Here is a 114,462-nt window from a genome sequence, read left to right on the forward strand (position 1 = left end):
TACACAAAATACAACTACAGTGTGACTTTTATTTAAATTACTGATTTAAATCAAAGGCATTGTGTTCTGTCATATTATATAATTTTGCTACAGTTTCAATGCAAAAAAAATCAACTCGCAAGTTTTTGCGAGTTACCTAATTTTTAACTCGCAATTGGGGAATTCTAACTCGCGTTTTGCGAGTTGTATATAGTGAATTTCGAACCCTGCGACACCCTATAAAGAACTACGTATGAGGCCCGTGACTTCACCAACACCCTATATAGAGCTGAGTATGAGGCCCGTGACTTCACCGACACCCTATATAGAGCTGAGTATGATGCCCGTGACTTCACCAACACCCTATATAGTATTGAGTCTGAGGCCCGTGACTTCATCTACACCCTATAAAGAACTAAGTATGAGGCCCGTGACTTCACCAACACCCTATATAGAGCTGAGTCTGAGGCCCGTGACTTCACCAACACCCTATATAGTATTGAGTCTGAGGCCCGTGACTTCATCGACACCCTATATAGAGCTGAGTATGAGGCCCGTGACTTCACCGACACCCTATATAGAGCTGAGTATGATGCCCGTGACTTCACCAACACCCTATATAGTATTGAGTCTGAGGCCCGTGACTTCATCTACACCCTATAAAAACTAAGTATGAGGCCCGTGACTTCACCAACACCCTATATAGTATTGAGTCTGAGGCCCGTGACTTCACCGACACCCTATATAGAGCTGAGTATGATGCCCGTGACTTCACCAACACCCTATATAGTATTGAGTCTGAGGCCCGTGACTTCACCGACACCCTATATAGAGCTGAGTATGATGCCCTTGACTTCACCAACACCCTATATAGTATTGAGTCTGAGGCCCGTGACTTCACCAACACCCTATATAGAGCTGAGTATGAGGCCCGTGACTTCACCAACATCCTATATAGAGCTGAGTATGAGGCCCGTGACTTCACCAACACCCTATATAGTATTGAGTCTGAGGCCCCTGACTTCACCATCACCCTATATAGTATTGAGTCTGAGGCCCGTGACTTCATCGACACCCTATAAAGAACTAAGTATGAGGCCCGTGACTTCACCAACACCCTATATAGAGCTGAGTATGAGGCCCGTGACTTCACCGACACCCTATATAGAGCTGAGTATGATGCCCGTGACTTCACCAACACCCTATACAGTATTGAGTCTGAGGCCCGTGACTTCACCGACACCCTATATAGTACTGAGTCTGAGGCCCGTGACTTCACCGACACCCTATATAGAACTGAGTCTGTGGCCCGTGACTTCACCGACAGAGTACTGAGTATGAGGCCCATGATTTCACCAACACCCTATGTAGAACTGAGTCTGAGGCCTGTGACTTCACCGACACCCTATTTTCCACTAAGTTTGAGGCCCGTGACTTCATTGACATCCCTACATATATAGTACTAGTACTAAGAAATATGCCTGTGACTTCATTTACACTGTATTCCATGAAATAAACATAACAATCCACATTATCAGAGCAGAAATATTCATTACAATAGTGAACAAATGTACACACAAATTCACACTTTTTTGTCAGTTTGTAGTCATTTACTTTGTTTTAAACGTACAACAATGCAATTTCATCATGTTCATCTATGTATAATAAAATTAGCCATTATTAAAAAAACAAGAGGCCCAAGGGCCTTAACGGTCACCTGAGTGTAATACAACAATTTAAAGGATGCATCGAGTATAAAATGAACTGAAAGGTAAAGCTTTGTTGCCCAAAAGCAAGAAAAATAGGGTGATCAGGATAAACAAAATAATTAGTCTTACTTTTCATTAACAGTTCATAAATTAGGTCCTAATCTGTTCCCCATTTATCACTATCACCATATACAGTATATTAACAAATTATCAATGCTTCTGAACTATTTTAATCCCTTGTTGATATCTCTTACATTGGCCTCTCTTGGTCTTTGATGAACATTTAATAAGACAAGTTATTTTTGACTCATTTTTATTTATCTACTACTTACAACCTGATCATTAAAACTATGAAAGTACTTTTTGATACAATAAAAATTCTTGCATAATTCTCTTATACTATTTACCTTTCAAGTACATTATTTACAGTGATTAATTATCAAAAGTAAATGGCAAAAGGGAATAACTCCTCTCAGTAGAATACAAATTAATAGAGCCCTGGCCAGGACCAGAACATTTAACCAAATGGTCCAGATGTTCAAAAATCTGGTAAAAATACCCTTCTTTATAAAAACTTTACTCTGTTTGCCTCAGATATGCCTAGGTGCGGAGAAGATTTTTAAAGAAATATTGCAATTTTACTACAGATTCACTAAATTATCAATAGAGCCCCCCCCCCCCCCCCCCCCCCCCCCGAGAAACACCAAACACCAGAGCCTCTGACCCTGGGACCATATGTATACCTAATCACTTTGCTTATCTGTTTATCATTAAGTAGCAAAACAGGATTATTTAATAGAATTAATGCATTTTCACTATATTATCAACAGCCCCACCCTTACACCAGCACATCTGACCCACTGGGGTCATGAAATTCATTAATCTGGAAGAAGCACTCTTGCTTTTTCACTTTATAATCAATTGAAGCCCCCCCCCCCCCCCCCCTCACCAGAACCCTTGAACCTGGGGTCATGAAATTCACAATTTTGGAAGAGGCATCCTTGCGTATCATAACAATGTACTTAGTTTGTTTAAATAATACACAGGGGCAGAAAAGAAGATTTTCAAAGAAATAATGCACCTTCACTATAGGATCTATATAGCCCCACCCTAGCACCAGAACCCCTGATCCAGGGGCCATGAATTTCACGATTTTGGAAGAGGCAACCTTGCTTATCATAACTATGTATTTAATTTGTTTAAATAATACCCAGGAGTAAAGAAGATTTTTAAAGATTGCATTAATTTTGATGGTTTTGGCTCCACCCCTCAGGCCCCAGGGGGGCAGGAGCCACAAATTTCACAATTTTTGTTCCCCTTCATCCATAGATGCTATATGCCAAAATTGGTTGAAATTGGTTCACTGGTTCCAGAGAAGAAGCTGAAAATGTTCAAAAGTTTACGACCGATGGATGACACGCCGCACAGCGACGGACGAAAAGAGATAGCAATAGGTCACCTGAGTAACTCAGGTGACCCAAAAATATATAAGAAATGATTACCGATTAATTGTCATTTAAATTCTTTAAAATTTATAGTTAAATAGAATTCACTTTAACTTGCACATATGGTAACAATTAAACAAATTCTTAAATTTCAAATATAACACCAGTTATGTTTATTGTAACTACATGCATCAGCAATGCATTAAATGTGACATTAAGATTGCAGATAATTAGTACTTATACAGTAATACCAGCATGCAATACATGTATGCATTTCAATTGTTTTGTTTTCTTTTGGCCTTCTTCATAGACATTTCTGTTTGTTGACTGATCTTTTCTCTGCCTCTTCTATTAATTGGCATTCCAGTTCCCAAACACAGACCAAGGAATATATGGCCTTCTTCATTAAGACATTGATTTAAGATGTGCATGCCTAAACTGAAAATGTTTATAAAAATGTGTAATACATGTAAATATTAAATTAAATTAAATATCTGGTATAAATAAATTTGTCTGCATTTTTTTTTCAAATTGACACCTGAATAATTACATTGTTAACATTATAACTTAGAGGCCCATGGGCCAAACTCTCACCTGAGTCAGTATGGCATTGCTATTCTTCATCAGCAGATTTTTTTCATTATTCCCATGTGGCTTTGATCACCAATTGTGGACCCAACATATATTTCCAATATGACAATCATTAATGAACTTACTTTCAATATTAATTCTTTGAGAATGAACTTTCATTTTTGCACAAAAAGCACTTTAAGTCATCTACTAGTGATAAGAAATACCAATGCTGAGTTTTAAACTAATATTACAAAATCAAGCTGCTGGAGATTACATAATTCTGGCTCATGATAGGACAAACAGACCCCAATAACTACCATATTCTTTACCCAGGGGGATGGTGATAGACAAATAAAGAAAAAGAAACACTTACACTGGATATTCTCTCAACAGCTTCTCATTAGTATGTTATTCTCCAGAACTGTACAAGTGTGGTACATGTATCTGGTATATATTGACCTGAAAAGGTGTTGAAATACTGTATTAGAAAACTCGTTAAATACTCCTAAATGAAGGATTCCTCTTTCTTTCTAATGCAAAATCAAGGCCCCCATGACCAAAAAAACAAGAGGCCCATGGGCCACATTGCTCACCTGAGCACACTGGCTAGGCAAAAGCACAAATCAGTTCAGTATTGAAAAGATTACGGGGGGCTTGAATTTTAAACTACCTGATGTCATATCAATATAACAAATGGCTTGTTGTACTTGAAAAGATTTTAAAATATTTTTCCCATATATTCCTTTGTAAAAATTTGATCCCCCATTGTGGCTCCTCCCTATCCCAGGGGTCAACATTTGAACAAACTTAAATCTACACTACCTGAGGATGCTTCCATATCAATATCACTAAACATAGCTTTTCTGTTCTTGAGAAGAAATATTTTTTCTATATGTTCTTATGTAAAACTTTTGACCCCCCATTGGGCCCCACCCTACCCCCAGGGGTTATCATTTGAACAAAATTGAATTTACACTACCTAAGGATGCTTTCATATCAAAATCACTAAACATGATTTTCAGTTCTTGAGAAGATATTTTCCTATATGTTCCTATGTAAAATTTACGATCCCCCATTATGGCCCAACTCTATCCCCGGGGGTCAGCATTTTAACAAACTTGAATCTACACTACCTGATGATCCTTCCATATCAAAATGACTAATCATGACTTTACAGTTCTTCAGAAGTAGATATTTTCCTCTATATATTTCTATTTAAGACTTTGATCCTCCATTGTGGCCCCACCCTACCCACGGTGTCATGATTTGAACAAAATAGAATCTACACTACCTGAGGATGCTTCCACATAAATATGATCAATCAGGGCTTTGCTGTTCTTGAGAAGAAGATTTTTAAAGATGTTTCCTATATATTTCTATGTAAAACTTTGATAGTCCATAGTGGCCCAACCCTACCCCCGGGGGTCCTGATTTCAACAAACTTGAATTTACACTATCTGAGGATGCTTCCATAAAAATATGACTCATCATGGCTTTGCTGTTCTTGAGAAGATTTTTCCTAAATATTCCTAATTATGCACACATTTGACTGTCCATAGTGGTTCTATAGGGTATCAGTTAAGCCAAGAGGCTCAGACTCAGTTCTATATAGGGTGTCGGTGAAGTCACGGGCCTCATACTCAGTTCTATATAGGGTGTCTGTGAAGTCACGGGTCTCAGACTCAGTTCTATATAGGGTGTCGGTGAAGTCACAGGCCTCAGATTCAGTACTATATGGGGTGTCGGTGAAGTCATGGGCCTCAGACTCAGTTCTATATAGGGTGTCATTGAAGTCATGGGCCTCAGACTCAGTTCTATATAGGGTGTCAGTGAAGTCACGGGCCTCAGATTCAGTACTATATGGGGTGTTGATGAAGTCACGGGACTCATACTGAGTTCTATGTAGGGTGTCGGTGAAGTCATGGGCCTCAGACTCAATACTATATGGGGTGTCCATGAAGTCACGGGCCTCATACACAGTACTATATAGGGTGTCGGTGAAGTCAAGGGTCTCAGACTCAGTTCTATATAGGGTGTCGGTGAAGTCACGGGCCTACTCAGTTTTATATAGGGTGTCATTGAAGTCATGGGCCTCAGACTCAGTTCTATATAGGGTGTCAGTGAAGTCACGGGCCTCAGATTCAGTTCTATATAAGGTGTCGGTGAAGTCACGGGCCTCAGACTCAGTTCTATTATACTTCTATATAGGGTGTTGGTGAAGTCACGGGCCTCAGACTCAGTTCTATATAGGGTGTCGGTGAAGTCACGGGCCTCAGACTCAGTTCTATATAGGGTGTCGGTGAAGTCATGGGCCTCAGACTCAGTTCTATATAAGGTGTCGGTGAAGTCACGGGTCTCAGACCCAGTTCTATATAGGATGTCGGTGAAGTCAAAGGCCTCAGACTCAGTTCTATATAAGATGTCGTTGAAGTCACGGGCCTCAGACTCAGTTCTATATAGGGTGAAGTTGTGAGCCTCATACTCAATACTATATGGGGTGTCGATGAAGTCATGGGCGTCATACTCATTACTATATAGGGTGTCGGTGAAGTCATGGGCCTCAGACTCAGCTCTATATAGGGTTTCGTTGAAGTCACGGGCCTCAGACTCAGTTCTATTATACTTCTAAATAGGGTGTCTGTGAAGTCACGGGCCTCATACTCAGTTTTATATAGGGTGTCGGTGATGTCACGGACCTCAGACTCAGTTCTATATAGGGTGTCGGTGAAGTCACGGGCCTCAGACTCAGTTCTATATAGGGTGTCGTTGAAGTCACGGGCCTCAGACTCAGTTCTATTATACTTCTATATAGGGTGTTGGTGAAGTCACGGGCCTCATACTCAGTTCTATATAGGGTGTCGGTGATGTCAGGGGCCTCAGACTCAGTTCTATATAGGGTGTCGGTGAAGTCACGGGCCTCAGACTCAGTTCTATACATGTATAGGGAGTTGGTGAAGTTAGGGGCCTCAGACTCAGTTCTATATACGGTGTCATTGAAATCACGGGCCTCTTACTCAGTACTTGATCTTGATATAACAAGATTGTCATATTTCTGGTTTGAACAATGTCATGCATACATAGGGCAATATGAACTATTTTCTTTGAAATCAGTAGGTGATTTCAAGAATTTTTTGGGTGACTCTCAACCCTTCCCCTTTTTTTCTCTGAGTTTATATTATTTAGTATACATAAAATTAGTCTGTGCTGTTTGTACATGTAATTGTACATGTATAATCATGAATGCTTGTTGTTTGTGATGCCTGAACGGGCCCTGATTTGGAAATAAGGAATCTATCTTTCTGATAGAATATGATACATCCCCCTTATTTGGATATGAATTTCTGAAAAAATAATATGTGCATTTTTTATGTCTGTTTAATTTTTTAAATAAAGGTCTCTTTTTTAAAACTGAATTATAAATTAGTTTTTAAAGTTAAAAACTTTCCATAGAACTTTTTAAAGTCTATATTTCCTCTCCGTAATTAATTTTCTTAAAAGAAAATAATTCGTAAATTTGCAACGGGCTTAGAAAGTTTAAATAGATCTAATATGAATTAAAATGTCATTTATTGATAACATGTAACTTACTATAAGTTAGTCTATTAAATAGATGACATGTTTCGAAGATATGGGCATATTTCATAAAATTAACATTTCCGTACGGAAAAATACTAATCTTTTAAAACAAATCTTATACTTACCACGACACATATTGACATCCCGTGCTGATTGAAAGTACTTCAACTGTTCAATGAATTGCTGAAGGATTTCCTCTGACAAAACCCAACCTCGTATACACTTTTCGTCTCTACTTTCTAATCTAAACCCTGTTACCGATTCTGCCATTGAAGATATTTACACATAGCCTGATCACTTTCAAATGAATGATTGTCGATAGCTCGGCTGCAAGTTAAAAGCGAAAGTAAAAATGACGTATGCATTTTTTGTGTATTTGACTTCACGGGCTTCCGGTTGTTTCAGATCACGGGCTTATAGATTTTCCCTTCTCGGAATGCAACTTGTTGTACTTTTGGACTTCTGGAACTTTTTATGATGTAACGACAAGGTAAAAATGAATTATTTCTCCTACTAAATTACGATTAAGTCATCAATATTTAAACAAAAAGTGTCCGCAATCTCAACTTATCAGATTATTCACGAAGGACATCATCATCGATGGAAATTTAAACAGTTAAAAGAGAGAGTTCTGACTATTGTAAGCCGCCTTTATTTGGCAGATAAAATTAGAAATTATGAAGAATCATTAGAACAATTTAAATAGATATTCTGTAACTAGAGTACATATACATCTTACAAAGTCATAACACAACTCTTATTCATATGCATAATGATGATATGTATAGGGAAAATGTATTGGTTTGTAAGTACTGTCTATAATAATATAACAACTGTTTAACAATCTAGTGATAGATTGTAAATTGAAATAGTTTACGGTTCAAAAGAGAAAATTTCTCATGTGTGACCTGCTGAGAGATTTACTGAAAATATTAAAAATAATAAGCCTACAAGATGTACCAATATTGATCATTTTTGATAGTATTTCAAGTAATGCAAATGAATCATCTGAGTAACAATCATCAGTTATTGATGGTGGTCGCAACATCATAGAAGTCTAATGGTAAAAATAAGTTCAAATCCTCATTTGTTTGAAATTTTTGCAGCCTTCGCCAAATCTTTTTTTTCAGTACATGCCCTTTGGGCACATATCACGCTAGCCCGAACAAATATTTACATGCCCAGAATTTTATCAAGTAATTTTATTCTTATTTGCCTTTTCATGCCAAGGAAATGATCCGAAATCCATTTCTATCGATCTATTGTCTCGCTATTAATATTGTATTTAACCTGTACACTTTTTGTGTCTCCTTTGCAAAAGAATTCATTGGAAAATGTGGTAGAATAAACTGTCGTTAAAATTTTTTTTGGTGCTCCACTCTAGATGAAAAATCAGACTTTCAAGTACATTTAATGTTATTGGAATTATTTAATTTGATAATACGGAGGCTTAGGCCTCAGAATTTACATGCCCTTTGGGCGTGTACGTATGCAATTTCCACATGCCAGCTTCCAATTTTACCAGGTCCCGGGCTTCGGACTCCAGGGATTTGTCGAAGACTGTTTTGTTTGATATATGTCAACTTGTATGATGACGATAAATTTTTGTTTGTTTATTTTATTCCTCCCTGGTAGTTGTTGAAGTTTTGGCCATTATTAAAAATACTTTTGTTTGATCAGATGTACTCAGGGTTGTCTCTAAGACCCGTGGGCCGAGGAATTTCCCCAACTATAATGATGTAAATAATCCCCTGGTTATTTCAATATTCCTCCTAAACTCCCCAGTAAGGGAGGAACCCCAGTTCCCCTTCTACGTTTTAAATGTCCCCTTCTATTTCAATTCTTAGGGACAACCCTGTGTATTTCGACATAAATTTTGTAAAATAGGTAAGTAGGTAGGTAGATTTTTTTTTTTTTTTGGCAGTATCTAACAAATTGATTTTCTGTCATACAAAAACACAGAATTAGAAATTTATTGATGTTTCATTACACACTGGACAGCTAGACAGGTTTAATATTTATTGCTCTCATTAAAACAAGTGTCTTGGAGAAATTATAAACCTCAACTTTATAATGAAAAAACTTTATTTCCCTGAAACCAAAAAAAAAAAAAAAATGAAGTAAAATTAAAATACTTAAAATAATGATTCGGTAGGGGTGATTTTGATGGATCGTTTGGAGTACATCAAACAAATCAGTCATAGCTCACCTGAGCCAATGGCTCAAAAGAGCTTTTCTGATCAAAATTTGTCTGTCGTTGTCATTGTCTTAAACTTTTCACATTTGAATCTTCTTCTCAAGAACCACAGGGCCAATTTCAATCAAACTTGCTACAAAGTATCCTTGGGTAAAGGGGATTCAACTTTATTTAAATGAAGGACCATATCTTCTTCTAAGGGGAGATAATTACAAATAAATGAAAAATTAATGGCATCATTTAAAATCTTCTTTTCTGGAACCACTGGGCCAGGAAAAATTAAAGTCATTTGGAAGCATCCTCAGGAAGTGTAGATTCAAATTTGTATAAATCATGACCCCCGGGTGTAGGGTGGGGCCACAATTGATGATCAAGTTTTACGTAGGAATACATAGGATAAAATCTTTGAAAATCTTCTTCACTAGAACCACTGTATCAGGAAAGATGAAACTTATCATGTTGAAACATCCTCAGCTAGTGTAAATTCAAGTTTGTTCAAATCATGACCCCCGGGGTAGGACGGGGCTACAATGGAGGATCAAAGTACATAGGAAAAATCTTAGAAATTTCTTCTATTCAAGAACAGCAAAGCCATGATTTGTCATATTTATATGGAAGCATCTTCAGGTAGTGTAGATGCAAGTTTGTTCAAATCATGACCCCCTTGGGTAGGATGGGGCCACAATCGGCGATCAACATTTTACTAACAATACTGATACATAGGAAAGATCTTTAAAATTCTTCTCAAGACCAATATAGTCAAAATTGGTCATAATAATATAAAAGCATCCTGAAGTAATGTAGATTCAATTTATTCAAATCATGACACTCCCTCCTCCCTCCCCAGGAGAATAAAGGGGCCATAACAGGGGATCATAGTTATACAGTAAAACTCATTTAGTACGAACACGGATATTGCGAATTCACGGATATAGCGAAGTTTTCTTGGATCCCCAGCTAAATAAATTTTACTAATTCCTTAATATATGGATATAACAAATTAAAGATATAGCGAAGTAATTTCACAGGTCCCAGTGACTTCGTTATAACTGAGTTTTACTGTAAAAAGGAAGAAAAGGAATATATCAATAAAAATTTTCTTCTTAAGAACAGCAATGCTAATATGTATCATATTAATTCAAATGCATCCTTCGAAAGTATAGAATTCATAGCCCCCACCCCCCCCCCCCCCCCACCCCCCCGAACCACTTTTATATCTAAAATTTTAAATACAGAACTGATTTATGCTTTTTCCTACCCAAAGTGCTCAGGTGAGCAATGTGGCCCCTAGGACTCTTGTTTATTGTTGGTCTTAAAAGTGAAATCAGAATGCAATACAGTGTAGTAACTGTACATGATATATTCTTTCAGAGAGAAGAAAATTGACATTAAAGGAGAACCAGTAACTAAAGATGTATGATGAATCAAGATGTGATCATGTGGTAAGTGGTAATAAATTCAATCATAAATAGGCATGTATGACAATTGCATTAAAAGAAAAGAACTTGATTCCAATTTTAATTGGAATGTTGAACTACCAGCTGCAAACTACAACAGGTTAGGCATAATAAAAAAAAATGTTTGTTTACGGTTACTCCCCCCCCCCCCCCCAATGTCTAATAGCCAACCCAAATTTTTTTTCGTTGTAAAAATCCATGTCACTCATTCGTCAGTTTAACTTTTACATGTATCTTAATCTACCTACCAACCCTATTTTATTTCAGCATGTAACAGTAAACAAACATATTTTTGTTTGGCCTTATGAAATTGTATGGCTTGGAGTCCTTTTCACTTCTCTATAAAATTTTCTGTCTGGATGATGTCTAGCATAATATACACCATGCAGTGAGGATTTTAGTTCACCCGAGTTAAAAACTCGAGTGAACTTTTCTGATCACCTTTTGGTTTGTCTTTTGTCCATCAAACTGTCGATCCATCAGTGAGCTTTTCACATTTTCAACTTCTTCTCAAGAACCACTAATTTTGACCAAGGTTGACACAAAGTAAAGATATTTTAAATTGTACAGAGGAAGCCCCCTCCCCCCCCCCCCCCCCTTCACCCCAAGGGGAAATGATCAACTCTTTGAGATATTATTGATATGATCATTGTTGAGCAACTTATAATTTTGTAACCTGTAGACTTTATTTTAAGAATAATGAATATTTGTTTAAGAGTCCTTTTGTCAAGGCTCAAAGTTCAATTAAAATTATTTTGTGATACATGTATTTGAGGATTCGAGATATCAGGAGTAAAATATTTAAAGAATACTTCCAAATTACTTCGACATATCTATGGTATTCAAGATGCCAAAGTTCAACTGTATGGCTATGCTAAAGTAGTAAATATTATAACTTACTAAAACTTTCTAACATTGAAATATGTTAAATGAAACAAGACAAAAATGAAAAATAAAAATTTACTGATTTCTGGCTGGTCAGTATTTTGATGACTGTAATTTCTAAAATATTCAATAAAACACTTTGAAGCTTTAACTGTAGATATATGTTAACTAAATATACTATAAGATAATATTTATAAATGAGAAGTTTTGAACAAACATTACAACATTCATGTATGTAAATTGGGGATAAAAACTGGTTATCGGTAATGGCTATCGCCTTAATTTTCAATGACATAAAACAAGATTTAGAATGCAGGTAAACAATACTAGTATGTGTCTGTACATATGATATAGCATATAGAACTTGTACTGAATGTTGATTAGCTAAATCTTGAATGGCTGATATGTTGGTCGTTTTTGATGAAATTTAGATTATTTGTATGTAAACTTAGTGTACATGCAATATGAAATTATTCATAAGGTATTAAACATGATTAAAACATGTGTATGCAATGCATCATATGATGAATTCATATTGACTTGTATGGTTATAGCTTAACATGTATGTGCATTGTTTTTTTAGGGTCCTGTTCTGCAGATGCCATGAGATGATCTGTCTGTCCATCTGATATCACTTGTCCTGAGTATATTTTTTCTCCTCTTAGCCCAATCTCACTCAAATTTAACTCATAGAGTGCCTGTGGATGGAGGATAAAAAGTGACCTTGGACCAATTATCAAGGTCAAAGGTCAGTATCAAAACACACTATATATCTTTATTTAAAGTCCTTGTCCAGAGCATAATTTTTCTCCCTTGGTATGATCTTGCTTGTGTGCCATGGGATGAAGGGTTTTTAGTGATCTTTAACAAAATTTCTAGGTCAAATGTCAATAAGAAAAAAAAAGATTCGTAATATCCTTCAGAGCACATTTCTCTCCAATTCACTCAACTAAAAGCAGTGTTCTACATGTACGAGATGGTCATATTCTCAATCTTACCTGCTTTAATATTAATCTGGCTTAAAACCTTACTATGTAATGTTCATTATTCGGATTTCATGTCATTAAATTTAAAGACTGAAACTAATTATAATCACTGATATTGGTACATTAAAGGACATTGAGTGATCTTGTAAGATTTCTAAATAATATTCAAGCATACAATTCTTACATCAAATAATAATTTTATATGAAAATATATTGCAGATCGCAGATGATGTGAAGAAAATACAAAGGAAGCTGATGCTGAAAGAAGTATAGAGTATTTAATGAAGTTTTTTATGAATGGACTTAGATGTGAAAGACTACTTCATTGTGTACCAAGATATATGATTTTATTTATTTTGATATCATTTTCAAATAATGTTTTTGCACATCAAATGAATTATTAAACATATGATTTGATAATGCTTTTTCCTTTTTAAACATTTTCTTGATAGATTTTGAAAAGAAAACACAGTTTACCAAGGAAATTAATAATATATATTTTGATTTAAACCTGCTGTTCTCTTTTCACATTCTAGACAAGAAAGATTAACCATGGAAAATACAGGGATCCTTGAGCTTCCAGTTGCTTGTCAATCATTTTTCGAAATTGAAATGCTCAACCCACCCTGTAGTTTCCATGGTATGGAAACTATTACACCACAATTACACATTGCTTCCCGTCTCAGAAAAATAAGGGAATCTTGAAGTTTCCCTGTAATTTCCTTTTATGAGACACCAGATAATTCCGCCAAGTTTCCTTCACACAGAAACCGCTACGCTCCAATTCCATATAGTTTCCTGAGTCATGGAAACTTGAGGATTTACGAGGTTTCCTCTAGTTTCCCTTCATGGGAAATATGAGGATTCCATTGAGTTTCCATTCCATGGAAACCACTACGCTCCAATTCCACATAGTTTCCTATTTATGGAAACCAGTGGAATCTTCAGGTTTCCCATTACGGGAAACTACATGGAGGCTCAGGAAACTTCAGGTTCCTGCGGTTTCCGTGGTTCGGGATACCTTATGGAATCGGAGCGTAGTAGTTTCCGTGGTACGGAAACTTGACGGAATAATCTGGCATCCGCTGCGGAAACCACTAGGAAACATGATGTAAACATGAGGTTTCCATGTGGTTTCCATATAGTTTCCCATGACGGGAAACTGCTTTTTTCACCCAGTGAATCAGATAACTCACCTGAAAAACAGAGACGCATTTATATTTACAAAAATAGCTTAAATTAACTAGATAAAATATGGTAGAAATACATTAGTCTAATGCTCTGTTTACATCAGTGGGCTCTTGTGACGTCATAAAACCACAAAATCAAGAACGATAAGCGGGTAAGAAAAGTAACAAGCTGAAAAGTTTTCACCTTTATATTTCAGTAGAACAAAGGCCAAAAAATACTATTACTCGTAATTTAACATTCTTTCATATATACCTTTAGGTTTAAAAAGTGAAATCCTAGTGTTAAGAATCGTTTCCTATGACCTTTAATATATATTATAAATTAAATATTTTTGTTATACATGTATATTGTTTCTGTTTTGGTATTTTTTTTACCCTTTTAAAATTTATTGTATTTAGTGTATTTTTTTTTTTTTTTGACTATTATGTATATATAAATGATTAACAGAACAGGATTATTCTTTTAATCTTCTACTGACCTTTGTTTTTAGCTGTTTATATCACAATTTGTCTTTTTATTTCATTTTTTGTCCATTTTTTAATTAAATCAAATTATACATCAGTCGTTAGAAATACAAGAATATTTTTGCAAAAATTCGAAGGAAAAACATCAAATATGCTGCTCATATATTCATAATTTGTTCATCATGGAAATATATGAAAACTCTATTTTTAAACCTTCAAACTGCTAATAAAATGCGAAAGAAATGAATACATGTATGTACAAAATGACCTGAATTCCATAAAAAAAATATATTTAATTCAAACCACGTATGATAAAATAACGGGAACAGATATCCTACAAAATTGACTTAGATTTTTTTATGCTTCACATCAAGTATCTAGTATGCAATAATCATCGAAATCAATTTTCCAGTCAGACATAAAAAAAGACAATAGCCGGCTAGTCACTCAGGTATAAAAATTAATATGTTGGCTATGTGGGAATATGACTGTCAAAATGTTGGCTAAGTGGGAATAAACCAAAATAAATGTTTTAAGTTTGTTTACTTGTCAGCAGTGTTAAAAAAAGCCCTCAACGGGTTAAAATCAACAGTCTTAAGGTATGTCATTCGTCAGCCTTTTAGAAAAGTTCAGTCAGAACCTCTTACTTAAAAACTATTTATTTCAATTCAATCTTAATAACATATTTCAATTAAACAATCTAAAATTTTCAACATTCAATTGAAAAACTGCTCAAAAATTCATAAAGAAGCAAGATTTGTAAGGGACTATTTCTTGTGGTGGAAGGATATTAAGCAGAAAATTCTGCAAATCTACACATTTATTAGATTTAATATCTTGGAACTTTAGCCTAACATACTTTTACTCAGAGAATATTTTCCGTTATGATATGCCTGGAATATTAAATATAGGTCTCAATTTATATTTTTATAACAAAATTTACACCTTCGCTCAACAAACTTTGCCAAAAAATGAAGATATATTAAAGAAGTCGAGATAAAATTTACACAGTTTTTTGCCAGAAAATCCATATTTTGACCAATATTTAAAAATTTACATCACTGACCCCAACTTTTTCTTTCATTATTTTAAACTACTCGATACTTTTGAACAATCAGCACTTAAGTCGTAAAAAGTTTGATGCAAGAAAATATTCTATTGCCTGTTTAGATTTTTAATACCCCAAATATGAGACTTTTATAGTGCAAAAAGGTCACACAATAATTTACGCGCATTAATTTGCATGGTTTGTTCAATGATAAATATTATTCAAACTATTTTACGTAAAATAAGATTATGTTTATTGCCATGGTTACATCTGATAAAATATGATAACGGTTAAAGTGATTAACCAACGAGTTACAATTTAAGTGCAAAAAGGTCAACTTAATTGTTCCGTAGCTCAGTTAGATGCACACTGACCCCCCATTTTCTCAGCGATTTTGAGTCCTACTATATGAGTACTTATCCAAAATATACTTCACAAAAAATCCTTGATATAACAAATTTCACGAGTGACATACCTTAAAGACAGTGGCAAATATATGTGGGAAGACACACCCTGAAAGTTTGAAGAAAAATGGAAGAAGGGAAAGAAATTAGAATTTAGAATACCTAAGTTAGTGAAATTCAATAAAGAAAGCATCTATATTGATAAAACTCTCTTTCTCATTTCCTCTACAATTATTAGAGTTTTTGATGTCATTTAATTATCTTTTTAAAGCCTCCTTCTCCATCTTGAAATTCTGGATCCACCTCTAGAATGTTTGCTTATGGTTACAAGTTAATATTTTGAAGGAGATGGGCGACCATAGCGTGCAGAAAGCCTATAGCTTCCGATATATATAAAAAAATGTTCAGTTCGTGAATTTAGTATTTAGAGTAAAGTTCTCATTATTGACATTTTTAAAACTATGATAAACAAAACTTTTCTGAGGAAAATTTTCTCGGCAAAATTTAATCTTTAATTAAAAAAATAATGTGATATTCGTGGGGTTCGAACCTTAGAAATAAAAATTCTGAGTATCATTTTCTTTCGAGACTAGCACGCTAACCACTAGACTACACAAGTCCTGATGAATAGTGGCATTTAAATCATGTTTGTGATATGACCCTTGACTTGATGGACTTCAAGTAGTTCTCGAAAAGATGTGAATGTTATGTCATAAAAGTATATTTTTTATAAAAGTATATTTTAAGGTATAGTAGGTCTTTGCTCCATATTTTTGGTAACCAAACAATGTTTATTTTTATCCAATCTTTGAGGATTAACTTTCAAAAAAATGGAGCGAAGACCCACTCATATCGAAAAATAGTGTTATAGTATGGGAAAATGACTCTTTTTGCCCTCTTTAGTGTGTGTATAATACTTCATACGCAAATAATTTCAATCTTCGTGAGATTTTTGCCAATTATAGAGATTTTACATAACGTATATTTTAATGTTAGATGAAATATCAAGGGAAATTTTGTTATAATTGAGATTTAATTTTTCACCTTCATGTTAGTCACACTGTACATGTAGGCTTTTCGCTCGTCATGTTCACCCATCTTCTTTAGTGAACAAAATAAAATAAAGACAGGTATATATATATATATATATATATATATATATATATATATATATATATATATATATATATATATATATATATATATATATATATATATTGAATAAAGTAGTATAGTATACTTTATGCAAAGGTACATGTACGTTGCAATAAATTACCAAGAAACTGAAGACATATTTTGCGCAAGTGTACTAAGTTATATTCTGAAACACATTATATATGTTAGTTAAATTCACAAGGCAGATTTAACTACAATATATTATAAACCTTATAGACTAATTCTGCGTCTGCTATATTTCCAGAATGATACAACGGATACGCTGTTTGAAAAGTGGAGTGATAGAAGTGGTATACCCATATTTACAAACGATAGCCTACGTCTCATACACGCAGGGCAAACACTAAAACCAGGCAGAAGAATTTCGGATTACAATATCAAACCCCATTCAACTATCTTTGCAGTTCTATTTCTTAGAGGAAGTTGATTCTGAACAATGAAAAGCTGTACATACGTAACGCTTAATTTATTTCTAGCCTCTGCAAGAGAGAGAGAGAGAGAGAGAGAGAGAGAAAATAATAGATACAGTGTAAACATATATGTATGATTAGAGAATATATATAATTATGTATATTTTGGGGAAAATGTGTTGTCAGTTTGTTCACTTCTTTGAGCTTAATAAACTAGTTGAATTGTGCAATTATTGTATCTTTTCATGTTTAAAACAGTTTGTATCTTAAAACATCTTTTTTTTCCTCAGAAAAAAATCTTCCTACTTCCTACTTCTAAGAAGTCTTTGAAACAATATTGTGGAATAAAGAAAAAAATTTGATGAAATCCAGTGTATATTCTGACTGTAGTCTTAGCTAAAAAAACCCTTTTAATCTCAAGCCAGAATGCATTATTGTTTTTAAATATCGATGAATATTCATGTTCAGTAACTTAACACTGGATTGGTAATATTTCTATGAAAGGGCGATTAAAGGTTAAAATATCTGTACGTTATTCTTTGTACTATGCATCATTGAATAAGTACCAGACGACAAATATCATAGCCACAATCAAGTCAGAATTAAATGAACTAATGATTATTTTTAATGAGTAAGTTTTCGTTACATAGGTTTAATAATAAATTGTTCAACAAAGAATTAACAGTATCATTTTTTTTCGCCATTTCCAACATCATTGAGGAACATTTAAAGGGTAGAAATAAGCGACAACTATCCGAATTAATTTCATTTTGGTGTAAAATGAATAAACTAATGTATATATAATATTAGTGAAAGTTTTTTTTTTTTTTAAACTGTCATTTTTCTTCAGTTTTGTTGATAATTCAGAAATAACTGCCATATAAGAACAACGAATATGTGTGTTACAAATCAATGACGTGCATAATATATTTTATGTACAATTTTCCTCTAAAACAAGAAATACGACATTGATATCAAATGCATGCCTTTATAATACTAAATTTGTTTATTGATAATCTCAGTGATAGTATAGTCTCCGCCCATTAAATATATTAACCCCGCCTACTTGGACTGCTTTTTGGCACCATTTGAACTATTCTCTGGCTGCTGAGTGGCTGCTTTAGTACTGTAGAGGGATTGCACTGGGACCTGCTCTCAAATGTACGTCAGATCCAGCATCTGAATCAAATCTGGTTGTGTGCATCCCTAGATGTATCAGTCATGCAATTTTTGTCAGGGTAGGGCTTATGGTTACTTAAGAATGAATCTACTTTAAAAAGTGGGTCAGACCCGCATCTGAAGCAATTCTGGTATTGTGCATCCTTAGATACATAATCAATGCAAATTTGGTCCTGGTAGGGCTTTAAGTTACTTGGGAATGAACCTGCCTTGAAAACTTATAGAGATAAAGTGCAATTATTCAACAAATTAATTTTAAATTAATTTACACATAGATAATTGTACATCGTATTCGTATTTGAATTATTTTAAAGAGAATAATAATAAAATTCTCAGTTAAAAATTTTAAGTGTCTGGGAACTGAAACTTTATTTCAAAAATTAAAATAAGACAGTTTCTTAATTAAAAGTATTATAACATACAAAAGTTTTCACACCACTGCAGCCTCCCCGAGAGTGAGAACAATAGGGACAGTACATATCAGTAAATGTCAGCACTTGTCTAAGTTTTTCAGCAGGGACAGTAAAACCGGCCAGTAATTGACTAGAAGTTTATCAGCACCGACTAAGATTGTCAGTACTTTTCTAAGTTTATCAGAACCGGCAATAAAAAGGTCAGTAATTGTCTAAGTTTTGCAGCAGAGACAGCACATTGTCAGTAATTGTCCAAGTTTGTCACTACAGAATGGAAATGTCAGTACGTTTCTGACTTAGTAGTGATGTGAACACACACATCTATTTATTAACATATAATCTAAATCATGCTTGTAATGTAAGCTTAATTGAGAATCAAATTTGAAAAAAAAAAAAATACAAGTAAAGAAAAACTTACGCTACATGTATATAGAATATATAAATTTGTGATTGAAGTGAAATCCCTCACAAAAACCCACAATGACATAAAATAAATACATAATTCTAATATAGAGAACTATATATAAAGAGAACATTTAAATAGTTTTTAATCTAATGCTTTTGAAAAAGTGCTAAAAAAAGAATAAATAATGTTAATTTTATGTAAAGAAATTGGGGATTCATTGTTTATATAGAGATTGATGACACGATTTGGTCAGTGTACTGTAACATTTTTTTGTCTTGAGCAGAAAAACTGTGAAAGAATATGAATATGAAAGCCTTCTCTATTCTTAATCAAGTTATAAGCAAAGATAAAAATTTTGAAAAGTAGGTAAGGCTTCAAGGTCAAAGTCACGGAGGTCAAAAGCTACAGTATATTTGGAAAGGACTTGTCACAGATAATGTACCTTTATAATATGAAAGACCTATCTTTTCTCATTCAATTTTTTTTGACCAATTTAAAGAAATGTTTACATTTTTGAAAGGTAGGTCAAACTTCAAGGTGAAGGGGTAAAAAATCATAGTATATTTAGAAAGGTCTTGTTACAGGTAATGCGCAAGACAACAAGAAGTCTGTAAGCCAATGCTCACTAATAATTCCCCGCTCTGATGTGAATATACAAGTTCAGTTATGGACAGACACAGTGATAATCAGGAAGTGGACAATGGATCTTTACGAAAATGAATCCCAACATATGGCATGCTTAAATAAAGAGTGTGCTAAAATTTCAAGCATCTGTGATGAGTAGTTGCTGAGAAAACTGCGACCAAAATTGTTATGTATGGTATATATATGGACAGATGCATAGATAATCAGGAAGTGGACATCGGATCTTTACAAAATTGAATCCCAACATATGGCATGCTTAAACAAAGAGTGTGCTTAAATTTCAAGCATCTGTGATAAGTAGTTGCTGAGAAAACTGCAACCAAAATTGTTATGTATGGTACATATATGGACAGACGCATGGAAAAAAAAACAGGAAGTTGACATCAGAATAGTATAAAAATGAATCCCACCATATGGCATGCCTAAAGAAAGAGTGTGCTAAAATTTCAAGCATCTGCGATGAGTAGTTGCTGAGAAAACTGCGAACATAATTTGTTATGTATGGTACGGAAAGACACACGGATAAACAGGAAGTTGACATCGGATTCGTACAAAAATGAATCCCATCATATGGCATGCCTAAAGAAAGAGTGTGCTAAAATTTCAAGCATCTGCGATGAGTAGTTGCTGAGAAATCTGCGAACAAAATTTGTTACGGACAGACGGACATCTAGACAGACAGACAGACAGACACACAAGGGTAAAACAGTAAAACCTCCTCTCCTTCGGATTAGGGGTTTAAATATGAAAGCCCTATCTCTTCCCTATCAAAAGTTATAAACAAAGTTAAAATTTTTGAAAAGTAAGTCAAACTTCAAGGTCAAGGTCACGGAGTCAAAAATCATAGTAGATTTAGAAAGGTTTTGTCACAGGTAATATACATGTATAATATAAAAGCCCTATCTCTTCTCATTCAAAATTATGACCCATTCAATGTTATGTTAACTTAGGTCAAACGTCAAGGTCACGGGGTCAAAAATCATAGAATATTTGGAAAAATCTTGTCACAGGTAATGTACATGTGAAATGTGAAAGGCCTTTTTCTTCTCATTTAAAAGTTATGACAAAGGTTAAGTTTTTGTGACAGACAGACTGACAGCTAGACAGACAGACAGAAGGACAGACTGACAGACAGACGAATGACATTTAATGTCCCCTCGCTTTGGCGAAAGCGGGAGACAATATATGTATATCTTTGAAGTTTTAAGACACATTAATTGGGCCCAGGGGGCATTCCGTTCTAAAGATAACATGTCATGGTTATAGTGATTCAATTGAAAGTCCTACTAACAACCACATTCACATCCAATAAATGTTTGATTCTATAAAAAAAGATAAAAATTCATTTTATTTATTCATTTTTTTTTTTTTTTGAAAACCGCCAAATTGTCAAACTCATCGTGGAAATTTGAGGAACTTTTTTTATACAGATTGAACACCCAATAAGGTCAAATATACACTTCTTCTTCTGAGGACCAAATCTATGTAAAAGTAGCCAAAGTACATTGGTGTATACATTAATTTTAATGCATTTATAACTTGCAATCGAAAAAAAATGCATATCTTTGAAGTTTTACGACTTACAGAATTTGGACATTCTTATCTTAAAATAGACCATATCAATTTGAATATCCATGTTTTTTTTAATTGCCTAAATTATCGCACTCAAATACTATAAACATTATAATTCTGAATCATTTTATCACCTTTGAGATTTACATATGTGCACGGGTCAATGAACATCCGAAGAAAACACGGTCGAAGCAATGTTTATATAAGTCATGAACACCGAGGCAGGAACGCGTGGTCAACTAATCCATTGTTTGCATGTCTTTGTCGCCCAATGTACCGCAAATTAAGGCCATTATCAGCACGGGTGTATATAATAAAGAATATACGTTCTTGATCTGTTTGCATGAACAGCAGGTGGTACTTAAAAAGCGATATCTTATCATCTCTATCAATAAAAATTCAAGATGGCACCTAGACTGGATACTTACCCTCGTGTTATCTCGGGAAACTCGAGAGCTCAGGAATCTGGTTTTTATGTCTCTGTTAATGGTGCTTAGACACAGATTAGAACTTAATATTTTCTTAAATTTTCTGTATAATATCACGACTTATATATTACAATAGCATTTCACACGAAAATATAAATAAAAAAAATTATTTTATATGGAAATTATTGGAACTACGAATTCCGGGACGTGTTTGATTAACACTTCTTTGCCCTTAAACAAATTTTAACTTTATCCTTAATATTTAAGAAAAGAGGCGATTTTGTTATGTATTAATGAAAAATATTACATCTATAATACAGAAAATTCAAAGTAGAAATGTTCGAAAGCAAAACCAACTCACCAGTATTGTCAGTCCGTGCTCTGTGATGTTTACAGAGTTTAACAAATTGAACACACCCTTGAAACGTAAACGGGGCACGAGCTCTGTTATTGTTAATGTTTACGATTCACCGAGTGTTCAATTGTTAAACTTTGCACAACGCGTCCAGAAATTCGAAGTTTTAATAACTTCGAGATGAAATAAGATTTTTATTATATTTTAGTATGAAAAAAATATGTCATGAAAATTATACAGAAAATCTGAGAAAATAATAACTTCAAATCTGTGTCCAAGTACCTTTAAATGTTAATTAAAATGTTTTTGCATAACTTGTTTAATAAAATTTATTTAGCTTATCCGGTACTAACAATGATCTTGCTTAATTTATTTTCCCAAATCGTCCAAAATATTGATAATACTTTCGTTCAAAAGTCACAGGTAACCTTTAAATTATGGTTATAAATTATGAAAGTATTTCCGTTGTTTTAGCACAAAGGGAGAAGAAGGAATGTTAGCGGGTAGTGAAGACCTGTGCTGTGGGGTCGTAATCAGGTTGTCCCTAAGACCCGGGGGCCAGAGAAATTCCCCGCCTTTAATGACTTTATTTTCTAGCTACTCTGGTATTCCCCCCTCGACTCCTTGTTCGGGGAAAACCCCAAGAACACCTTTCTTCTTTTTTAATGTCTACTGCTATTTCATTTATTAGGGACAACCCTGCGTAATACCAAAGGGACTTGTCACGAAATATTTACCTTTGTCGCTTTCTATGAATAACTCGTACACAAAGTAGTTTTCCCGTACTTTTTCATTCAAGAGCTACTTTGTGTACGAGTTATCCATTGAAAGCGACCAATCGGAGCGCAGCATTCAATTTACCGCGGATGTAGATATGGAAAGAACTGTCGCCAGATTCAAATGTCGAGAAAAGAGGTTAGTTATTTGACTAACGGTACGCCTTGATTAGAGTTTGAATGAAGAATATAAAAATGGAATCTGTACTCCACTCATTCCTACTTGGTTGGCGACGAAAGTCGCCCATAAACTAGACAGAAAGTCCGATCAAAATTGGTGGTAGCGAATTTCCTATTTTTAGATTCCTCCCTTTTGTATTTTTATAGTAAGGGTAACTTTATTAAGAGAAGGTTAATATTTCGTGACAAGCCCATGTGCGTAATACAACGTAAATGAGAAAGGTGTCGTATTCCCTTTGGTCTTCCAATATGCAATCCATTAAACTTGGTACACTAATTCTCTTTTAGGAGGAGATGACATTTATTTTGAGGTCACAAGGACAAAGGTCTAGGGTCAAACTACTCAAGACATACATGTATGAAGATCGCTCAATATCTTCGGAATCCTTTTCTAGACTGACATCAAACATGGTATTTTGGTTCCATTTAAGAATAGATGACCTCTTTTGATTCGAGGGGCACAAAATCAAAGATCAGGTGATTAGATATTAACCAGCAAGTACCTGGTGACAGACATCAAACTTGGTGCACTGTGTCCCCCGAGGTGAAAATGACCTATACCGATTTCAAGGTCACAAGATTAAAGGTCAAGGTCAAACTGGATATCGGAAGGTATTATCATATAATACTTTGCTCTTGATACATTGGTTTCCCGTAGAAATTAGCAAACGTATTGATTTTGAGGTCATAAGGTCAAAATACATAGGCCAATCTGAACTTATTAAGATAATGACCCGTCAATATAATTTCCCTTAGAAATAAATAACTCATGGTAATTTGTTTAGGTCACAAGATCAAAAGTCAAGGTCAAACTTGATATAGGAAGATTGTCACGACAGCCGTCGTGTTCTGTTCAGTCAGACACAACAAGATTTTTTTTCTATTTAAATTTTTTTTATCTATAAATAAAATCAGTATGAACAATATTTACACCATACTTATACAGTTATAATTTACAATATGTATATCTTAAAAGTCTCTAGATCTCTCAATCTACGTAATCCTGGTGTTCGCTCACAACCACGTCCAGACACGTCCCGTTTCACGACGGACTCCCGCCAACTGGCTCCCAGTGGGTCTCTGGTCTGTTGAACGTCATTGCCAGCACACACATGACTAAATATTATCAGGATTATATCAGGAACCTTTAAATTAAATAACATTTTTAAGTCACGGGTTACGTATACCTTAAAAAAAACTAATCATCATTGACTATCATTGCACAAATGGCACACCATACAAACAGTAAATCTAACCAAACACTGTTATATATATATATGTAGACAACGTTAAGAATACACAATTTCTTAAAGCTGACATGAACTCTTAAATATGTGACATTTTCATCCTTGTACGACTGATTTTATTCCCGTACTCCCTTTTCCGCCATATTTCTTTCAGATTCGCTCACTTATTTTACCGGCTATATAAACCCCGATGCCTTTGTTACACTTGAGTGATTTTCTTGCCTGGCTGTCGACATGTACACATCTCCGATAGCAAAGTTTTGGAACACGCCATAAACTGATCGAAAACGTGTAGACCTGTACACATCTCCGATAAAGCAGTTTTGGAAATGCCACAAATCTAATAATTCTACCAAAACTAGGAATTTTATTGAAAACTAGAAAGAAGTACATAAATTTTGAATAATTTAGATGCAATGCATAAAAAGCAAATCGGCAAATGCATGTTTGATACACATATATACTTGAACAATAAAGAAGAAAAGGCTACCATATGCATTTTTCCCAAACAACACTGTACTGTTGAGTTTTATGCATGCTACACGGTAAAAGCACATACTATAATGCAACTTACGCATTCTAGTTATTACATGCATGCATGCAGAGAAAACGCGTCGAACGCTTTAAACTCATCTACCTGAAATACTGCTATCGCTTCAGGGATGTGCACATGTCGAAAGAATTACTTCCTATTTTCCTTTTATTGAAATATGCATCACGAAAGAAATAACTCCAATTGTAACTCAACAGTAAACACACTGTCACTAGCACTTGAACACACGTGGTCCCTGCCGATCAGCATTTTTGGTCAGGGAAAATATCGAAGGTGGAAATGACACTGGTATTTGCCTGATTAGACAATATAGTCACGCAGATAAAACGTTTCAGAAATCGAACTAACTATTGTCTTACATGTAGTAAATATGTTTATGAATTGTGCTTCATTACATCAAATTTATTACATATACATTCTTGTTACGGATCTTGCATCTTTTAAATGAAAGTGGGGGGTGGGGGTGGAATATGTATAATACATTTTTCAATATATTTTAAACAAACGTAGGAAAAAGGTCGGATTTTCCTTGATTAAATATATTTAAATACGTACGATGAACTGGTTTCAACTATTTTAGATATAAAACTGATATATCTTAAATTTACACACACTGAACAATTTGTTTCTGTAGACAGATTATTTTCAAACCAGGGCCCTTTTAGGCGTCACAAATTTCAAACACGATTGATACAATTATACCAACAAGCACAGACATAATTATGTGTATATAAAATAATCCACAGTACATGTTTTTGTATACATTGAAGTTGAATACGTATATATGAAAGTAATATTGATAATTGAAACAGTTCTACCGTGTACCCAAATGTAAAGTGGGGAGATTCAACAATCCTTGCATTGCAAAAGATATCACGAGGCGATGCAAAAGTACTAATTATTATATTACATAAAGTGTTTTTTAACAATTGCACATATTTACATGTTCTAGATATTTAAAGAAATTTTGTAATGTGACTGAATGATTAAAATATGGCTGCGTGCATGTGTATTATTTCTTTAAATATAATATAATAATAGCCAAAGTTTATAGGAATGGAAAACAACGTGCCCCTGAGAGTGTGCTTCCCCCCCCCCCCCCCAAATATTTTGATATTGGTTATTTTTTTTTTCTTATCTAAAATTTTCTAGTAGGAACCCTCTGTGCTCTTCAGAGCTTCTAATAGGTATAATAGAAACAAAAAACTGACTTCGTTTGATCTGGAAAGTACGCGAGAAGGGTCCACATGTTTCCATTCCCGTGAAATATAGTTTTCACAATTGTTTAGTCCCCCTTTCGTTTGGGTGTGTAGGTTTTCCTTTTTTTTTTTTTTTTTTTTTTTGCTTGTCAAAAAAGGAGACTTTTTTTTTCTTCAGCAGGTTTAATCCACCCTGCCCCAGAAAAAATCCTTAATTTGCCCTTGTGAAGACTATAGCATTACCCATGATTTTTACTACATCGGATTTTATATGCATTAATGCTCTTATGAATGCCTACACATGAGAGAGAGAGAGAGAGAGTATACTTGTATTGAAAATGCAAAACAATATTTATCCATAATCTTGCGGTTAGGGTTTCAAGTAATTCATAAACTATCTTTTAAGATTTTCACAAAATACAAGAAATTGAACAGGTACCAAATTTTAGACTGCCTGCGGAAACTCTCCAGTCTGGAAAGGCTTCCTTTACATGCATATAAAACAGGCAAGTAGCACCGTTTCTCAAAATGTGTGTATGAAAAGGGGAGCGGGTGGGGGTAGTAAAATGATTGACAAGCAAAAGAAAAACTTTAAGCACTTAAAAATTGGGGGAAGTGAAGAAGGAAAACAGGCATTAAAAAAATCCGTAATCAGGGGAAGGACAGATTTCATTCGATTACATGTATACTATCATTTTCGGCAGAAAAATATTTTAGTACAATGTACAATAGTGTTGGATGTGAGTGGGAAAGGGGGGGGGGGCAACCAGTTTTAAAATAAAAAAAAAATCCTCACAAAATCAACCATAAAAGACAGGCCTGTAGAACGCGTTGGGGGGGGGGGGGGGATGCCCCCTCCCACTTTTTTCCGAGCATAATGTTTTACTGTTTAGTATGAAATGCACACTAAAAGGCTGATCCCCTCTACTTTTTGTTGCACTATACTCAAATCGTCGAAAAAGTTGCCCCCCACAAAATAGGATTTCGGTAATTTATTTTAATTTTTTTATTTATTTTTTTATTATTACTATTATAATTTTTGTTATTAATTTTGTTCTTGTCAAAGATTTTTCAGGAAAAGTGTCAATGATTTCTTAGATTTTTCAGGTAAAGTGTCAATGATTTCTTAGTTGCTACGTGTCTGAAAGATACTCTCAGAAAAGGGGGTACCCCAGCCCCATCCCTGCTCCACGTGTGTGTATATTTGTTAATTTGTGTTCTGGTTAAATACTTTCATGTCGTGCTCTAAATCATTTTCTTACATCAAATTACTCAGTTTAGTTTTAGATAATCAGCAATCAGACTTTTTTATTTTAGTGATTTCTTATTTTTTACCTAAGCGCGCAAATACTAATTCCCTTTTTCACTTTTGATATTTTCCCTGACCAAAATCTGATCAGCACGGACTAAGTGTATTTGTATGCTAGGATGTACAATGAAGTGACATCGTGTTTACTGTTGAGAATTTATGGAGTTTATTACTTTTTTGTGATGCATATTTCAATAAATGGAATACAAGGTGTAAATCACTTGATATGTGCACATCTTCGAACGGGTACAGTGGTCTATTTCCAGGTATGAATAAGTTTACAGCGTTCGACGTGTTTTCTCGATATGCATCAGTTGTATTTGTGTCGAATGCATACGGACGTGCATAGCAAATACGCTGGTTGTTTGTTCCATTCTTAAGATAAATTATTGCAAATTGTTTGTACGATTTTACTGTGTCTCATTTCAAATTTATTATGCATATATTTTTTAAAAATACACGCGCAACTTTGTTTTTTCTTCCAAACTTGCATTTATATTATTCAAAACGATATAATTATTCATAAATATCTTTATGACTGTTTATATCTGTCATGATTTTAAAATGTTTTCAACAATTCATGTGTTCCCAAATGCTTTACTATCGGAGATGTGCACGCGTCGATAGCCAAACCAAAAATTCACTCAAGTGTAACGGGGGCACTGGGGTATATATCGTTACAATAAGACAAGGTATCTGAAAGAAATATGGCGGAATACGGCTAGTTGGTATGAAACAAGTCGTTCATTGATGCAAATGTTGCGTTTTTAAGAATTCATGTCAGCTTTAACACAAGTGGTTTTAACAACTAAACCCCCGCCATTGCGTGCGTAAATAACTTAGTACATGCACAAAACCAGAACAGTACACGCATGAGTAACTCTACTCAGCAAAACTTGTATACGTAAACAGTAACAAAAACATTACTTAACCCGTTTTCTTACAAAGTTAACAAATCTTAATGCAATATCAAAATACTAAATAATAAGAAAATTAAAATTACCCCTCATGGAGAAATGGTTACCGTTGTAAAAACTACCTATCTACACATCTTGGATTGTACGTCAAGCATGTAAAAAGTATGAAAACGTGGACCCCGGCTACGTGGTCAGCAATACAGCGATTTAAGGAGGCTGGGGGGTCAACAAATTAACCACAAATTACCCACCAGATTTAACTTAATTTTTTAGATATGATATCTTAAGCTGTCAACTATCATTTGGCAAAGAAAAATTTCAAACATTTTAGTTTTAAAATTTGATCATTTTCCATATCTTCATATGGAGCTCTTCTTCTAAAGGAGATCAATATAGTCTAAAAATGGCCTCAACCCCCCAGCCTCTTTAAATACTCCAAATACAATAGGCCGTAACTGACCAATGCCTGCAATTTCTAAAGAACTACGCACGGTAACTCCCGATTCCCGCCTACATTTTAAAACCATTTAATTCAATATTGATGACAATTTGGCCATAAAATATTTGTTTAATACAAAGAACAGTTCAATGGTAATTGATTAATTATTTTAATTCCAGTGCTAAATAGTAAAATATCCCTAATTCCAGCTCTTGAAATAAGGGGGGTAGACGATATTTTCCACTGAAATCGGGCTATAAAGCATCACCACATTCTGAAATAGTCTTGGATATGAATAAATGTTTCTTAAATCTTTTCTTATGTTTTATGCATATAAAATTAAGCATATATATTAGTAAAATATAATGTTTCAGTTGTAAAGCACTTGGAAATTGCTGAAAAAATAAGCATTTTTGTCGTTTTTTGTATATAAACATATGTTCCCCCCCCCCCCCCCCCCCGTGAAACACAATAAGCTTTGGTATGAATTTGTGAAATGACAATCCATATTACCCGTAAAAAGGAATTTTTGTTTCACGGGGGGGGGGGGGGGGGAAGATGTTTTAAAAATATTTTCCGTTTTCCGTTGATTTCTACAGTGAAAAACACGAGTTTTACCAAAATTTTAGAGTTATCTCTCGTTGTTTTCCCAAAGAGGTAATGTTTTATGAAAATCCATATAAATATCAATATAAATATTAAAAATCATTCGAATATCTTAACTTTTGAAAATTGACTTGGAGGTAGGCGGGAGAACAATACTATCGTTCGCAATTCTTTGAGGTTCATTACAGGTAACAGAATAAAGAGGTCCCGTAAAGGAAATATAAGTAAAAAGCATAAACATCAATAAAATAATAACCAGGATTAAATATTGGTTGTGACAAAGATACTGACCGTTTGATATCATGACAATCATTTTTTAACCAGACATCAATCTTGGTACACATTTACCTTCTAAAACGTAATTTAGGCTAGTAATATTAAGGTCTGATAGAGACCAAACGTCGAATTATGTTTTGCACCGAATAGAAGGTTACCTATCTTTACAGTTGACCCTTTTTATTATAGCCTCATTGGAACATAATTATATGTTTTAAAACATTTCTCACTTTCTTTTCTTCTATGTCAAATAAGCTGTTTTTCTTTCTACTGTTTTTTGTGACATCTAATTAATTTTTTATTTTGCTTTTAGGTATTTTGTTTTCCTAAAATAATTTATCAGGTTATACTGACAAGCTTTGTCGAAATCAAAGTTTGTTAAGGTAGGTACAGGCCCGTAGGAAGCAAATTCAGTTTGTGGGGGGGGGGGGGGGGGGGGCACAGCCATACATTTTCAGCTGACAGTTGAGGGGGCACTAGCATAAATTTCCTGACAAGCAGAAAAAAAGAGATGTGTTTGTGAAACACTGATGCCTCCGTATGGCAACTTATAGCAAAGGTTAAACTTTCTCAAATGCAAATCAAATATGTTGGTACCCGAAGTAAGGTCTTGTCTCGAGGAATATACCTGTGAAATATGAGAGCCCTAGCAGCAACCATTGAATAGATATGGAAAGGTTTAAGTTTTTTCAAAATTAAATCAAACATCAAGGTCAGGGTCAAATGGTAAAAAATAATGGTGCATAAGGAAAGGCCTTCGCACAAGAAATATACTGGTCAAATATGAATGCTGAAGCACCAATCGTTGAAAAGTTATGACCTAGGTTTAAGTTTTTCAAAAGTAGGTCAAAATCCAAGGTCAAGGTCAATGGATTACAATTTTTGGTATCTTAAGGAAAGTCTTGTCACAAGGATTAGATATGTGAAGTATGAAATCCCTAGCACCAATAGTTCACAAGTTATGACCAAGGTTAAAGTTTTTCAAAAGTAAGTTAAACTCCAAGGTCAAGGTCAAAGGGTCAAAGTTGTTGGAATCAAAAGGAAGGTCTTGGCACAGGGATTACAAGGTGAAGTATGAAAGCTTTAGCTCCGCTCCAACTGTTCGAAAGAAATGGCCAAGGTTAAAGTTGGGTAAAATTTTGTAAAACTAGGTCAAACTCCAAAGTTAAGGTCAAAAGGTCATCAAAGAAAGGTTTTGTCACAAGGATTACACATGTGAAATATGAAAGCTCTACCACCAACCATTCAAAAGTTATAGCCAATGTTAAAGTTTTTCAAAAGTAGGTCAAACTCCAAGATCAAGGTCAAAGGGTCAAATTTGTTGGTATCCAAAGGAAGGCCTTGTCACAAGAATTATACATGTGAAATATGAAAGACCTAGCACTAACCGTTCAAAAGTTATGGCCAAGGTTAAAGTTGGGGAAAATTTTGTAAAACTGGGTCAAACTTGAAGGTCAAAGTCAAAAGGTCAAATATGATGGAACCCAAAGAAAGGTTTTGTCACAAGGAATACACATGTGAAATTCGAAAGCAATAGCTTCAACCAATCAAAAGTTATGAGCAATGTTAAAGTTTTTGCGGACAAACAGACAGGCAGACGGACGGACAGGGCCAAAACTATATACCCCCGAATCTTCGATACGGGGGCATAAAAATGAAACAGACCTGTAGTATCATAAATTTAAACTAAATATCTTGCATGTAATTCCCGGGTGGGGATGGAGGTGGGGTTCTCACTCATTTCCTGTAAAACATTTTTGGGGGTTCTCTATCAAGGTAAGACTCGGCCAAACTGCAACAAAAGGGAGTGGTCTACCTTAAGTTACAAAGTTTACAGCAGAAAATCGTTTTCTGAAAAAAGGTCAGAATGGAGGGGGGGGGGGGTGATAGGCCTCCCTGCGTCCCCTTCCCTTGTATGCAACTGGCTTGCGTTTCTTTCGTATACATGTAATTTCAGTTTGTTCATATATTTTATTTTGATTTTAGGTTTAAATTCCAGTACTCGACAAGGGGATGAAAGTATAAGATTCATTGAAGCGTGATAACCTGTTTTTTGACTATAGTGCAATACAAACTGGCGAAATGGAAGGTGAATCTATTTTCTACCTAATAATAGGAGACTACACTATTGTGCTTAATTTCTTTACATTAGTGGAAACCTGTTAGCAAGATTATTCTCGCTAGCTAAGTCAGTGAAAATATTATATGCATAACTTATATATATACCAGTATCATGCACGGATCTAGAATATATATAATTTTTTTCGAGAAGAGGGAGGGGGAGGTTTAGACCACCTCAGACAAGTATCGGACTCGGAAAAATTGACGAGCAAAAAAGATGGGGGCCCTTGTATTTGTTGGGAAAATGGGGAGGGGGGAGATAGCAAGTAACTTTGCTAAGTCGCTTCAATTTTACGAGGAGTCCGCGTTGCCTAGGGGGATCCTTGGTCATTTTTATTACTTTACATAGAAATATCAATAACTCTGAAAATCCTGGGGGGAAGGTCCCGGACCGCCCCCCCCCCCCCCCCCGATACAAATGTTACTGGTACACAACTGAAATGTAATTTTATTTTTATTTTCAATATTACAGACAAAGTATGACAGCTCTAGTGGTGAGTATTGTTTTTGTTTTGGTCGGACACCAACGGTTCGCTACGCCTCACACTTGATAGAGGGAAGAACGATGAACTTTGTCTGATTAAAGCAATAAAGCCTCATCCTAGAAAATGAAAGAGAAACCGAAAGTTGTTATAACATTATCTTTAGCAAATTTAGAAAGATTGTTGTTCAGAATAAGAGAGACGACCAAAGCTAAATTCAATAATTATGTCGTTGACAGTGTTCATTAAGACCTTACACAAAGGACGATTTGATATGGTCAGAGTAGAACCGGTAAGATTTAATTTTTTTTTTTTTTTTTTTTTCATTTTTATACACAAAATTAAATGTCTGCAACTGATCAAGCAAATAGTGTAATGGGAAAAATTATCGTTGTACTAATTTGCCTATGAAATTCAGAATACAACAATACCCCGATAATACTGGCCAATCACATTGAATGACTGTTTACCAGTACGGCATTTGTTGTCTGCAGCAACACAGGGTCAGTCAAAGCCCATTTTTGTTATGATTTGACCGGATGGAGTTTTAATTAAATGCGTATAAGAAAATTTAAATTATGGAATTAGTAAGGCTACTCTGCTACTGTTGTACTATATAGCTATCGATATCATCATTATAGGAAGTAAAACGTGCTTTGTCTGTCCACATGTAATTGTTGTGTACTGCAAAGTAGTGAATAATCACTCAATACGATTGGTCAGTATTGTCATTGGTATTGCTGTTTTCTGTGTTTCATATGCAAAGTATTAATCGAACACCCCTTTTAATTATGCACTAGTGAGCATGAAACTGCACACCTAATGTCATCTCAAACCTTGCCATTGTACCGAACAGTCATGAAATAACGAAGTATATTTTTAAATCCAAAGTAAATTTTGAGAGGTTCAAATAGTGCTTTGAATACTTTTGACCTGAAAGCAGAAGAAAAGTACAGAATTTTGATAAAAGGTTTGAAATCATTACATATAAGATGATGATTTCTTGAGGAAAAGTGTTGGAATCTTATGGCGTACTGGTAAACAATCATTCAATCTGATTGGCCAGCATTATTAGAGTATTGTTGTATTCTGAATTTCATATGCAAATTAGTATTGATTTCATTGAAATCAAGCATCCAATCGATGAGTAAAAATAATAATCAGCACACAAAATTTTAGCACGCCCCATCAAGCAAACGGTCACGCTGTTAGTAAAACGATAATATAGAGATTTTTTACTGACAAAGAAGCGTAGTACATGTGGCTATTACTATACATTGTACATGTTACATCATAGCGTTAAATTACGGGGGGTGGGGGTGGGTGGGGGTTAACAATTTTGTACGTATAATACAAAAATGCTTATAACATCAAGTTGAAGTGCTCACTTCGATCATTTAGGAGAAATGTTACCATAAATATATTTAAAATTAAATCAAGAACTATAGAAATGATAAAGATAACTGTAGAATTAATTATGTAAATCAACATATTTTAATTTTCTAAACTTATTCAATTTCCAGACTGATACGATTGAAACGATGTTTAACAAATGGGATACCCCCGAGAATAATGATGTTGGATTAGAAATCGAAAGTGTGCGGTTCATTTACGCAGGGAAACAGCTAGAACGCCACAGAAAAATCTCGGAGTGTCGTATAACAAATGAATCAATTATCCATTTTATTCTACGACTTGCAGGAAGTTAACAATAAACAATGTGAGGTGAACTTAAATGCTTAATTTGTTTTCAGCCTGTGTGTATTAAAAAATGAATATTTACTGGTAAAATAAATAAAAGATATTCAGAAAAAAATGTATGGATAATCTGTTTCTTTTTTAAGCTCAATAAACTGAAAACAGCTTAGTTGTACATTTTTCGTTGTATCATAAATATCCGTATCTCCAAAAAACTTATCCCTTTTAATTGCGTAAAATGAATAGTTCAGTCGCGTTTATGTTGCCTTGAATGTAAGAAGCCTGTGGATACCGGATATATTTCAAACCAGAAATACATGTACATGTTTTGTTTTGAACATATTTTATTGAAAAAAAAATCAATATGGTCGGAAACAGGTTCTGACAACTTAAGAATAGCACGCACCAGACATACATACATTGTATTATTTCGATCATTTTAAAATACAGCATGCATGCATGCCACAGGCACTTGTTTCGTATACGGTGCACCCCTTTTTAAGTACGGGGTACCCCGTATACGAAACAAGTACCAACCTTCCAGTTATAACCAAAAGGCCATGAATAGTTAGGTTTATTCAATGTTTTATAAATACATGTATATATTAAGTGCGTTTCTTTCTTTAGATGACAAATTGTTTAAACGTTTAAAGGTAATCAAATTTTAGTAAGCGACAAGCGGGAAAACCAGGCAAAACGAAAGTGAAAGAGTAAGGTTAATAGAAATTAAAACGAAACTTCAATAAAGATTTATTACAATACACTATGGAAAAACGGAAGGTAAGATAGTAATTTTATGCTTTTAAAAGACTTGATCCATACAGAACCGTTTTCCTCCCCGTAAACGAAAAGCCACAATTATATAACTTCATTTATGAACATTATAATTTTTTTTTATCAAACCTGTTATCAAGAAAAAAATGTTTGTAACTTAGGTAAATTGTTATGCATACATTATGGAAAGTAAATGGAATGTAAAAAAAAAAAAAATTACATGTAATATCAATATGCAAATCAGCTGATGCAAATGACAAAATCTATTCTCTGTCACTATTGAGGCAGACAGGAAAGAAGATATTTCAGTTCTATACATGTACACACACCCCTCTGGGGTCTAATAGAAAGGTTCAAAATAATATGGTCACCTTTTAACTTTTAATCCAGAGTTTGTTTTCAACGCCCCCTCTCTAATTTGTATACAATTTAATTGCGTGTCTTTCTTTCATTTACAGACAAAGTGCGACAGCTGTAGCGGGAATTTTAGTTATGCTAAAGATAAGGTATACCTACCGGATCTTGTATAAAAATCAATACCAAAAAGACATGACTAGCGTTTCTAAAAAATTGCTGAATAATATAATGTCATTTATAGAGTTATTTATTTTATGACATTTTAAATTGTAAATGAAATTTACCATTTCACAGCCTCAAATGTAAGGGGAAAAACAGATGAATAATTTAAACTTAAGCTTCATCTCATTCTTAAAAAATTTAAAAATGGTCAAGGTGTAATGACACTCTTTTGTAGGGCTACATGGTGGTATTCGGCAATTGCAACCATTCCCTTTGTTCCGAGTGTTTTGGACAGGCTACTAGAACACACGGATATGTTGCGTGCTTTGTGAAAACTTGTAAAGGAAAATCATCTTTATGTGACCTTGTCAAGGTGGGTCTTACTTTTATCCTCAGGCTCCTAAGCTGCATACTTTGAATAACGCCATATATTTTTGTTTCCACATGTATCAATAGTTTAAAATAATTTTTAAATACATGTTACTATTCTTTAAGTTTTACCCCCTCTTGAATTCATCCTCTTTTACCTCACAGATCTGCTTTGAAACGTGACCTTGTATTAAGATCATTATAAATATGCTTTATAAGCTAAATTGTACTTCGTCAGAGAACATTCCCATCAAGGTCAAGAGATATGATTTTGTGACTGACAAACAGACAACAATACAGAAAAGAAAAAATAGGTCATTGCCCCCATACTAAAGACAAACTCATTTATTTTTTTTTCTTTCAAAAATTTATTTTTCCTGTTTTTTTTTTTTTAAGGTAAATTGTGCTACACGCCAGATATCATGTGTATTTTGTAATGAAGCTCTGGATGGATGGGTAAGCATTTTTGTCCTTATACTAAATACTTATATATGCCTTATACCTTTATACATCTTATAATAAAATTCTAAAACATACTGGCACATCCTTAAAAAGGATAGAAATTGCAGTGCAAATTTCTCCAATTACCTATTGTGTCATAAACATGGGTGAAGAGGGTTATATGCTCACTTCCTCACTAATTAAATAATCTGTACAACAGTTGTACAAATAGGCTCCTGGTGATGGAGGAATTCCAGCTTCATGTAGTACATGTAATAAACTAATAAAATATCATAAAGCTCGTATCACACCACTGAAACAATAAACAAGTGTCAAGTAAAGTACGTGATTTGTGGTATGTGGCTGATGGGAGCCAACTTGTTTGAAAGTTGCTAATCTCGTTCTTTCCTATTAAAATGTAGCAAACAAACTCCATTCATGAGGGAAAGAGGCAATGCACCCTTTACTGAAACATCGAAATCCGTATACATGTCTAAAGCATCAATCAGCGGACCTTTTCACAAAATATCGAATAATACGAAAATTTTATACAATTCTTCTAAAGAGTGTTTAAGTTAGAGAGAGTTACAAAAAATCATATATTTCTATTAAATTAAATATATTTTGAGTACTCCTTTAGAAAAAATAACATCTTTCCAAATCAAAGAAATAACAGACTTTTGAAATTTTCAGATTGCGTCTTAGTTCACCAGACTCTGAAAATGTGTTCAATTTGTATACCTTTAAAAACTGTCAAATTCATTACTTCGCTACATGCTACATATACGTAAATACTTTTTGCATTACAATAAAACAAAAATCCAGTGAGCATATATATAATATATATATATATATATATATATATATATATATATATATATATATATATATATATATATATATATATATATATATATATACCACATCACATTAATGACAGATTGTTGAGTTATATTCTGAAAAACTTCCGATACTGAGGTGACTGTCATGGTCTCTTTAGTTAATAAAACTTAAAATTACATTGTACAATGTCATGTAATTTCTGTTTATTTCAACATTTACTACGGTAACCTTCATTGCAGTGCAAGGAACTGAGCTGTCAGCATGTTGTTTGCATGAATTGTTCAAAAGCTTTCAGAGACTGCTCTTTGTGCTCACATCTGGACGAAGTAAGCAATAGAAGACCCGTCTTTGCTAAGGATCAGGTATGAAATTCAATATTAAGGTTATTAAATAATCGACACAGTTTTTTTTTCCAGCAACAAAAGCTGTCTTTTTAAGAAAAAAATATTTTCATTATCAGGTATAAGATTGTCTTGAATTTCTTTTTTATAAAAGGATGCACTTCATTTCCTTTTTCTTCAAGCACTACTGATTTGATAAACATTATGCAAGCTATCAAAATTATTCATAAATTAGATAATTATATACATGTAATTGCCTTTGCTTATGTTATCATTCTACTAGACGTGCAGTGAAAAAATATAAAATAATATTGTACTATATTCTTAAGTCTTTGTGCATGGAACTGAGCATTTTTTGAGTCTTAGACTTAATTGATGTTTATAAATTTGTAGGAAATCATCAGAGATGCATTTATTAAGGACACAGACAAAGATACTGCATGTCAATCATGCTCAGTGAACAAAGTAATATATATATATATATATATATATATATATATATATATATATATATATTTATATATATATATATATATATATATATATATATATATATATATATATATATATATATATATATATATAACAAAAAATATTGTATTCATTGTATTATTAGATTATATATATCATTAAATAATATATAACTTCTCCATGAAATAGGGTGAGGTCCAACTTTGTTTGTGTGCTCATGTTGTCTGTCAGCCCTGCCTCAAAAAATCCACCAAGGACTCGAACCATGTAGAATGTCCATTGTATCACATATGCCATGCAGAGTATCCGATTAATGAATTAAAAGCTTTCCTAAGTAAGGTATGTTTTTAACGTGATCCTTTTTTCATACTAATTGTTAGGCCATTATTTACACACTGAATTGTCGACAGATTTTCCCGTTATTTCCCGATGATGACAAAGAGCACATGGCAGGTTTCACCGGTCAGCAGGGGGTGCTCACTCTTCCATGCCATCTGATCCCACCTCTGATGTCTCAGAGGTCCGTGTTTGCTCTGCCCCTATTTTGTAATGTTTAATAGACATATGAGCTCGAATACTGTTCTTTATCTCCACATATTTCATCTAAAAGATTTTTTTGCTGCTACACAGATCCTTTTGGATCATTTTCTTGAAAACACCTTCTTTTAAGTTAAACATTGGGGATCAGAAACCTATCATTTATAAGTCGTTTTTTAAACACAGGGAACTCCTATGCCAGTTATTGGAATACCCTCAGTCGGACTGACGTGCTATGCTAGTTGTATTCTTCAGGTATTTGTAATCCATATTTACCAATACAAATTATTTTTCATTAATCTGATATAAATGACGCTTTAGTCTGACCATCACAGTGTTGATTTTGACGAATGCTCATCATAGCGTTAGTCCTTGCAAATAAGCTGTTGACTAAATTTCAGTACAGATTGATAAAGTGATAGTATTTTATCTTTTTTTTTTATTTTTTAAGCTGAATTTTAAAGCATGATATTAATATTGTCGACCTCTTTACAATCTTTGAATCTGTTTGTACTCGTGTGTAAGAATATTATTAATTATGCTTTTTTTCATTTTGTGAAACCTTATCATATAGTATAGATATTGTTCATAAAGGTTCTACGCCATACTGAACTCTTTGTTCAATTTCTGGAGAGAAACACACCTAAAAAGGTAGTAAAGAATTTAAGATCTTGCACCATGAACTTTAAATTTATATGAAAAGTTTTGATAAAAATGATGAAAATATCTTTTGTTAAAGATGTTTATTACATTGTTAAGATGTGTAAGACATAAGAATTGTTTTGTATGGAATTAAGTCTATTGATAGATACACTGTGATATAAGGAACTGTTACTGGAGATTTCAATTCTATTACAGGACTCCTTTATTGACCTTTTATTGGGTATTTTGACTAGCGATACTGCATCAGATGAGATGAGATATAATATATCACAGTTGCTTGTATTCTGTCATTCCATGTAAGCATTATGTAAAACTCGCCTAAAACACGTAAAGGATTTCTACTTACAGATTAAAACTGAAATTGTTAAAGAGTAACCTTGTTAACATTATGCATAATATAACATAATATAATGTTATTGTTGTATAGATTTGTTAAGTTTTCAATGTTGGTTCTTTTAGATAAATTATAATTATCTTTTGCAAAGATATCTTCTTCGACGATGTCAAATTACGCTTAACAACTATGACGTTTAGTACTATTTACGAAATAAAATATCTTAATTTTGAACAAGTTATTCGGACAACAATCCTATCAAATTTTTAATACGTTTGGTTTTCAAAATATAACAAGAATTGTCTTCTTTTACAGAGATGGAACTTTTGATCCAAATAATCAAAATGACTGTCTTTCTTTTCTTCATGTGTTACTGGACGTCCTAAGTAAGGATGAAAATATACAAGGTAGGTTAAAAGCATGATACGTTACATGGAAAAATGTTATCTCACGTGAATACTTGTCATTGTCTTTATAAAGAACATATTCGGTATGTGCAGCAGTTTGCATTTATTTATGTGTCTTTTTCATGCATCAAGGAAATGTTAATCACTTTTTCATTGATGTTGTGGATGAAATAGAATGCAGGGATTGTATGACTGTAAGTAATTGTGATAATTACTTCATAAAAAGCAGCATGCCATTCATTCATTCAATCTTTATTTCCTTCATTTGGAGATTTGATAAACAAAACAATTATTACAACATATTTACATATATATATATATATATATATATATATATATATATATATATATATATATTCTTCATATGAACATTGTCTTCAATGCTTGCAGAAACAAGAGATTGGTGAACAAAGGGTTCTTGGTGTAAATTCTCTTACAGATATATCTGAGGTATATATTTTGGAATTGTGTGTTATTTTAGATTAAATAAACAATAGAGTAATGCTGAATTTTTTCCAGTCACTTCAATGTTTTTGTAAAATTTACATGGCACTTCTACAAGCAGTAAACATGGATTCACGGGAATTAACACTTTTTTTGTACAGAAAGTTAACATGGATAATCTGTACGGAGAAGAATTGTTTGAAAATGGAGAATTGGAATGTTATGGCTGTAGAAAAAGTAGAAAACTTGTCAAAACTTCAAGATTGGCCAATTGTCCGGCGTTGCTGATGTTTCAGATACAACGAATTTTGGTATTTTCATTAAAAAAAATACAAACATTGCTAGTGCATGTAATACTTATATGTAATGGAGTCTGTCCTTTGATGGTAGATCAAAATGACTTAATTTTAAAAATATAGTTAAAATATAAAATTAATATTTTGATATCGTAAACTATTCTTTCAGGATAATGGTGATGGTTTTGTCAAAAGAAATTGCGAAATAAAATTCAGCCCAAGGCTTCAGTTGGAAACTGAAAGGGAAGGAAGAGTTTATGAAATGGTAAATAGTCATTAAAACAATCGAATGATATGATATAATAATGGAAAATAAGATTTTTCAATGAAGCAATGAATAACTGAAAGCAGCACGTTCTTTTCTCCTGGTAACATTGATATGAATTTTGGGATGTGATCCAAGAAAAATGAGACGGGTTCCTACAATTTTAATGTTTGAGAGCTACATCAAGCGCTTGAATACCTATAAATTGTGTTACTACTTACATCAATCAAGCTTAGAAAGATATTAAGAAAAATATTAAAATCCTAATTAACTGAAAAGAGATTCGAGCTATTTTTTCAACTAACGTTTTTGTATTAGACAAGTTCTAACCTTTACATTTATATTTGGATATGGATTTAAAAAAATCACGTGTTTGATGAATGACACCGTATCACAATAAAAAAAAATGTGTAGTTTAAATTTAAAGTCAAAATAGATGCACATTTCATTTCTTCTGTTTTCAGTCCCAGTATGAACTGTATGCAGTAGTATACCACAACGGGGATTTCAACGGAGGGCATTATTATTCCGCGGTGAAACATGACAATCAATGGTATATTTGTGATAATGAACACATCAGGAAGTGTTTTGAAGAAAAAGAAATTTTAAAATTCAGAGATGTATACCTTCTCTTTTATGAACGTAAATAATTTTTTTTCTTGTCAATCAATATCATAATTATTATGTATAAAAAAGATGACTTTTTAGCTCACCTGAGCTGAAAGCTCAAGTGAGCTTTTCTGATCACCCGTTGTCCGTCGTCCGTCCGTCCGTCTGTCTGTCCAACTGTAAACTTTTCACATTTTCAACTTCTTCTCAAGAACCACTGGGCCAATTTTAACCAAACTTGGTACAAATTATCCCTGGGTAAGGGGGAGTGTAAATTGTTAAAAATAAAGGGCCAAGTCCCCTTACAAGGGGAGATAATCAAGAAAAGACAAAAATATGGTGGGGTCATTAAAAAATCTTCTTCTCAAGAACCACTGGGCCAGAAAAGCTGAAACTTATTTGGAAGCATCCTGAGATAGTGTAGATTCTAAATTGTTCAAATCATGACCCCTGGAGGTAGGGCGGGGCCACAATAGGGAATCCAAGTTATACATTGAAATATATAGGAAAAATCTTTAAAAAGTCTTCTTCTCAAGAACCACTGGGCCAGAAATCTGAAACTAAAGTGGAAGCATCCATTGTTCAAATCATGACCCCCTGTGGTAGGGTTGAACACAATAGGGAATCCAAGTTTTACATTGAAATATAGAAGAAAATCTTTAAAAATCTTCTTTTCAAGAACCACTGGACCAGAAAAGCTGAAACTTATTTGGAAGCATCCTGGGGTAGTGTAGATTCTAAATTGTTCAAATCATGACCACGGGGGTAGGGCGGGGCCACAATAGGTATTACAAGGGGGGAAATCTGGTGAAGAACAGCATGGCCAAAGTTACTCAGGTGAGCGATGTGGCCCATGGGCCTCTTGTTCGTATATGAGATAAGGGATCGAAACATGAATATAATGGAAGACATGTATCCTGAATAAACACATGACAACAAAAGTAAAATGTTCAATCTTTTGATATTGTTGTATTATACTTAACTAACGACCATTCTTCTGAATAATATGCGGTAATATACTTGATATTTCATTATTTCGTTTGCAAAAGTAACGTGGATGATTTGAAAAAAGGTCTTGCACGGTTTACTTTAAATTTTTGGACTTGTTATTTTATATTCCTAGATATGATTATGACTAGATAGTTTGGCTATATTCTTGACTTTTAAAGGCGACGATTTGATTTGAACAAAACTACAAATACATCACGTAGTGATGATTCTATACTTATGTTGTTATTAGAAGGCGAAGCAGAACAAAGTGTAAAGATTGTACATAAATATATTCTAAGTTAAACTTTGGCACGTGGCGTTCAAAATATTATTGAGTTGTTATATAATACAGTGGCGGATTTAAGGGGAGGCGCACCCGGCGCACCCCCCCCCCCCACCCTAAAATTTTCAAAGTTGGCGTAAATCATAGTTTCGTCGAGAAAATGTAAAAATGTTTGTGCCTGAAATGGTATTATAAAAAAAGTCTGAATGAAATCCTCAAAAAGAATGCTTTTATTATTTCATCATTATTCGCCTCTTTTTTCCCCTTAAGGTTTGGGTTGAACATATTTTATTGTAATTAATATATACAATGGGATTGGACGCAAATTCATAAAAACTTACTTCGCACTCCCCCTATATGAAATATTAAAAAAAATATGGAATTAATTTCTACAGATTAAATTAACCCACGACATAAAAATATGTACTGATAAATTCTGGTCTGTATACACAATTCTTTCTTTCTTTCTTTTTTTTTTAAAGAACAATCAATTGAATCTACCAGAATGCTGAATATAAGAATGTACAATAGAAAAAAAGGTATTCAGGAATACTGAGGGAATTTTCCCCCAAGAGTAATGTATGTGTGTCAATAATATGAACTTTATTTAATGTTGAGAGACATCATAGCTAAGCTATTACGAGAAATGGTCGATATGGATTTTAACAACAATTTGGAGAAACTTTGGTAGTTATAGTCTCTGTCAGGAAGGTCTATTTACTCTTTCTGTGTTATAACACGGTAGAGAATATTTTTCGTTGCACTTCGTGAAGGGAGGGTCGCCTGCGTGGCGCAGTGGTTAGAGCGTCTGCTCTAGAGTCGCGGAGTAAGGAGTTGATTTTTACGTCGCGGGTTCGAATCCTACTGTGGGACGTGGAGACCGGTCCTTCGGATGAGACCGTATAAATCGAGGTCCCGTATCGCAGTAGGTGCTGGCACGAAAAAGATCCCTCACTGCTCAATGGCCGTAAGTGCCGAATATAGGTCAGAATTTGTAGCCCTCCACCGGCAAGTGGTGGCGTCTCCGTATGAGGGAAAAATTCTCGAGAGGGACTTTAAAAACAAACAAACAATCAATCAATCGTGAAGGGAAGGAAGAGCTTTGCCGCATATTTGATATATATATTTTTTCACAGTGTGAAAAATTTAACCTTTATTCAATAATAAATTACAGTTACTGTATTTCACTTTTGTAAATGTAATAAAAAGCATGAACCCGAGCGGAAAATTGTGTTTGAAGACGCACATGCGTCGTGGTACATGTAACTACTTATTTAGTAATTGAATAATACAGCATTAGAGGATTCCTTTAATTTCATTTGATTGATGATATATTAATTCGTGTCATTACATAGGGTGGGGCTATATACATCATATAGTGAAAGTGCATTATTTCTTTGAAAATCTTCTTCTCTGCTCCTGGGTATTAAATAAACTAACTAAGTACATAGTTATGTTGAGCAAGATTGCCTCTTCCAAAATTGTGAATTTCATGGCCCCTGGGTCAGGGGTTCTGGTGTTAGGGCGGGGCTTTATTGATTATATAGTGAAAATGCATTAAATCTTTGAAAATCTTCTTCTCTGCTCCTGGGTATGAAATAAACTAACTTAGTACATAATTATGATGAGCAAGAGTGCCTCTACTAAAATTGTGCATTTCATGGCCACAGGGTCAGGGGTTCTGGTTTTAGGGGGGGGGGGGCTCTATTGATTATATAGTGAAAATGCATTAATTCTTTGAAAATCTTCTCTGCTCCTGGGCATGAAATAAACTAAGTACATAGTTATGATGAGCAAGAGTGCCTTTACCGAAATTGTGAATTTCATGGCCCCAGTGTCAGGGTTTCTGGTGTTAGGGCAGGGCTCTTTTAATTATATAGTGAAAATGCATTAAATCTTTGAAAATCTTCTTCTCTGCTCCTGGGTATGAAATAAACTGACTAAGTACATAGTTATGATGAGCATGGCTGCTTCTTCCAAAATTGTGAATTTCATGGCCCCTGGGTCAGGGGTTCTGGTGTTAGGGTGGGGCTCTATTGATTATATAGTGCAAGTGCATTAAATCTTTGAAAATCTTCTCCTCTGCTCCTGGGTATGAAATATTCTAACTAAGTACATAGTTATGATGAGCAAGGCTGCCTCTTTTAAAATTGTGAATTTCATGGCCCCAGGGTCAGGGGTTCTAGTGAGAGGGGGGGGGGGGGGGGGCTCTATTGATTATATAGTGAAAATTCATAATTTCTTTCAAAATATTTTTTTTCTACTCCTGGTTATAAAACAAAGAAACAAGTGTCTAGTTATGATGAGCAAGGGTGCTTTTACAAATTTTTTAAAACTTGTGGTCCCAGGGGTTCTGTTGTTTCTCTGAGGGGGAGGTGGGGGGGGGGGGCTCTATTTGATTATATAGTGCAAATGTGTGGAATTCTTTCAAAATCTTCAACTAATTGCATAGTTATGATGATAAGGGTACCTCTACCAAATTTGTAAATTTTCATGACCCTAGGTCGTGGGTTCTGGTGTTAGGGTAGGGCTGTGTTAAATAGTGAAAATGCATTATTTCCTTGAAAATCTCCTCTGCTCATGGGTATATTGGAAGCAAACTGAGTAAAAGTTTTAATAAGCAAGGTATTTTTACCAGAATTTTGAACATCTGGACCGTTTAGTCAAGTGTTCTGGTCCTGGCCAGGGCTCTATTAATTTGTATTCTACTGAGTGAAGTTATTCCCCTTTGCTATTCACATTTGATAATTAATCACTGTAGATAATGTATTTGAAAGGTTAATAAAATAAGAGAACTATGCAAGAGCATTTATTGTATAATACAAAAAGTACTTTCATAGTTTTTATAATCAGGTAGAATTGGAAATAATAAAACAAAAAAAACTTATCTTTTTAAATGTTCTTCAAAGGCCAAATGAGGCCAATGTGAGAGGTAATAATATAGACATTTTGTTAAAAGTCTGCATGGTAATAGTGATAAATGGGGGAAAGATAGAAAGTTACTAGAACAATTATTTTGTTGATCATCATACTGTTTTACTTGCTATTTGGCAACAAAGCTTCATATATCACTTGTACTCAGATGACCGTTAAGGCCCTTGGGACTCTTGTTCATTGTTACATGTAGTTATCAATTTTTCATCGATTCCTTTTTTACTAGGAATAAATTTAAAATAAGTCCATTATAGAGACTGATATAACTTTAGATGTGGGAGTTATTTTAAGAAATCAAATCAAAAGCGAAAGTTGTATTTTTATTTCCGGAAAATGAACAGACTGACAGTGCAGTAGTGACATTTAAATGCGTTAATATTGGGATTGAAAAACAGTGAAATGGAGTTTCAGACATTGTCGTCTGGCTATGTTCGTTCCTTTTACACGGTACATGTATAAATTTCGTTTTAGCTTGACATGGCTTTATTTTCTATTTAAAATCATTGTGTGTAAAGCCATCTTTATTCTCTGAAAATGTAAGCAGCATAATTTTGTATATTTTAGCCTCGTTACGAAGTGAAAAAGATTTAAAGTAATTAATCGTTATATATTTGTTAGGCATATACAACAGTTGGCGAAATAAAGGGGCCTATAGCATCCCTCTGTGGTATTCAGCGACACTGTGTAGATATCGTGGACTTTGAGGAGGGACTTATATACGAAAATAGCAGAGGAATTCTGAACCTTCCCCGCCCTATTCAAGTGATGATCGGGGCTAATGAGAGGCATGTTCCATACTACCTTGTGACCACTGACGTTGATATGATAGAACAGGACCCTTATGACGAGGAACCGAGGCTTAAGATGTCGTGTGGACACGCTATCAGTAAACATTCTAAATAATGCATGCCTAAATACATGTACCTATCTTCGTTACGGTTCATATATTTTGTTATAATTCTATGCAGTAACATTTGCATGACGTTCTGTAGTCGTATAGATTTATTTTCATGAGCAAGTGTTCTTCTTATGTCATTTCTTTGAAAATGAAATGAAGGAAAAATGTGCTTATCACGGGATATAAATTCATTCAAAACGTTCATTCATTTTGCAGCACCATACAACTTATTTGGGCATATGAGAGATACACTGATGAACAAAGTGAAACATTCTGTAAGTTGCCTAACTCCGGGGTGTCTACAAGAATGGAGCCTTCGTGAAATAGCACAGAAAGCTGATATGACAGACGACGAGAGGATATTCTTTGAATATAAAATATCACTGAATGCTATTCTTCAAGGCAACGGCGAGACATCTGAATGCCCGAATTGTGGTCAATTTTGTCAACGACAACAAAACACCAAAGCAGTTCATTGTATCCGTTGTACATCAAGGGGGTTTGACAAACAATTTGATTTCTGTTGGGATTGTAAATCACCATGGATACCAAATCATGTCTGTGGTAATAAAGACCTGGAAGCTATACAAAAAATCCTGAATGATGCCCCAAAGAAAACTTTAGATTATTCCAAAATTGAGAATGTGCCTTCAAAAAGACTTTGTCCAAGCTGCAAAACTTTAATTGAATACGAAAGACTTTGCAAGCAAATGACCTGTCCTGGTTGTAAAATCGATTTCTGTTTTTCCTGTTTAACAATTTGTACAAATGGTAATCTCAGATGTTCAGGATATAGTCAAATATGTAACGTAGCTCCAATACAAAATGTGTATTTTTAAAATTTAATTGAGCTTAATTTATGCATGGCAAAAATTATAAAAGCAATTGCTTAGAACGAATAACTTGCCTATATAAATGAAATAAAAATTCAAGTCAGTAATGTCTTATGCGCATATTTTTTGTGTTCTATGCCCTTCTCCAATTTCGATTACTTTGAAATCACGAATTTTCGTTAGGGTTTAATTTTCGTGATATGAAAGTCGATCGAAATTTCCCCACAAAAGGTTAAAATTTTGCACTACAGTGCTAGTACAGTGGTGGTCCTTTAACCTCGAATTCAAATCCTCTCAAACTAGTAATGTTTCCTTTAACCATGAAAATTAGACCACTCGAAAATAAGTTATTCACAGTATATATAAATGATTTTTTAAGGTTTCATTCACATAAAAATCATACAGTTTTAGTTGATGATGGACAGAATCCTCCATGCTTAAGATCTCAATGTAAAGCAAGATGTTAGATTGAAAAAAAAAAACTGTAAACTTTAAATCGGTAAAAACTGTCTGAGGCTTGTTTATAAATGCTACGGATCGGAGTAAAAGAATAGTTTTTTTTTTTTTTTTTTTTTTTTTTTTTTTTTGATATATGATATATGATCAGATTAGGCCTGATTCGGCTGTTTGGTCAATGCAAATACATTGTATTTTGTTTATCAATATAATATTAAATATTAATAGTTTTTTTTTTTAAAGATTGTTTACTAAAAACCGAGGATAAAGTAAGAGTTTAAGTTCATGGACCAAAAATTTTAACATGACTTTGAGATCTGAGCCAAGCGAATATTAAGCATCATATAATTTTTTTTTTCCCCCCGAATAATCGGGAAACTTTACTTCACTGATTTAAAAGAGTTTTCGAGGAAAATGATTGTAGAGGAAATTATAACCAGTCATTAATAGAAGTTTTTCTAGCCAGAAGGCTGCTAAAAACTATGCTTTTCTTTTTCCATTATTCCTCAGTCGCCGAGAATTTTAAGTTTAAAACTCTTATTTATTTCCTCAATGACTTTCCAAAGCTTTTTTTCAAAGTAATTTTGCTATTTAGCCACTGGGATATTAAGGTAAAATGATCCATCCATGCACTCCTGTCCCAATTTCAATCTTAAAGCTATATATCATATTAAATACACGTATGCTACTGGAAAAATTAAGACGGAAAAAAATGCCACAAAATTTTCTCGCAATCTACAGTATGTACTTTTATAACTTTGCATTCAAATTATATGTCAAACTTTAATTTTTTTTTTAGAAAAATGGGTAAGGTGAAAAAATTTCACATAATAATCTAAAAAAAATCCGAATTGAACGACCCGGATAATGTAGGTTGATCTATATAATTTGTATTAAAATAGCGTAAACCACCGTTTTTTTTTTTTTAAATTCTTTTCTGGGTACAAGATTCTCATCTACAAAGATTTTTGTATCTGTTACTGTAATTCTAATATAAATTCAACCAGTTGCTTTCCTTTAAAAAAAGGACTGCAATACGTGGACCATGCACGGTCGGGCATGTGTATTTAACAGAAATCTAATATAAAATCTTTCTTGTATGAGAATTTGTATCATAAAATAGATTTCTCTATTCCTGAAACATATAAATATTTCATGCTTTGATGTTGCTAAAGCTGCAGTAATAAAAAAAAAATAGAAGCACTTCCTGGATATCATGTATACTAGGCATTATTCAGTTACTTATTGTATTATATATAGAATATTTTGATGGAACAGAATTAAGGGGGGTCACTTATGTGTCACAATAACCCTGTATGTGGTCAAAAGTTCAGAATAAAGATTGAGTCTAGCTAAGGCAGTGTTCTTTTCATTTGCATGAAAGACAATTAAAACCGCGTGGGACTGCCGTAGTTGAAGATTTCATACGATATACAGATTTGTCCCCAGGAATTCGTCCTATTTTACATTTTGAATGATAACCGTTGAATAATTTTGTTATTTAAAGAAATAAACAAGTAATAGTTATTGAGCCATCATTTCTTCATTTTTTATAAGTTGCTTGTAATTTAGATTCACTCCCCATTTTAACTGTTAAATTAAAAAATTACCTGATACTATATATACACAACTATGACAGAAATAATTATCCATCGAGACACTAGAGAATGTTCCATTGATAAATGATGAATGTCCTGTTTAACGTTGTGGTGGGGAACTATCCCTTGATACGGTCAGATTATTCAAACTATCGAGATACTTGTACACATATAATAGAAGATATTGCATTGCATTGAACATAGATACATGTACGCTATTAAAAAAAAAGATAAATACGGTATCCATAAATTCTTAGATTTAAAAGTAGAGATTGCCAATTTTTCGAGTTGGGTGAATTGACCAAGGAGCTTGTTGTCTTAGGGGCGACTCGTCTGGCACTCTGCATACATACAGGACTCTATATTTAGAAATCGCGTCAGCATCAGTTTATAACTGTCAGTCTTATAATTCCCAGATCACCAGTGTAAAAGTAGAATTAAGCAATCGTCAGTTAAAGAATGTCATTCTCTATCCAGAGTTGTCTTCCGCTACGCTCACAACACCTCTGTCAACGCTCGTTGTACAAGATTCTTGTACAAATTTTAAACGGTGAAAATTTGAAATATAAATAGTAACTGATTATTGTAATTATCGATAAAGATGATATTTCATCATTTATTTTAAACCTATAATCTCTCAAAACGACTTATTTTCAAGGTATTTAGGGAACTTTTTTGCGGAGTAAAAATTAAAATCTTAATTAAAAAATCCTTTTAAGGTGTAATAAATTTAAAATAAATATTGTTTTCCGATAAGAAATATAATTAAAAAAACGATTATTAATACAACGTTTAACCATTTACAATTTTCCATGAATCTTTTATAACAAGCGTTGACAGAGGTGTAGGTGATAGTTTAGCGGGAACGACAACTCTGGATAGAGAATGAAAGAATGTCAGCTTACACTAGGACTTCACTTCCGGCTTACGAACTTAATGTGTCATCTCCCGAGGGAGATGACAAAAAAGATCACAGTTAGGGACTAACTTCTCATTAAAATAATCGAGAGGCATGTGTGAATGTAAATATGGATCCTGAAATGATGACACTGAATAATCCCAATGTTAAAAATAACTTATCGAAAAAAATCTGATGGCCCTTTTCTCAGCTCATTATTATAAAAATTGTATGATATATGTTTAACTGTCAAATTCTTTGGTCAGTTAATCTATATTTAACAGGGAATTTCCTATTTTTACATTTTTTTAAAAATAGACATATTCATTGAAATGAAAAAGAAAGTAGTATTTGAAATGGATTTACCTCATTAATGTTTATATAATATAACCTCTTAATTTAAAGGAAATTTTAGTTTTGAAGCAAACAAGAAGAATGCTTTTCCAACAAATATCAAGCGACAGAATTCACGTCTTAGGAGAAGTAAGTTTTATAGTTTCTGTCCATTTTTGTAAGTTAAACAATGTGCTTACGATTAAATTTGTATTTTCTACTTTCAGAATCCATTAACTGTAGGAAATGCTAAGAAGAAAATTGCCTCTACACTAGGTACCCAACACTACTATGTTGAAGTTGTGAATCTAGATGATGGAATTATGTATGAAAATGATAGAGCTACTCAAAGCTTACCAAAACCATTACAAATTATGGTTGGCAACTCAGATAGGAAAATACCAAGATATTTAGTAACAACAGAGCCTGATATGATTGACCTAGACGAAGATGACGAGGAACCGAGGCTGAAAATGTCATGTGGTCATGCAATTAGTATGTAAATATAAATTTGATATACTTTAAAATCATTTTAATTCCTGGTGTTTTATGTTTGTGATGGACCTGAATTATACTAGACTAATGACGTTGGGACATAATTTTTAGTAAGACATAAAAAAGAATAAATGTTACCTATAGGTACAGAAATTTAATGGGCAAGGGTGACACATAAAATACAAATATGTAAACAACATGTGAATATTATATGCAAATCATAATTTATGAGGATAATCAGGATATCATAGAAATAAAGCCCAAATCTAAATATGCATGTTGATATAGAATCCACTTTGAATCACAAATAAAGTTAAAGGTCGAGCAGTGTTATTTGAATCGTTTGACCTGTAAATTAATAATAAATCATATCGTAGTAAAGTGTCCATGCATGTATATACGTAAAGAATTGGGCCTCTACAGTAAATACAAGACCACACAATGAGAACTTATATATGGCATGTAAGTAACAAGCTACTTAAACCATAACAAATCATTTCATCACAATGTGCCACTGCAGCACTGTTATATTTTAGCAGATTTTTAGTATAATTTATTCATATGTAAAACATGTTCTGGCCCCATCTTATCCACTTTGGTTAAGATTTTAACAAATTAGAATCTACACTACCTGATACTGCTTATATATGAATAAGACCAATCTCTGGCTTTGTGCTTTATGGTATTTTTTTTTTTTTTAATTTTTTTCCCTTTTATATTCATATGTAAAACTATGTGACCCAACTTTACCCCTGGGCGTCTTAATTTGGACAAACTTGAATCTACACCACCTCGGGAGTTTCTATATCATCTGACTTATCTTTGCTTTGATTTCTTGATTAAAAAAAATCTCTTTACTCCAATGTAAAACATTGATTGCCCTAATGTCTTTGTGACCAATCTACACCCGGGGGACACAACTTGACTCAACACTGTCTAATAAACCTTTCATTAAGTTTCATCTTTTTCTGGTCCAAATGTTCTTCATCAAAAGATTTCAAAAAGGTGCCATTTAATTTTCACTTATTCTAAATTATCTGTTCCAGTAAGTAACCCGTTATTTTGGTAAATTTAGTTTCATCGCATCCAAGGATACTTTGTGGCAAGTTCAGTTAAAAATGGATCAGTGATTCTTGAGAAAAGGTCGAACAATGAAAAGTATACATACGGCAGAGAGCTGATCAAAAATTCTCTCTTTAGCTTTTGGCTTAAATGAGCTAAAACAGAAAGGCGTAGTTATCCTGATAATATTAGCATTATATGAACAGTATATTATCAAGGATTATAAATAGAGAAGATAAACCTATCGTGTTTACACCAAAAGTACAATTTTCTATTTCATATTGACGTCTACAGTTTATATATATATAATATATAGCAATATACTTTCCTGAATTATAATATCATCTCCATTTCTACAGAAGGGGAGGTATATTTTACCAAAACTAGGAATTTTCAATTATATGAGAGATCAATAAGTTGTCTCTTTTTTTTTTTTCTAAATTCCTCTAAACGTGGCTATGCCATCTTTTTCTTTCATATAAAACATTTATATAAACTATTCAAAAAGCTAAATTTCTGAAACACGAAACATATTATTTACCACCATTTAATTATATTATTATATTTACCACCACACAAACAGTCCAACACTGAGTACACCTGTCCGTAGACAACGAGAAGAATTTTGGATAAGAAAACTAGGGACAGCCTTTCCCTATGGATGTAATGACAATGTCGATAGTGTTGGAAATCTTTCCAGTGCACAGTGTAACAATGTAAATGTGATGGGACTTTTTAACCATACACAGAGACGTAAGCGTAGTCATGGGCATCGGTCTTACAATAAACCTTTAATACACGATGTCTCTTTTGATTCATTACTATCTTACGTAAATCAACAGTTAGGTCTACATCATATTCCCACTAAACTTTACACTGTCCCTTTGAAACTTTTAAATAGTCTTCTTGAAAAGGTCAAGAAAAGTCCAGTTTTTGATTCCTTGACACCAGAATATAGGCTCGGATCTGTAATTATGGATATTGCCAATCATAGGCTTTTTAAACCGCCGCGTTTTACTGAAGAAAATGCAGCTAAAACAATCCGTTTTTTCCTTAAACTTCAATATTCCAACAAAGGAATTGACGCGGTTAATATAAGTAATATTCTTAATCACAAAAGGGTCCAGTCTTGTATTCCACCATATTTCAAGTTAAAGACTACACCTTGTATTTCCTACAAATATACATCGACTATTGCTTCCAAACTTTTTAATTATAAAAAAAACTTTACAGGACCTGGATATCGAATATCTGAAACATAATCCTCCATCGTGTTCATGTTCTTCTTCGCCCTATAACTATAGTCCTGCTGGACACGTTATTACTGGTGAGGTAACTATAGTTAATAATGAGGACCTTAGATCACTAATTTTGAAAGGTCCTAAATTTAGGGAACCCAGATCCTTCAACGGGCGTCAGAATTTCATAAATATTATGGATTCTGTAGAGGACTACGCCAGGCGATGGGCCAGACATGAAAAAGAAGACCTTGACACTTTGTCAGAATGGATTAAATGTATCAGATGTATGTTAAAATCGCGCATTAAAAGATTGAGAGGCAATATGAAAACCATCTATCCTTCTGTATTCAATAATCCAGAAGTGGAGAAAGAATTAGATAGATTATATGATCAGTACGTACTGGTCCCTGCTGACAAAGCAGGTAACAACATTGTTTTTGTTTGTAAGGCTCATTATATTAAATGTATTTTAGAGGAACTTGGATTTAATTCTACAAGTGGTAATCCAACTTATACTCATAGTTCCTTTTTTAAGGAAGAAATTCTTCAAAATCATATGTCAGTTTTGAATATTTTTAATATTCCAAACAACCAAAATGAATTTGAATTACCATATTTATATTGGATTCCAAAACTTCATAAAAATCCTTACACACAAAGATGCATAGCGGGTTCCATTAAATATTCAATCAAGCCTCTATCTTTTCTCCTCTCTAAGACATTAACAGTGGTGAAGGAGAAACTTCAAGAGTACTGTGCAACAATATATTCGAGAAGTGGTGTAAATCAGATGTGGATACTTAAAAATTCCAAGGAACTTTTGGAAAATTTGAAATCACAAGATTTTACCAAAATCAACAGTTTAAAAACTTACGACTTTTCAACTTTATACACAACCATTCCCCACGATAAATTAAAGTCCAGGCTTTTTGATATCATTGACAGCTGCTTTTTCAATAAAAATGGAACTCGTAAATATACTTACCTTGTTATTAGTCATTTGCAAAATTATTTTGTTAAAAACATTCTGATTGTACACACAGTACTCTGATGTTGACATTAAAAAGATGCTTGAGTTTCTGATTGACAATATCTCTGTGGTTTTTGGAGACCAGGTCTTCAAACAGTCTATTGAAATTCCCATGGGTACCAATTGCGCCCAGTTATTAGCAGACCTTTTTTGTATTCATATGAAGCAGAATTTATCCAAAATCTTGTACGTGAAAAGAAGAAAACACTTGCTGTGGCCTTCAACTCGACATTTAGATATATCGACGACGTATTGTCTATTAACAATGGCTATTTCCATTCTTATGTCGATACGATATGTCCTGGTGAACCTGAGATAAAAGATACCACAGAGTCTGACACATCTGTTTCATATTTGGATATTTTACTTGAAAAAGACGTTAATGGTAATATAACAACCTAGCTTTATGATAAACGTGATGACTTTAACTTTTCAATCGTCAACTTCCCTTCCTTATGCAGCAATATACCTTCATCACCTGCATACGGGGTATATATCTCTCAGTTAATTCGATACGCAAGAATATGCTCTACGTATGTACAATTTCTAAAACGAGGTAAATTATTGACAAATAAGTTGATGAAACAAGAATATCAGTTGTCTCGTTTAAAGTCATCATTTCGTAAGTTCTATGGTCGATACAATGACCTTGCCAGCAAATACAATTTATGATCGAGTCAAATGCTGACTGACGTTTTTCATACTAATTGTTAGGCCATTATTTACACACTGAATTGTCGATGGATTTTTCCGTTATTTCCCGATCATGACAAGGATCACACGGCGGGTGTGACCGGTCGGCAGGGGATGCTCACTCCTCCATGGCACCTGATCCCAACTCTGATGTTTGGAGGTCCGTGTTTGCTCTGCTCCTATTTTGTATTGTTTAATGGACTTTTGAGCTTGAATACTGTTCGTTATTTCCATATATTTCATTAATAAAAAGGGGACTAATTAATCTGTAATAGACTGTTGGTTAAAGGATGAGTGATTCTGTTTTGTCATCTGCTTTACTAATAGATTTATACTTTCAAATATTTATTTATTTTTAAGCTCCATACAATTTATTTGGCCATATGAAGAACACATTAATGTGTAAAGTGAAGCCAGTGGTATGCTGCCTTACAAAAGATTGCAATGCTGAGTGGGATATGAGGGAAATTGTTAAAAAAGCCGACATGACAGAGGATGAGCGAATATTCTATGAGTTCAAGATTTCCTTCAACTCTGTCAATCAAGAAAGTGATATTACCTCAGAGTGCCCCGAATGCGGCCAATTCTGTCAACGACAGACGGATGTCCTGCCCATCAGATGTACTTCATGCTCTAAAAAGAAGGGCGTAGCCTTTGATTTCTGCTGGAGTTGCAAATCACCCTGGATAACAAACCACCAGTGCAGCAAAAGAGAATTAGAGGCATTTCAAAGAATTCTTAATGAAGCCCCACTTAAGAAGATTGATATGTCAAATATAGAGGGTGTGCCATCAAAGCGAATGTGTCCAAATGTTTCCTGCAGATATCTGATCGAACACTTGAAGGATTGTAAAACCATGACTTGCACTAAATGCAAAACTGTGTTTTGCTTTTCCTGTCTTAAAGTTGCTGTAAACGGTCGATTGCCATGTGGAAACTATAATCAACAGTGTATTGTGGCTCCGATTCAGAATGTGTTTTGCGGGGAATTAAATTGATATATTATTATTATATCATAGAAACAGTGAGACAATTAACATGAAACATTTACATTGAATTAGGTTTCTATATAGTATTTTCAAATATTGAATGGAAGATTCTTTTTTGAAATTAAGTCTTTTCTTGTTTAAGTTGTCTGAAAAAAAAAATATCCAACTTTCCCTATCAAGATGCAGCGTGATTAAAAAAAAGAAACTCGCTTTTTTAATTTTTAACATATTCTGAAAAGCTTATTCATAATCTGAAATACTCTAAGAGATACATGTACATGTCCCTAGCTACCATATTTTTTATCTATGCCTAAAACTTCCAGGTACGGACAGAATGATGGGTGCGTAAACACGGAGAATCAAAACTCTACTTAGACATATAGGGGATGGTATTTGATAATCAATATCTCTAAAATAATGAAAGAAACCTGACAATATATATAACTACTTTAAAATATTTGGGAAATACTAAATTAATGAACAACAAAATATGAAAAAAAATTGAATGACAGTTTTTTTTCCCTCTCAAAGTTCTTCCCCTTAAAGCCAACACGATTTTTTTTTAGAATGAGCACAGGTTTGCTATATTTCGAGCTAAAATTGTATTACACTGTATAGTAAAAGACGCAATCAATAATGTAAAAGTACAATTTTTATGTACAAGTGTAAGATATTTGTAATATTCTTTTACTGAATAAGAAGACACATGAAAAAATTCTATATGAAAAGAACATTCGATCTAGCTTTTGCTATGCTCTTATTCAACTTTTAGGAAATTATATTAACAATATATATTTTCATTCCTACAATGATCCGATATATCACTTTGAACACGAAGTAAAAGATACTAGAGAGTCTGGCATCTGTTTCATATCTGAATATTTCATTAGAAAAAAGACGTCAATGGTAACCTTACGACAAATTTATAATAAATCTGATTACTTCATTTTTTCTATCGTAAACGTCCCTTATTTACTGAATGTGCACTTTACAAAGAGGATTTCGTATTTTAATGGCTTTGGTGCTGACAGCGATGGTCCAACTCATGATTTCCATTTATGAATGAATACAACAGCGATCTTTGTCAATACATGCTCCTGTGTTCCTGTGCTCCTGTGTTCGTCTATCCAGTCTGCCATTATTTAACATGAAAATCGCGAACCTGATTCAAGTGTGGCATTAATTCAACACGATACATGTGTAAGTTTCTATATAATATTTAATTTGTTTCAAATCCAATTCAATAAGAGAAATTTATAATCAGCCTATCACTCATCTTGACAATGTAATAGTAAAGAAAGTATAAGTAAAGCTTATTAACACCTTATTCATCCTTTTTGAAATGTAGAATTAGATTGCCTTTTCTTTAAAGAAAAGATTTTTTTTCCTGTTTTTTCTGTTTATTTGTAAGTTTGTTTCTTTGTTAAACGTCCCTTTCGAGAAATTTTTTCCACTCATATCGGGCTATAAATTTTGACCTATACCCGGTACTCGGGGCTATTGAACAGTGAGGGATTTTTCCGTGCCAGCACATACTGTGAGATTCATATGGTCTCATTTGATGGACCAGTCTCCGCGTCCTGCAATTGGATTCGAACCCACGGCGTAAGAATAATCTTCTTACTCCGCGACTCTAGAGCAAATGCTCTGACCACTGCGCCAAGCGGGTAACATTTTTTAATGGAATTTTCTGTTTGTATTCACAATATGTTATATCATATAAATATTAAGAATAAAAGAAAATCGAGAATTAGTTACACGGATCTACTACATCTGTGAACTATGTACATGTATGATTATGTAAACTTCCTTTGAAAACTTAGCTGAATGACTCTTCAGTTGGTATATACGATTTTTTGAGCATAATTGCTTTCACTCAGAACTTTAAAATTGACGATGGACATTAATCTACCCTATCTACCTAAATTTGGCAAGATGGGTAACTTTACTGAATCCTTATGATTAATTTTACCTGAGTGTTTAAACTATGTGTAACCTTTTTAAAGAAATTTTTCTGTTTTATCTTTTTATAGCGGAACATTAGTAATTTCATGATTCGCCAATCCCTCCATACGTGGTGACTGCGCTGAATTTTGAAAACGTCATTTTACGTACAGATACAGAATTTTGCAGTACTCAGAAGTCATCCATTAGGTCAAATGGGAATCAGAACATGTTTTTCTTTTAACAAAAACCTTGTTCAGATTACTCATTATACACAGTAGCCATATCATCTTTTTTGGTGCACTTGGGATGTGCAATAAGGTTACGGAATATTAATTTTCGCTCTTGAGACCAAATGAGTATAAAAAAATCTTTTGCTTTTCTTAAAAGAAATAAAAATTCTCTTTTAAATTTAAAATTTAATACATTTCAATCTTTAATTTAAAAATCGAATTTATTACATGTGAATTTGAAAAACTAATGTAGGAGGTCCATAGTCATAGGCTTTCCTATGCCTTTAATGATCAATTCGATACATGTGCAAATCTTTCATGTAAATTGTAGAATAAATCTAGAGACAAACCCTTACGCGCGGGAAATGCCGTTTTAATTTTTATTACAGCATTTAGTTTAGACTCACACATGTTGGAATGTGATTAGTGGTATTCTGTTAATGTGCAATAGAGTTTCAGAACGCTTATTTACATCCATGGCTCCGATTTTTGAGTAAAATAGAAAAAAAAAATTCAACACAAACATGGTTCTCTTCGTCCTCTTTTATTTTAAATGGAAGCCTGTTTATCGTCTGTAAAATATGATGAAAGATGTGTAATAAATTTTCATGAATTTGACCTTTACCATATGAGGCGATTAGGGGTCGAAAAACAACGTATTTTTATATTAACCTTGTTATCTGAACTACTCTTACATTTTAAGCAGTAGCCAATTTATCTTCTTGAAATACGACTGTTGGTGCCCAGAAGATGTGCAAAGAGGTTTGGAAACAAACAAGATGTATGGATTGAAATAAAAATATTAAAATCTTCCTCTAGGTGTAATGAAAAAAGTGAAGATAACGAACAGTGATCGATAAAAAAAAATCTATAAACAATACGTCAAGTATGTAAAGGGAGCATAGAACACGGACTCTTGGAAACTCCAGAGGTAGGATCAGGTGCTTAGAAGTAAGCATCCTCTGTTGACCGGTCAGACCCGCAATGAGCCCTATGTATTGATAAGGTTAACAAAAAGAAGAAGGTACGGCTTAAGCTTTATTGTGCCCTAAAAATTTAATGTTTTCAAAAAGTTTTGAAACTGTCTTAAATATTAGTTGAGTATATGACTGTGATAAATCAGGAAACAATATATGGCATGAAGGAGTACCATTCTGGAAATATGACGTCATTAATTTGATGCATGTCTCTAATTTAAACAGAAAAAAACCTCAAAATGTCCAATTTCAAGGGTTATTTTCCTTAGGAAAATAGTGTCCACAGCCATCGCCCACTTTCGTTTTCGGATATGTTGTGTAAAATTCTCTGAAAATCACATATCTCAAAATCTTTGTGGGCGATGCCTGTGGACAAATTATCTGAAAGAAAATTCCATTGAAAAATTGTGTCTTCTGCAACGTTTTAAGGAAAAGACGGGAAAATGCACAAGTTTACGACGTCACAATTAGCATTTAGAAGGTCATGCGAGAAAAATGATTTGTATGATCTTTCTGCGTGGAATTTCAATGATTCAGAAAGCATGGGTTTTAAATTTTTACATCACTTTCATTTTTAAGAAAAACAAAGGGCAAGATTTGTTTTGAAACCGTACCTTGTTCTTTCCGTAATCAAATTCAATATACAATCAGAATCCTAACAATTGGTATGAAACAAGGAAGCCAAAATAAGACCCAATCATAGGTTATATTTGCTAACAAAGTAATTACAGCGGCCATAGAATTTACGAAATACCGACCTTAAACGAGGTTGTTGCCCTGTAACATCAACCATAAACTGGTGATAGAATATCACTACATAAATCAGGAAAGTTGACGATGGAAAAGCTAAGGTCATCTTGTTTGTCAAACAATTTAGTTATAAGTTGGCCTTTATCGTCTATAGTCAGTAAAACATCAATATGAGCAGATGTGGCAGACTCTGTGGTGTCTTTTATTTCAAGTTCACTTGGATATATCAAGTCGACATATATGAATGAAAATAACTATATTGTTAATTGATAAAACATCGTCAATATATCTGTATGTTGAATGAAAGGCCACAGCAAGTGTTTTCCTCTTCTCATGTAGAAGTATTTGAATAAATTCTGCTAATAGACGAGCACAATTATTGCCCATCAGGCCTCAAATCCTCTGCTATAACAAAATGCATATGTGCTCTGAAAAATAATAAGTCAAGTGGCCACGACAACATTGTTAATGAATATATAAAATCCACTGTAGATACTATGTCAAATTTTTATGTAATATTATTTAACAAAATATTTGCCTCAGGAATCATACCTTCTCACTGGGCATTTGGTAATATTATCCCTTTACATAAAAACAAAGGTGACACTACAGATCCTAAAAATTATAGACCTATTACTTTGATAAGCTGCTTGGGTAAATTGTTTACATCCATTCTGAATGAGAGACTCAATCATTATGCAAATACTGTCCACCTTATTTTAAAAAATCAAGCTGGTTTTAGAAAAAAACTATTCTACTCTGGACCACATCTTTACTTTGTATGCATTGATTGAAATATCAAAATATCATAGGAAAGGGTTGTATTGTGCTTTTATTGATTTTGAGAAAGCTTTTGATTCTGTTTGGCGTGTAGGACTTTGGAACAAAATACTATTAAATAATATAGATGGTAAATGCTTCAATGTTATTACACAGATGTATAAAAGCATTAAATCTAGAGTTGTCTCAAATGGTTTATATTCTGAACCTTTTCCTTGCACTGTAGGTGTCAGACAAGGGGAAAATCTATCCCCATTTCTGTTTGCAATATATCTAAATGATCTTGAAGACTTCATGTACTCAAATAATGTAAAAGGTTTATCATTTATATCTGCCAAATTAGAAAAAGAGTTTGATTTGTATCTTAGATTGTTTGTTTTGTTATATGTATATGCTGATGACACAATTCTTTTGTCAGAAACACCAGAAGATCTTCAACACCAATTGAATATTTTTAACAATTATTGTAAACGATGGCATCTGAAAGTTAACACTAATAAAGCTAAGGTTGTTATCTTTGGAAAAGGCATCCAAGAACTGAAAAACCATTTACATTAAATGGTAATATATTAGAAATTATTGATAATTTTGAATATTTAGGTGTAAGTTTTTGTAAAAATGGTTCATTTAATTCAAATATTAAGGAATTATTTCAAAAAGCAACGAAAGCTATGTATGGTGTTATAGGAAAATGTAGAAAACACAACCTTACTGTAGAATGTACATTAGATATGTTTGACAAAATTGTAAAGCCTGTATTTTCATATGGATGTGAAGTATGGGGTTATAATCAGTCACCATTAGTTGAAAAATTGCATTTAAAATTTTGTAAACACATTTAACATGTAAAATCATCTACACCAAATTTTATGGTATACGGTGAATTAGGTAGATACCCTATTTCAATTAATATTAAGGTAAGAATGATAAGTTTTTGGTGCAAATTGTCTCATTTACAATGTGATAAATTATCATCAAATCTGTTAATTGTTTTGAAGAACTACAATAATCCATGGTGTAACTTTATCAAATCTATACTGATGAATGTGGGCTTTCTTATATCTGGCAAACTTGCCAACCAGTGAATGTATCTTGGCTGAAGAAAGTAGTTTTTAACACTCTGTATGTCAGTTTAAACAGTCATGGTACAGTGAAATGTTTAATTCATCTAAAGGTCTTAATCACAGAATATATAAAACTTCATTTTGTTTAGAAAAGTATTTAGTATCTTTGCCTTGTAAGTACTGGAAATTATTATGTAGGTTTAGAACCTGTAATAATAAATTGCCGATTGAAGTTGGGAGATGGCAAAATGTACCAAGAGAAAATAAAATTTGTAAGTTATGTTCAAAAAATGAAATTCGTGATGAATATCATTACTTATTCAATTGTAATGATCCATTTATTCTGAAATCAAGATTATCACTAATATCAAAGTATTACTATTTATATCCAAATGTGTATAAGTTTGATCAACTTTTTAATACAAAAATACAGTTAAATTGATAAAACTGTGTAAATTTATAAAAATTATCTGTGAGAGAGTTGGCTCTCCTGGTTAGGTCATTGTTAGCTTTTTGACTTTGCACTTTTTCTGTTTCACGCATACACATATGTTTAACTATATTTGTAATCTGTCTCTACACTGTATGAGAATAAATTCATTGTCATTGTCATTGCTAAGAACAGACAAAATCTGTACATTTAGCTTAATTAAAAATCAAATCCAAAAATGGGGTCAATGCGCTTCTTTTGGCGCTTCAGAGCATTTAATATGACCTTTGTCACTGAAATCATGTCTTACACAAATCAATGTTTCAAAGTTGTTCTTCTAATATTTTAATTAAAATAATTTATGAAAACAAACACAGTCTTTTTACATCTTGAATAGTCTCTTTAAAACTTGTGACAACAAAAAAGTTTTGAATTCCTTCGCATAGTCAATTATTTGATCTTTTTGCACTCCAAAAATGTCATTTTTCTGGCATAAAAGTTTAACAAGCAATAAAATCAATTGTTTCTAAATTTAAGCAGAATGGTTAAAATTACTTTGTATATTTAGAAAAGAAAATAAACAGTTGGGGTCTGTGATATTAATTCTTTAATATAATTAAAATAGTGTTAATTTTTAGCCTAATGTGGGCTATATTTTTCCCAGGACTTTGACAATATATTTGCTGTATTTGTCTAATATGACAGAATTCATGACAGTTAATTTAATATATCATTTAGGACCAGCATAAAACATTTCACTGCACAAAATAGCTCTGTGTGCAGATAGGAATCCAAACTTAGCCATACTGTAAGTATTTCGAAAGAGAAAAAATGATCATTTTCTTCTAAAAAAAAAATTTCCGCCACCAAATATAGTTCCTCCATGCTTTTGGTATGAAATTTATTCATGGGGTTTTAATTGAATATACATGTAGTTTAATTTAGCATTGTAGAATCCAAATTTATTGTAAGAACTAAAACATTCTGCAGATTTTTTTTCAAGACAAAAATCTGCTCAAAAGCTCAGAACGAACCTCGTTAAAAGGGGAGGCAAAAAAAAAGTGCTTGAAAAAAAAATTAATACTAACTAAATTTTCTGAGAGTCGCGGGTGTGGTGGTGGTGGCGTTGTGTGTATGTGTGTGTGGGGGGGGGGGGGGGCATGGGGAGCGTGTCATCTGGTCTTTCAGTGTAGATGTCAATGCTACATTATCAGCAAAACAATTCTCCTAAAAATGGGGAGGGCTGCTTTCCCCTCCCGGATACTACTTGCCCCTTGTTGTAACACAGAACATTAACTGGCAAGATTGGAAATATGTAGTTTATGTCTTTTCCATCTGTTATAGTCAAAATGTTTTATGATAGACAATGAAATGGGCGGGTACAATTCGACACGGACGTCTGGGAAAACATTGGATTGAAATTCAAGTTGGAAGTTGATTTTCAATCCTCCTGACTATTTAATATGCAAAGTATTAACGTTTGATCTAAAAAACAAATAATTTCATTTCCCACATAGTTTGAAATTTGATGTAAATCAGAATTTTCTATCCAGTATTTTCAAAGGCACGCAAAGGTTTAAGATGTACAAGATAAAGATATATTTTCTCAGGGGACAACGTTTGACTCAAATTAAAGAGGAAGGGGGGGGGGTAAATTTTTTTGAGTCAGATTATTTATGTTCACCACTTCACATAAAAGAATACATTGTATATTTATTCCTTTAATGACAAACGATCTCATTTTTTTCTTTTGCTGAAAAATGTTTGACAAGCAAAAACAGGGACGGGGGGGGGGGGGTGTCCATACTCAAAAACTTTTTTTATTTTCCAAGATCTGCCAGTCCCTACACAGGATTTAGATGGTCGTTCCCTATTTATTTCTTTAAAAAAAATTGACAGAAAATTATGATTTACATATATTTCAAAGCATTCCGAAATTGAAATTAATTGTCTGGAGCAAACATTTTAATACACTTTGAGTATGAAAATAGCTAAGGTGGATTGAAAATCAACTTCGAACTTGAATTTCATTCAAATGTTTTCTCAGACGTCAACGTAGAATTGTACCATCCCAATTCACTGCCTATCATCAAATGAAATGGAAATGACGTAAGCTGCATATTTCCAATCTTACCAGTTCCGCGGTCATACATTATTGAATAGGGAAGAAAGATTAAGTATTCGTCCAAATTGCCAATAATATAAGCTTCACCCTTCTGTATGTATAACTTATAATGAAAAAAGAAACCGAAAGCAGTCAAATTCCGGGATTTAAAAACATTGATTGTTTTGGTGACATTAATAAACACCAAGTTTGAGAAAGTTTGTCGATACAGAAGAAGATGGACTTTTCCAGACGTCCGATGCGCAAGTCAATGACGGTTTATATTAAAAAAATAGTTGGAGGGACGAGTATCGTCACAGTGAATTCAGTAAGTTTTTGAATCAGAATACTTTTTAATTTTAATCAATTAAGTATTGAAAGTACCTAGAAAAAAAAAACCGGAGATGTTCATAATGACTGCATGAAACCTCTAAAAAGTGAAAAGTAGCATTAATGAAATGCATATTTTGTTGAATATACTAATTATTTAAGATATAACTCCTATAAAAATTTACATACCAGGTAGTTATGTTTTTTTAAAATGCAAATATTATCCATTTCGAGTTATACAAACTGGAGTAATGATGGCTAAATGATTGACTGAAATTTTTTAACAATTGAACATTTCAAAGAACTGCTGCTAGGTGGTACTAAGGGAATTCTAATCATGCTAATGAGTTGATACATGTATGTTGCAGCAATAGACCGAGGCCTATAGGTCTCAGTCTAAACATTCCTGCATTCTATCTGTTCCTTTCTTAAAAATTCACGGATTCACACTGACAAATTAAAGTAAACAACATGTAGGTAGCTGTGATTATTCTTTTATAATAATAATGAGTTGGTCAAACAATATTAATGAATGCATGTATATTCCACAAAACAGTAATATTAAATATTTGACTAATTCTGTGTTTGCTGTATTTCCAGGGTGATTCAATTGAAACGCTATTTGAAAAGTGGAGTGCGGCTGATAATAATACTGAATATACAATCGATAGTGCTCGATTCATTTTTGCAGGACAAATGCTAAATCGAGACAGAAGAATTTCAGATTACAATATTGGAGATAGATCAGTTATCTATTTTATTCCAAGACTTTCTGGAAGTTAATTTTGAACTAAAAGAGGCTGTGTTTCCAACCTATGTGAAAAAAATAAATATATATGTGAATGAAAGAAATAAAGTAATCTAACAAACTTTGTTCAATTTTAACAAATACACGACATTTTTGACCGGTCTGTACGGTCTAATCTGGATAACTGGTTTCAATATCCCGCATCCCAATCGCAAAGTTAGACTTTTGTTTTAATAACTGTGCCGCTCAGGCTTTATTTTTTGTTTTGATTTAAAAAATCGGTATAAATTTTAGACTTTGAAACTATTGAATTCAAAGCAGAAAAATATTACTTTGGTATTACTTAAATTTTTATGTACTCTTGCACTGTAAGCTAGCTACCCGTTCTCAAAAGGCACTAAGAGGTTACTTTTACATAGTATTATAAACGTAAAAACTTATTTATTCCTATTTAATACAACCGGTACATGTAGGGTTGAATCAAAGTCACAAGTAGCTTAAAATCCCAATCTTTTTTCATTTCTTACAGTGTAAAAAATAAGTGCTTTAAAAATAAACACCAAATTGCAACAGATATTAAAGACTCGACCGTGTTTAAAATTTAAAAATCTCTTCTGTGTAAAAAAAAAAATGTGTAAGAAATAAACACGTTAAAATTCTATATACACGAGGTTTAATATTTAAATACCCCTTTCTCATTCTGTTTAGTCGCCCGCGTGGCGCAGTGGTTAGAGCGTCTGCTCTAGAGTCGCGAAGTAAGGAGTTGATCGTTACGTCGCCGGTTCGAATCCCACTGTGGGACGTGGAGACCGGTCCTTCGGATGAGACCGTATAAACCGAGGTCCCGTGTCGCAGTAGGTGCTGTAACGAAAAAGATCCCTCACTGCTCAATGGCCGTAAGTGCCGAGTATAGGACAAAATTTGCAGCTCTCCACCGGCAAGTGATGGCGTCTCCATATGAGTGAAAAATTCTCGAGAGGGACGTTAAACAATATACAATCAATCAATCATTCTGTTTAAATACTACACTCTTCATAAACCAAAAAATATTTAAAGATTTTAAAATAGCTATTCTCTGTAAGCATTTAAACTCTTATATAGGGAGTGTGACACGCTAGGTTTTGGAATTTTATGAAACTTGGCGCACCTTTTTATATTGATGTATAAAACTACAATTCATAAAAAAATGGTTGCTATGGTCAATGGTTACCATGGCAACCAACATACATTTTTCATGACCTAAAAACTCTAAATTTTGATGAAAATCGACCATTTTTGACTAATTAAAAATCTTTAATAGAACAAGATATTTACATGACTTATCTTTTTGCCAAAATACATCATTTTTATAGTTTTTAAGATAATTTCTAGTATTTGAGTATTTTTACCTCATAGAAAAAAAATCCGACTTTTTTTGTAAAATGTAGATTTTAGGCTCTTCTGAAAAGACTGGTATAAAATTTTGCGGACATGTTGGAAAAAATAAATACATTGGTTTAAAAGTCCATATATAGTTCTAATATAAACTGCAAAGAAACACTTGGTATTCATATTTTGTTTTCATGTTACCATGGTTACAAACTTATGTTTTTTAAAAGAATTCCAGGCAAGGGCAATAGGTATCTTCAATCAGTTTTCATATAAATACCTTAAGTATTTTAAAATGGATTAAAACCAAATTTGTAATTGTTGTATATACACATATAGCAAAAACAAAGAAAAAAAATCAATTTTTCATAACAAAAGGTCAAAGGTCAAGGTCAAAATGGCTAGATTTAGATGGAAATTTAAGGAAACTAAGCACATTTTTTCAATGCCATAACTAATACTTGTGTTTTAAACAACATATGAATAAACAAAATTACAGTTCTGGTGGACAATACAATCATGTGGGGGATATTAATTTAGGTCTGTCTGACGTCCGTCTGTCCGTCAGTCTGTCTCTCTGTAACACTTTTGTTTTGGCGCGATGTCTTGTGAAGCCTTTGAGCCTTTGCAATGAAAGTTTATATAACAACTCTTTGTAGCCTAATGAAGACCCCCTTTGATTTTTAGTCAAAGGTCAAGGTCATGAATTCATAAATTCTGTCTGTTTTAGCACTATTTCCGCGTAATATCTCAAGAAGCCTTCGAACTTTTGCAATGAAATTCTATACTGAAACTCCCTATGGCCTAAAGAAGACCCCTATTGATTTCAAAATTAAAAGGTCAAAGGTCAAGGTAATTTATACATTCTGTTTGTAGGTAAAATTTTCATTTCCGAGCGATATCTGTAGAAGCTTTCAATCTTTTGTAATAAATTTTTATATTATAACTCCCTATGGTCCCGCCCACCCCTCTTATATTTTCCCGTCCCCCAACCCCACCACCCTCCGACCTCATGGCACCCCTCTAGATCCGTACATGCTCTTCTTTCCTTAAGCAGGGAACACAGATTCTCTGAATAAGCTTGGTAGTATTAATAGCATTTATACTCGGATATTGTGAATGTCGTATCCTGCTTTATATACAATGCATTTTTCTTAAACTGGTATTACATTCTCACCTTTAGCTTGATGCATAATGTGAAAATGCTGTGAGAATGGTTTTTAAGGTTATTTATTGATTGAAAAAAAGTAGCCAACTCAAAATATTGAAAGCCTATACACGTACCAAATTGAGTGACTTGTACGTAGAGAATTATGCTACATGCATGTAAAACACTCTTTTATTGTTTTTGTAGACTAAGTCCTCACTTTTCCAGTGACAGTCAAAATGTGTTTTCCTGTGACTTTTTTCAGAGAAGTTGTCAGTAAAAGCCTAAACCCATTTTACTTTGGAATACAGTAAACATCTATCATGTATTATTCTCAAAAACTTGAAAATTTAGAGACAGTGATGATAAATATTTTATCCCAAATATGCCTGGATTTACGTAATAGATCTGCTATTTCCAACATATAATCAATAACAATCTGTTGTAAAAATCTACTGGATTTGCTCGCATAATCTGTTTTTGTGTTTTCTCGAATTTATGTCGGTTGCTTAGTTTGAGTTGGTTGGTAAGCTTGATGGAATCGTACACCTTAAAGTGTGTAATGTAAATTTCTAAACTTAAGTCCTTGAAAATATTGAAAATAATCTGTCCCTGCCTTCTACCTACGGCTTTCATTTTTTAAAATGAACATAATAAGTAACCAATGACCAGGACTTACTCCATCCCTTCCAGGAAACATGTAAAAGCACTTACCCCACATAAATTGGTAAGAGTCATTTGTAAGAAAAAAAATCCCTTGTAAAACATTAAGAAGCGTGATATATAAATATGAAAGAAAGCTGTTCATTCATGTGTGATTAACCCCAATCCGCCCCCATTCCCGAGGTTTAAATTTCTTGTGTTTAATTTTATGATTTTTTTTTCTTTTGGAAGAGAGAAAAGGGGGGGGGGGTGTTGTCAGAAATTAATTTATGTTTTCATTACGATCCAGGACAGATAATATATTTTTTTTCCTCACTGAAAAAAGTCTGAAGAGCCCCCCTCCCCCCCCCCCCCCCCAAGGGAAACGCCGAAACTTTATTTCATTGGGAAGACACTTGTTTCGGTAATAATTTTTTAACTCAAAGTATGATTATAATGCTTATTATACTATTGTTTAAAGAAATATTACCGAAACAAGTGCCTGTGTGTGGGGATGGAGATTGCAGCACTTATCAAAGATAGTTTATTTATTTTCTTGTCAGTTGAGGACAGATTATTTATTGTGAACATTTTCAAGAACGCATTATTAGTTTCTAAAATCTGCAGTAACCTCCTCCCCTTGCATCAAATTGTCGTCCCTTTAATTACAGACATTAAATATGTTAAATAGTTTTAGAATAGATATAAACAGACACTGCAAACGAAACGGTATATAACGTGTTAATACTTTCAAACTTTCAGAAGTTTGCTAATATGCATTAACATATGCTGTATTGTAAAATACAGGTTCAAATCATGATTCTGGGTTTTATATTATTTTGAGATTCTCTTTATAACAATATTTTTTTTTCATTTTTTATTTGTTGGTTCATGATTTCTTTCACTACTTTGATCATAAAGAGGTTCTCTTTATAAATCATTTAGGCGACCATAATTTGATTTTTAGTTTTACGGATTTTTTTTCAAGAAAGGTCAAGTGGGAGGACGAAAAAAAGGACAAAATTCACAGTTTATTATTTATTGATACATAATGTTGTGAAGTTACACTGCATTTTATATAACTGTAATGTTATGCGACTTTTTTTTGGTGACAATATTTTCCAACACATGCAGTCTGTTGTTTTGCATTTGATGAATTGTTAATCAGGGATTTATCAGCCTATTTTTGGAAACGCCATTTTTGGGGAATTGGGAAAAAATTAAAATGTTGCTTAAATCATATACTAAGGTGTATTTCATTTAACATTTCAGCATGAACTCTAATTTTGGCAACCAAACAGACAATTAAATATGATCCAACATCATCATACAAAATCAATTATGAATAATAGACTAATAAAACTAAAATTGACTTCAATGACTGAGTATAAAGTATTTATACAACTTAGGGTAGTACAAGTGTGTATGAGATTCCAATTTAGGTCATTATAGAATCTGTTGCTGGAGATTATAAACCTCCTGCAAAAAATTATACCAAGTACACATTTCTAAAAGTCCTCTTTTAATACATGTATGAATTAATGCATTGAAAATATATTTTTTATCTGAAAAAATGCCTGGTGTCCTTACCATTCATTCGTAGATCAATTGAATAAGTGGAAATAACATAATAAATCTATATAATTACACAATATCACCATTTTCAGAAAAACGGAGGAAATTCGGATTAAAAATTAGCGATGTTTTTACAGTATTTTTAAACATGTGTTATGACTTTAGCTTTGCTAAATGAGTTAGATGACAATCTGACAAATTTACTTTGTGTTTTTCCAAGATAAATCATTTTAAAAGCATAGCTCACCTATTGGGAAAACACTGCCAAATGGAAGAAAAAAAAAAACAAAAAAACAAAAAAAAAAAAAAACAAAAAAAAAAAAACTCATTTTCAGTTGGGAATGGGGACGAATTTCGGCCCCTGAAAAGGTACTGATAAATCCCATAAAACCAATCCAACGATGTCCACCATTCGGCACTCGTGTTTTTATGTATCTGATTGATTTTCTATCATAAAACACGGGTTTGACACGAGCGGCTTGAAAAATTCCGGATTTTTTTTTCAAAATGCAAATTTTTAGAGTCGGCGGATCCGTTAAACTAAAAATCAAATTATGGTCGCCTTAATAAAAAAAAATGTTGGCCTAATATTCAACATTGTAACTGAAGCTTTAGAATTCCTTACAGGACTCATTTATTGACCTATTATTGGACATTTTAACCAAGGATTCAACACAGGTGTGAGTAGACATAATAGAGAGGTTGAGTTTCTAAACGTGTACACGTACGTGTACGTGTGTACAAACTTTGACATACACGTACACGTTTTTTGTAATTTGTCTGTTGAGATTTTAATGACGTGTAACGTGAACGTGTAGACTGTAATCGATGTCTCTGTTTTAACTATTTAGTAGTTTTGTGACATTAGTTTGACTTTAGTTAGTGAACAAAACATGGTTAAAATAAGTGTTCCTTAAACTTAACATCCTAAATAATTAACAACAATAACGGTTTCACACATAAATTGACTAGTTTTTATTGAAAAAGCTACAAGTTTACACCTACGTGTAGATGCCTTTTTACAAGTTGTAGGAACGTGTAGAAAACTTATCAACGCCAAAACTGGTGACGTAATACGCAAGAAATTTAGGGAATTCCCCTACTAGACGTACCCGTACACGTACATGTATGAAATCTCAACCTCTTTAATATTTCCCAGCTACTTGTATTTTTACATTCGATGTAAGGAGTATGTGTAGTGGAGCCTTGATAATCCGTACGCTTCACCGTCATGACCAATTTTGTCGCGAACAGATTTTACACTTAAATATTTATGCATTTTATAAAAGTACGTGTCAGTAATCCGGAAACTTTTAAAATCGGAAAGATTTGTTTTGGAAACTATACCTGGATTAACCAAACTCGACTGTTTACCTTAGTGTAATTTTTTTTTTCTTCCTAATATTCCTTAAATAGAATCTGTCAAAGAATACATGCTTGATGAGAAACATAATGTTCAGTTGTAACAGAATGTGAACTCACTGTTTTATTCTTTAGTTTGATTATTTAAGAACCTTCGCAAATATTTTTCTTCCATATATAATTTCAATTTACGGAACACAGCAGTGGCCTTTTTATAACACTTATGATTAGACATAAGATATCTCCTTTAATATAAAAAGTAACAAAGACAGCAAGGGCACATTTATAAAGCAAATATTTAAACATTTGGTTTTTCAAATTTAAACAATATCTGTATCCTCTTTATATTATAGAGATGGAACGTTTGATCAAAATAATCAAAATGACTGTGTATCTTTCCTTCATGTTTTACTGGACGTCTTAAGCAAGGATGACTGTAAAAAGTATAGTACCAGTAAAGAGAAAATATGGTAATATGCAACTGTTAATATCGTAATATGCAACTGCTAATAAGGTAATATGCAACTCGTGTTGTAAACTTTTGAAATGGAATATTTTATTCATGTGGAATAATGACAGACTAGTATTTGTTTTGTTCTTTTAGGAAAAGTTGATCACTTTTTCATTGATGTTGTTGATGAAATAGAATGCAGGGAATGCATGACTGTGAGTACAGTAAATGATGCTGATAGTACCATAAGTACTATTTCTAATATCTGGATGATATCTTTCTTACATACACAATGTCTTGATTTTCACTTCTAGTTAACACTTTTTTAAGTTTATTACAGAAATTTAATATCGATAATCTGTATTGGGAAGAACTGTTTGAAAATGGAGAGCTAAAATGTACTAACTGTGGAAAGAACAGAAAATTGGTCAAAACGTCAAGATTGGCCAGCTGTCCGGCTTTGTTGATGTTTCCGATACAACGCCTTTGGGTAAATTGTTCTTCATACATAAAATTGAGTAATTATACGTGTCACGTGACTTTGTGTGTAGACGTCAATTATCGGTGCTCCGAGTTTTGAGTAAAAAATGCGTAGGAAACAGTGTGAATTTGTGCCATATCTTGATGTAGCTGAATATAATGACTGGAAATAGACAAAACAAGCAGAAGAAGATGAAAAAAGTCAAAAGCAGCAGCATTAATAGCGGTAGTGAAGTCAGTCCCGATTTTAAATATTTCAAAGACGAGGACACCACTTTGAACAGTAATCAAGATCAGATCGAGCGAGATATAACGGTGAGTGATTTACTGAATCAAGCGAATTCTATTTTATACTCGTCTACTGAGGAACTTAATGACAGTACTAGAAGTGAAACTGACAGTGACAGTGAATTAGTTAATAGTGTATTCGATTCATTCACTTTCCATGACAAGTCACTGGATAATATAAATATAGCGTCAAACCAAACAAGCTCTGACTCTGTGTCAGGAAAACTAGATACACTATTATCTGTAGTCCTAGATTTAAAGAATAATCAGAAAAGTATGAAACGCATGTTTGAGTCCAAGTTAGACAAATTAAAAACTGGTTTGATGGAAAATGTTGAGAAAAAGATTCTATCATTGAAGGATGAGATATCTTTAAACATTGCTAGAGAGACAAATTGCACTGATCAAATTCTCATTTCTATACAATCCATACAATCACGTCGGAACGATTTAGAAAAAAACATGTAACAGGGGATAACGGCAATCACCTTGGAATCACCGGACACTCGTTAGATCCGCTAAATAACAATGAGATTACTATCACAGCTAGTGGCATCCCTGTCACTGAAGATGAAAACGTCATGCAAAAAGCTGAACATTTGATTCAGGCACTGGGAGAAACCGTACCACAATATGTTCAGATAACAAGCGCAGTCCGGCTGCCAACAAGATTTCCAAATAAACCAGGCCTTATCAAAATAAGTTTCCAAAATAAAGATGAAGTTAAAAGACACCGATTTACACAAAGAAACTTTTCTTAGAAGCAGTAAATCTCGCATAGAACGGTTAATAGAAATAAATGCATGCACCATCTTGAGAAACTTGCCGCAAGAACGGGGAAGATTACTACGGGTCGATGCAAGTGGACGAATCATACCTCGACAAACCGTGCAGATTGACCAACATGACCAACAAGAGCATTTCTAGTCATTATGGACGCTGGACAAATATGGGTCGGTACTGGAACAAAAGTGTCTTACGATGGACAAATGCTGTATCACCAAACTATCAGTTGATATGGACTTCGGTCTGTGACAGTAGTGAAATTTCGATAGACATACTATATCATCCTCAGGAGCAAAATAAAGAAGTTAACGATTTACACAATGTACATACATAATTATAGTCCGTGAGGGAAAATGTAAGATTTATATCCAGGTGACTTATAGGTCCAAAGGGCCGGGTGTAAAGTACTTTTTTGTATTTAAGTATTTCATGATGTATTACACAAGTCACTATAATAAATAAATAAATTATTATTATTATTATTATTATTATTATTATACGATGCTTTTACTACCGCGTATTAAATCGTCTGTCCTTCAGTGTCGAAATTTATATTGTACATGTATATATATTGTGTATATACGTAATATTGCAGGAAACTGGAGATGGTTTTGTTAAAAGAAATTGCGAAATAAAATTTAGTCCAAGGCTTCATTTAGACAATGAAATGGTAAGCAGTCAGGTATACAAAAGTGTGGTAAAATATTCTTCGCATTGGAATACGTACTTTTTATTTGTGTTTTAAGACTTATAATTTAAAACAATTAATTTTGATTTTTTTTAAGTATAATGTAGAAGAAAAAAGGGATTTCACTTAAAGCGACATATGAGGGCAAACATTCTGCTTGTATTTCATTGCTATAAAGCGTTGTTTGATCAGAGATGGGTAAAAAGGTAGAAATCCGAAATGAAGAGTTTGAGAAGTTTACTCTCTTGAATAATACATGTGTATTAACACCATTTTATTGATTCTATTGGTGAAAAGATTCGCGTAATGAAGTTATTAAGATTAAGTTCTGTTTTGAATTGACGATTATATTTACTCTGGACGAAATAAATATGCGCGTTTGTGTGTATGGAGATATATTTGAAAGGTTCTGTGCTTTATAAACAGTGTCACAATGAACAGTTGTTTTTGAGGGAGTCTTTTTTTTTTTTTTAATTTTTCCTTCTTGTCAAACACATCTAAAACATGTGGATGAGCATTTGTTTCTTATAATTTTAGCCCAAATATGAACTGTTTGCAGTAGTGTACCACAGCGGTGATTTAGAGGGAGGACATTACTATTCAGCAGTGAAATATGACAATGACTGGTATATTTGTGACAACGACCACATCTGGAAGTGTTTTGAAGAAAAAGAAATTTTAAAATTTAGAGATGTGTATCTTCTCTTTTATGAACGTAAATAGCATATTACTTGTCAATAAGTATTCAATTGATTAAAATATCGTTTTTGTTGAAATTGAGGTCTTATTATGTAAGTGTACATGTACGTATTTAATAGAGAACCCAAATTATTACAAGATTGATTAAACTTAAAAAAAAAAATAAAGACTGTATATTGAGTGCATGTTAATAAGATATGATAAGGAATAATGATCCCTGGATAATGAATATCAAAAATGAAATACACACTCTTGGTCTGGCTGACGTGTATCATGATAGTAATCAAAAAAATTATGTTAGATATAACATATAATTAGAGTATGCGACGTTTCAAATAAAAAAAAGTTATATCTGATATACATGTATGTGGATCATTAGATAGCAATTATTTGACTCTTTTTGTTTGCGAGGCCTTTTAAGGAAAAATACACACGTAAATTATAGAAAAGCGGTCACATCTTTTAGATTATCATCACATAACTTTAAGATCGAAACCGTAAGGTATGATGACTTAAAAGGGAGTAATAGAAAATGACTTATTATATACCTAACTGTTTTCACTCAGTTTTACTGTTGAATTTATGCAATCACGTGACGGATCACCACACTGTGGTTTTCTGAGTCCATATCACCCCTCTCTGAAACTGATGAGTCAGACGTAGTACACAGATAAATGACGTTTTTATTCTGGCGCATCAAAAAGTTCCTTGACAAAATGGTTTATTTAATGGATAAAAGATATGTAATTGATCCAAAAAGTTTTTCTTTTATTATATGTTGCTAGTTGTGACGGGGTATATATTAAATTTATCATTATAACAGTAACTTGATCCGAAGAGCGGTATCACGTCTCGTTGACAGGCGCGGATCATCAGATCAAACTCGACGCTTCGCGTCTCGTTTGATCTGATGATCCGCGCCTGTCAACTTGACGTGATACGGCTCTTCGGATCAAGCTACTGTTATAATAATATATATTTATTTGATTTGAATATAATATTGAGGATTAATTTAATTTTTTATTATATGTCCAGTTTTTCGTAATTTAAGAGACATGTTTATTAAACATACATGTTCTACTCCTGATAACCACGTGTCTTCAATTTAATACAGTTATTTTGTAGTACAAACTCTTAAGACATAAGTATTTTAGAAAAAAACCAAAAAAACTTTAATATCATGCTTCATGCTACATTTAACTAACTACGATTAGAATGATAAAAAAATCAGCCATACGTATGTCACCATGTAAGTATTTTAAGTTTGTAATTGTGTAACATGTTATTATGCTCTGTATGTACGTGTAATTGTTTAATTCAGAACTGAACTGAATTATATCAATGTATGTTTTCCTGCTTATATATAATATATAATATTTAATTTTTTATAGTCTTGTATGAAATGTTGATCCGATCTTATTACTTCATTCTTGTCCCGACAGAGATGGTTTGAACAAACCTGAAACTACTCCCTATAGTCCTAATGACGCATAAAGATAATAATGTTTGACGGTCTGTGTACTGCATGTAACTTGATTTATTCATAGTGGTTTTGTTCTTGGAATTCATATCTTTAAAAAAGCTACACTTCCATATATTCCTTAGTAAAACGTAAGACCCAACTTTTGATATATTTTTGATTTTTTATATAAAATTACAAAAGCCGAGAGAGAGAGAGAGAGAGAGAGAGAGTGTGTGTTTTAGAATATGCATGTTTCTTAATCATATTTGATTAAGAAATAATAAAAAGAAAATAAAAGACTTGGAACAAAATCCGGAAAAAAGGAATACTTTTATTGATTTAATAACTTGTGTCATTGCGTCATACATGTGTTTTACTACAAGGTTAAACATAGACCAGTAGAATTTGATTAAGTGATTCACTTGCATTATTTTAACATTTATGGTTTAAATTTAGTAATGACGTAATAAAATGTATTAGTTGATAAATCTATAAGGCCAGTTTTTCAGTAGATGACAAAAGCCAAAATATCAGGTCGGTAGATTGGTAAAAAAAGAGTAAAATTCAGAAACAAAAATCTGTAACTAACCTTCTCCTCCCCTCCCCTACAAATTAAAACTACATACCATATACCGGTATATTTTGGTAGCCAGAGTTCTTTAACACCCAGCTATAGGCTGATCATTCATTTACGCTACGTGTGATTACTGCATATTATATACGGATGCACAATACAATGTAAGAATTTCTTTCAGTTTCTAATTGACAACAATTATTACTAATTATTTGTACTTTTATTATTGTTTTCCTTTGAACAAAATAAAAAGTGTAGATGGTTTTTATTAGACTGATAGAGGGAGTTATTTCTAGAAATCAAATCAAAAGCGAAAGTAACGTTTAAATTTTCAGAAAATAAATAGTCAGTAGTTGTCATTTAAATCGCGTAAATTGGGTTTTAAACAGTCTGGAATGGAGTTTCAGAGATTGTCGTCTGGATATGCTCGTTCTTTTCACACGGTAATTTGTTTATTTTATAATTATTTTCTGCTCTCAATTCGTAATAATAATTGTACATTAAAGGCTATAGATCTATGTAATTTCCAAGAAAATATAATACATGATGTTATTATGTATAATTTTAGTCTATGTACCAGGACATGAAATTGTCAGTTTAATAGGCTTCATTTTAAAAATTCATTTTAAGGCGTTTGATACAGTTGGCGAAATAAAGGGCCCTATAGCATCCCTTTGTGGTGTTCCTAGTCACTGTGTAGATATTGTTGACCTCGAAGACGGCCTGATATACGAGAATAGCAGAGGAATTTCGAACCTTCCCCGCCCTATTCAAGTGATGATCGGAGCTACTGAGAGGCGTATTCCGTTCTACCTTGTGACCACTGATGTTGATATGATAGAACAGGACCCTTATGACGAGGAACCGAGGTTAAAAATGTCGTGTGGACACGCCATCAGTAAGTGATTTAAATAAAAAAATTTATTATGTTAATATGCATGTGCATCAATTTTCGTCACGGTCCATTTCTTTCGTGATCAATCTATAATAATTATATTTGCATGAATTATGTAGGTTAATTTTGCAGAACAGGGAGCTCCTTGTATATCATTTATTCGAAAATAAAATGAAAGGAAAATGTGATAACCTACAAATTTCGTACTTTAAAGAGTTTTAGCCTTCATAGTTTGCCATTGGATTTCAAGTATATAAATTCAACCAACATGTTTATTCAATTTGCAGCACCATACAACTTATTTGGACATATGAGAGATACATTGATGAACAAAGTGAGACATTCTATTTGTTGCCTTACTCCAGTTTGCCTACAAGAATGGAGCCTTCGAGAAGTGGCACAGAAAGCTGATATGACAGATGACGAAAGGATTTTCTTTGAATATAAAATTTCACTAAATGCTATTCTTCAAGGCAACGGCGAGACATCTGAATGTCCAAATTGTGGTCAATTTTGTCAACGTCAACACAATACCAAAGCGGTTCATTGTACTCGCTGTGCATTAAAGGGATTTGACAAACAGTTTGATTTTTGTTGGGATTGTAAATCTCCATGGGTACCAAATCATGCCTGTGGAAATCGAGACCTCGAAGCCATACAAAAAATCCTGAATGATGCCCCAAAGAAAACTTTAGATTATTCCAAGATTGAAAATGTCCCTTCTAAGAGACTCTGTCCAAATTGCAGAACTCTAATAGAACATGAAAAGATGTGTAAACAAATGAGATGTCCGAGCTGTAAGTCTGAATTCTGCTTCTCGTGTTTAACTCTCTGTGTAAACCAAAGATTGCAGTGTTCTGGGTATAGCACACAGTGCAACGTTGCTCCAGTTCAGGATGTATTCTCTTCATGAACATATTACAGTGTCTGAGTGACTTCTTTAATATGTTTTCAATGCAAAATTTGTGGATGAAAACAAGGATAAGTATCAATTATCTAGCGTTGGTAAATATTTATTAAATAAATCTTTAAAGATACAGATACATATAAGCTCATTGTTTTATTTAAGAATCAAAGTCACTATTAAAGAAAGCGAAGAAAATCATCAAGACTTAAAAATGCATGTGATTTAATATGCAATCTGAAATACCAAATGATTATATATTTTAAAAGATATCACATCGTATAAAACAGCAGGTATGCGTCATGAGATTTCAAAGCCTCCTGCAGGGTCGAATGTCTTACACGGCTGTCATTGCAATAGTACCAATCCCCTGCATCACTGTGATGTAAAAGGTGTTTTACAAATGATGTGTAGTGACCACCATGTACTGAGCCATGATGGTTCACAACACCGTATAGATGATAATTCACAATATTTCCATTCTGAAAGAAAAAAAATATCAATACAAAAAATCTAGTCCAGGAGTTCTGGTTATTGAAAACTATTAGAGAATCTACTGAATGGAAAATTATCCAAAAGCCCTGGTGCATACTTTCCCAAATCAAAGCAATTGAAATACAGGATATAATAAACACAAGAAGAGAAAATAACATGCATGTACGGATAAAATTGTTTTAAGCCTAAGAGTAAATAAAGAAAATATGTATGTCGATTTATTAATTTATATGCCAGCTTTGTAGCTATATCATTTAAAAAAAATCTATGGTGTTTAATATTCATTTTTTTAAAAGATTCGGGTGGATGTATTTTATCAGAACTGAAAACATACTTTTTTATTTCCATGTTACTCACTTCTTACAAAGTACACATATTTTACTGTTAAGAAATGAGGCTGATTGGGGGAGAAAAGAAAAATAAATGAGAAGAGGAAAAAAGTGGGAAAAGGAGAAAGAAAATAGGAGAGAAGAGAATATACGAGGAGGAAAAACGATCCACTCTATTTATATAAAGTTTCTATGCCTTCTTCATAAGACAAAATTTCTCAGTTTTTACTATATATAGTGAACTGGAGATTAAATTTGCTGATAACATCAATTTAGTTGTGCAGGGATGAATAACATTCTTTTCTAGATTGCTTGACTTTTTACATTTGTTTATAGATTCTGATTAATCTTAAAATATATCATGATTCTAAGATCTTAAAGTTAAATATTACCGATTGTGGTACTCTCAGTTTTTCAGGAAAGCCGATACTTTTATAAGATTTTGCAATGTGGAGGTGACCACCAAAACTCATCTGAAAAATCCATAAAACTTAATTTTTAAGACACCCAAGTTAGAAATATTCAGTTCTCGGATAATGATAAACAACACGAAGTCCACATATCTGAATATTATTTGATAAAATGTTAATCTCTGTATACCTCCTTAAAACACCCAAGCTGAAGTACGAGAACTTTGGGCAATGTACGAAATCTCATTGCTTTTCTTGTTTTTCCTTTTCTTGATAAAAATCCTAGAAGTATGCATGAATGTAAATGAAATTAAATACATTATTTTACGTAATGCAATTAAAGTAAAACTCATAATAATGAAAATACGACATTGTAGATGTTATTACCATCTGTCCCACATTCTCTACAAGGGACATCTGCTTCATCAAATTCTTCCTCATAAAGCAGTGTTTTCAAACCTTCTTCTACATTCTGAAATGTTTCTGTATAATTCACTCTGGGTTTTTTTCTTAGTAAAAAGATCTGTTCTTAAGTATTTTGTGAAAACTTACATATGATTCTGAAGGAAGAGTTAGACTTCTCATAATCTGAATATCTGTTACTTCTTTCTACAATCAAACATTGTACTTTATTTACACTTCCTTCAATACGTTGGGTTCATACTAAAAAGATAAATATACTGTTATCATATACCTACATGATCACAGGAATCAAAAGCAAATTCATCAACCATTTCAATTTCAAATACAAGTGTTGTGTCTAAATAAGAAAAAAAGTGAGAACTATTAATTTGTGATTTAGAAAGTAATTAATAAATTATTCGATCTACGAAAGCTAGACGCGGATCGTATAGAATATAGAATGTGCCAAGTATATCAATTTAACTTACTCTTTAACATGACACAAATACAAGAGGCTGTTTGCATCTGTAATTGTAATTTAAAATATTTATCTAGAAACAATGATAACAAATATTCAAAATTATATTTTGTCTGATGTAACCGTGTACCTTTTGCCTGATTTTCATCGTGTAATTCACTTAAGAGTGTAAGCAAAAACGAGTGACAGTCATTTTGGAATCCAATTCGAAATTCATGTTCTCTGAAAGTATCCAAACCATTAGCAAACAATGACATTTATAATGTTTGATATTTTTTTTTTAATTTTGAACATAAAAAAAGAACAAGGAGAATCAAAGCAGAGAGTTATTTTCACCTGCTCGAAACAATGTTCATTAACGTCGCTATCAGTCCAGACTTTCCAGAAGTTACCGACTTCATTGAATGTAGTAGGTTACGGAAAGCAGTCGTAACTGCTGTTTTCTAGAAAAGATAAAAAACGCATGTTTGCCATTGCTATGGAAAGAAATGGCAACAGAAAAATGAACGTGAGAAAATTAAAGATACATGAACGATATCGCTCAATATACAAAGAAAACCACAAATGAAGTGGTATTATATTTTTCAACTTCTGAATTGATTTTAAAATTATTTATATTAATACTTTTTGTTCACAATAATGGTAAGTGCAAAATTCTTTTTTACCATTTGATGATTTACACCTGTCGAAACATGTTCCCTACAGGACAACAACCTTTCATGCAGAAATGGCGTTTGTCCTAACACCTGAAATAACCATAGACCGTTTTTGAGACACATATCATTGTGGCCTTTTTGTGTTTTTTTTTTCTCCTGAAATTAACTTTCCAGTTTTTGTAAGTATACTCTTCTCTTCGATGATACTGATTACCTGAAGCAAAGAATTAGCGTAGCAGGTGTTCCCTATGTTAGGAAGCCCCTAAAAATCAGAAAAAAAAATCCAAGGAATGGATACACACATTTCAATGAAATTAAGAAAAAGGATTGTTTTGTTCATAATAAGATTGATGTGCTTGAATATGTCACAAATACTTTTGGTGGTTCTCTCCCTTGTACTATGGATTCACCAGTTGTATGAATAGGTGGATCCTGTAAAATACATGAACTTTTTGTCTTGAAATATTTAAAGTGATATGAATAACAATTAATAATATTTTTTATGTACTTTAAATATAACTACTGATGATTCATGTTGTATGCTTAGTCGTAATGTACAATGTTAAGTGTCAGTTGAAGGTTGCTTTAAATTCTGTTGATTTCAGAATTTATTTCATTAAAAGTGATTTACTTATGTTCATTAATGAATGCTGCTATTTAGGTAGTTTGCCAAATTTCAAGTAATGGAGTTTTTGCATGTGATCTATCAATTAACATAATGTACTAAACATTATCACATTAAACGCGTGAAAATTAAAAAAAAATGCGAAGTGTTTCTACTTCTTGAAATACACCAAAAATATAGTTATAATACATAACAAAATCTGATCCATGAGCAATCTCAAACATTTGCTAGTTTTGCGAGACTATTTCTCAAGATATACTTGTTGATACTTAGCATTTAATTAATAACATTTACAACTACATACACCATGATTTATTTACGAAATTTACAGTGTATCATTAAATACTTACATTTTTCTGGATAATTTGTCTTGAAGAAACCTCTCCATGGAGTTTAATTTCATCCCGTTTTAAATGATTGCTAAGGCTTGAGTCTTTTTCCATGTTGAATGTTAGTGATGCTCCAAATGAATGTACCTTAAAGAATAATTTAGAAAACAAGAAAAGGATATAAATTTCATTCAAATATAACAAGAATGATGATCTATGAAGTCAATTCTTGTACCTGTGCTTTCTCCATGTGTCCAGAATTTATTTGGTAATTGGGATTCTTTTCTTTAGCTTTCTGAATAATATTAATATTACAAATGCACTTTAGATATTAAGAATATGATTTATTATTCTTCAGAAATATTAATGTCACATACTCTCTCTCCCTCCCTCTTTCTCTCTCTTTCCTTTCACTCGTAAAGCGCGTTAGAAGACGGAAGTGAAAAAGAAATAGAAAGCAAAACCGAATGGAAAAGGTGTAACAATTTTAATACATACTGCACTTTTATTCCGTTTTTTTTCTTCAAAGCGTTTAATGTTTTTTGCATTCGGTGGGCTTTTTGAAACTCTTGCATCTTGGATTTTCTGATAAGGATTGAAGTACGGATTGCTTATGTTGTCATACGATTCTCGGTCCAAGCTAGACAACTGCAGTACAAATTAATTGTCAAATTATTTTTTTATTAAACAAGAAATGAGATAATAATAAAATGCATTTTTGGTGACATATATAGATAAGACAGAGATTTTAAAAAAAAAAAACAAACAATAAATTAAATACGCCTTTAGATTAAAAAAAATGTGTTAAAATAGGAAAATAATTTCCCCGATTTATATTACCCTTTGTCTAGAGTACACCGGCGGTGTATCACTTTTCTCGTTTATGTTAGGAAGTCGTGATCTATGACCTTGTTTTGTTTTTCTTGGTTTCAGATTTCCGATATGATTCAGGTCCGCTGTCGTACACTGTAAAAAAAACCTCACAAAATTAATGTGTTACCAAGATAATTTTCTACTAAAAAATGAATTATTGAAAAAAAAAAAAAAAAAGATTGAATGACTTACCAGTTCAGTTTGTCTTTCTTTAACGCCTTGTTCGAAATATGTGGCAGAAGGTTTTCTGAATTCGTGTACGCCTGGCTTCGTCGAATGATTATAATCCTGTTAAACAACTTACAGCTGTAAATATTTTTATCAATACGGAGAAAAGCAACATACAAAGGCTATGTAAGTTAACTTCACGAAAGGATTATTTTATACTGACCTCCTGTTTTGAATGTTGCTTGTCTGTAATGAAGGAGAACTGTTTCAATTGTAATAGTTATGAATTATATTTGTTACATTTTCAAAATGAAAAATTGTTACATTTTGTGCTATGTGCATGTTTTATTTTGAAATTCATTGTCTGATCTTGGAATATACAATTAAACACTTACCATGTTCAATCTTTTTTGCATAGCTTTGAGCAATTTGTTGCCCTCGAATATTCCGAGATTTTCTGAAGGAGACAAATTCTGACTAAATTTTAAAACTACCTCGAACGTAGCATGCACATATTTAAAAAAAATGAATAGAATTAGTAACGAGCATAAAATTAAAATAATAACTGATTTTCTTACATTTACATCTTACTGAATCTTATGCACGTGTAGACAAAAATTGAAGAAAAATAATAGATTAATAAAACAAGAGGCCCAAGGGCCTTAACGGTCACCTGAGTACAACAATTTAGAGGATCCATAAACTGATAAACGAAGCTTTGTTGCCCAATAGCAAGGAAAATAGTACGATTAAGATCATAATAGATGTCTCTATTATTACCTCTCACATTGGCCTCACTTGGCCTTTGAAGAACATTTAAAAAGATAAGTTATTTTTGTTTCATTTTTTTTCATCTATTATTTCCAAGTCTACCTGATTATTAAAACTATGAAAATACTTTTTGCATTATACAACAAATGTTCTTGCATAATTTTCTTATTCTATTAATCTTTCAAATACATTATCTACAGTGATTAATTATCAAAGGTGAATGGCAAAGGTGAATAACTTCACTCAGTAGAATACAAATTAATAGAGCCCTGGCAAGGACCAGAACACTTGACTAAATTGTCCAGATGTTCAAAATTCTGGTAAAAATACCTTGCTTATTAAAACTTTTACTCTGTTTGCTTCTAATATGCCCAGGAGCAGAGGAGATTTTCAAAGAAATAATGCATTTTCACTATTTAACACAGCCCTACCCTAACACCAGAACCTATGACCTAGGGTCATGAAAATTTACAAATTTGGAAGAGGTACCCTCATCATCATAACTATGCAATTAGTTGAAGATTTTCAAAGATTTAATGCATTTTCACAATATAATCAATAGAGCCCCCCCCCCCCAACACCAGAACCCTTGACCCAGGGGCCATAAAATTCACAATTTTGGAAGAGGCAGTCTTGCTCAACATAACTATGTAGTTAGTTAGTTAATTTAATACCCACGAGCAGAGAAGAAGATTTTCAAAGAAATAATGCACTTTCACTATATGATGTATATAGCCCCACCCTAGCACCACAACCCCTGACCCTGGGGCCATGAATTTCACAATTTTGATAGAGGGCTCATTGCTTATTACAATCATGCCAACAGTTTGACTGCTTGATGTCCAGGAGTAAAGAAGAATATTTTTAAAAATTGCATTAATTTTGGTGGTTTTAGCCCCACCCCTCAGGCCCCAGGGAGGCAGGGACCATGAAATTCACAATTTTTGTTTCCCTTTACCCATAGGTGCTATATGCCAAAATTGGTTGAAATTGGTTGAGTGGTTTCAGAGAAGAATCTAAATATGTTTAAATGTTAACGCACGACGCACGACGAACGACGAACGCCGACGGACAAAAACGGATAGCAATAGGTCACCTGAGTGACTCAGGTGACCTAAAAAAACGAACTGACAGATAAAATAAAACAAAAACTGAATGCTTCGTCATATTACGTTTGAGATATCGTGATAACCAAATTGTGGCTATGAATGGGAATCAAGCATTAAATAGACATGGTGATCCTGACTTTTTTCTTTTTTATTCTACTGGAAAACAGGAGCTTAATATAAAAAAATAAGGCATACTTTAAAACCTGGCCTGGTCCCTTTGGCCTGGCCTGGCCTCGAAGTTGGACTGACCTCTATTTTGGCCTCTTATTTGGCTCCAAACAAATTTCTTTATTGTCTTGATAATTCAAATTTATGCTTCTAAACTTTTTATTGTGTAGATATCATCAAACCTGACTTGGATATTAAAGAAATATATATTCACATTTATTAAACCATTGCAGTATTTTCGCATTGAAAGTAAAACTATATGCTCTGTGTTATAGTCTTCAAAAATTGAAATAAAATCAATCAAACTTTCAAAAAGAAACTATATTTTAGGTGAGGCCAAAATTGAAGCCAAAAATTTTACAGAGGCCAAATCTGAGGCCAGGCCAACTTTTAAGGCCAGGCCAAAAATTGGTTTGGAGACAAATTAGAGGCCAAAATAGAGGCCAGGTGAACTTCGAGGCCAGGCCAGGCCAAAGGGGCAGGCCAGGTTTTATAGTATGCCAAAAAATAAAGGGAATGTCTTTTAATAAATGACTAAAAAAATCCTATTTTAGAGTTTTAGGCGAATGTTTTCGTTAATTTAGGTACAAGCCAGACTCCTTTAGGTGTCTTTTTTGATTTTCAGTGCCAATGGAATAAATTCTAGACAAATGAATTAGAGTGTAAATATCTAAGTTACAATCTTAGTCAAGAGGACATTCTGAAGCTAAATAGGAAAATATATTTCTTTGCTCGTCAAAACATTTTCTCCCGCTAATTATATTTAAAAATTTGAAATTAACATAAATGGTAGCAACATTTTATTTTAGATAAATATTATTTTAACTCAACGGGATCCTTAAATTTCACCTGCCCTCTGGCATGGTTTCTCTTTTGCAGCACTTCATACAAAGGTAGGCAGATTGACAGCAAATATCTATAATAAAAAAAAATAGCTGCATCTTTACTAGATTAAATGCACAATAAGTTCAATAATTTTAAGTAAAATCAAGATTTTCCATTTTCAAACGATAAAAATGAAAAAGTTTCATAAACACTACAAATTGTGAACAGACCAAAAATATGGACACTTGTGACACTAGAGGTAGGATTAGGTGTGTAGAAGAAGTAAGCATCTCATGTCAAATGATTCCGCCCACAGTGCGACCTCTGTATTAATCAGGTAAACGGAGTAACCCTAGTCTAACTTAATATAAAATTCCTGATTCAAAAATTGGTATGGAAAATGTCAATCAATGGGGTTTATGTAAATACTTGCAGTCGTACATTAATAAGCGTATATTTTGATACAGTAAAGCATTACTGAGAAGTTTTTTTTTTGTTAAATTTAGGTGAGGCAATAAGTTCATCATATTTGAAAATTGCAAATCAAAGAAAATCTAGTCAAATGGAAGAAAGAAGGTAATTGTGTTAAGGTTCTCGAAAGGCAAACTTTTGTTTGTAGAAAAAGTTTTAAGAGTGTCCAAAACTTGTTAATGTTCCTAATTGTTGTAGCCTGTGTTTCCTCCAGCAAGCCAAAGTTATAAAGTTGACTAAACGTGTTTTACTTTACAGTCCCTCCATTTCTCAATTCATGAGTAAGAGATGTTATACAGACAAATAAACTTTTATATGTTAATGAAAAGATCAAACTAGCATTCAAACTTCTTATTACAGGCACTAAAACTAAATACAGTAAAACACGCTTATGCATGTAACGAAGTGCCAGGGACGGACGATTTTGCTTTGTTATTAATGTAATTCGTCATATCCGTTATATTTGCAATATATTAAAGACATGGGGAACAAAAATTGGTTCGCTATAAGCGTCAATTCATTATAAGTCTGTTCTCTATATATAATCGTGGTTTACTGTATTTTTGTCTAAATACATCAGGAAAACAAATTTTCACTTTTACTTTAAGTGACATCAAATTAGATTGTCTATTTTATAAAAAAAATTCAAATTCTTGGACGTTGATATGCTAGATTTCATTGTTATTTTGCTTCTCAATACTTGTTGATGATAGGGCTAGATTTTTAAAAATATTCTGTCATTGCAAACAATATTTTTATAAATGATTTTGTACACAGAATATCCCTTGCTTGAAAAACTGTTAAGTCAATTTTTATTTTGACAACTCAGTAACAACGGTTTGCAGTAGTTTAATACTCAGGTTACAAAAATTACCAACAATAAGACATTTTGGAAAAAACAGTTTATATAAACAAAAATTAGCCTTTAATGTATCCTTAAAAAGATCACAACAACAACAGGAATGTATACAACAATGATAAAAAAATATGCAGGACAAAAATGTGACCCCCTAGACTTTTCCAGCTATTCGATGAAATCATGTACAAGGTGTTCTGATAATAAATTTGAATCGACATTTACTATATATTTTCCTCTTATGAATAACACTTCTGTACGCTAGCGTAAACATCAAAACACTTCCTGTTAATCGATAATTGAATTATATCATTCATATACTCATTGATTTTATTGTAGCTAAGAAAGGCATGTAATGGTACGTTTAAAAGAATTATGATACCCAACTTGTGGTCCAAAGGAATAATCAATTTGAGTATGTTTTTTTCTGGCCATCTGATGGTTTTACAAAATCATAATAAAGTAAAAGCCATAAAGAGTACTTACTTTGTTTTTGATAACACACGTTTCTATGAGACTGTTTTCCTTGTAATTGTTAAAACGAAAGTGAAACTAGAAGTGGACTTCCTAAGGTATATAAAAATAATTTATATATCTACTAACTTATAGACAAAGACACAGAAATGACTTAAATATCCTTTTGTAAGACCGAAAAAAAATAAAGTGTTATATAATGTAATTTTTTTCGGTATCTTAATTATTTTTATACTGGAAAGGGGAATTTCTTAGAATATCTTTTTAAAGAGTGTTTGGGAAAAGTGCTCCAATGTATCTTTGAGAATAAGAGAAGACATTTACAGAACGAATTTTACTCCTATTTTAAAATTTTATTATTTTCTAAGTTTATACTTATCAATGAAAGTTAATCTGGAGGTTAGACAGCCATGTTTTACTGTACATTTTTGTTTAAAAAAATGACTATTTTAGCTTCATAAGTAAATAAAATACTGGCCTATTGCATAAGCCATGTATTGTATTTATGAACGTCGTAAAATATACAATGCATGTAAGGTAGTCTAGGGAATCATCTAAGCCCACAATGTGCCAATATGAGTGTAATGTGACTTTTTAATCATACACTTAGTCGTGGGCGTAGTCATGGTCATCGAACATACAATGGACTAATTATACAAAATTATATAAAATACATGGATATTAAAAACAAGGCTTTTTATATAATCTGTATACTATGTATATAAGCTCATCAATAAACGGAGCTAGAGTTTCATCAGGTATTATAATACTGTATTTTTTGTGATGCCACATTACTTTGTTTTTTATGTTTTATTAAATTTATTTTTTCATCTGAATACAAACATACAATATCAAGTAAAATATCAAGAGAGAGAGAGAGAGAGAGAGAGAGAGAGAGAGAGAGAAAGAGAGAACACATCAATATAAATGCTTTTATGACGATATATATATAGGTAGTTAAGAGAAGTCACTTCGGCTGGTACACTTGATGTTTTAAGAAAACAATAAACTTATCACTGGGTTCTATTTTGGCTGATGTTTTGCACATGTAACAATTTTCGGTCCTTTTTTAAAAGCTAAATTTGACCACACAATGTTCCGTCATGATCAATGTAGAGGATTCGCAGCGGGTATAACCGGTCAACAGGGAATGTTTACTCCTTCTTTGAGGACATCATCCCACCTCTGGAATTCCTGAGGGTGCGTGTTTTTGACATGTTTACAGATTTGTGTTGATTGTAGATTTCGTTTGATTTATCACTGTTCGTGATTTTCATCTTTATCATTTTTATTTAATGTAAATTGAGCTAGTACATTAGAGAAATTTACATGGGGAACCATTTACATAACTGGCAGTGTTCATGTGTGATCAAAAATAGTCTCTACCGTAGGAATCGGGAGGTTATATATATATATATATATATATATATATATATATATATATATATATATATATATATATATATATATATACTAGAAGTAGGTAACAAAAACCTTTTTTGGTAATTGAATTTTAAAAAAATTGCCTTCAACGAGCTCGACCGTTACTGGGTATTATGGATGAATCAACTATCGTCAGCAATAGCCAGTCACCAAAACGAGTACAAGTCTAAAAATTACGTAAAAATGCAAAATTTGTTATCTGTTATGCACTAAAACAGTCGCAAAACCTGTACTAATGCAATACTAAAAGTTAACATACAATAAAACCAATAATTTTAGAATTTATTTCATTTTTTAAGCTTTACAACACATGTTTGAATATCTGGTGAGTTTCACATTATCTATTCAAATAACGAGGAGAAATACTGCATTTCGTTTCACATATTTAAATGAATATCACTTAAACTTTGGTTGTAAAGTTTACGTCATTATGCTTCGTATTGTCCCATGTCGTTAGTATGACTATAGATATCCCCCCGGTAATCTTGAGACCATAAACAAAGTAGAGCGGTCCTTAATTCCAATATCTTCTATCCTTTTCCGAGCTTCCGGTTGGTCATGTCTGTATTCTTTACCACTAAATGTCAACCGAATATGTTGCAGCTCAATTCCTACTCTTCCAGCCAAGGTTTCAAATATCTTCAAAAATTCATCTGACTGAAATTGAATTTTATCTATTGTGAAATATATTTTGAAATTTTTTTTGGTTCCCAAATTGTATAGGCCTATTGTTTCAATGAACATTTGAGCTTGATTTTTGATCTTTAGTTCCACATTACATTAAATACTTTTCATCATATTCACTTGACACCTTCTTCAAGAGTGTATGCAAGAAAAGGTTAATTCATGTATAAAGAACATACCTTCTGGACAGTAATGGTTTCACTCTTGTTCCTTGTTGACATCTTAACAAAAATTGTTAGAGACATCTCTCTATGTCACCCTTTCACCAAGTGTTATACGTGTTGTTTTCTGTAAAGACATTCCACGAATGAAAATCGAAACTTGCGGTCTCAATATATAATGGTGAAATGAAAATACAACAAAGTGGAAATTTTCCGTTATCTATTTATAGTATAATTAACTGTATCTTATTTATATATTTTTCAGAACTATTTATGTTTAAATTAACTGTATTCCGTAATAAATTATTAAAAATCTATTTATATATACGTCGATGAAGCGGGTTTTCCAATTTTAATATCATAATTTTTGCTTTCGATTTATTTTCTTTGAATTCTGACAGGTAGCAACTTGGAAAACTGTGACTAAATTTATATAGGTAAAGACTTCGAGAATTTTAATTATGACAGAGTACCTGGCATTCAAGACGTTGTCATCTGATGTACTGTATAATGTACCTAAGGTAAAATGTTTATAAAGTTTTAAATAATGACATTCTATCTTTGTTAATAATATCAAAAGAACTCACAGGAATGAATAGATTGCAAATAGTATGATTTTGAATACACACTTAGGCTGGTACAGTGGATGAGATTAGAAGATCTGTAGCCTCGATGCTTAATACTGAGTATTGGCTGATTGATATTGTCAACATTGAAAACTTCTTCATCTATGATCCAGAAACAACAAGTGACGTCCTGCACAATCCATTTCATGTCATGGTTTGGGCAGAAAGTCGACCATTATCAGGGTGTAAAACTACAACAAAACCTGACATCATCTGGGAGTATGAATCAGAGCCAAGACTAGAACTTTCTTGTGGACATGCAATAAGTAATGTATCATTTAGCAGGAAGAATCTTTGTGCAATTTGAAAAAAATTTGAGCATGTGATCAGATATTTACATGCTAACCAAAAAATCTAAAAATTCTCGCTCTGTTTCCTTTTACGCTAATGTATTTCAAAACGTAAAAATATGCCTTCTGATAAATTAAGATTGACCACTGAACGGTCTATAATTCTTATAACTTAATTTGAAATAAGGAAAAATAGCTGAATCCTTTATATGTGACTATGAAGCATAACACTATAAGGGTCAAAAGTTGTCCAAAGAACTTTTAACAAGCATGCATTGCTCATTTGCCATATCTCTTAATATATTATCTTCTCTACATTGAAGAAATTGAGAGAGCAAAAAAAACAAAAAAAAAAAAACAAAACAAAACAAAACAAAACAAAACAATATATATATATATATATATATATATATATATATATATATATATATATATATATATATATATATATATATATATATATTATCCCATAAAAATTACACTTCTTATTATTGAAAGAAGGAAATAACTGTAAGTTTTCTTGCTTCTTTTGTAGCCCCAGACAATTTGTTTGGACTGCTTCGTAAACTGGTTCTTGAAAGAGGGTATTGTTTACGATGCCCTGGAAAAACAGATTATGGAATATGCAATGAGTTATTTGATAACTTAGACATTTTAAATAAATGCATGCTAAGTGCTGACGAGTACATATTCTACTGTGGAAAACTTTCATTTAACTATATCAACGGATGTAAAAGAAACGAAATTAAGAATTGTCCAAGATGTGATTCGTATTGCGAGAAGCTGAAACGCTTCCAGACACATATTCAATGTAATAAGTGCTCAAATGACTATTTTTACCCATATAAATTTTGTTGGTATTGCATGGGGCCCTGGACACAAGATCATGAATGCTCATCAAACGAAAGTGAACAAAATTTCGAAATTATTCGACAGCTGGAGGATTGTTCAAAAATAACACTTGGATATTCCTATATGGACAATGTTCCTTCAAAACGTCTCTGTCCAAACTGCAAAACTTTGTTGCAGCATGATCAGGCCTGTAAATCTATGACATGTACTATCTGTAAAACAGAGTTTTGTTTGAAAATTGCCCTTGATGGAAAACTTCCATGTGGTGATTTTGATCGACGTTGTCATGTAGCACCGATACAAAGTATTGACTGAATTCTTTGACTAAACCAATGCCACCGCTGCTACTACAAATTTCAGTAGACGTTAAATATACTACATGTAATTCTTTCCAAGTAAAAGGAACAATTTTAAACACATGGTCAAAGGGGCAATTGAAATAAAACATTTATTCCATACGCCCCGATTCTTGATTCGACGCTTAGATAGATTAGTTGTACTTGTATTTCTGGCATCTGTATCGCTTTAAATCAATATAAATGATTACGGATTCCTATTTCTACAATTGTTTTTCTTCTCGAAGATGAAATGCTATTCTTTAATTACTGAATTTCAAGTAAAAATCTTAAAGCAAGTAATGTGATACATGTATACATGAAGCTTAAAATGACTAGGAATTGCAAGACTTCGTGTGCACTATGAAATAACGCTATTTACAGAAAATGGAAATTGATAGAATAAGGATACTAAGGACTTCATTAACTGTGCAAACATGCGTTGAACCAAAAATTTGATCCTTAGATATGAAACTATGTTTTGAGTAACTGTGTGTAACGCTTTTTCGGATTTCCATTTGCTTTTTTTAGAACTGGTAATAATTTTTTACTGAAAATGTAGTAAAAATGTTTAAGATAATGGCATCAAAATAAAACAAAAGAAGTGTTATAGAAACGGTCTTTTGATAACAGTGAACAATTTCTCTTGACAATATGACGGTGTCATCGAGTCATTCAAAGAGAAAAAAATAAATGAAAGCGGATGTAAAGTTTGCTATTGTCTTTTCTTCTATGCCTCATGGAAATGTTTTTTTTTAAATAATAATATACATGTACGTGTATATCACATATTTGATAACGGTCACGTAGTTCTCCTAACTCTGCTTGTGTTGTTTTTAAGTTTTTGAAAAGTATGACACTAGAATTCATGTATGATTCTAGCATTGTTAACCAAAGCAGCTCAAAGGCAACAAAAATAGCGTTAGTGGCATTTTGTAAATTCCAAGAACAGAACTTGAACATTATTTAACGACCTCTTAAGGTATCAACTGCACTTTATGGCTACCTGAATCTGCCAAAAATTGTAATTCGTTTGCTTTTATCAAATAAGCAAATTTAATATCAGCATATTTAATTTAAACAAGTGAAATCAATGTTTTAAATCATCTTATTCTGTTAGTACAGAGAATAAATGCTATACTTATTCTATTGAAGTCATTTATATAATATATTATATATTTTATAATTTCTATCTACATCATGCTTAAGAGTGAATACACAAACATGTTTGCATTTAAAAGAAGAAGTAAAAAATTCAAGATTTATCCAATTTAAGCATATGTTTATTATTAGTACTTGAAATCCTTAAGGTTTTTGTAAATCATGGATTCAAAACGAAAGTAATTTCCACGAAAGAGTACACGTAATGATTACTAAAAAGCCTATCTGCATGACAACTTTCAGTTTATATCCTGTCTAAGTATGGTATTATTTGACTGGTTTCTTATTTACCTCTTCGATATTGCGTCTTAGGTAAGCTCGTTATTACAAACTAATTTTAAATCTAAAAAAGAAATCTAGAATAATCACATCATTATCACTATGTTATTGTTAATTATAGACCTAAGAACGAAAGAATCACTGATTTTTCTACATTTCCGTAACGAGTGCAATGTGCACACACAGGTTAATTAAAATTACTAAAAATTAGACTTCTATTTTAATAAAACTAAATTTCAATAAGCATCTTTTACAACTATAATGGGTATTTAACTTTAACTAAGAACTAACCCATTAAAAAATAACGTGACCTTTTTGAAATGATATGAGATATGTATAGACATGCAAAATCATTTTATCATTGAATTTAGATTGTGGTGAGGGATATGGATTGGTTAAACACAATTCTGTTTAGTGCACTTGTAAGTATTAAGGAAGGTAAAAAAAAAAACCCTATTTTTTATGATTTAAAACCAAACTTACTTTTTGTAAATTTTTACTATATCATTCTTTACATAACGATTTCAGTTCAAGAATAAGATAACAATTTTAATGATGTTCAGGCTACTGATAAGGGTTGATACGTGACCAAGTCTTCCAAAAGGCACTTTATTTACTAATATTTTCATTTTGACTGATTTATACATGTAACAAATGTTTTTTTTTTTTTGTTTTTTGTTTTTGAAACTTAACTGTATAAAATGAATATGTTTATTGCGTCGACTTTTTATGCCTTAACAATCTTATATCAAATAGTTTTGTAGGAGGGAAAACAGTTGGAAATGTAAAATTCAAATTTACTCAAATGTTACAGGATTTCTTTAAAGCCCAGAACTATGAAGATCCATTCCAAATCCAAATTCCAGTTATTGTCGGTCTGTGTTTCTGTCTACTATACGTTATTCAGTTATGTAGAAGAAATCAGAAGTCAGAAAAGGTAACTTTTTGAAATACCCGTATAGGAAATAACCGCATTGTTTTATGTTGTAGCTACCTGTTCCCACCTCTGGAATTTCCAGGGGTCCATGTTTTACTCTTTCTTCACATATTTGCATTGGTTATCAATTCTTTTGAGATCGATCACTTTTTATCTTCAGCTTTTTAGTCTTGATATGTTTATGCATAATTCATAGACTATACTCGCCTGTCATTAATCTTCTAGACAAAAGATTTTAGAACTGGCTCTCCTTTGGAAACCAGGGTATGATTAAATATATTAAGATTATATATATTCTTAAATAATCATTTGATAAGAAAAAAATAATTGAAGAACATGATTTTTTAAATCAGATAGCTAATAAACATTTATTGATTTTTTTTATTTAGAGTTTATGCATTTCGTTTTAAACAGAGCAATATGAAGTAATTTAAATTGAAGAATTAAAGGTGTCTTACAAATGAGTAATGAATAAAATGCAGAGACTCTAAGCCCAAGTTTGAACTTCTTTCATTATATCAATTTTTTTTTTTTTACACATCATCAATAGTATGAGGAAGAAAGAAGACAGAACACCGAAAAGGAGGAAGTTAAGGTATGAATAATATTTTGAACAAAAGATATCTTTATCATTATTTTGTGGATAATTTAGTTAAAAGTACATAAAGGGAAAATCATGTCCATGACACCTTTAGTTATCCTAAATAGTACATTTGAGAATATAGAGATTGACGTGTCTTATATTTTTGATTATTAAAACCTTTTTGTGTTACATCTAAAGGAAACACATGCTAAAGAAAAAAAAAAAAAAAAAAAAAAAAAAAATCTTTAAGCTGAAAATGACTTGTGAAAGCCAAAATCCATATTAGTTTTCCCATCTCCAAAACCAACACTGGGATATACACTTCGCATTCAATAAACCTCATTGCTCTCTGGCTACCCACGTGGCCATACACAACACTTAGCTTACATTACAACTGTTTTTATCTAATTGAATTTTACATTTATATGTGTTTATTCTGACCTTTAAAATAAAACTTCTATATATGACATGTTTCTTTGGTCCTTTTTCTCATGTAGTGGACAAAGATCGCAGCAGTTTCAATTGTTTTCACCAAGAATTTTACATGTGTAAACAGAATATAATAAGATACTTCCGTAGAAAAAACAGACACTGAGATATACATGACCTATTAATTACTTTATCTACGAATCTTGTTCTGCTCTAAGCTGACGTTTTAATGACTATATATATATATATATATATATATATATATATATATATATATATATATATATATATATATATATATATATATATATATATATATAATATCGTAATATACATTTGAAATAATTTAATATTCTTTATTATTTGCTACAGGATCTGGTCATTGATACGACTTTATCTGAGCGAACAATTGAAAACTCAAAACTTTGTACAAAGGAGGTAAGCAAACTACAAAAAATCTACACATTCATGTATATGTACATTGTCTGATATATCTCCTAAATAGAAATAACACTTAATACATTATTTTACAGAGTTGTGTTCAGACAGATTTAAAAATTTCAACTAAGCACAAGAAAGCACAAGCAACAGTGTTTATGAAGGATGCTAGCACACAGACTTACCAAGTTGTAATAATTTTTTATTATTTATACTAACAAAGGTTCCTAAAGTATTGAATTACTATTGTATGATTTAATATTTATTCAGTACTGAAATGTATTCGTTATTCTTTTTTATCTTAAGAAAAATCACCTTATACTTAGTATAGTACAAAAGAGTCACAGGAACAACTTATTACAGAATCCAAGAAGGAAATTAAAAAACAAAACAAACAAAAGGTATATCTTTCTCAGATATTGATTTTTGGACGGAGTATAAAATATCAGAACAAAGTTTTAAAAGTGAATATGCTTTCATTCTTTTTATTCTTATGTATGCAGAAAAAACCAAGAAAGAATAAAAAGCGTTCTAAGGATCCTAACAAAAATGGCATCAAATGGAACACAGATAAGGTAAAACATGCAAATAAAAAATGTTAAATGAAATCTTTAAAACAGTTGTGTTTATAGATTATATTGAAGAAACTTTTTAATTTATACCTTAGGTACCAAGCTCTAACGTGGTTGAATTTGAACCTCCAAAGGTAACTTACCAAGTAGAAGAAAGAGAGATAGAAAGATGCACATATTATATATATATATATATATATATATATATATATATATATATATATATATATATATATATATATATATATATATATATATATATATATATAAAGAGAGAGAGTAAAAAAGAATCATATTATTTTATCGGAAAAGACAAAGAGCAAATGCATTATGATAAATAAAATAACAATCCAAAATTAACGGTGCAAATGTATGTTTATTTGCAAAATGTTCAATCGACCTACAGGAATTTGTTTTTTTTTTCAATATGCGAACCTTTTCATACAAACAAACACACACAGGCACGTTTACGGTTTTGATCTTTGCAAATATTCATGTATCTATTAATTTTTTGAAACTGCTCATGTGTTTTATAGGGAAACAGAAACCTTGGAAACACGTGCTTTTTTAATTCGTCCTTGCAGGTACACGATTTTTCTTAAAATCTATGATGCATAAGTTGCTTTTGTGCACAATAAAAGCACTTTAAAACTAATAATCTATTTACAGGCATTGTATTTCACGAAGTCTCTAAGGGAAGTACTCACATATTTAAAGGTAAGGATGACTTTACTCTACTTCTTGCATCATTTTGTTTTTTACGGCTTTTGGTAATAATATTTTGTTTTGATAAGTAAATTATTTTGATAAAAAGGATTCGGACGCAAACTTTGAGAATATGATACTAAGCCAAAGGTTACTTGACTTACTGGAAAAACAATCGAAGAAAGATGAAGATCACACAAATGAGTTAAAGGGAGTTTTGAATGCCGTAAGGAACATGTAAGTAATAGAAAACAGCTTCCTGCAAACTAATAACATAGCAGTTAACTGCATAGTTTCATGCACAAACCTGATATATATATATATATATATATATATATATATATATATATATATATATATATATATATATATATATATATATATATATATGCTTAATCCTTGCATTTTTCAGAAACAACCAATTTGGCCGTGGCACACAGGAGGATAGCTATGAACTATTAAATACACTGCTAGGTGGCATCCTTGACGAAATCATACAAAATGTAGTGAGTTTTTGTATCACATTTGCAATTATATATATTTTTATATTTAAGGTATTATTTGAATGTCTTTATTTGGAAATTTAACAATATACGACTTTTTCAGAAATCAGGAAGAGAAGAGGGTATTTGTCAAGGTACAATTTAACAAATAAGATTCAAATAAATGAAATAATTCCATTCCATCAATTTAAAGATAACAACTAATACTTCTATACTACGAAGAAAAAATCAATTTTGTAGATCTAAAAAATAACTGGACGAATGCTAACATAAAGAATCTGTTTTCCGGTTTATATATCACAATATATTTCTACGAAACTTGTGAAGATGTGAGTAAAATGTTAATCTAGTTTTTAGAATATTAAAGAAACAGAAGAATAAAGCTCACTTTGAATTTATATAATTTTTAATAATTTTCCAAAAATCATTTACCTCTACCTATTTTAGAGTAAATTTTTCTTTACACTTTTCGATAAACAAATTTTTTAATGAATATCGATTGTAGGCATTTATTATTTTATCTACAGAAAAATACATATATAATCAGGTACATGTAACATTATAGCTAAACTTTAATGCCCTGTTTAATACGTGTATCATATTTGAAGGTTGAAGTGGAATTCGAGGACTTTACAACGTTAAGCATTCCAATAGTTGAAGAATTTGACAATGAATTTATCGTAAGATATAGAATTTGATTCAAATCAAATTCAATATATTCCATGTTAAAATTTAATACTATTTGGAATTAAAAGGTAAAATTATATTGTATAATAAATTTAAAAAAGGGTTATTATTATAAATATTTTCTTATTTCAGCACACGCACCACAAAGCTCTAAATGCAGTTTGCTTAAAGGAGCCTGAAAACGACATTGAAAAGGGACTTGCCAGTTTAACACAAATAGAAGAGTACGAAGAAAGAGATTTGCCTTGTCGCCTTTGCAAAACAGGTGAAATTGATACGAATTTGGCGCTCCAGTTGATATTTAGGACAGGACCCTGAGGAATTGCCCATATTTATTTTACAATATGTGTGACTTTTTGATATGCCAATGTATTAGAAAACCACGCGGGTATGTTAAGGAAGCATACAAATCATTTCTCGGGAATTTTAAACTTTAAAAAAAAAAAAAGATTGATAATTTATCAAAGTCGCTGATAAAACGTAAACTATTATTAAATATTACATAAAGACACGGAGTGTCTGAGGCCAAGTAGTGCACCACCTCGACGTCATCACGTGACTGCTATTAATAGCAAAATATTCCTTAATAAAAATATTCACAGAACAACACTACCCCGGGGTTTAATAATTTCTTTGAGTAAATAATATAGTTGAAAAACATTTCTTATGTCTAAAAAGTGCCGCTAGAATCCCACTGTCCGGTCGGGAAAATAGTTATTCCACATATTTGCACGAAACCTTACCCGATGTTTTGCATTTTATACATATAACCGATTTCTTCAAACCATGTTTACCTCACGATTCTAGCAGTACTTTCCAAGAATTTTAGAACACATGTTTTTGATATGTACAAATCTTATGTTTTTAAGTATCCAGCTTGGTGTTGTTCTTTTGCATTATTGTTGTCACGAATGACAGAGGAAAGGCCAACCGGGATACGTAAATAGCTGACTGTCTTCAATAGAAGATATAATCGATGAAAATAAATCAACATACCCGTTAAACATATTTTAACTTCACATGAATAACACACAATATTCACGGTATTTGCTTCGAAACCCCCTTTTATGTCTTTTTTCACGCCCAATTCTCGTTACGCAACATGATCGATTCTCAAGTTACTTGTTGAACAGTTATGACGTTATCAGTCGGAGATTTTAATTCAACTGACAGATACAACATAACAAAATAAAAAACATTTGATTTTTGGTAATATTTGCACATTTCTTTTCATTTTCAGGAGTTAAATTATGTCTCTTAATAACAGTATTAAGAAAACTTGTGTTTTAAACTTGACGTCAACCCGCCTACTATGGCGTCATATTGTATCACTGATTTAGTCAAGTCAGATTATCTTAGTGCTTCCTTAACACACCTGCGCAATGCTTAATTTGACCACGGGTATTTAGTGCGAAAATGATCTATGAATGAAAATATAAAGAAAAAGAGAGGGGGTCGTTCAATATATTATGCAAAATGTCATCTGAAAATAAGAAAAGTGCTTAAAAAGATTCTTAATATTTTCAATTAACCCTTTAGAGAAGTCATGTCTTTGTACCCATGACCAGAAAACCTCAACAAACTCAGCTTTAGGAATGCCCAAAAGACGCCAATGAATAGCACTTCCCATGACATGTCTGAAATTTTACTACTTTCCTTTAATTATGTTCATGCGTTTGTGGAATAAAAACACCCTACAATGGCTGATATCTAATACACATTGACAATGCCAAAGCTCTATCAATTTCCCTTTTTGAAAATTTCTTTTCTTTTCTTTATGTGTATTTGCGGCAGCAATGTCTGGTACTAGAAAATAACCCCAGGGACCAGTATTTGCACTTCTTATGCAAGAAATCTGCTGATCTATTTTGTGAAGTTTTAAAAAAAAAGTAACCACTGATGATCCTTTAATTTCTTTGGGTGTGTACGCATGTTTCACTTGACCTCTCGAAAAAATATCAAAAAAAATGTTTCGAACCCTTTCTTCTCTTTATAATAAAAGAACGAAAACTTTTTCTCTGATTCACATTTTATTATTGATATTTTTCGGCTATAAAAGGTGCATCTATGTTTCGTGATGCATCATGCAAGTTCATCAAATCTTTTTTATCACTAAAAATAATATTTTTTTTAAATGTACCATTCAATGGCAGATTGAACACGTGTTTTCTCTTAGGCATTTGGGAAAAAACACTTAAATAATAGAAATATTACTATATTCATTTCCTTTATCAATGTTCTTTGAACTGTTGTGATGATGAAATGTTAAGTGTCTTGGCAATGTCTATCAGTTTAAATCTGACCTTCTGATCACATTATTCATATTTTTGGTGTCCCTTCAGATTTCGATCGACCAGATTCACGGCTATGTTAATTCTTATCGTTTACCTTTAGTTTTTATTTCTGAATCCATCTGAAAACTATATAGCGTTAAAGAACAGTCTCTCTGTACATTAAAATCATATCTTTAATATGAGTTGTTCGGCGAGAAATGTAATAATGCAAAGTATTCTCATACGCTTTCAGTTTCATCGTCTTGTAAGAGGTCGTGTTTAAACATTTTTTTAGCTCGATGTAGTGGCTATACGTACTTTCAAAGTGAATTTCGTTGCGAGGACAATTGGAAAAGTCATGAGATTTTCTGTGATTAGGAATTCTTTTATGGAACTTTTTGACTGTGAAGAAAATGAAACTTAATTATTTTATACTTCTACATATATTATTGTAAACTGTATGATTTTATTTATTGAACGACCCCTGTTGAGGAAAATAGAAACCTTTTTGCCCTCTCCTTAAAAATAGCGAAAAAATGTGCAAATTCTTTCTCATTACATCAGATGATTATAAGTTTTAATTAAACATGTTTTAATATAAGCAATATGATGTTACAAAAATGTATGTAATTAGCAGAGGGAACAGGCAAAGTTTACAGACGATTGTTGATATATCAACCTCCTCCAATACTCATCATACATATCGATAGATTTAAAATGGTACGTTCATCTGATATTTATATCTATGAGTGTCTAATTCTTCGGTCTAAGTTACTCTAAACTTTAAAAAGACTATACAGTTTTATTTATTTAGAGTGGTTTTGATCAGCTAACCAAAAATTCGGATATGGTACAGTATCTTCGCACACTCTGCCTTTCAAAATTTTGCTCGGTGGCAAACAAGGTGAGTTTTTTTTCCTTTAAAACATTTTGGCATAGGAAGCATTACAAAAAATAATTTTCCAATTATTTTATGTGCATTACAGAATATATCAGAAGGCACTGTGACCTATGAACTTTATGCAGTTGTGGTCCATAGTGGTGGAATAAACAGTGGTCATTATTATGCCTACGTAAATACATCTAGAAAACACGATATTGAAAGGTGGCAGGAAGTAATCAAGAGAGAGGCTGGGAACCTTGACAATTTGAAATCAGAATTAGAAAATGTTTTGAAAGGAAGCATAGAAACCAGATTATATGAAAGAAATGTCATTGTACAGGCACCTGAGGCTCCAGAAAAATGGTTTTATGTCAGTGACGAACATGTTCAATCTGTGAGCTCAGACACAGTTTTTAACCAGAAGGATGCTTACATTTTGTTTTACGAAATTCAATAACTGTGACATTTTTAGCATTTTTGCTAAAAAAAAAAAAAAAAAATAAAATAAAATAAAATAAATAAATAAATAATGCAAAAAACTGGTTCTGTTATTTTTTTTTAAAAGTATAATAAACAAAAAGTTTATATAATTTCGCGAAGTATACATTTATATAAACATGAAGAATATATATATATATATATATATATATATATATATATATATATATATATATATATATATATATATATAAGACTCCAAAGTCCGATGGTCACGCCAAAGTCCGACGGTCTGCGCCTAATCCCGATGGTTTGATGTCGATACGGACGCCAGAGTCCGATGGTTATGCCAAAGTCCGATGGCTCGTTTCCTATGAGACGCACTGTTCTAAAGTGCAATGGTCTGATACGCCAAAGTTCGATTGTTCGGAGAAACAATCAACGTTTATGACGTCACAATATTCCGACGTCAATTCTTGACGCCGTTGTCCAGTATTCAAAATCCCATCACTTCAGTATTTGTCCTTGCATACAATTTCTTTATTGCTTGCACCCACCAGAGATATTAGGGTTAGTTCTCGCATACCACTCGTCTGATCAGTGTTAGTCCTTGCACACTATAGGACCGATGAAGGGATAGCTTCGCACCAACCCGAGAGATTTAGGGTTGGTCCTCACACACTATTCGACTGATTAGGGTTAGTCTTGCATCATCCCAAGATATCTAGGTTAAAGTTCTTACACACTTTTTGGCCGATAAGGGTTAAACAACATAAAATCAATCAATGAATGGCACCTCTCCGAGAGATTAGGGTTAGTCCTCGCATAATAAATTTATTTGTATTTATCTGAGATCTTGGCATGGCGCGGCATCGTAATATGGCGCAGTAGTACTATGACGTCACAAATGTTAATTGTTTTCGGCACCATCGGACTTTGGCGTGTCAAACCATCGCGGTTTGGCGCAGACCATCGGACTTTGGCGTGACCCTCGGACTTTGGAGTCCCATTGCACTTTGGAGTCCTACACAACCACCCACACACACAGATATAAATATATATATGATTGCGCCCATGACAAAAGGGCCTTATGGCAATTTTGCTAAAACAGAGAAATAACGTCATAAAGATATGACGTTGCAGACGGTGAGCGTCGACTCAGATTTTTTTTATCCACGTGTTTTACATTTTGACACGTCTAGCTCACTTTTGTCGTTGTTCTCAACATTGAAATAATTATTTATTTTCATTTATATCTTTAATTCACGTCTTGATCTTCTAGTCCACTGATATTAATTAAAATATTTAGAATTTTATTCGAGACCCGTTTCTTTACCACATGTTATTATAGCTAATATACGTCTCTGATCTGGGCTATGCATTTCCTATACATGTATAGAAGCGTCAGACAAGGTGATTTCCTGAATAATTGAATATGGATGAACGAATGCGATTTTGATATATATAGACAAATTGAAGTTATTTGTTAGACACGGGTATATTATCAAAATGTTCGTTTTCCTGTATAAGATCCGCCCCACCATTCTCAACACATCGATCATGTAAACATTGAAGCATTGGTACATCGTGCATAAACTTTTGTTGTAAAATGCTTTAATTGCCAAAAATTTGAAACTGATCACACTTCTTCCAACAGAAAAGAAAAGTATTCTTGTCACAAATCTAGCAAAAGAAAGAACGAATGACAGACGTGATATTATTTTTAAAAACTATAAATAAAAACAAGAGAGGTAACTCTGACAAGCGAGATACTAGAGAGGTACCAGAGAGGGACTTTCTTTTTTTCTTTTTAAACCATTCAAATCAACATACTCATACAAATTTGCTCCCGTAGTATAAAAAATATTAAAAATCTTACTTATCATCAGTTAAAAAACGTTTTAATTGTAAGTATTATATTTATATTTTCTTTAAAAGTTTTTTGAAAGCTCATGGAACTAGCTGCTGTCAAAATGAAAGAGAAAAAAAATATAGAATAAGAGATAGATGCTACATTGAACCATACTTTCATTTATTTTTTTTTAAAATCTGTTACATGTGCATCTATTTCATTCATTCATTCCATCTTTATTTCCTCTTTTCAGAGATTTTATAACACAAGTCTTATAATTACATGTTATATCATGAAATTGTAAATTGACAAATCAAAAAAAAAAAAAGGGAAAAGAAAAAGGAAAGACAAACCTATTTACAAGATCAGTAGTATACTGGGAATAAAAAATTATGTTCGAGTGGAAGCCCTGCTAAAAAAGGCAGAGGCTTCGCAGATGAACTTTGCACAACAACAAATAAATTCTTTTTGATCATGATCGATTATGCAATAGATGTAACTCTAACAGTGTAGATGATGAAACTCATTTTCTCATAACATGTAAAAAATATGATCATCAAAGAAAAGAAATTTTTCAATCAATTAAAAGTAAATTTCCAAATTTCTCGGCATTAGATGATGAACAAAAACTTTTTTGGTTACTCAATACTGAAGACAAAGAAACTCTTAATTCTGTGGGCAAATTCATAAATGATAACATGTTGTAGTAGTCATACAGTTTTATATATAGTATTCCCTTTAACTGAAATAGTACAATATTATTGTTGAAATGAGTAATGTCATTTACAAGTTGTTATACTATCCATTGGCATATCTTTTCTTTATTATTGTAATAATTTCATACTTGTCTGTTATGGGCTCTAAATTAGAAAATAAATGTTCTGTTCTGTTCTGTTTGTCTTTCAACGTTAACTTTGGAAGGCCACCTAATAATGTTAAATACAATTCATAATCACACAAGTGAGTTAACTCTATATATAAATGAACATCAAATTTATTCACTACGCAATCAAAAAATGAGTTTCTGACATGCTCTGTGGCGGAGCACCACAACACAGCATGCTGGAATGGATCGCTATATATTTTTTCACAGAGAAAACATGTTTGTTAGCATAACTGAGGCGTTAAAGTCCATAATTTTGCGACAAATTTTATCAGTCTGATTTCATCAAAAGAAAAGTTGAATTTGTATATCTTTGCTGGAGTTATGCTTCGAACGATGTAAATCTTGAAACAATACGAAGTCTCTGTCGTTTTCGGTTCTGGTTGTCCAGGCTATGTTTTGATACTGATGGATTGATTGGCGCACGATGTTTTTCCAGGCATATTTTTCAGGAAACCTTGCTTCATTTAGAAATATCTGTAGATAATTTAAAAGTTTGTATTTCGATAAAATTTGCCAAATGTCTCGCACAAAACTAGTGACTAGGCCTACTTCGCGACTCTAGAGCAGACGCTCTAACAACTGCGCCACGCGGGCGACATTTATTCATAGTAAAATATATATATATATATATATATATATATATATATATATATATATATATATATATGAACGTTCATTATTTTTTTTTCTCCAAAAATAGTCAAAACCATATTATATACACATTCACATTAAATTTACTTCTACGCAGTCATTCTTAAAATACTGAAGGTATTTTTATCAACCGCTGACAATTATTTTGATTTAAAGTTTCCAAATTATTCAACCACATACAAACTTTTACACACACAAACACACTAAATGCTCTGACAGCATATATTGCTATTTTACTGGAATTGCAAGACACTTTCCTAAAAAAATTGATTGATTGATTATATGTTGTTTAACGTCCCATTCGAGAATTCCTTTTATAATTGAAAATTGTGAGAATTCTGCACTTTTACCAGGTCACCACAGAAGAGGATCTGCTACATATTCATTTACCCCAAACTCTGATTTTTTAAACATTGGATGTAAAAGTAGAGGCCCATGGGCTATAAGCCCTTCTGAGTCACTTTGGCCCTACTGTGAAATTCAGATTGTTTCTCAAAAAACATGTATTTCTGTGTGATTGCTTTTCGTTACCCAAGCTTATATGCAGCGGTCTTGATTTGAACAAAAAAATATACTACCATACTTTTAACCGTGAATCACCATGGCTTGTAAAGAGGAGTTTCAAAGAGTTTTCCTACCTTACCCCAGGGGCTCATTATTTGAACAATTTACAAGCTACATTATCCAAGAATTAAAGCTATCATCTGATTTTCAGCTTTTCTGGTTCAGTATTTACTGCAAAGAAGACTCTTAAAACTTCTTCCTTCATATTTCAATATAACACTTGAAATATTTACTGTGGTCCCACCCTACACCGGGATACGGGATGTGTTTCGAACAATTGAAAATCTATGCAACCTGACGGTGCTTAAACATAAGTCTTATCTTCTCTGTCTCAGTGGATATTGAGATTATTTTTGTAGATTTTTCCTAGATATTTCAATGTAAAAATTTAATTTCCGTTTGTGGCCCAACCCGACCCCCGTTGGTAATGTTTTGAACATTTAGAATCAACCCAATCTCAGAAAACTTCCTCATATGTATCAGTTTTTCTGGCCAAGTAGTTCTTTTGAAGATTTTCTAATGTCTAATCCTTTTTTTGCCTTTCCTAATTCTCTCCCCATTGGGGGGGGGGGGGGCTTTGCTATTCTTTTTAACAATTTAGAGCCCACTTTACTCAGGAATGCTTTATTTTGGTTGAATTCCGGCCACGGAGGTCAAGGTTATGCTAGTAGAGTGAGGGGGTATTTTTTGCTCCTCTGTTAAAAAGTGGATTTTTAGAGTGTTAAAGTGTTTCTTTGGTGGACAAAATACTAAATATTGTGTGGTATAGATCCATAAAAAAGGCTGAATTTGTTGACAAGAAAATTTGGACTTTGTGAAAATCTATTATCAAGTGTTAATGGAAGCACTGAGTTGTGTTAACATGTATTCCATTACCAGAAGTTGTAGTGTATAAAAAGGTAACCCCTTGTGTGTATGTTCAGAGTCAGTGTTCATTGAACCAAATAGTGTAACAATGGCTAAACATCCCAAGGACACAAAAGAAGAGTAAAACATGAGAAAGTTTCTGGTCCATTGCTTTAGCAATCAACTCTTTTTCTTACAAGAGTGCAATAAGAGATAAAATCACAAATTGTATCATCAAAACCAGCTTCAAAACAGAGAAGGATTTTCTCTGCAGGGGAAGAGAAAAAAAAATTCTTCAAAAATTGAGGAAATAAAGTGTGCATTGGGATCAATTCAGCTGTCAATACAAAAGATAGTTACAAAGGATGACATAAGGGGAATTGTTAGAAGTGTAATGGCTGACTTTAAGGAAGATCTCAAGAAGGAATTACATGAGGAGTTGACAGTCAGTATAAAGGAAGAGATTTTGAAAGATTTAAAATCAGAGTTCCAAGAAGAATTGAAGTCAACGAAAGAACAGCATACCGAAGATGTTGCTAAAAGAAGGAAACAGTTAACAGACAAAGTAGATCGACTCATGATTGACAATGATACCAATATGGAAAATGTTTCAAATCTTTAAAAAACAAATCAGTAAACTAAAGACCAAGCTGAAGGCAGTAAATGAGCTTGCCAAAAAAGCAGTCAGTATGGCCAATTTTAACAAGCAGAACTTGCAAAAGAATAATATCAAGATCCTCAATTGGCCAGAACGACAAGGCCAAAAACTGAAAGAAAAGTTTTGTACCATCGTAGCCGAGAGAACAGGCATTACCCTCGATGTGCGGGAAATCCTTGCCATTCACAGGATTCCATCCAATGACAAACAACACCCACGTCCTGTGATTGTCAAGTTTTATACAGCGGAGGCGAGAAAATCTGTGATTACGAACTCGAAAAGCTCAAAGATTATTTCATTATCATCATGTTAGACCACATCACCTCATGAATGCACAGCTCTTAAGAACCTTTAAAGCGGAGAACAGACATCTCGTGGATAGTACCTGTTACTTCAATGGTCACATTTTTGCTCTGGAGAGGAATAGACACAGACACTGAATTGATGTCATGGATAATATAAACCAATTATTAAGAGCTTAAAAAAGCAATAACCAAGAATTGAAAAAAAAATGAAAACAATCAATTGTTAAATTGTCTACATTAAGCCAAATTAGCAGGAGGAGCCGATACAGATGGAACAATGGCGAGGTATGCCAAATGTATCGTTGACTTTTGTGAATGTAAGTGTGTGTGGAGTGTGTATGTATATAAAGTTGTTTTTGAGCTCTAGTGCTGAAATACATTTATGACATTTGATGTTAAAACTAAAATGAGCAACAAAGTGGAAATGTTAGGTATATTGAGTATGAATATAAGAGATTTTTCTTCGAACAGCCAAAACGTAGAAATGTGTGGAACTGGGTCAGAAATAAAAAATATCTCTATTTTCTGTTTTCAAGAAACGCACAGCACTCATGAGACTTCAAGGCTATGGGAATCAGAGTGGGGCTACAAATCCTTTTTCAGTAGTTATACAAGCAGCTCAGCCGGAGTTGCAATACTTTTCAAGAATAACTTTGAATTAGATATCCATTCAGTTAAATATGACTCTTTGGGTAGACATATCATAATGGATATTTCAGCAAATAATTTTAAATTTACTTTAGTAAATTTGTATGGTCCAAATAATGATAGTCCAGAATCTTTTCAAAACATTAACGAAGAAATTGCAAAATTAGAAAACGTCTATCCCTATGTGTGGGGATTGGAATGTTGTTCAAAATAAAGAACTTGACACTTTCAATGTTCAGAACCTTAATAATCCAAAGGTAAATGAAGTAATAAAGAATATAAAAAATGAACTTGAAATTCATGATCCATGGAGAATCTGGAATGAGGAAGAATGACAGTACACATGGAGAAGATCAAATCCAGTTATTCAAAGTAGAATCGATTATTTTCTTGTATCTGATTGCATTTTCAGTAAAGTATTAGATACCAAAATAATTCCAGGGTATAGAACTGACCACTCAGCAATTTTATTAAAATTCAAAACAAATGACAGTACAAGGGATAGAGGTAACTGGAAATTTAACTGTCAATTATTATATGAAAATGTGTATATAGAAAAAGTAAAGCAATGTATTTTGGAAACAATTGAGGAATATAGGGTATCAGGAGACATTGAGCAATGGGAGAGTATTCAATTTACTATAAGTAATCAATTTTCCTGGGAAATCCTGAAAATGAAATTCAAATCCTTAACAATAGAATATTCATCTATAAGATAAAAAAAATAATAAAAATTAGAAAGGAAAAAAAAATAGAAAAAGAAATTTTAGATTTGGAAGGAAAAGTAAATATTCAGGAAAAGCAGAGGATATTTTGACACTTGAAGAAAAGAAGGAAGCTTCTATGTCAAATTATATAGAGGGTTTAATGTTACTCTCAAAAGCTACCTGCTATGAAAGGGGGAAAATTCTGACTATTTATGTAAATTAGAAAGAAGAAATGAAACAATATCTGAATTAATAAAGTCAGATGGTAAGCATATTTCAGATCAGTCTGACATTCTGGATGAACAAGGGTCTTTTTTCTCAAATTTATACAAAATAAAAAAAAAGTAAAAATAATGAAACATTTTTGTCTGAAAATATCTTTTTACTACAAAATAACGTCAAATTATCTGATGAAGAAACAGACAATTGTGAAGGTTTTCAGAAACCTCAGGAATGTACAAAGACACTAAAATATGAAAAACAAAAAATCACTAGGATCAGATGGATTCACAGTGGAATTTTACAATTTTGCAATTTTTTTTGGAATGATATACTAGATATCTTTGTTATGAAATCTTTAAATGAAGGTTTTTTAACTCGAAACTTTAACAGTTCCAATCTCAGTGGGTAATTACATGCATTCCGAAAGAGGAAAAGGATAGAAGATATATGAAAAATTGGAGACCTATTTCATTATTAAATGTAGATTATACAATTGGTTCTAGTTCCATAGCAAATCGCATTACGAATGTGTTGACCAGCATTATAAGTGATACCCAAAAAGGTTTTATAAAAGGACGCTTTATAGATGAAAATACCATGTTTTTCTATGATTTAATAGATTACCTTAAAGATAAAACACAATTTGGTTTGCTCCTTTTATTAGATTTTGAAAAAGCTTTTGATTCATTAGAATGGGATTTTATTGTTAAAGCCTTAAATCCTTTAATTTTGGGGAGTCATTAGTAAAATGGTTTAATACATTTTACGCATCCAGCACAACCTGTGTGATAAATAATGGAAACTTATCCTCCTCTTTTAATCTTGAACGTGGATGTAGATAGGGAGACCCATTAGCACCATATATTTTTATCATTACAGTAGAACTACTAGCAATCTCACTGAAGAAAAATGAAAATATCAAAGACATATCCATTAATGGGAAAGAAAACAAGCTAGGACAGTATGCAGATGACTCATTTTTAACATTAGATGGAAGTGAAAAATCACTGAGAGAATTGATGAAATTAAATGATCAATTTTGAAATGCTTCTGGTTTGAAACTTAATATTTCAAAATCTCAAGCAATATGGCTAAGAAGCAAGGCTGAATCAAAACAAACTCTAAGCGAAGACGTAAAAATTAATTGGGGTGGTGACACCATTGAGCTTTTAGAAATATTTACAAAAAAAACTTAGAAAATATTGTGATTATTAATTATCAATCCAAAATAAATTCTATCAAAAATTACTGGCATCATGGGCACAGAGAGCTTTAACTCCAGTAGGAAAGATTACTGTCATTAAAACTCTTGTTATTCCAAAATTTATACACCTATTCTCAGCTTTACCAAATCCACCAACAGAATTCTTTAATGAGATCAATAAAAATTATTTCAATTTATTTCGGCACACAAGGTAGAAAAAGTAAAGAGGAATACATTAATAGGTAAAATTGAAGATGGTGGACTAAATATGATTCATTTATCCTCCTACATATCTTATATAAAGCTTAAATGGGTAGAGAGAGTCCTTACAGACAATAGTGGAGCATGGCAGCAATTATCATGCTGTATTTTAAATCAAAAAGATATCAATTTTGTATTTTATTTACCAAAGAAAAACTTTCAGAATTGTTTAATTACATTTGTAATTACTTTTGAAAAGAAGTTATAAAAGCTCTTATAATTGCTTAAAAAAATTAATGTGAGTGTTTTAGATTATTTATATTCTGATATTAGAAATTGTGCTCGTTGTCATGATCGGGAAATAACGGAAAAAACCCGTCGATAATTCAGTGTGCAAACAATGGCCTAACAATTAGTATAAAAACGTCAAACAGCATTTGGTCTAAGTTTCTGTACAGTTGATTTTAGCATTTTGTCCATGGTGTCTTCTACTTATTCCCTCTCTATAAAAATCCCAATTCCACCTTTTCTGACTTGCAAATAACAATAGATGTTTTGTTAGTTAATATGTTTTTATAGTATAGACTTCCCATCTTAGATAAATCTGCATTTTACCTGCATATTGTACATGTTAAGACAGAAAGAATAGATTTATAAAAAATATGATTCATTTAATTTTAATAGATTTAGATTTATGCAAAATTGCATAAATAACTAGATTTTAGAAAATAAAATAAATACATGAATATTAACAGAGAAATATGCTTGAATTCACTTAAAATATCTGCCTTTGAATGTGCTAAAAAATGAGAAAGCAATCAAGAGCAGACTGAAAAAATAAAATTCGAGAACCCCAAGCTTTATGAATTCCAAGCCAAAAACAGACAAAATCATTTTGACAGGTGCAGAACTTTGCTCAGCTTAATGATTCCCAAGCTGATTCTTTTATATGAATACTTGTCCATCTCCAGTCATGGCATTTTCAGTCTCAATGGCTAATGCTATGCTACAAGTTAAGTTTGTCAAAAACAGACATGGAAACCAAAATCCTGTCCACAATGGATATAAGTTCCAAGTTAAGACCAAACCTGGTGAAAAAAAAAAACTTTCTAGAAATGTTCTACTGCAAAGTGTCCTGCCTCAATCAATACCCTAACCAACTTACGAACTAGAATCTTAGCAAACCACAACCAACAGTCTGACCACATGCAGCTGATGGTAGACGAGGTCATGCAGAGAATTATAGTTCGTTGTACAGATAAGCTTACTCCAGTTCCAACTATCTACGAGGAAGAAATGTTGAAACCCAGGAACGATGAGTAGAATGACGACACGCAACAACTTGTGGAGAAAACTTGTCCAGCACCCACATTCAAACATCTTCAAACTCCTCTGACTAATGAAATTCGATGAAGCTATCAACGACCTAACTAAGATCCAGTATGCAGTTGGTGGCATTCCAAAAAAGAACATACAACTGTTTAACAACAGAGTAGAAGACCTCAAATTTAGACATCGTAACCAGGAAATCACAATTGTGCAGTTTGGCGATGCAGCATCCAATCTTATATACCTGAAATAGTGCTTAAATGTGTTTGCTGAATTTATTATGTGAAATTTAATATGGATTTAGTGCTGATATTTATTTATTATGTGCCCTATCTATACTACCAAATGTCTTACATAAATCAGGCTTATGCAATATAATTTTTAAATCAATAAATAAAATAAATAATTAATCTTATTGCTTTTTTTTTTTTATTTTAAATATTAGTTAAAAAGTCTAATTTCTCTTTCAAATATAAATTTATATAATTTGATTTTATAATTTAAAGAAACCAACTTACCTGTCCTCTATTCCAACAGGGGTTAATTAATCACTGTTTTTACAGTAGGTAGATGTTTATACAGGCACGTAGCAACAAGGGGGAGCAGGCAGGGGGGGGGGGTCTCCCCCACTTTTTTCCAAAAAAATTCTTTCTATTGTAAATGTACATTGAAAGGCCGGTTGGCCCACTCATTTTTAGTTATAAGTAAAAAAGCGTAATGTAGTATTTCATGAATAAAATTTGGTACTGAAAGAAGTTGGAACCCCCCCCCCCCCCCCCTTCCATACGAAATATGATTTTCGAGTTTGGGCAATTTTTCATCTTGGTCTTTTTTTCCTTTTTTTTTGCTTCTCAAATTTTTCAGGTAAGTTGAAATTGTTTTTTTTTTCTGGCTGCCCCCCCCCCCCCCCCCCCCGCTTTCAAAAATGATGCTGCGTCACTGTTATATAGTTTAGTATTTCTTTACACTAAAATTCCAACTATTCCCCCATGCAATTTTACCTTTTCCTATCTGATTTTTATTAAGTGGGAATAGGTAGAATAAACCGCCTTGGTCACTCTTAAGAATCAATGCTGATACTGGAATTTCACTGAATAAACTCAAAGTTTAACTGTAATTTAATAACTCTGTAAAACCTTGCTAGTAGAAAAAAATAAAGTTCTCAAAGCATGAATTTGAAAAAAAAACACAAAAAAAACAGGCATTGTTTTGCCCCTGGATTGAAAGATCCCGGGGGTATATTGATTTTGTACTATCTGTCTGTTTGTCAGTTTGTCTGTTTAGCTGTCTGTTTGTCTGTCTGTCTGTTGTCAACTTTAACCTAGCCCATAACTATTGCGCTGTCAAGGGCAAGGCTTTAATGTTTGACATGAGCGTTCATTATGACAAGACCTTTCCATTGGTACAGAAAATTTTGATCATGTGACCTCAACTGTGACCTTTGACCTACATTTGAAAAACTTGGCCATAACTGTTGCACTGTAGTCTACGTCCCACTCCAGAATTGTGTTATCATCGGGGGCATAGTGTTTCACAAACACATCTTATTGAATAATATTTTGGAGCTAATTTGTTTTGAGTTGTTTTCAGGTGTTACTTACTATATTTCGTGAATTTTTCTTGAAGCTCTTGCGTCTTGTAAG

At 32.7% G+C, this 114,462-nt stretch overlaps 5 protein-coding genes and 2 long non-coding RNA genes across 7 annotated transcripts; 6 read left to right on the forward strand and 1 right to left on the reverse strand.

Annotated features, from left to right (window-relative positions):
• Positions 1 to 7,719: 7,719 nt before the first annotated feature.
• On the forward strand, positions 7,720 to 13,227 carry LOC133204166 (uncharacterized). The gene is made up of 4 exons (XR_009723567.1): positions 7,720 to 7,772; positions 10,851 to 10,921; positions 12,405 to 12,569; positions 13,027 to 13,227. It is a non-coding gene; the product is annotated as an uncharacterized LOC133204166 (long non-coding RNA).
• A 22,290-nt stretch (positions 13,228 to 35,517) lies between these two features.
• LOC133204129 (uncharacterized) lies at positions 35,518 to 36,419 on the forward strand. Its single transcript, XR_009723550.1, has 3 exons — positions 35,518 to 35,581; positions 35,830 to 35,967; positions 36,360 to 36,419. It is a non-coding gene; the product is annotated as an uncharacterized LOC133204129 (long non-coding RNA).
• Positions 36,420 to 37,519: 1,100 nt separating this feature from the next.
• LOC133203985 (ubiquitin carboxyl-terminal hydrolase 22-like) lies at positions 37,520 to 75,289 on the forward strand. Its single transcript, XM_061339774.1, has 10 exons — positions 37,520 to 37,609; positions 37,982 to 38,053; positions 38,783 to 38,851; positions 39,455 to 39,555; positions 39,909 to 40,000; positions 40,133 to 40,194; positions 40,391 to 40,450; positions 40,606 to 40,755; positions 40,910 to 41,005; positions 75,032 to 75,289. Exons 1-10 carry the CDS (start codon positions 37,520 to 37,522, stop codon positions 75,215 to 75,217), a joined length of 978 nt encoding a protein of 325 aa, XP_061195758.1. The 3' UTR covers positions 75,218 to 75,289.
• A 2,300-nt stretch (positions 75,290 to 77,589) lies between these two features.
• On the forward strand, positions 77,590 to 79,050 carry LOC133204125 (uncharacterized). Its single transcript, XM_061339894.1, has 3 exons — positions 77,590 to 77,672; positions 77,860 to 78,127; positions 78,412 to 79,050. Exons 1-3 carry the CDS (start codon positions 77,625 to 77,627, stop codon positions 79,035 to 79,037), a joined length of 942 nt encoding a protein of 313 aa, XP_061195878.1. The 5' UTR covers positions 77,590 to 77,624; the 3' UTR covers positions 79,038 to 79,050.
• A 250-nt stretch (positions 79,051 to 79,300) lies between these two features.
• LOC133203986 (ubiquitin carboxyl-terminal hydrolase 17-like protein 6) lies at positions 79,301 to 84,209 on the reverse strand. The gene is made up of 16 exons (XM_061339775.1): positions 84,189 to 84,209; positions 83,818 to 83,913; positions 83,593 to 83,718; positions 83,251 to 83,400; positions 82,988 to 83,047; positions 82,774 to 82,899; positions 82,174 to 82,230; positions 82,013 to 82,060; positions 81,479 to 81,585; positions 81,273 to 81,364; positions 80,961 to 81,022; positions 80,815 to 80,871; positions 80,650 to 80,734; positions 80,453 to 80,544; positions 80,245 to 80,325; positions 79,301 to 79,510 (listed from the first exon to the last, which is right to left on the reverse strand). The coding sequence occupies exons 1-16, from the start codon at positions 84,207 to 84,209 to the stop codon at positions 79,301 to 79,303; spliced, it is 1,470 nt and encodes a 489-aa protein (XP_061195759.1).
• A 7,004-nt stretch (positions 84,210 to 91,213) lies between these two features.
• On the forward strand, positions 91,214 to 92,948 carry LOC133204124 (uncharacterized protein DDB_G0292642-like). The gene is made up of 3 exons (XM_061339893.1): positions 91,214 to 91,276; positions 91,389 to 91,647; positions 92,207 to 92,948. The coding sequence occupies exons 1-3, from the start codon at positions 91,217 to 91,219 to the stop codon at positions 92,836 to 92,838; spliced, it is 951 nt and encodes a 316-aa protein (XP_061195877.1). The 5' UTR covers positions 91,214 to 91,216; the 3' UTR covers positions 92,839 to 92,948.
• A 1,736-nt stretch (positions 92,949 to 94,684) lies between these two features.
• LOC133203987 (ubiquitin carboxyl-terminal hydrolase 16-like) lies at positions 94,685 to 102,765 on the forward strand. The gene is made up of 18 exons (XM_061339777.1): positions 94,685 to 94,720; positions 95,113 to 95,235; positions 95,786 to 95,830; positions 96,620 to 96,685; positions 96,781 to 96,876; positions 97,189 to 97,260; positions 97,353 to 97,391; positions 97,794 to 97,841; positions 97,927 to 97,974; positions 98,072 to 98,199; positions 98,375 to 98,468; positions 98,569 to 98,599; positions 98,688 to 98,794; positions 99,074 to 99,145; positions 99,285 to 99,417; positions 102,063 to 102,145; positions 102,240 to 102,329; positions 102,412 to 102,765. The coding sequence occupies exons 1-18, from the start codon at positions 94,685 to 94,687 to the stop codon at positions 102,763 to 102,765; spliced, it is 1,665 nt and encodes a 554-aa protein (XP_061195761.1).
• The last annotated feature ends 11,697 nt before the right edge of the window (positions 102,766 to 114,462 follow it).

Source organism: Saccostrea echinata, unplaced genomic scaffold (genome assembly GCF_033153115.1).
Source record: "Saccostrea echinata isolate AGI-Se365-2 ecotype Australia unplaced genomic scaffold, CSIRO_AGI_Sech_v1 ptg000052l, whole genome shotgun sequence".
NCBI lineage: Eukaryota > Metazoa > Mollusca > Bivalvia > Ostreida > Ostreidae > Saccostrea > Saccostrea echinata.

Coding starts and splice junctions, on each gene's coding strand:
- LOC133203985 (XM_061339774.1), top strand. CDS start 37,520: ATGAATTGTTCAAAAGCTTTCAGAGACTGCTCTTTGTGCTCACATCTG. Junction 38,054..38,782: donor AATCATGCTCAGTGAACAAA/GTAATATATATA, acceptor TTTTAAACACAG/GGAACTCCTATGCCAGTTAT. Junction 41,006..75,031: donor AAGGAAGAGTTTATGAAATG/GTAAATAGTCAT, acceptor TTATAATTTTAG/CCCAAATATGAACTGTTTGC.
- LOC133204125 (XM_061339894.1), top strand. CDS start 77,625: ATGGAGTTTCAGAGATTGTCGTCTGGATATGCTCGTTCTTTTCACACG. Junction 77,673..77,859: donor ATGCTCGTTCTTTTCACACG/GTAATTTGTTTA, acceptor ATTCATTTTAAG/GCGTTTGATACAGTTGGCGA. Junction 78,128..78,411: donor GTCGTGTGGACACGCCATCA/GTAAGTGATTTA, acceptor TTCAATTTGCAG/CACCATACAACTTATTTGGA.
- LOC133203986 (XM_061339775.1), bottom strand. CDS start 84,209: ATGCAAAAAAGATTGAACATG. Junction 83,401..83,592: donor CGGTGTACTCTAGACAAAGG/GTAATATAAATC, acceptor TTTGTACTGCAG/TTGTCTAGCTTGGACCGAGA. Junction 82,231..82,773: donor GACAAATTATCCAGAAAAAT/GTAAGTATTTAA, acceptor TGTATTTTACAG/GATCCACCTATTCATACAAC.
- LOC133204124 (XM_061339893.1), top strand. CDS start 91,217: ATGACAGAGTACCTGGCATTCAAGACGTTGTCATCTGATGTACTGTAT. Junction 91,277..91,388: donor TACTGTATAATGTACCTAAG/GTAAAATGTTTA, acceptor ATACACACTTAG/GCTGGTACAGTGGATGAGAT. Junction 91,648..92,206: donor TTCTTGTGGACATGCAATAA/GTAATGTATCAT, acceptor CTTCTTTTGTAG/CCCCAGACAATTTGTTTGGA.
- LOC133203987 (XM_061339777.1), top strand. CDS start 94,685: ATGGATTGGTTAAACACAATTCTGTTTAGTGCACTT. Junction 94,721..95,112: donor CAATTCTGTTTAGTGCACTT/GTAAGTATTAAG, acceptor CAAATGTTACAG/GATTTCTTTAAAGCCCAGAA. Junction 98,200..98,374: donor TTGAATGCCGTAAGGAACAT/GTAAGTAATAGA, acceptor TGCATTTTTCAG/AAACAACCAATTTGGCCGTG.